General features: G+C 37.4%; 5 protein-coding genes across 6 annotated transcripts; 4 read left to right on the forward strand and 1 right to left on the reverse strand.

The window, feature by feature from the left end:
* Nucleotides 1–771: 771 nt before the first annotated feature.
* LOC127791189 (protein HOTHEAD-like) lies at nt 772–14,489 on the forward strand. Its single transcript, XM_052321025.1, has 6 exons — nt 772–1,175; nt 1,991–2,357; nt 11,883–12,193; nt 12,275–12,660; nt 13,010–13,578; nt 14,231–14,489. Exons 1-6 carry the CDS (start codon nt 1,094–1,096, stop codon nt 14,283–14,285), a joined length of 1,770 nt encoding a protein of 589 aa, XP_052176985.1. The 5' UTR covers nt 772–1,093; the 3' UTR covers nt 14,286–14,489.
* Nucleotides 14,490–14,686: 197 nt separating this feature from the next.
* On the reverse strand, nt 14,687–97,483 carry LOC127791188 (beta-galactosidase 17). 2 transcript variants are annotated; one of them, XM_052321024.1, is made up of 19 exons: nt 97,173–97,483; nt 96,836–96,940; nt 96,273–96,468; nt 91,502–91,590; nt 85,197–85,277; nt 65,471–65,565; nt 56,519–56,589; nt 49,527–49,617; nt 49,328–49,445; nt 49,149–49,244; nt 48,998–49,046; nt 32,585–32,772; nt 32,408–32,479; nt 30,021–30,170; nt 29,168–29,218; nt 16,317–16,395; nt 15,779–15,924; nt 15,629–15,694; nt 14,687–15,062 (listed from the first exon to the last, which is right to left on the reverse strand). In XM_052321024.1, exons 1-19 carry the CDS (start codon nt 97,320–97,322, stop codon nt 14,958–14,960), a joined length of 1,998 nt encoding a protein of 665 aa, XP_052176984.1. In that variant the 5' UTR covers nt 97,323–97,483; the 3' UTR covers nt 14,687–14,957. The 2 variants fall into 2 exon arrangements, with proteins under 2 accessions (XP_052176984.1, XP_052176983.1); XM_052321023.1 differs by having other exon boundaries at nt 16,227–16,395; nt 97,173–97,482.
* A 7,057-nt stretch (nt 97,484–104,540) lies between these two features.
* Nucleotides 104,541–108,860, forward strand: LOC127789631 (uncharacterized). Its single transcript, XM_052318567.1, has 2 exons — nt 104,541–105,168; nt 108,124–108,860. Exons 1-2 carry the CDS (start codon nt 104,682–104,684, stop codon nt 108,603–108,605), a joined length of 969 nt encoding a protein of 322 aa, XP_052174527.1. The 5' UTR covers nt 104,541–104,681; the 3' UTR covers nt 108,606–108,860.
* Nucleotides 108,861–114,007: 5,147 nt separating this feature from the next.
* LOC127790269 (heterogeneous nuclear ribonucleoprotein 1) lies at nt 114,008–122,730 on the forward strand. The gene is made up of 7 exons (XM_052319651.1): nt 114,008–114,174; nt 114,288–114,513; nt 114,660–114,700; nt 121,066–121,229; nt 121,365–121,467; nt 121,587–121,756; nt 121,864–122,730. The coding sequence occupies exons 2-7, from the start codon at nt 114,338–114,340 to the stop codon at nt 122,314–122,316; spliced, it is 1,107 nt and encodes a 368-aa protein (XP_052175611.1). The 5' UTR covers nt 114,008–114,174; nt 114,288–114,337; the 3' UTR covers nt 122,317–122,730.
* Nucleotides 122,731–123,531: 801 nt separating this feature from the next.
* Nucleotides 123,532–135,098, forward strand: LOC127790682 (glyoxylate/succinic semialdehyde reductase 2, chloroplastic). The gene is made up of 12 exons (XM_052320283.1): nt 123,532–123,875; nt 125,345–125,426; nt 125,806–125,871; nt 127,150–127,225; nt 127,299–127,354; nt 133,137–133,221; nt 133,431–133,491; nt 133,748–133,800; nt 133,987–134,057; nt 134,165–134,237; nt 134,377–134,481; nt 134,650–135,098. Exons 1-12 carry the CDS (start codon nt 123,746–123,748, stop codon nt 134,818–134,820), a joined length of 1,029 nt encoding a protein of 342 aa, XP_052176243.1. The 5' UTR covers nt 123,532–123,745; the 3' UTR covers nt 134,821–135,098.
* The last annotated feature ends 9,081 nt before the right edge of the window (nt 135,099–144,179 follow it).

Raw genomic sequence — 144,179 nt, forward strand, 5'->3', positions numbered from 1 at the left:
TAATGATATAAGACACATTAGAAAATAGATATCTGCATTGCCCTTGTTTTTTGCTAAGCTAGGGTCTCAAATGTAGGGTCAATGTGTATGGAAGGAGTCTTAATTTGCTTGCTGAGAGTCTGGCTCTTGATTCATATCTGATGTTTCTTGATTTTTTTTTTTTTATAAATTTATTTTTACTATATATAAAAAATGTAAAACATTTCTAGCAAAAAAAAATTGTAAAAATCTTATCCATCACAATTACATATATAAAAAAAAATTGTTAGTTTTTGAATAAATTAAAATTATATAAAAAAATATGATTTTTTCGTGGCAATACCAATAATATTTTCTTGGTTAAAAATTTTAAGGACAATGATATATATCCTAGCTACTTTGTAATATGAATTTAGTGGTTTTATTAGACAAAATCTCCAATATATCTTAACATACATCGAACATTTTGCATGATACGACTATAATATAATTATTCAAATTTAAATGCATTTTGAATAAAAAGAGTAAGAACAAAATGGGGTAGGAGGAAGCTTTGTCACAAATCAGAATGAATAGGGGGTGTAATTATTATTATTATTATATATTTTATGTCACGGGGATCCACAAAATCAAATCATCAACTGTTGTAAGATGTAACCCCGGTCCACTGATCGTCGACGTTTAATTATGAAGCAAACTGAACTACCTTAGGTTAATTAATGCAGCTGGTTGTGTAATATGTATATATATATAGATATACATGTATGATGGTGATGATGAGGATGATGGGTTTTTAACTTGTGCGTTGTAAGGGCTGGAGGGGAAGAGAGGGAAGGGGTGTGGTAGCCAATAATATTGATTGCTGGCTCAACCGTCACATTCATTTCTGATTTCACCAATCTTATTTGAATTTAATGTTGTTTCTGTTCTGGGATCTTAAATACATACAGCAGCTCCCAGCTCCCAGCTCCGATCCCCCTCTCTGCTCTCTCTCTAGTCTCTACCTCCTCCTTTATACATTATAATATATATATATATGGAGGAAGAATCAACAGGCCAACCAGAGATAGCCAGCTGAAGCTGCCGCAGAAGAGATCCCTCAGCATCTCATCAAATGGCTTTGCTTCGGCAGATGAAGTTCCTCTTCCTCTTTCTTCTCCTTCTGCTCCTCAATCCAGACCCCCCCATTTGCCAAGGTTAAAATATTCCTCTCTCTCTCTCTCTCTATATATATATATATGTATTTATAATATTTATATGTCCAAAACCAAAAGCTTACTATGTTCTGGAGTTCTTCTTTAATTTAGTTTTACGTATTATTACATCTGTTTAGAGTTTACTTAGCTCGTACTTAGTGAATGCAAGTTTCTTGACAATAGAACGTTTTCTTTTTGCTATTTTTGGTTTCTTTTTCCTAACAAAGATCAGTTGGCATCCATCCTCACCATTTTGTGTTTTTTTGCTATCCTTTTTTAAGACATTAATTTTGTGTGCTTATTTTCATGAACCAGACAGTGCAATATTTAGTTAAGTGCAGAGATACTTGCACAAACTACTGTATATAAAAGGCCAGCAGAAGATTTTTGAAAAAAATTAGTAAATGCCTCTTGGAAATAAATTAAAAAAAATATATTGTTAGAGAAAATATGTGACTGATGAGAGGGCAATGAAAATCTACCAAAATTGTGTGGACCACACTTCAAAAATTTTAAATAAATAACACATTAAGGTGGCAACTAACTATATATATTTTGAACATTGCATGCAATTACTAGGCCGCATTCATTCTAGTATATTTTCTGGTAAATTAAATAATGTCACATATTAACACTTCTTTCTTCATTCAGTGTCAATACATGCATTTAGAAAGAAAACACAAAGAAAGTGGCTCATAACTGGGGAAAAAAATAACCACTAGCTAATTAACACATCATTTCTATATCAAATTCCTTAGAACTAGTAAGCAAAAACTCGAGGGGCAAAGTGAGAGATTATGAGTTGCAACATGCAGGTAAACAAACATGGAAAGAGAAGTATCCATTCATCAGAATGGCGAGCTCGTTCTCATCGTCGACATCGACTTTATCGAGCAGCAAGGCCTACGACTACATAATCGTGGGCGGCGGCACGGCCGGCTGCCCACTGGCAGCCACCCTGTCCCGGAACTTCAGCGTGTTGTTGCTGGAGAGAGGGGGTGTGCCGTTCGGGAACGCCAACGTCTCCTTCCTGCGCAACTTCCATATCTCTTTGGCGGACACGTCACAGGACTCTGCCTCTCAGCTTTTCATTTCCACCGACGGAGTATTCAATTCCAGGGCGAGAGTGCTGGGCGGGGGGACTTGCATCAATGCCGGCTTCTACACCAGGGCAAGCTCAAGGTACGTACGTACTTACCTACGTACAACTATAGCTAGTAAACCTTCTAAGAGTCTTGCTATTTTGCTCGAGAACCTAGAGAGAGACTTATCGAGAAGGCTAAAAAATCAAAAATACCCTTCACCAAAATGCAAATTTACCCCTTCCTTACTGCAACCCCCATCACCTCTCTCCCTTTTTTATGGCTGTCACTTCTAACAAGTTCCACCACCTATTACTATCTTCCTCCCACTGCCTCGCTGTCTCGTCTCACCTCGCACTGACCGTCATAGCAATAGGTGGAAAAGATGCAACGACAATCAATGTGGGGTGGCACGAAATGAGGCGACGAGGCAGTGCTAAACGAGGTAACGAGGCGACACAAGAAAGACGACAACTATCAGAAAAGGAGAGAGAGAATGGGAGGTTACAATAGGAAATAGAATAAATTTGCATTTGGGTGAGGTGTTTTTTTTGTCTTTTTGACCGCTCCCAACTGGCTGATTCTCGTCAACTGCATAAAATATCTACTCTAGTACCCTTGTTAAGTGAACTAAACACAGTTCATCTTACAAGGATAAAATAGACATTTCACTCACTCAAACGAGAGAGATTTTTTTTGGGTCTAATAAGCCTTTTTCAATCCTGTTATCTAAATTATTTTGAAAAACTGCAACATTCAATAAGTCATTAATTAATAAGTACGTACGGTCCCTTCACCCTTAATCCCACGAGCAAGTAACTCCAGCAGCTCCAGAACTCTAACCTCCCTTTGAATTGACTCCCACTAGACGACAAATGGGTAGTTGTTGTAGCTTCTTGCATGCATAGTGCTGGTGGGTTTTTATTAATAATATTGCTTTTTGTATGGGACATTTCTCACTCCATCATGCACATTTCATTTCAGTCAAGGTTGAAGAGCATTATTTTAATTTTAATTTTTTACACAATCTTAATGAAAATCAATTATGGTTATTAAATATTAACAATAATTAAAGTAAAAAAAATACATAATATATTGTGTAGATATATAATATGTATGATATTTTTTAAAAATTTTATATTAAAAACAGGAAGAAAAAGTAGTATGGACCTCTAGACCTATTCTAACCCCAATTAGTCTATTTTTCTATTCAAAATCTCTTACGAATTCTAGTCTTTCTTTTCCTTTCTCTCTCCTCCCTGACACGATAATTTTGGTGACAGAGGAGTCTGACAGCTCTCTCTTTCTCTCCTTTCTCTTGCTAGCCAACGACCAGCTCCCTTTCCCTTGCAGGAGCCTCCATTGCCACCACCATAGATCAAGGTTGGTGATTAAAGATTTTTGGACACATCATGGTGGAAATGGAATAAAGTCCATGAATTTTGACTAAGTCTTTTTTCTCTTTCTCCATCCCTTCTTGCGCACTTTGTTTTAAGCTTGATGTCTAAGTTTGAGCCCAAATCTTTAATTCTTTGTTTTAGGTTTGATGTCTAAGTTTGAACCCAAATCTTTAGTTTGAATTTGAACGTTTAGGTTTAAACCAATATGTTGAAGAATAAGATAAAAAGTAAAAGATTCAATTACACTTAAACCCAAGAGATTTTTACATAAAAAACTCCAAAAAGAAAAAACCACAACTGTCGGGACGACAAAGAAAAAATATCACTATGTAATAAAATTTATAACTACAAATCTCAATATTTTCTCTCCAAAGTTCAGTCTCAATTACACTCAATTCTTATCTCTTATTGATCTCTCACAAGTGATTTACACTTTTTGAATAGCAAGTTAAGTATCTTATTTATAGACTAGTTTCTTTTTTCATCGAGGATAATTTTTTCTTGCCTAACAACAATTAATAATTGACTAGTAAATAGAATTAAAGATTAAACAAAAAACCAATCACTACAACAAAAATGATTTGTTGAGGCATTTTTTTTAGGGCATTTTTTAAAAAGTGTCCTCTAAAATACCATTTTAAGGCATAATCTAAAAAAGTACCCCAATACAATAACTTTAATGAGGCACAACAATTAAGTGCCCTATAAAATATCATTTTAAGGCACAATTTAAAGAAATACCCCAATAAAATAACTCTAATAAAGCACAACAATGAAATGCCCTAATAGACAAATATAAGTGTCTTAATAGATAAATCTAATAGGGCAGAATTTTTGAAATGCCCCATTAAAATAATTCTAACAAGATACTCTAATAAAGTGTCCTAATAGACAAATCTTAAGTGTCCCAATAAAATAATTCTAATGAAACTTAGATATACTATAAAATAAACATAGGCACATATATTAATAAGATAATGTGTAGATTAGGTGGTCACGCGTGTGCAAGAAGAAGGAAAGGTTCAGGGTTCGAGCTGAGGGAGAAGTAAGTTAGAGTTAAGAGATGGCCTTGTGGGAGATATGAAAAATAAATTTATAGTGATTTTTGAGACATTTTTAAGTATCGCAACAAACTTAAATTTATAGTTATTTTTGAGGCATTTGTAAGTGCCTCAATACGTTTTTGGGGCACAGTTACATGAGGCATTATTATTAATGCCCAAATAGTTAAAATGCCCCAATAAACTATCTGTTAAGGCATTTTTAAATGCCTCTTAATCCAAAATTTATTGTAGTGAATATTATGAATATGAAATAATCTTTAAGAATATTTAGGATTTCTCACTAAAAATCTTAACAAACCACCACCTCAGCGAGAATTTCTAAAAAAAATATTTGTTCATTCTCCAACAACAACCATGGTTATCTATTACCAATACTCACCATAATCTCAATCACCAAGATCATTGTACCCCACCATTAAAGGTACAACCACTTAGGCACATATCACCTTAAGATTTTCACGGCACAATATCAAAAAGTATCTTATTGAAAAACTATGGTTCGACCCCCATGGTTGGCTTCCTTGGGAGCTCTTTAGCAATCGATATCTTTTTCACCACACACCTTGCATCACTGCTAAGCCAATAACCTTCTGCAAACTTGTGGATCTGCTAGAAGTACCACATTCTCTTTCAGGACGACTTTAGTAGTCTAGTAGGATACCACAAGAATGTATCCATCTTTTTGGAGGACATATTCATTTCCCACAAAATTGAGATACGGACTTCCAACGTCACAATCTTTGGAGCCATTTGCCAGACTTGTTCCATCAGCACAACAATCTTTTTTCACATGACCAGATTGTATGCACTTCCAACAAATCACTTTACCAAATTTTTCAGAGCCTTCAAGAATTGGTTTTCCCTTCAACACCTTGTGTAACCTGCATTGGATCAAGATATCATTGACTTGTATTTGTCACAAGCCAAAATTGATCTGTAATAGCCCGTCTTCTCGAGGCATGTTATGCCTTAGGAAATTTGGTCTATATTTTTATTTTTATTTTTTTTATCTCCAAAATTCCCTAAGACCTTATCTAGTGCTAGACGAGATGTTTACACTAGAAAATAAATACAAAACGGAAACTGAATCGAACCTGCTCATGGCAATGCATATAATAATAACTGGATATGGCATTCATTGCAAAGTTAATACATAAGCGTCTAACGGTAAATACAATGTACATAATTCTTAAACTATTCATATTACAACATAACATGGTACATTTACTCGCTTCTTGACGTCTCGCGTCACTACACATCACCAATCTCGGAATCATCTCTGCAAGTCCCGACTGGAACGTTGAATGTTCCAGGGGCAAACTCAAGTTAGATGATGAACCATCTAAGTAAGGGTACATAATGCCATATCATGAGTGTATGCAATGTCTTTCATCGTAGGTGTCAACTGTACCCTTCATGCTACCTACCATTTTAGCGGCCACCTCTTTTGAAGCCGGGGTGTATGGTGCACCTTTGGTAAGGCAGCGGTGCCAGTTCGTACTCCCTACGGCCTCACATGCGCGTGATCAACAGTATCAATGTGTATTTATGCATTTCATACTCATGTCATTGATGCAGTCTACGTGTTGGTTTCACATCATAGCATGCCAATACGATTAAAGCATTCTCGAAATTAACATTTATAACTGTACTAAGTTCAAAGCGGTACACTTACAATTAAGTTGCCTTGAAAGACGTGTCAGTCTCAAAAATCGTGTCGAGCAGCTACTTCTCGCCCTCAAAGACTCCTAGACATTAAACTTATTTGTCAGCATATCATTTTACTATTTTTTTTCCCATAATTTCTCTTTATTTCTAAATCTTATTTCTTCAAGAATTGCATAAAAATTATCTAGTATTTCATAAAATCCAATTTATCTTCACTAATATCCCTTATATAATATTTCTATCATTCTGGAATTTTCATAGAATTTTTCAACTTAAATTCCTATTTTTCCCTTATTTCCTAATAGTTAAATATATAATTATTATATAATAATTATCTAATCTCTCATTTTATTCAATTTCTCTTCACTAATATTTCTTAAATAATACTTATAACATTCTGAAATTTCCTTGGAATTTTTCTGAATTAAAATCTTATTTTTCTTTATTTCTATAATAGAAAAATCTACTTAAATAATTAATAAATTTAGCATTTCCAGAAAATTCTTCACAAAATAAATCATAAACACATTCCAGATTTAATAAATTTTTTTGCAAAATTTTATCTCTTTTATTTTATTTTTTATTTTTTTTCTTTTATTTCTTTTCTTTTCTTTTCTTTTGGCGGGAACGTGTGGGCCACGCGCCTTCGCCTCACTTGCGGGCGCGTGCGCCCATGCGCCCGACCCCCCTCTCTCACAGTCATCTTCTCTGGCGGCCCTCCTCGCCGCTGGCCGGCGATCCGACCTCGAATCTTGATTTTTCTCATCCTATCCTCTAGATCTTGCTATTATGAACACAATGGAGCAAAAATTAATAAAAAAATGAGATCGAACTTACCCCGAATCGGCCGAATACCCCTCGATTCCGGCGAGTCGCGCATTTTCGACGAAGCTTCGATTCGCCTTCTCTTCTACTCCGTTGGTCACCGAACTTAACAGAAACATTGCCCACGAGACGAAAATCAAAAGCCTACTCCCAAAACCTCTCAACACTGCCCCAATCGACTACTATTAGAAGACAACTTTTGGATGAAATAGGGCTGTCCAGGTGCGGTTATTTATAGCCCAAATCCGACGCAACTCGTCCTATCATGGACGGCCACGCGTCCTAGAGGCCACTCGGGCGTCACTTCGGCCATTTAATGACCCCCCTACCTTGAGATCCGATCGCAGGTGCGGCCATGCTCTGGTCGTGCGCTGCTCTGCAAAATCTGGATTTTTCGGATTTTTTTTTATATACATACATACATATATTACATATATTCATACATATATACATATATACATATATACATACATACATACATACTAAATTATATACATACATGCTATATACATATATATACATACAAAATCTCATTTAACCACCAAATAATTATTTATCTTAACATTCTATAATTTCTTTAGGGTCACATGCTTATTTTATCATTTTACTTTACTTAAATACTTTAATTACATATCATATAAACATAACTTAATTAAACCAATATACTATTTATTTATAATGACTTAGGGCATTACATTCTCTCTTCCTTACAAAAATTTCGTCCTCGAAATTTGATTATTCACTCATTCTAACTATGGGGGTCTTCGAACAGGTACGAATAATTGAGCCTCATGTCTTCCTCTCGCTCCCAAGTTATCTCTTCACTCACCAGGTTTCTCCACAAAACTTGCACCAGGGGAATTAACTTATTCCTTAGAACTTGATCCCTACGATCCAAAATGTTTACTGATTTCTCCATGTACGAAAGATTTTCTTGAATCTCGATAGCCTCAGCTGGCATTACTTAGGAGGGATCGGGCTCATGTTTACTGAGTTGCGACACATGAAACACATTGTGGAGGTTTGACAGGGCCACCGGTAGAGCAAGTCAATAAGCGACTTGTCCAATTTTTTCCATTATATCGTATGGACCTATATACCGGGGGCTTAACTTGCCCTTTTTCTTGTTGCTTTTAGTCACTATTCTCAATGGAGATATCTTTAGGTATACTTTGTCGCCCACTTGGAACTCCAATTTCCTTTTTCTTGTATCTGCATAGGATTTCTAGCGATTCCGAGCTTCCTTAATTCTCTCTTGAATGATTTTTATCTTTTCTGTCATTTTCTGAACTATCTCGAGTCCCAAAATTTGACGTTCACCTACCTCAGTCCAGCATATCAGGGATCTACATTTTCGTCCATACAGGGCTTCATAGGGAGCCATCCTAATGCTGTTGTGGTAGATGTTATTGTAAGTGAATTCTACTAATGGCAAATGCTCCTCCCAGCTACCTAGAAAATCAATAGCACAAGCTCGCAGCATGTCTTCTAGGGTTTGAATAGTTCTTTCCAATTGGCCATCAGTCTGGGGATGATAAGCTGTACTTAGCCTAAGCTGAGTTCCTAAACTTTCTTGCAAACTTCCCCAAAATCTAGAAGTGAACCTTGGGTCGCGGTCTGATACAATGCTTATAGGTACTCCATGTAACCTGACAATCTCGTTTACATACTGTTAAGCTAATTTGCTGATTGGTTGGCTTACTTTCATGGCCAAGAAATGAGCAGACTTAGATAGTCTGTCAACTATCACCCAGATAGCATCATTTTCCTTAGGACTTCTTGGCAATCCAATCACGAAATCCATCGTAATGTGTTCCCATTTCCACTCCGGGATTTCTAACGGTTGCAAACTTTCACCCGGCTTCTGATGCTCAATCTTGATTCTTTGACACGTGTCGCATTGACTTACGTATCTTACCACGCTTTTCTTCATTCCTGGCCACCAATACACAGTCCTCAAGTCTTGGTACATCTTGGTGGCGCCAGGGTGTATCGAGTATCTGGATCGATGGGCTTCTCCCAAAATTACTTGTCGCAATTCCCTCACACGAGGTACATATATTCTACCTTGAAAACGAATGATGTTTTCTCTTACCTCAAATTCTGATTTCTTTGCTCGCCCATGTTCGTCCACCCATGTCTTTATTCGAGAGTCTTCCGAGTAGGCTTGTCGTATCTGATCCATTAATTCTGGTTGCAACGTGAGACTGGCTGCGTAGGTTGAGTTTTCTCGGGAAACTACTCCTACCGTCATCAAGCTGAAAGCTTCAACTAGCTTCCACTCTGCCATCATCATTCCGGCCATACAGGGGGTTTCTTTCCTGTTTAGGGTATCTGCTACAACATTAGATTTATCGGGATGGTATTGAATAATGCAGTCGTAATCTTTTAACAGTTCCATCCATCTCCGTTGCCTCATGTTTAATTCTTTTTGCGAGAAGACGTATTGTAGACTCTTGTGATCAGTAAAAATTTTGAACTTCTCGCCATATAAATAATGCCTCCAAATCTTTAAGGCAAACACCACTGCAAAGAGAAAAACTATGGTCGTCGAGACGACAGAGAAAAAATATCAATATATAATAAAGTTTACACACTACAAGAAAAATAGTTTTTAGTGATGGAATTATTCTGTCGCTAATTTTTTAAATATTTTTTTAATTTAGCAACAGAATTAGCGAAGAAAATCCAGTCAATAAAAAATAAAATAAATAAATAAATAATTAAAATTTAGTGACGAGTCACATCAATCGCAAAAACATAAAAATAAAAATAAATAAAAAATTAAAATTTAGCGACAAGGTCACACCCGTCACTAAAAAATGAAAATAAATTAAATAAAAAATTAAAATTTAGCGACGGGTCACACATATCACTAAAAAATAAAAAATAAATTAATTAATTAAAATTATTTAGCAATGAAAAATTCTGTCCCTAAATACTTAAAAATTTTAAATAAAATTAATATTATTTAGCAATGAAATATTCTGTCCCTAAATAATTAAAAATTAAAATTATTTAGCTACAAAATATTTCATCGCTAAATAATTAAAAAAATAAATTATTTAAGAAATTTAAAATTTAAAATTTAAATTAAAATTATTTAAACAAATATAAATATAACTTTTTTGATACTCTAAAATTACTAAACATTACATTTAAACATATCATAATAATTTTTACTAACATTAATATTAGTAAAAATTAAACTAATAATTTTTTAAACATATTACAAATTAAAATCAAAATAATAACATAATTTTTCACTGCTAATATAATAATTTATAAACTTTTATTTGAATTAATAATGAAATAAAATTAAAATTAATATTCATTTCCCTCTACTAACATTAATATTAAAATTAATATTATTAAATAAGTTTGAGACATTTTAGAGTGTAAATATAATTCTGAAAAATTTGGAAGATAATACTATAAATATATTTTATACACATTAATAAACAAGGAGGCTTCTAGATTGGCTGGTTTGCGCGGGGAACTTGGCCATAAAAAGTTGGGGGTTCGAATCCGACAGAGAGCTTGAGATAATAGCTACGAGTAATATCCCAGCGTTTCCACGTAGCACGCATAAGGAGGAAGGGGTGAACGTGCAGGGAGGCCATGATGTTTGATTTTGCAGGAGCACTAAATTCAGTGACTTAATTATATTCTGTCACTAAATTGCTGATTTCAGCAACGGAAAATATTCCATTGCTAAATATCATCACTAAATTCCCTAAATATCGTTACTAAAATTTAGTGACGGACGGATTTAGTGATGGAATTTTTCATTAGTAAATGCTGAATTTTTGTAGTGACAACTATAAAACTAAATTCAAGTTCCAATTACATCAAATCCATATCTCTCACTTGTCTCTCATAAGTGATTTGCACTTCTTAATAGCAAGTCAATCATCTTATTTATAGGCTATTTTCCTTGTTCACCAAAGCTAATGTTTCATTCTTTAATAACAATTAACAACTCACTAGTAAATAGGATTACACACTAAATAGAAAATCATATATTAAGAATAGAAAATAATCTTCAAGAATAATTAGAATTTCGGCTGAAAATCCAACACTAACCTAACTAGAGATCTTGGTTGTTTCAATCTTTGGGTTCAGTGTCATTTCTAACCTAAATTCTCCCTCTCCCTCTCTCTCTCTTGTTGATGGTCAACCTCTCCCTCTCTCTCTTGTTGATGGTCGACGAAGGGGAAGAAACTGATCATTGACCCTGATGGTATTTATAATTTTTTTATTTTTATGTGATTTTAGAAAAGAGTATAGAAAAAGGAAGCTATTTTAGAATTTTCTTATAAAATTAATTATTGTTAATTAACAGTAGAGGAGTATGTGGTGCCCACAAACTAACCTCAATGGAGATAAGTGGCATTTTAAAAAATTCAAGAATCAATGCAATTTAAGGAAATCTCAACAATTATAGGTAATTAAGATTTATAATAATCAATGCAATTTTAAAAACCTAAGCAATTATACGTGAAATTTACCCTAAAAAATGATTCCTTATCCATATGCATATATATTCTTATCACTCCCCTTAGTTCAATATTAAGGCTTGAACTAAATCGTACCCTAAAACCTAAGCAAAGGTGTCAACGTGAGAGAAGCTGATATTTGGTTGAATGAATTTAATTTGATGATCAGTGACGTTAGAAAGGCAGGGTGGGATCCCAAATTGGTGAAGGAATCGTACCCCTGGATCGAAAACCAAATCGTTCATCGCCCCAAGCTCGTGCCCTGGCAGATCGCCGTCCGAGACGCCCTTCTCGAAGTCGGCGTCTCGCCCTTCAACGGTTTCACCTACGATCACCTCTACGGTACCAAGGTCGGCGGCACCATCTTCGACAGGTTCGGCCGCCGCCACACGGCCGCCGAGCTTCTCGCCTCCTCCAACCCCCAAAATCTCGACGTTCTCATCCATGCCACTGTTCAAAAAATCGTCTTTGACACCACAGGTACGTATTCATCCGTACTCATTGTTTTGAGTCCTGGGCGTGTTTCTTCCAACAGATGATATTTCTGGCTCTTCCGCGCAGGGAAGAAACCGAGGGCGGTGGGAGTGATCTTCAGGGACGAAAACGGGAAGCGACATCGAGCTTCTCTGGGGAACAGGCGGCGGAGCGAAATCATAGCGTCGTGCGGAGCAATCGGCAGCCCGCAGCTGCTGATGCTTAGCGGAATTGGGCCCAAAGAAGAGCTTCGGAAGTTGAACATATCGGTGTTGGTGGACAATGAATTCGTTGGAAAAGGCATGTCCGACAACCCCATGAACACTGTTTTCGTTCCGACCAAGAATCCGGTGGAGCAGTCGTTGATACAGACTGTGGGAATCACCAAGAAGGGCGTCTACATTGAGGCCAGCAGTGGGTTCGGCCAGTCCCAGGACAGCATTCGGTGCAACCATGGAATTGCGTCGGCGGAGGTGAGTCTCAGCTCACTAGTAGTAATTTAATTAATTGTTTCCCTTTCCTGGAAAATGTGATAGAAAAACGAGGAAAGTGGTATTATATTATCCACTGTTTTCCAACACATAATAACGTACATGAATTAATTCCCCATGTCGTGTGCAAAAGTTAATAGGAAAATGTTTCGTCAGCCAAGGTTCGTGTGAAGCTTATGTACATGAAATTGTCATTCTACTTGTTAGTTCAAATATCAGAATCCAAATCCCACGTAACAGGAGAATGATTTAATCTTCTTCTAAATCCCACGTAATCAATGGGATGAAATCTTGATATCTCGTGCTGTCTGTCATTTGGAAACAATCACAGATTGGGCAGCTCTCCACCATTCCCCCAAAGCATAGAACCCGAGAAGCCATGCAAGCCTACGCCAGAAGCAAGCGAGAGCTTCCCCACGAAGCGTTCAAGGGAGGCTTCATTCTGGAGAAGATCGCCAACCCCTTGTCGAAAGGCCAGCTCCGCCTCCTCAACACCGACGCCGCCGACAACCCCGCCGTCACCTTCAACTACTTCAGCCACCCCCACGACCTCCGGCGATGCGTCGACGGCATCCGCATCATGGAGAAGCTCGTAGCCTCGACCCACTTCACCAACTTTACCCGCTGCGGCAAACACTGCGTGGAGAAGCTACTGAACATGAGCGTGAAGGCCACCGTTAATCTGATGCCAAAACACACGAACGATACGAGGTCGCTTGAGCAGTTTTGCAGAGACACGGTGATCACGATCTGGCACTACCATGGGGGTTGCCATGTGGGAAAGGTGGTGAACGGGGAGTACAAGGTTCATGGCGTCCATGGGCTTCGCGTCATTGACGGCTCCACCTTCACTCAGTCGCCGGGCACTAATCCTCAAGCCACCGTTATGATGATGGGCAGGTAAGTCTTGAATCATTAGGTTAATTTGGCCATCTTTTATATATAATTAGGCATACGTTATATGTGGTTTATATTTTCAGTGTTTCAATTTTTATTTTTTATTTTTTAAAATGATTCCCATTTTAATTTGACAATTTCTTTGCAAGAGGACTGTTTAGAATATAAGTTATAAGAACCAAAAATACTATTATTATACAAGAGGAGAATATTTATAAAAATGATTTAAACCAAGTTTGTTAGTCAAGGAGTACCTATGTGTAGACTGACTAAGTTTTGCCTCTTATCACCTCACTCATGAGGTTAGACTCAATGGAGTTAATTACTTAATAGCACTTCATGTTAGGCTGCTTCAATGACAACATCATAAGCTCTCACTCATGAGCAGAGAATGTTTATAAATGTACCAAGTTATAGGAACTAGATATACCATTAGTAAACGAGAAGAGAATGTTTATGAAAAATTATAAGCTCCTTTAATTTACCACTTAATTGATAATGATGGAGAACCACCAAACCCCAAAGGAAAAGATAAAAAATAAAGCTGCTAACATACCTTGAAAACGAGATCTCTCAAACAAACAAATTAATGCTTCAATAGCACTGGTAGGTAATAATTTAAATTTTGTTTTGTATATGAAATATGGAGATGCAGGTACATGGGAGTAAAGATTTTGCGAGAGAGGCTGGGAAGATTAGCTGGTATATAAGAGATTCTCAAAAGGCCGGGCGGAAACGGAAATGGAATTGTCTCGATTGGCTCAAGCTGCAGCGGTCGAACCCTCATCTCTCCCTTCCATCCATCTGTTTATTAATGTTTTCCATGCAGTACTTTGTCTCAAGTGCTCGACTCCTCTGCATTCTCTGTTCTCGTTTTCGCTCTGGCGTTTGGTAGCCTGGAAAATCAATCATGTGTAGAAAATGTTTAATCACAACTGTTTCTTCGATGAGCATTAATGTTTGTTCTACCCCCTTTTCCCCACCCTCTTCTCAAAGTTCAAAGTTGGCTCTTAATCCAACTCCCAAACACGTATGATGTAACGTGCACTTACACAATACACACACACACACATAAATATTGAAACTTAATTTCACTAAATAAGGTGGGCTAAACAAATTACAGTCCTATCTTGTCTTGTAAATAATAGTGATTTAATGTCTTTAACATTTTGTATCATACGAAAAAGTTGCATCTTTTAGCAGCCGGATCAAAACCAAGCAATGTATAAGCACAACATTTGGGATTTTTAACAGATATAACTTAACAGCATTTGAATGTCAAGCCATAACCACTGGTGGTGTAGGTAATGACAATGACAATGAGAATGATCCGAACACAAGCCCTATCTAGCCTCTAGCCAACTGAATGAATGCTCGCAGTTTCAAAGCTGGCGCACCGTCGAACTGCTTGAACCACATTTAAAGTCTGGCCGACCAACAGAGTTAACTGCAAGCCCGGGACCAGGAGATTCTAGCTCAAATAGGACCTGAGAAAAATGAACAAAATGTTATCAAATTCAAATATCCAGTGAAACGCGAAATTCTAGAGATAAGCTGTTGGACATCTAATCTTGAACAAACGGTGAAAGAATCCTGTGGGCTGCAGATAATCTGACTGAGAAATGAGAACGGCAACTGTGTTTCAGGAGCAACCTCAGCATATGCACCACAGTACTACTTAAGAGAAGGGGTTTAATGTTTCAGTTGTACACAAATATTTCATCTCTAATCCAATCTAGTAATCATGTTTTGCATTAGGTTTTTTTTGAGAGAGTCCATCTCCAAATACAAGGTACCTTGGGCTAATTTTCTTGAGGAAAATATAGACAAATGGATGGAACATTACTTAGGCATTGATCTTCTAAGCCTCTCTAAGTTGTGTTCGATGTTAGTCCAGAAGATGCGCACTTCAACAAAGTTTAACTTAACAAGATATAAACTACCCTTCAAATTAAGAACTTAAAGATTTTCTTTAATATAGACATGCAACAAATTTCCCATGTAACTGTAAACTCAACGCACAACAGAGAATATGGCATTTTGCATAGCCTACCACAACATTTTCTCCGGGGCGAAGGATTGGAGCGGGAACATATAGGTTGCATTGTGGCCCAAATGACTGAAAAATAGCAATTAAAAATGTTTACGGGAAAAGGTTAAGGAAATGAGAATGAAAATAAATAAACAAAAAGAACTTTCTTACTGGCCAATATCTTCCAATATTAAATTCATTGACAAATGCAATCCCTTTACCCCAGCCCCTGAACGATATGAATGTGTCTTTAAGCTGGCTCAGATTATTAACCGTAAAGCAACCAGCATAGAATGCTGGTTCTATTGGAGCTTTTTCTGCACAGATGCACATAACACACAGACAGATAAAAGCTGATTACAATCAGGTGTCTTCCATCAATTATCAAACAAAACTATATCCTATCTATCTATATATATATATATATAACTAGCAAATCAGGTAAATAGGAGCATGAATCGGAAACTTAACTTGGTTTGAGAGAGAGAGAGAGAGAGAGAGAGAGAGAGAGTTCAACCGGATGGGGCATGATAAGGAAAAGAAAAAGGAATTGCAAGATAAATTATACTGAACTCTTCATAAATCATTTCTTTCTACTGAAAGTTAATTAAGAACGTACTAGAACTGGTTTTCAAACTTCTTTGGGCAGCAGATGTGATGATATTAGAATACGCAGTCCGAATAATAGGATTTGCTTTCAGCTCTTCACCTAAGTTCTGAAAAGGAACTGAGAACGTTTTCCACCCATGCAGAATTTCTCCATCCAAATACACAGAAGACAAGATGCCCTGCAAAGAAAAAGAAGAAAGGCAGATTATTTTTTTTTTTTATCAAATGTAAATATATATATATAAAGATCAAAATGTACAATATACACCGGGCATCTCGGGATGACAGAGGCAACAAAACTAAAGCTTCTGAAGAAGAGTCTCATACTGGATCAAAACATGGGAATACAAAGAAAACATAGCTTTGTATACAAAAGTTTTAATCCTATATGAAATACTCTCACTATAAGGCTTTAAATTATCAAAAACGCTCCGATTTCTAGCAACCCAAATGTGATAGACCGTGGCTGGCAAAGCCATCTTTTTAACACGACTTTGCCAAGAAGACCCTCTGGCTTGCCTCTAAATACGCTTTTAACGCCCTTGACAGTGTTGGCATTGTGCGGGAAAGGCCTAGCCAAGCCCTGATCGAGCTCCAAATGTTCAAACTAACATGGCATTGAAAGAAAAGATGTCTCAAAGACTCTTCAGTTGTGCCACACATAGGGCATGTCCGATCGATATTAAGAAACGAAAGCCTGTCCTTCGTGAGAATTTTTGCCTTGGCACACAACCACAAAATGAAAGCTTGCTTAAGGATCAGGTTGGACTTCCACACCACTGAGAACCATCTGACTCTCTGACCCTTAGGCCTGAAATAATCATACTCTGTCTTAGACCTAAAGGCCCCGTTCTCACTCCAACCCGATATAATGGCCACAACGCCATCGGGGGTTCCTCCATCCTATAATAAAGAGTCCCTGATACACAATAATTTTTTGAATAAGGATGAATCATCCTCTCTGCGCTCCCTTTCCCAAATGGACACTGTCCCTAAGTACTGGTGGCCAATCCATTTAACCCATAGAGAATCCTTCTTGGAGTGAATGTTCCATAAGATCTTGGATAACAACCCAGTGTTCCAGCTTTTGAGATCTCTAAGGCCAAGGCCTCCTTCAGTCTTCGACATACACAGACCTCCAAGAAACTAATGAAAACTTAGAGTTCCATAAGAAAAGCCTACATAGACGGACAATGTTATCAATCACCGCACCAGGGACATTGAGAATTGAAAGCCAATAACATTCAGTCCCTTGTAGAACAGCCTGGATGAGCTCAGATCTCCAAGCATATGATAAAGAAGAAGCTGTCCATGAACCGATACAATCCGAAATTTTATCAATAAGAGGCGCATAAAAGCTCACTCTAAGCTTCTGAGCCGCAATAGGAAGCCCCAGATACCAGAAGGGCATGCTGCCTCTTTGAAAACCCGTAATGCTGAGGATATCCTGCAAATCCTCCCCCTGTAACCCTACAGTAAAAACGCTAGACTTCCCCATATTTGCAGACAGACCCAAAGCAGCAGCAAAATCTGTAAGGCAATCCATGAGCATTGAAACAGAAATGGGATCCCCCCTTGACATGAGCATAATATCATCAGCAAAAATGAGGTGAGGAATACAAAGTTTGTTGCACTTGGGATGGAAGTTAAAATCAGGCTGCTTGGCAACAAAATTCAAAGCTCTTGAGAAGTATTCCATGCATAACACAAAAATAAAGGGAGATATTGGGTCTCCTTGCCTCACACCCCTCGCCCCCTTGAAAAAGCCACACAAGGCACCATTGACCACAATCAATTATGAAGGGGACGTTATGCACTCCATGACCCAACCAACAAACCGAGAATGAAATCCAAGGCCCAGCAAAATCTGCCTAATAAAACTCCAATTTACCGAATCATATGCCTTGCTTAAATCCACTTTAAGTAAGCATCTAGGAGAGATTCTCTTGCGGCCATACTTTCTCAATAATTCTTGAACCAGGTGGACATTATCTGCTATGCTCCTACCTTTAACAAAAGGGGCTCAAAAGGGGCTTGAGCCTGGTCAATAATCGACCCAAGAACAGGAACCATCCTGGCCGCCAAAATCTTAGATATGACCTTATACAACACATTGCAACAAGAGATAGGCCTATAATCAGTCACAACCGATGCATGGGAATTTTTAGGAATGAGCACAACAGCCATATGATTAATCTGTTTTTAAAGCGAGCCCGAGCTAAAGAATTCCTTAACTGCTTGGCAAAATTGATTTTCCATAACATTCCAAGCTTTCTTGAAAAAACATGAAGAGTATCCATCTGGCCCAGGGACCTTGTCATCCCCAATATCAAAGAGGGCCAACTTGATTTCCTGATCCGAGGGATCATTAATCATCCTATCTGCTTGCATTTGGGACAACATAGGACCATAACACAGGATGTCCATGGAAACAAGCTCACACGGGGAGGAAGAACCCAGTAAGCCCTTAAAGTACCTAACGAACTCCTCAGCAACCTGCTCCGAGGAAGAAGTGGCCTCCCCATCGGCTTTTAAAACCATAGGAATGAAATTGCGCCTGGCATTCCTCTTCACAATATCATGAAAGAACTTAGTGCTCCTATCACTAAGCCTCATATAATCACATTTGGCTTTCTGCCAGTAGAACATTCTTTCAGCATCCAAGAGAAGAAAGACCCTCTTACGCAGACTAACCACTTTCCTCTGAGCTTCACTATCATGTGGCCAGTTTTGAACAACTAGCTGAGCCTCCTCAAGATCCTTTTTAGCCATCTCAGCCCTCACGAAAATGTGACTAAAATGCTTAACATTCAGCATTTTAAGAGGACCCTTAAGCTGTTTCAGCTTCATGCAGAAAGTGAACTGGCTTGAACCATGTAAATTGCCTTCCCAACACTCATGAACAATGGGCAAAAACTGATTGTGCTCGGACCACATATTAAAGAACTTAAAGGAACTTCTGGGAATACTCCTCTGTTGAAAAAGAGAAACCACAGCAAGGGAGTGATCCGATAAGCAACCTGATGGCAAGAACGTGGTCTGGCCTTCAAACCCCTGAATACGCCAACAATTGTTGATGAGCACCCTATCAAGCTTGGAGCACACTGAATTGTTTGTCCAAGTAAAGAAACAGCCTGAGGAAGTCATGTCCGATAAACCATCCAAAGGACAGCACTCCAAAAAATCTTTAATCTCATAAAAATTTACTACACATCCATTAATCTTCTCATTGTCCTTCAACACTGAATTAAAATCCCCTAAAAGCATCCAGGGCCCCTCATAATGCTGAGCAAAGTCAGAAAGATTACAACAAAGTTGCCTCCTGGTTGTGATTGTATGAAAAACATACACATAACTTAGATGAAAAACAACTGAAGAAATCTTACATTTAACCTTGCAATGAATGACCTGAGGCATAATCTCCATGGGAGTGACCTCCACAGTCAAAGGGTTCCAAAGAATCAAAATCCACCCGCCCCATGCAAATCAAAATTATTAGCCTGCTCCCAATCCTTAAACTTGAATATGAGAACTCGTGAAAGCTTCTCATGGTTGAGCTTGGTTTCCAACACACCCATAATGTCCACATGATGTATCTTCAAGAAACTTTGCAGCCCTATTTGCTTCAGGGGCATATTCAAACCCCTGATGTTCCAGCTGGAGATCTTCATGGTGGTGAAGGAAGGGTTTGACCGCCCTTCATTCTGTTAAATTTGATTGGTGGAAGATCTTGCCTCTGTGCATGACTCTTTTTGGCATTCTCTACATGGGGTTTGCTTCCAATCATCTTCTTGGATGCAGGTGACTTGTTGCTCCCTCCCACCTCCTTCATCATCATCAACCTTCTTGTACCTCTTGTAGGTGACCATCTAGAAAGGCCCCTCTTTGTCTAGGACAGGGGCAATCACACATGGCTGAACATCAGCGGATACCTTTTGCTTCCCATCCCTTAAACGAACCACCTTTCCAGGCTGTTTGTTGGGCTCTGGCTCACAACCCTTTTGGTTTTGATGCTCCACCACAGGCCTCATCATCATTAACCCTTCCGAGAACCCTCATTAATAACATGGTCCGACATCTTCTCCTTCTCCTGTGGCACCTGCTCCTTGCTTTTACATGAATCCTTTGAGTGACCCAACACTCTGCATTCCACACAAAATTTAGGTTCAAACTCATAGATTACACGCTAGTCTCTGTATTTTCCCATAGGGAGATTAATCCGAACATTTCAAGTTAGCTCTCTTGTTGCATCAACTTCCACCAGCACTCTCACGAATGAAATTCTCTCTAGTGTGGCCGTCATTTTATCCGTGGCAATAGGATTGCCCACCTTAGACACAATTTTACCCAAAGCATTCAAATGCCAACATTCAATTGGCAGCCCAGGGAGGTTAATCCACACTGGAACTGAACAAAAGCTATCTACTCCAAACTCAAAACAATTCGGCATGATCTTAAGCATAAGAGGTCTACTGAATACAAAATATGACCCACCTTTGAGAACTTGATCCCTGGCATCATCATTTGCAAATTTGAAAATAAGCCAACCACTAGCATGAGGAAGGTATTGATACTTGACATTCCAACTTCCACACAGTTTCATAAAAGCCGCTCTTCCTGGAAATTTTCCAGCAAAGTACCCCACCAAAGCAGACCCCCGAGTCTCTTGAACAACGTAGACATCCTTAGCCCCAAGGGTCACCTGCTGCTGATCATCTTCAAACCTTTTCAACGTATGTCCCTGGTCGAGCTTCTTGTTATCCTTAAAAAGACCCACCCATGGAGCCATCTTAGCGGCCTTCTCCACATTTTCAGCTTCCTGAACATTATCAGCCATCGGAGCAGGGGAAGGCACAGAAATAGGGTAACCAGAGGAGCCTGGGTCGGAACTTCCTCCGCTAGATGATGGTTGCCTAATAGGGAAGATTCATTGGATGGGTTTCGGAGCTCCTCATTGGACCGCCCTAGGCCCACCTTGTCTTTTGGAGGAACTCCGACTGCGGCTAAATCTGGGGCAATTTCCATCGCCTTCTCCGTTTGAGAAACCAGAGGCTCATTAAGCTCCTTGTCCTTCCCAGACGCCCGAGCCCCCAACGGAACGATGTCCGCCGGCTTAATCCCAAACGCTTTAAAGACATCTTTAGCTGATGACCCAACCGCCTTAGCTGTTTCCTTTACCTTCTTCCTACCCATCCGGAGAGATGGGTAATATCAATGAAGCAGTCCAGCACCAGGAAGCTCGATACCACCGCTACCTAGCACCGCACGATAGCAAGCAAGGTCTGACTAAACTAACGCCTCGTACCAGGTCGCAAGAGAGCGTAGGGCGAGGAGAAACCCACAAAACCAGTCGTGAGCTTGGGCGCAAGCCTCCGCTTCCACAGACTGCAACCAGCGCTTAGGCGAGACAACTGGAATTTGAATTTTGACAGAAAAATCAGTGCTTCCAGACTTGGAAATCGTCAACACAACCACCTTGACCAAAATCTTACAGAAACGAGGCCATCAGAACAATCCGATCATCAAACCCAGGAGTGTCCATACACACGGAACCTGCATATGGTTGAGAGCTTCTCTCTCTAAAACACTGGGTGACCCCATCAAGCTTTTTAGAAAGGCAAATTATTCATAGCGAAGCAATAGGGATACATATTTTTGGAAAAGGAAAATTAAAAGCTCAGCATCTTAACAAACTAACAAAAGCAACAGAACTGTAGTGCTCAATTATGCAAAAACAAAAAGACAAGACAACATCAATAAGAGTGCATATGGGTCATTTACCCATGGAATAGATTGAGACTCCAAGATATTCAAAGCAGATTCACATAGGGTGGAGGGCAAACAGAAAAGGGTCTATTAGGAGGACGACCCATAAAAGATGAGCATATGAAATCAGGAGATCATACTTCATCATACAGATCCGGGGAGAATTGAGCTCTAAGTGATTGCCCCCAAAGGGGGCGCAAAAGGGGCCTTATCAGAAGGCATCATCTATTCACACCACACCTTCACATCAGAAGATCCTAAGGAAATGAAGTATAATCTGTAGCAGTCTAGGTTTCTTTCATTGAGGAGTAAAGACTCCCACACTGGTTGAAAGCCAACGAAACCCTGCATTCCTCGTTCTTGTTTTCTCATAGTCTTGATGAGCAAACATAGTCAAAGAGTTCTTTTGGCACAAAAAATCTACTACTGGTAAATTGTTTGTAGCGACTAGCCTAAATAGATTTGTACCACCATCCAACCCACTCAACAAGAAATTTGGTTTGAATGCTTAAAAATCAGAGTCCAAAAGTCTTATTATTTGTCTTAGTTGATGAACCAATAAGATAATATTTATGAAATGCTCACTAGATCTTCCAATTGAAACCAACACAAATTAAGAATAATAGGTCATTCCAAGAATTTGTACCATTAAAATCCAATCTAAAACACCATTAACTCCCACCTATGATCATTATGCCGCCTATTTCCATCCTTTCCATTGCCTTCATCAAATACACTCTCAAGGTGGGTGCAGTAGATCCACTCACCTTCAACCTATTCTCGCCCCTACCTTAATTGGTGATCTAGTAATATTCAACATGAAATCACAGACCCAAAAAAGTTTCAATTTAGAAGGACATACTAACCTTCCAACTCTTTCTCTCCGTTCCACAAAAAGAAACAAATCACCCTCCTCGAAAATTAGGAAGAAGTCCCTTTTGATAAAAAAAAAAAAAAAGGGTTTCCTTCAACCTTTCGAGATTCACCATGAACAAGAAGGCTAACCAAGAAGATGAATAAGAAAAAACAAAATCTATGATATTCTTGGAACACAAAGAAGCATATGGTAGACAACACACTAGATTTGGTGATGCTTTTCTTAAATGCTATTGAATTATTAACCATTATCTCATCTAAAAGCTTAAACTGTTAGATAGAGAGTCAACTTTAACTTTTATATTATCATTTTTACTCTCAACACTCACCTCACATTTGGTCAGGCTTCACTGTATAATTAGTGCATATACAAACATTTTAAATATTGGGTTACCGGTAAGGTTTGAACTCAAGACCTTTGTTTACTATGATATTATGTTGAATTGTTAACCACCATCTCATCTAAAAATTTAAATTTTTAGATAGAAGGTTAATTGTATTTTTTATACTATCATTTTAAGCCATTGTCTACCAAGCTTATCCCCACCTAACTGGCAGCTAGAGCATGTCTCCATCACTCTAAGACTTCTCCCCCTCTTCGATCCAAGATATATGAGGTAGGTTTGGCTCTAATAGTTAGGGATAATCATCGCTCAAATCTAGGGGGTTATCTAACATTCTACCTAAATAAAATTTAAATAAATAACAATAATTCTGACTTAAGTCTCTCAGTAATCAGATTTTGAATAGGGATAGGGATGGATATAGAGAACCTACTCCCATCAAAGTAGCTGCCTATAAATAGACATTACCACCTGGAGTGTGCCATGACTTGATAACCAAAGTCATCTACGTGTGAATGACCAGTTATCTAGAGTTGTGAAGATTGTGAGGTTTATAATTTTGTTCGTGAAAACTAAATCTTCATTGATTGCATGGATAATTTCCTATTATGGGATTGTGGGTGCAGGTCTATAGAGACAAACCGCATTAAATTTCTCTGCCCTCTTTCCGTTGATTTCTATCAAAGTCAAGCAGACTAGAGATCATAATGCAAAACTTTTTGAGGAAGATTTACACACAAAAAAGAAAAGAAGAACAGGAGGTTTCGTTGGGTGCTTGAAGCTAAAATCAGCCACTGTTGCAAAGAGGTGCACAAGAAAGACCAGAGAGGTCCAACCATTGATTAGCAACTGTTGTGTGAAGAAGATAGCTGAAGATCTTCATGGGAGGCGGGACTAGAAAGAGACATTGCTTGGAATTTATGGAAGACTTGAAGAGTTTAAAGTAGAAGGAAGAGAAAAGGAATGGCAAGATGAAGATTGATGACTTTGGTGAAGATTCCTCAGCAAACCTGGCCAGTTCAGTTGATGATGGAGATGTCTTGCTGGCAAATAGCATGGGTGTTGCAACTTGTGATTTAGTGGGGAATCATCGGGTGTTAGATTCAACTGCATCCATGCATATTTGCAAAGATCGAACCATGTTTATGCTTTGCAGGCTAATAAGGTTTTGTAGAGTTATATGATTATAGTCTAGGGTTAATCTTATGTTAGAGCCCATGGCCCATTGTATGTGTATATATATATAGGCGTACAGTCTATAAGTTTAATTAAGTGGTATATACATATTAAAGCTAGAGTTTTCTTCCTAAGCTTCACATGGTATCAAAGCCAAAATACAAACCCTAGTAGCCACCATACAAACCCTAGCCGCTGCCCACATCACCGACGGCCACAACCTTCTGTGCCGGTCAGTTGAAGAAACATCTTTTCCATCATTTTCAGACTAAGAACTTGGGATTACTTAAATACTTTCTTAGCATAGAAGTTGCTCAATCTAGTTCTGGTATTGTTATCTCTCAACAAAAATATGTATTAGACATTCTGGAAGAAACTGGGATGCTTGATTGTAAACTTATAGATTCTCCTATGAACCCTAATGTAAAGCTCTTATCAAGACAGGGGGAGCCTCTTGCTGATCCTGGAAGATACCGCAGGCTAGTCGGAAAACTTAATTATCTCACTATCACTCGCCTAGATATTTTTTTCTCAGTCAGTGTTGTCAGTTAGTTTTTACAGTCTCCTTGCGATAGCCACTAGGATGCGGTAGTCCGGATTCTTAGGTATATTAAGGGAGCTCTAGGTAGATGACTATTGTATGAGGACAGAGGTCATACTCAAGTAGTCGGATATTTTGATGCTGATTGGGTAGGTTCTCCCTCTAATAAACGGTCTACTTCAGGTTATTGTGTTCTGGTTAAAGGAAACCTAGTATCTTGGAAAAGTAAGAAGCAAGAGGTTGTTGCTAGGTCGAGTGCAGAAGCAGAATATCGTGCTATGGCCTTGGCAACGTGTGAATTTATCTGGTTAAAACAATTGCTTCAGGAGCTCAAGTTTGGGGAGATATCACAAATGAGATTAATTTGCGACAATCAAGCTGCATTACATATTGCTTTCAATCCAGTCTTTCATGAGAGGACCAAACATATCGAGATAGATTGTCACTTCATTCGAGAGAAGATTTTATTTGGCTGCATTACCACAGATTTTGTCAATTCCAACGACCAGTTAGTAGACGTCTTCACTAAGTCTCTCAGGGGTCCTCGAATTAAGCATATTTGTAGCAAGCTTGGTGCATATAATATATTTGCCCCAGCTTGAGGGGGAGTGTTGAGTTATATGGTTATAGTCTAGGGTTAATCTTATGTTAGAGCCCATGGCCCATGGGCTATTGTATTTGTATATATATATATAGGTGTATAGTCTGAATTTAATTAAGTGGTATATACATATTAAAGCTAGGGTTTTCTTCCTAAGCTTCACAGGTTTTATGGCCACAACAATAGGGAAATAAGTTGAAGTTAAAGATTAAAGGTGTTGGATGTGTCCAGTTGAAACTTCATAATGTAGCTGTCAGAAAAACTTCTCAACATGAGATATGTGTCCGCCATAGATGCCAACATTATTTATCTATAGGAGCTAGTGTCTCATGGATACGAATATGTTGGTGTTGGGAAATAGTTAATCATATACAGAGGAAACAACTTAGATGGTCATTCTTTACCTATGAAGATTGGAAGCAGCAATTTGACAAAAAAAATCAAAAGAATCTGAAGAGAAAATACTTTTTTGATGAAATTGAAATATTAGGGAATTTGAGTCAAAGAAATTGTTAGATACTTCCTCAAATTCAAACCAGATAGAGAGAGGAGTGATCTCATTTGGTAAACGTACTCTGATAGAAATGAAGCTTCACAATATTCTGATTTAGAATAGGGAAAGAGAGAGATAGGAAACCTAATGGGCAGTTGCCTATAAATAGGATAAATAGGCCACCCCACTAGTAGAGTTAGACATGGAGCGTGCCAAGACTTGATCACTGGACTTATTTGAGTGTGAGTGACCAGTTATCTAGACCTGTGAGGATAACAAAGGTTTACCATTTAAACACTGTAGAGAGTGAATTTCTGCGTGTGATGTGTGTAATCTGATCCTGACCTAGAATCTTTTTGATATTCATAACGGAGGTACATGTTATTACAATAAATTTAATAATTTAATGCCTGTTAAATTTCCTTTCGAGTTATTTAATTCTAACCTTTATGTAGAAAGATGTATATATCTTAAAAAGCACCCAATTGTTAATTAAGTTTTATTGACATTTATACTAATATTAGTTTCTGTTTCCAAATACTTTTACACTTTTGTCAATTCTTTTACAGTTTCTCTCAAATTTCTAGGATGTTTCTAAAAAGTTTCTGTTAAGAGGATCATGATATTTGATTACAATCTTTATATTATGTAACTACATGTACTTAGATGATTTGATTTGTATGTATTTTGTGTATATACTTAGAATATAATGTCATTATATTAGAATATCATGCATGTATATAAGTCGTTGTACACCTCTTTTATTAAATACACTTTCACATTATTTTATTTTACAAGGTATCAGAGGCAAAACCCTAACCCTAGCCTTTTATTTAAAAAATAAATAAAAACACTAGCCCTAGCTTCTTAAACAGCTGTTGTCGGCACCTTCAGTCACCATCACGTCCACGACACATCTTTCTCACTATCCTTCTCACAACACCTCCTCCTAACTCCTCCAATTCCAGTGACTACTTCGACAGGATGCTGCCATTCTGTTCTTGTGAAGCCTCCTTCCAATGACTCCTCTAATTCCAATGACGACTACAACACAACGTGATGCAAGGTGAGGCAACCCAGATTGCGTCTTGTCAACAGATCTGTGCGTGGTTCCCTCTTGTCATCATCTCAGCACTCATCTCCGACGACAGTAGCCCTAGATCTACTAGATCCGAAGAGAACATCAGATCTGATGTTCCCTTTGCACATCTCAATCTGATTGCACAACTCAGTTGTGATTCTGCCTTCTTGCGTAACTCAGCCAATGTCACAGTCATTGACAGAAACTCTTCATGTTCCCATCCTTCCCAAAACTCAGATAGAACAACATTCTCTTTTGGTTAAATTGCATTGTAGCTGTTCTAGTTGTGTGGTATTGCTGTTCTGGTTTAGGGTTTCTGGAATACTGGAAGATGTCTCATGTCTCATGTCTATGTTGGGAACTTAGACCCATGTGTCACTAAGCGAGAGCTTGAAGATGACATCTGCATGTTTGGAGTTGCGCACAGTGTTTGATGACCATAGGGATCCACACGATGCAGTTTGTGGACTGGATGGTAAGAATGGCTGGCAAGTTGAGATGTCTCACAACTCTAGAGGCGGTGGTGGCCGCTGTGGCAGCAGGCATGGTCATCCTTGAGCAACTAATACAACCCTTAGTTGGTCTTCTTCAATGACTATCTCAAGGGAAGAGTATGCTTGGTTCCTTCAGTTTCAAGCAACACAGCACAACCCCGTCATCTATTGCATCTTTTGCTCACACCGGTTACTAACCACATATTTGGATTTTTACACAGTCCAAAGTTTGGGGTCTTTACCTCCTCAAGGGAAGAGTATACTTGTTTTACACAGTCCTTTTCTCTCAATCCATGGATTTTTGACGCAGGTGCTACTAACCACATATTTGGTAACAGGTCTCTATTTTTTCATATCCATAGATCTCGAGCATCAGTCAAGGGTATTGGGAGTGCTAAACCCCTTTCTACTTTGCCCTTGTCATATGTTCTATAATTGCCACAATGTCTCTTTAATTTACTCTGTTAGTCAACTCACTTGTGATCTTAATTGTGCCATAACCCTTTTTGACTAATTCTATCTTTGTTCAGGATCAAAAGGACTAGACAAACGATTGGCATGGGGCATGAGTCTCTAGGATTATACTCACTCTCTCCCTCCCTCTCTCTCTCTCTCTCTCTTCATTTGCTCCTGATAGCATTTTTTTTTTTTGGGGGGGAACAATTTTGAACAAATAAACCTCCTCCTGTAGGTCCCAACTCTCAAGGATTATACTATCTCTCTTCATCTGCTCCAGATGACTTTGAGTAATTCAAATTTGAACAAAATTTATCCTGATAGCTTTTTTTTGAGAAAAAGTGAGAAATTAATTAATAATTAAGATAAAACTACACCCAGACAGTTCAAGGCCACCTAAATAAACCACTCCCAAAACAGATCACAGCAATCTGATAAAGACAAAGCCACCCCCCAATAGCAATTGTGCTAGAGTAATTTAAAAGAGTTGGTTCATATTTGTTTGATTTTTATTATTTTGTTATTTTCATTAATAGTTAGTGGAGTTTTAACTAGTTGAGATAAGATAGGAATAATAGTGGTGTAATTGTGGCGTTAAAAGGGATATGCGTATGCATGAATAGAGAAGACTTCTTCCATTTATTTGAATGTATCCTTGTTTTATTTTGAATGGGAAGAAATAATAAACAAGTAACTTTTGTTCCAAGTTTTGTTGTTGACTGATTTGTGTCATTGAGTTAACAAATTGTGCACCACATTTTTCAGGGCAAGGTAAAAGGGAACTTTCCTGGTTAAAGTAATTTCAGGTCCCAACCCATCAAACATCATTATAACTAACATCTACGCATTATAACCAGCAGAAAGGATTATGTTAAGTGATTCATCACATCTTTCTCAGAATAAAATGAGAGCCAACATAAAAATTTCTTCAAACCACCTGACTCAACAGATGACAAATAATTGTTTATGTGGTGACAGCATTCATGATTTACAACTAGCATGAAAATAATGACATTGCTTCATCAGCAATGAAAATTCTTAAGAAACCACCATAGAGATTACAGATCATATATAAGAATGCCATCATGTACAATATAAACATTTGTTTGGAAAGGGATATTACCTTCTTGTCAAACATGGATAGCCCATAATTCACATGGCCCATATTCTCGACCTATAAGAGAAGGAAAAGGAAGTGATAAAAAGTAAAATATATTACATTTATGTTCTAAAGTACTGATCCATGACAACTTTTATAATTTTAAGCCATGTGGAGAAATCTATTGATAACACCTTACGGTCTGCCAATTTGATTGCCAAGTTGGATTTACTGAGTTAATTTTCACAGAACCTACTTAGTACTGTAGCTTCCCCTTTTGATCAATATAAAATTCAAAATTTCAGCTAGGATTACGAGCTGCTCAGGACACATAATACAGACAAGATGATCCTGCTATTTAGCCACAGAAAGGGCATGCATTCAACCACAATCAGAGCTGACAATTGAAACTGTAGTTACATTAATGTATCCAGACATTTTGGCTGTAAACAATTACATTATGTACAGAAGTCTAGACTCTGGTTTGATTTAGTTTATCCAATTACTCATGATAAGTAAAATATTGATTGATTTAAAAACCAAGAAACATTCGTATAAATAGGCATAACACAGTCTCCAGTTAGTTCAGTAAGCAAGGAAACAAAGTGTGTAAAGGACCATGGCTAAATTATACCAACCAATCTACAGAGAGTTGAAAAATAATACAAAAGTTTAAGTTCAATAGATTATTCCTGTGAAGTTTTAAGCAAAGACTCCTTCCTTATTTATCAAAAAGTAAAACACACACACACATAGATATATATATGATTAATCATTCATTTGACTGAAAAACTTCAACAAGCAATTAGCTACTGAGAATGAATACCCCCAAGCTCAAAGTCATATAATTGAGAGAGAGAGAGAGAGAGCCAAATACCAAAATCAACAACCAAATGCTGGAAGGGCAGTCAGTATAAGGGAGATCAACAGGTTTATTTGACCATCTCTCTATTGTGCCCATATATGTAGGCCTTCGAGCATCATCTTTAGAAGGGCACAAAATAAACACTTGAGCTCTGTCATGCACCTACATATTATAAATACTCCACATCAAGTCAGCAACACACTTCAATTATTGTGCAAAACTTCTGGTTGTTGAATGAATTAGGATTAAAAGTTAATATACTGAGTAGCTTCCTTTCAGGGTGCAAAATGAAGGCAACACAATGGGATATGGGATGAAAATTTGTAGTCAAGAAAAACAACAAATATACTTGTAAAATAATGCAGCCCTAAGCCACATGAACCATATTTCAAACAACCCTCTCTGGTTTTGCAAACAGCAAAACTGGCATGATGAAGAGCTCTGTATCACATTTCCATGTCCAAAACTAGTAGAAGGTTTCAATTCAAACATATAATTAAGCTTGATGTAGCCAACTTAACAACGCTTTTTCAATGAACCATTCCTTTCACTGTGTCAGCAATAGTCCAGATAAGTTCATAGTAACATTACTGTTTTTTTTTTGTTAGTATAGTAATATTAATCTTACTAGTAATTGATTGAACTTGATAGGAATCACTTCTCAGTCAAATAGATGAGTTCAACTATGAGATAGGAACAAATTCAACTTCTACAGTTGTGTAGCATGCATAGTCATCATAGACTGTAGCAGGTTAGTTATTGATGGGGTATTAGACTCGAATGTAGAAAATCCAGTAGTCCTCGTAACACATATCTCAATCCCGACAGATTATATAAATTTCCAGAAATACAGACTTTTAGATTTGAAAATACAAATATAAAACAATATACAGGTATACAAGTAATTCAAAAAAAAGTGAATTACACCCAGATCATAAGGCATTTGGCATTTGGACACCCAGACCCCAGACCCACTAGGTTCAGTAAATGAACAGGGATGATGCCTTCAATTATTCTATCAAATCAATTATCCTATCATCTGAGGTTATAATATGTCACAGCTACACCCTTTGCCATTATTTTCATCCTCTTTTCGATGTTATGTGACTAGGTTGGCAATGAAAAGACAATAATGCCAACAATTATTCTATCAAATCAGAAGTGTGAATAATGGGTGGCATTTTCAAATTTGGGCCATCAAAAAAATTTGAAAATTTTCCCATATCTGAAAACCAAACCACCATGACTAAGTTTTGAGTACAGATAGGGCAAAGAGAGGCTGGGTTATTAGTATAGCTCTTCTTCTACCCTCCAGCAACTAAATTCACTGTGAAGGAAATTCAAGCAAGTGCATGAGATGCCCTTCCACCTATCTTTCGCCTTCTTTGAACCATTTAAGTAGGTTCTATTATTTGGCAGGTTCAATGATGCAAGACAACAATGAAGAATTGCATAAAATGGGGAAGAAAGAGAAGAGATTAAGAAGAGAAGAAGAAAGAAAGAACAGCCAGGAGAGGAAATCAATATTAATGTATTCAATAATCAAAGCTGAATAAAAAGTTACATCGAGAGCCTTATTTATAGGCCAAAAGTAAACCTAACTATAGTTTGATTAGGAATCTAAATTCTAACATAATTCCAATCCAAATCCTATAATATCTATAATCATCTAACAAAAATGAAAACAAACCAAACTAACAAGGTAACAAATAAACCTTAATCTAAATCTAATTTCTAAATCCAAAATAAAATCAAAATAGGAAACATATCCCTATCATTCAATCATACAGAGATATTAATCATAGATGCACCATAATAACTGGCATCCCCTAAGCTAATAGAACAGCAGACCATATATACAGTTAATTTCTACAGCAATAAGTATAATTCAAACATCAGAAGGGAAAAAATACTCAATAAATCCCATCATGAGAAATATAAGGAGGACTCGAGAGGAGGTTGGAAATGTTGCTCCTTAGAAGAAACCTCTCACCTTATAGACTTCATACAAAAAAAAAAAAACATACAAACTCAAGGGAAATAGGGGAAGCGAAGACTTCCAGGATGTTCCTTTCTTTTACCCTCTTGAGAAGTGAGAATTTTGATTTTGACCTAGCTGAGTGAAGGTCTTTAGTATTTATGCTAGGTTTTATTTTCTCGTTTTCCCTTGAGGTGATGTTACCTAAGGTAATCTGCTTGGTTTTCATTTTTGGTTTTATAACCTAAGCTCTCATGTAATCTTCTCAGAATATGTTTTGAGCTGTTCCAGGTTTGTTTTCCATTAGAGGTCTTGGATCTTCATTGGATATTTGTAATTTTTTTTTAAAAAAAAAAAAAAACCTACATTTTAAGGAAAATAAAATGTATGCATAATTCAAAAATAAAGAAGAAAATGGTACCTTTGGTATGGACAGAACGTTCCCATTGTCTTTTGCAGCATATTCAGATACATATAATAAAAACCCAGACATCTGAACAGAAAACACAATCATGCTTACAGAACTTGAAATCAACCACACTTTGCATAGGAACAGCCATAGATGATGAACTTCATAAACAACAGAGAAGTCATAAACCTGGCCAGCAGACTCCATTGAAATTGGATTTTCAGATTCCGCCATACCAGTATGACTGGTGATGTTAAGTATATCAAACAAAAATGCAGTTTTCTGTAGCTGGATTCGTCCATATCCTATCTTTTCATTATTAGAAGGTACTGATGGAAGAGACAATCTGCTGTATTTATTTATAACCCTGCGCAGAGCTGAATATGATAACATGGTCACAAGTATGATACTCTGATATGTCAATTTATACTTAGTTTAAGTTTATGCACTTAGGTTATCTTCACCTAGTTCTTGACGCACACTAAGTTCAAACACTAGAAATTAATTTTAGAAAAATTATTCCATGCAAACCCAATGTCAAGCCCCAAGATGAGGGTTGGACAATTTGGGAATTCAAGAAGAATTCCAAGAACAAAAACAGAAATTGGGGTAGGAATATATATATATATATATAGAGAGAGAGAGAGAGAGAGAGAAAATTGAGAGGGAGATTCAGGAGGGAAGAAAGAGAGAAAGTTTCTGTTATTACTTCAAAACTGTCCATCAACTTTTTATAGTGGTCTTTTTAAAGACTTCTCATTTCTGTTGAGAAGCAACTGTCAAATGAAGGGGTATAACCACCTAACAACCTACTCAACCACATACTCATTACAAGTGGTTTAAACTTCCTCCTCCAATTGTCTAATCTACCCCTAGGTTTATAACATTCCCCTCCCCATGAGAAAATTCTTGCCCTCAAGAATTTAGAGTAGGTTAGTTGCCCTTGGGAACTGCTTCAACAAGTCTGGCGAGTATTCCCAAGTGGTATGATCAGGGTGTAGGTGTGTCCACTGCACCAACACTTGGGTTAGGGGTGTTGTGCCTTGGTAGACTATTATTTGGTCCACAATGGCTTGGGGTTCAATTACTTCCTCAAGATCTTCTTCCATAGGGGACAAATCTGGGCTGGTAGAAGCACTAGGCCCCACTGACTTTTTTAGCAATGAGACATGCAACACCGAATGTGTCTTCACCCCTGCTGGCAACTACAACCTATAAGGCACCTCTCCTACTTTAGCTAATATAGGGTATGGCCCAAAGTGGTTTTTTTTTTTTTTTTTTTTGGGTAACGTAGGAATTGGAGGAAGTCTCAGTACATAAGCCTTTGATAGAGATCATCACCTTCTCCCCTATAACCTACAGGCACTGACCCAAACCAAACAATCAGGCTGAGCCGGGTAAGACTGGGTCAAAGACTCGTGCCCGTGACCCCTTGTGTAGTAAAGCGATACCTACCACATTACCCAGAATTCGAGAACACAATCTTGGCATACCCAACACCTAGATCCCATGTGGTCCACCACTTGAGCTACCCCAAGGGGTTTATGGCCCAAAGTATTTAAGGTTAGCTTCGAGGCAAGGGTGGTTGAAAAGGATAGCTGTAAAAAACATTTAACATTAAGGAATACTTTGTCCCCCACATTAAACAACCTGTCACTCCTCCGGTTGGCAGTCTGTATCATTTGATTCCGGGTTGCCATAAGCTCCCTTTTAAGGACTATCAGTACCTTCTGTCTTGACGCAGCGTGTAGCGCGAATGTGAAAAAAACACACCAAAATAAATCCTTGAAAGAGCAAACTTCAATGGCCGAAACTTGGCTTTCAAGAAGACGCAAAAATAAGACTGTTTTGCTAAGAAAACCCAAATAGGTTGCTGAAATTTGATTAAGAAAAACTTGATTACAAACTCTAGATCCTAGGCATATTTATAGTATTTGGCTAATCCAAATCCATCTAATATTTGGAAAACAAAATCCAACTAGAATCCTAATAGAAATAAATCCTAATCCAACATGAAGTAGAATCCTAAATCAAGTAGAAACATGAAATTGAATCCTAAATCAAGTAGAATTCTAAAAACTTAAGAAGTATTAAAATAACATAAAGTAGAATCCTAAACCAAGTAGAATTCTAAAACTTAAGAAGTATTAAAATATTGTTCCGCCGTGGTTGGGTCGGCTTTGGGCCGGGTCTTGATTGGTGAGCGCATCATTCACCTTCACTTGAGAAGAATTCGTCCTCGAATTATGATCTGGGTATGACAACTCAACGTCCGGCAAATACAAAAAAAGATCAGCAACATTGAATGTTTTGGAAATACCCATATGATTTGGCAAATCCATAACATAAGCATTATCATTGATCTTCTTTGTAATCTTGTAAGGACCATACTTCTTTGGCTTGAACTTGTTCTGTTGTCCTGTAGGAATCCGTTCCTTCTTCAAGAATATCATGACTTCATCTCCAACCGCAAATACCTTATGCTTCCTATGCTTGTCAGTTGCTGCCTTGTACTTCTTATTCGCCTCGTGCAACTTTTTCTTGACATCTTCCTAAACTGCTTGAACGTGTTCGGCTAAGTCACTAGCTACAACACTGAAACCTGGTACCTTTGGCAATTTTACCAAATCCAATGCATGATTAGGAACTTTCATGTATACAATAGAGAATGGTGATCTTCCTGTTGAGCTATGCACGGCGTTGTTGTAGGCAAATTCCGCTTGAGCTATGACTAGGTCCCATTATCTTGGCTTGTCTTTGCAAACACTGCGAATCAGATTTCCTAAGGTACGATTCACCACCTCTGTCTGTCCATCAGTCTGGGGATGTGCTGTGCTACTGAAATTCAAAGATGAATCGAACATTCTCCACAAGATAATCCAGAAGTGACTCAAAAACCTTGTATCACGATCCGAAGTAATAGTTTTAGGGACTCCATGTAATCTAACAATCTCCTTGAAAAACAGTTTGGCTATAGCTACTGCATCTGTCGTCTTCTTGCATGGGAGAAAGTGCGCCATCTTGGAAAACCTGTCAACCACTACAAAAACAGAATCCATACCTCGTTGGGTTCGCGGTAGACCCAACACGAAGTCCATAGACAAATCTTCCCAAATAGCATTGGGAACAGGCAATGGCATGTAGAGACCGGCGTTAGAAGAGTGCCCCTTAGCTGTTTGACATATATAACACCTCACTACAATAATAGAAACATCTCTCCTTGCTCTTGGCCAATAATACCTTCCCATAACAGCTTCAATAGTCTTGTCTCTGCCAAGATGCCCTGCTAAGCCACCACCATGCAAATCCCGAATAATTTTCTCACGAAGAGATGTGCAAGGGATGCACAACTGATTTCCCTTCATGAGAAACCCATCATGCACATAGAAATCTCCTGATGGTTGTTGAGACATGCATTGTTCCCACACATGTTTGAAATCCTCGTCTATCGCATATAATTCTTTCAAGCACTCAAACCCAACAATCTCAACACTAAGGGTCTTGATCAAATCCACACGCCTACTCAAAGCGTTTGCCACTCGATTATGCTGTCCCGACTTATGTACAATTTTATATGAAAATTTATCAATAAAAGCAGACCATCTAGCATGCATATCACTCTTCAATTGCCTTTGGCTACTCAAGTACTTAAGGGCTTGGTGATCCGTGTAAAGAACAAATTCTTTGGCAGTCAAGTAATGTTCCCATATCTTAAGAGCCCTCACTACTGCATAAAACTCCTTATCATAAGTAGACCACTTTCTTCTGGCTTCACACAACTTCTCACTGAAAAATGCAATTGGTCTCTTCTCTTGGGACAACACAGCACCTATACCCACTCCACTTGCATCACACTCAACCTCAAACAATTTGTCAAAGCTTGGCAAAGCTAAGACAGGAGCGGTACATAATTTATCTTCTATCAAGGTGAAACTTTGCTCTTGTTCTTTACCCAATGGAACTTTCCTTTCTTTAAACACTCAGTAATTGGAGCCACAATACTACTAAAGTGTTTGATAAACCGCCTATAGAAAGTTGCTAACCCATGGAAACTTCGCACATCACTGACATTTTTAGGAGTTAGCCACTCTCTAATAGCTCGCACTTTTTCCTCATCTACCTTTACGCTCTCTTTACTTATAACAAAGCCCAAGAACAACAAGCTCTCACTCATAAAAGTACACTTCTTCAAATTAGCATAAAGTTTGTTTTCCCTCAACACACTAAGCACCTCTCGAATATGCCCCTCATGCTCATTAATAGACTTACTGTATATCAAAATATCATCAAAATACACCACAACGAATTTACCAATAAAATTGCCAAGGACTCCTAAATAAAATATGGCAAGCATCCATATCAACAATATCACAATAGACTTCGTCGGAGTACTTACCAATAGAGAAAGGCACCCTGCAACGTTCATCCACATGTATGCCACCAACTTCTTTGATCCATCCAATCATGTAAGGGCTTGGATGTTTTTCAGGAGTTAACTGCATCTTTGCCACCACGTCTCTCCCTATGATGTTCTCCTAACTTCCACTATCAATAATCAACTCAAAGATTTTTCCTTTCACCATACACCTCGTGCGAAAAAGCTTATGCCGTTGAGTAGTATCTTCATTCTTTTGAGATAGCATTAACTTCCTCACTACACAGGTATATTGCCAATGTCCATAATCTTCTTCGTCATCCTCCCCATCAGGCCCGCAATATACTTCCTCTTCAGCAACATCTTCCTCTTCATTTTCTACAATGTTAACTGTTTTCCTCCTTGGACAATCACTAGATTGATGCCCAACCTCATTGCACTTGAAACATTTTAAAAGAATAGGCTTTGCATAAGGATTAGGGGATTTTGGAAGATTAGAAGTAGTATCTCGAATGTTCCCCCCCGTTGTAGCCTTATTAGGGTTGACTGTATGGGGTGGATTGAAGGGTTGCGCTCCTTGAACCGACTTGCCTTTATCAAAAGCTACTTGTTTATTTTCATTCCCACTATACCGACGATAGTTGTCATTACGAGATCTCTCACTCAACATTAACTCAGCCTTTAAAGCTAAGTTCCTTGCTTCTTGCACACTTAGAACCATCTGAACCCCAATTTTATCACGAATAGCAGGCTTCAATCCATTCAAGTAACGAGCTGCTTGTTGATTGTCACTTTCTGACAATTGGTTTCTCTCCGCTAATCGTAAAAACTCAGAGGTATATTCATTCACACTCTTCATTCCCTGTGCACATCTTTGATAAGCTTCAAACATATATTGTTCATAGTCAGGGGGCAAAAACCTACCTCTTAATAGTTGCTTCATTCATCTCCATGTCTGAACTGGCTGTCGGCCTTCCCTCCATCTCGTTTCTCTTAATCGCTCACAACAAACAGATGCACCGCCCTTCAACCTGTAAGCCACTAACTTTACTTGTCGTTCATCTGGGATCTCTATATATTCGAAAAAACGGTCAACCTCAGTGATCCAATCCAAGAAGCCCTCAATATCAAGATCTCCACTAAAAGTGGGAATATCAACTTTTAGTTTATACTCATCGTTGCCCCAGTGGTTGTGCTGATGCGCATTCCTCCTAACCCCTCTACCACCAGGGTTAGCTATTGCTCGACCAAAATCATCCTCTTCATCACTATCTTCAATCACTGGTCTTTTAGGATTAACAAGGACATGATTAATGGGTGGTCTTCCCGCTCCGGCTTGATTCACCCCATTATTCAGGTTCCTGTCATCATCAACTCGTAGTAAGGTGCCCAATTGGATGCTATGTTGCTCCAATCGCTGCTTGATAGTACGAGTTACTTCCCGTTGTTCTTCGATTGCTCTCCAAACTGCGGACAACCCCTAATCACCATCACAAGGCTGGTTGCTACCGTTACCTTCAAGATTGGCCATCTGATTGGTTGATTAACCGCTCTGATACCACCTGACGTAGCGTGTAGCGCGAGTGTGAAGAAAACACACCAAAATAAACCCTTGAAAGAGCAAACTTCAATGGCCGAAACATGGATTTCAAGAAGACGTAAAAACAAGACTGTTTTGCTAAGAAAACCCAAATAGGTTGCTGAAATTTGATTAAAAAAAACTTGATTTCAAACTCTAGATCCTAGGCATATTTATAGTATTTGGCTAATCCAAATCCATCTAATATTTGGAAAACAAAATCCAACTAGAATCCTAATAGAAATAAATCCTAATCCAACATGAAGTAGAATCCTAAATCAAGTAGAAACATGAAATTGAATCTTAAATCAAGTAGAATTCTAAAAACTTAAGAAGTATTAAAATAACATAAAGTAGAATCCTAAACCAAGTAGAATTCTAAAACTTAAGAAGTACTAAAATATTGTTCCGCCGTGGTCGGGTCGGCTTTGGGCCGGGTCTTGATTGGTGACCGCATCATGTCTCTGTTACAAGTAGTGTTCCATTGCCACCATAGTGGTCGGGGAATTAGGAATTGCTGGTAGCAAGGGAGGGTTGTAGCTAAATGTTGCTTCAAAAGGGGTTATCTTGATAGCATTGTGGTGTAACTAGAGTTGTACCACCATTGCGCTAACGATAGCCACTTGTTCTAACTTTTAGGCTTAGTAAAACACATGCACCTCAAGTATGCTTCAAAGCATTAAATTCACCATTTCAGTTTGCCCATCAATTTCTGGATGGTGGGTTGTTGACATGTACAGCCCAACTCCCAAACTCCTGAATAACTCCTGTAAAAATCTTATCCCTATTGGACACAATGGACTTGGGGACTCCGTGAATCTTAACCACCGAATCTAAAAACAACCTAGCCACTTCTTGAGTCGAAAAAGGATGGGTTAAACTGAGGAAGTGGGAAAATTTGGACAGTTGATCCACTACCACCAAATTACATCCTTCCCCTCCGACTTGGGTAATCCCTCTACAAAGTCCATAGAGATTCCTTCCCATGTTTGTTTAGGTATGGCCAACGGCTGTAGTAACCCAGGGTAGGCTACTTGCTCTTGCTTACAACGTTGGCAAGTCTCAGAGGATAACACAAAAATTCACCACGTCCTTCTTCAGTCCTAGCCAAAAAAAAAAACTACCTCACCTTGTAATAGGTAGCTCTCACTCTTGAGTGGCCTCTCAAAGGTGAACGATGCAGTGTTTTCAAAATTCTTCCCTTCAACAGCTCGCCATCCCCCACTACTAGCCTCCCCTTAAATCTAATCACTCCATTGGAGAGGGTATAACCCTGGGAGCCATTTGGTTGGACAACCAATTGAGTTAATAAGCTCCCCAACCAATCCATTTCCCCATAACTTCCAACTACATCCTTGACCCAATCAGGTACCACAACAGTGATAGCTTGGCAAAGCACCTTCTCTTCCTTTCTTAAGAGGGCATTCGCCATTACATTCTCTTTTCCCTTCTGATATTGGATCGTGTAATCCAACCCTAATAATTTTGACACGCCTTTCCTTTGTAGATGAGTGTGAAGCCTTTGCTGGAGTAGGAATTGGAGGCTTTAATGATCTGTCTTAATCACAAAGAGGTTCCCTTCTAGGTAATGCCTCCATTTATCAACAGCCAGCAATACAACAATCTATTCCTTGTCATATACACTCATCCCTAGATGCTTTGGGGCCAAAGCTTGGCTGATATAGGCCAAGGGTCTTCCCTCTTGCATAAGCACAACCCCTACTCCACTGTCACATGCATCTGTTTCCACAACAAAGGACTTAGAGAAGTCAGGTAGTGTCAAAATCAGGGCTTGAGTCATAGCCTTCTTAAAAGTCCAAAAGGTTGTCTCTGCCTTGGGGTTCCAATGAAAATTGTCATTCTTGAGCAGCTCTATAAGAGGCCTACTTATCACACCATAATGTTGAATGAACTATCTATAGTACCCAATCAACCCCAAGAATCCCCTTAGCTCCTTGACTTTTGCAAGTCTAGGCCAGTTCACCATGACTTCTATCTTTTTAGAATCGATGCTGACTCCCCTTCCCGAAATGACTTAGCCCAAATATTCCACCTCTCCTTTGGCAAAAGTACACTTTGACAACTTGACATACAATTGATTAGATCTAAGGACTTCAAAGGTTGTTCTTATGTGGGATAGGTGGCTCAAGGCTAGGGTTGTGTATGAGTATATCATCAAAGAAAACGAGTATAAACTTCCTCAGGTAAGGACTGAAAATTTAGTTCATCAAAACCTAGAAAGTGGTTGGGGCATTGGTAAGTCTGAAGGGCATAACAATGAACTCGTATGACCCTTGGTGTGTTTGGAAAGCTGTTTTTGGTATATCTAATGGTTTCGTTCGGATTTGGTGATATCTAGCTCACGGGTCCAATTTGGAAAAAATTGTAGCACCAAATAGTTCATCTAGTAGGTTTTCAATAATAGGTATAAGAAATTTGTTTTTAATGGTAATATAATTGAGTTGTCGGTAGTCCACAAAAAACCTCCATGTGCCATCCTTCTTTTTAACAAGGAGCACTGGTGAGGCATAGGGACTTTGGCTGGGTTGGATGATGGATGTAGCTAGCATCTCCTTGACCTATTTTTCTATTTTTGTTTTTTGTATAGGTGCATAAAGGTAGGACCTGACGTTCACAAGCTCGAAGTTAGGTTTGAGGTGTATAAAGTGGTCAAAAGGCCCTTAGGGTGGTAGGGAATTTGGTTCAGCATATAAATCCTTAAATTCTATCAAGAGTAAGTGCAAATCATCAAGAATTTTTATCTTAGTAAGCAGTTGGATGGTAGCAGGGTTTGAGACCACATGCTGCCCTTCCTCTTCCTTCCATTCCACAGCTTGTATTGAATATAGCTGCGAAATCTGTCCTCCCTTTTTTTGCATCAACTTCTGCAACCTTTTCCCTGAGATCATTTTGCTCTCTCCTTGTTCTAGGCTGCCCACCAAAGTTAACTTCCTCTTTTCGATATCCACTATCACCTCCAATTTGTAGAAGTCAGCGTTAATGGACTTAAAATCCTCATCCAATCTGCTCCCAAAACGATATCACACCCTCCCAGGTCCAATATCCTCAAATTAGTTGTAAATTCCACCTGTTGCATCAGCCACTTGAAGTTAGCACACTTGTACTGGCTATACATCTTGTTCCCATTCGCCACAGTAACCAAGAGAGGGTTTGTAGTTGTCATCTTACATTTTAGACCTATAGCAATGGCCTCATTCAGGAAGCTATGGGTGTTGCCACTATCTATCAACACTGTGAGTCTCCTCTTCCCAACCTGCCCCTTCACCTTAATGATCTTACTCGTTGAGCCTCCTCTCAGTGCATGGAAGGAAATTCCCCCCCCCCCCCTCTTATCCCCTTGTCCATCTTCCAACGTCCTCAGGTATCTCCTCTACCACCTCTTCTTCTTCTTCCTTCTCTTCATCAAAACCTTCCATATTCAATAATTGCCTCCTACCATTGATGCCTCGGGCTATACTTCTCTCCCCACACTTAGAACACAGCCCCAGTTGCCTCCACTGCTCCATGGTCTGATTCTTAATTGCACTCGGGTTAGATTGAATTTTGGCTCCCCCTGATTTGGTACCGCAGTTGTGGCCTTAAAGTTTCCTCCTAATTGCTGATTTTGAGTAAGATTAGGTCTTGTCCAGATTTTTTGCTTCTTGAATAAAGCCTCCAAAGTAAGTTTTTGCAATCTCGCTTTTTCAGCCACTTGTTTCACCATTGTAAGCATCACCATCTTAACCATAGGCCTCAATTCATCTTTTAATCCACTAACGAAACCAGCCACAAAATATGGTTCGGTTAGCCTGAGGTCCATAATAGTAATCTTAGTTCTTCAAACTTCATTTCATACTCTACCACCAAGCCCTCTTGCCTCAATTTGTTAAATTCTTCGACCACATCTAGCATATTCTTCTCTCCAAACCGATCACACAATTCCTCCACAAATTCGGCTTGACTAGCCTCACCCTTGGCCTAAGTCCATCCTTGATACCATGAGTCAACCATATCATTGAGATAGGTTGCTGCCAAGGTAACCTTCTACTCTTTGGTGACACAATAAAATTGAAAAAATCTTTCACAACATCAGATCCACCACCTCGGTTTCAATCTCTCAAACACAAGGATGTCAACCCGAGGCATGGGTGTGTGAATAATAGTTTGGGAAGAGGATCCCCATACCTGATTTCCTTGCTCCATAATAGGTTGATCCCCTACTTCCAATCCTTCGTCAGGTCTAGGAAGGATGCCATCACAAGGAAAAATCTAGTCAAAATTTGTCCTTGGGGGGAAATCTGATGGCAGACAGAATTTTGGCAACACCACCAGCATGTTGAACATGATGTTTATCTTTTGGCCATTATGCTCCACCACCATCTTGTTCTTCTCCAATTCTTGCACATTTTCCTTGATGGTCGAAATGTTCTCCCGACTCTGGATCATGGCCTCCTAGGTATGGGACATGCCAAATTCCAGCGTCTCCATCCTAAATTCCAACTGCTTCATCTGACTCCCTTCAGCCATCCTTTGATTGAGTCAAGATCCCGATCTAATAGGGTCCCAATCGATTGGTCTCCTACCTGGGCTTGATCACCTCCCTTGGTCGGAGTTGTTGCGGTCAGCAATCTCTTGGCTTCACCCTTGAGTCGTGCCTGCACATTCGTCGCGTTTCTACTGCCGGGGATCACCGGCTTTGATACCAAATTGTCAAGCCCCGAGATGAGGGTTGGACAATTTGGGAATTCAAGAATAGAAATTGGGGTAGGAACAAAAAGAGAGAGTTGAGAGGGAGATTTGGGAGGGAAGAAAGAGAGAGTTTCTACGATTACTTCAAAACTGTCCACCAACTTCTTATAGTGGTCTTTTTAAAGACTTCTCCTTTTTGTTGAGAGGCAACTGTCAACTAAAGGAGTATAACCACCTAACAACTTACTCAACCGCCTACTTATTACAAGTGGTTTAAACTTCCTCCTCCAATTGTCTAATCTACCCCTGGGTTCGTAACACTCGAGTGCTTTTCCTAAGGTTCCTTTGTAGTTTAATCGCAAGGTATTATAACTAACCATGACAAAGTAAAGACAATTAGATAGTGGTATCTATAAAATCACTTTCTGAGATTCATAATTTTTGTGGGTTAGCTACCTTATTAGAGTTCATTAAAGGACTTAGTTCCAATATGACTCAAGTTTCAAGGCAGTGGACAAGGTCTGCACCTAAAGCTTTTGAGAAAATTAAACAAAAAGTGATTTAAGAGTCTTGTTTTAAAATTGTTTAGGTTTCTTGTGATGCATCAGGCATGCGCATATAGGGTAGTCGTAAGTCAAGAGTCATCCTATTGCATATTTCAACAACAAACTTAACTATGCTACACAATACTCTTACATATCATAAAAGTTTTACATTGTCGTTTAAGCATTGCATAATTGGAATAATTTAATTGGTACCAAAAGAACTTTCCATACTCTAACCATCAAGCTTTTTAAGATGGTTTTATTCCTAAAGAAAGTTAAATACTATAGGCAAAATGGGTTGAATTTTTTCATGAATACACTTCTTATCATTAATCATAGTGTAGTTGTTGGAAACAAATTGCTGACACATTAAATAGAGTTGTTTTGATCTTATAAACTGTAAGTGATCATGTGACGCATTTTGATAGGTTATAAGAAAATTTTGTTGCTTTACATAATTTTAGCATATCTATAAAAAGTTTGAGTAGGATAATAGGAAAACCATATTGATTTTATGCTACAAGATAGTCACTTATTTAGAAAGGCTCAATTTTGCATTCCTTGCACTTCACCTAGAGATGCTTCATATTTTTCTAAGCTATTCATTTGGAATGATGATGTTTGCTTACAAATTTGTCATCATATTTCTCTATAGGCGGTCATTCATCTCTTTTAGTTTTAAGACAAATTCCTCAGCTTCTGCCACCTCCACCATCCTCACTTGATCAAATTGAAAAGGTTGTCAAGATCTAAACTTACTTCTTTCCATGGGATTGTCATTGCTTCTTTGTGCATTGGAGGTGTCATGCCAAGACAAAGGCTTCTTGGATTAAGGAGGATGAATTTTGTCATCTTGACCCAGCACTTTCAGGTAGTACCTTACTCATCACTCTCCTAAAGGGAGTACTTCTTGAGACAACCCAATCCCACATCGACCAACCAAGAAGAAGTGACGGGGATCAACAACAATTTTTTTATTTATTTTTGTTTTCAAGAAAAGGAAAGATTTATAATATTTTTATTTTTAGAGTTTAGTTGTCTAAAAATCCTAATTACTTTTATTTATTTTTTTATTGTCTTTTCAATTGAAACTGTTGGTCCATAGCCCATGACCTAGCAACTGCTACGTGGGACTACTTGTTGAGACCTGAGGAGAAGGTTGCGACTCACAATATGGATAGGGATAAAGAGTTACGCCTTTGCTAACAGCTATAGCTTTCGGCACAGTGGTTAGCGCTCAGTCCTAAAGGTTTCTGGTGAGGTTAACATGGTGGGGTCAACAATTGGTATCAGAGTAGATTACAAGTTCAAGTCTCTTCCATGGCAGTTCTAGGGAGTTGGGGGGGGGGGGGGGGGGAGGGATTGTTGGTCCATAGACCATGCCCCAGCAACTACTTCGTGGGACTGCCTGTTGAAACCTGAGGAGAAGGTTGCAACCCACAGTGTGGACCACAATCCATTTTTGTGGTCGTTTTCTTGGTTTTTCTTGTTGGCTCGGCAGTGGTGGTGCATTCAAGAGGTTGTCGGAAAGTATTCTTGCCTTATCTTCACAACCATGGCATACAGCCATGTTTCACTTGTCCCTATACTCTATTAGCCCATGCTCACATGCCACTCAAATTTTGGGTTGAAGCATTTCAAATAGCAGTTTACACCATTAATTTGCTTCCTTCTTCACCCCTCAAATTTAGCATACCATTTGAATTGCTATATTACAAACAGCCTAATTACCTAATGCTACAACCTTTTAGATGTGCTTGTTTTCCCTACCTACGACCTTATATCAAGCACAAGTTTGATTTCCACTCCACCAAATGTGATTTTCTTGGGTATAGTCATGTTCAAGTTGGTTATAAGTGTTTGCATCTCTCAAGATGGGTTTATGTTTCAAGGCATGTGCAATTTAATCCTGATGATCTCCCTTTTCCTAATATGTTCTCTTCTTCTTCTTCTTCTTCTCAGTCCATTTCTAGTGGTTTTTCCACTCTATGCTTCCAGTCTCTTCCTTCCTCCACTTCCTCTCAAGTAGCACAACCCTCAAATTCCTCCTTATCAAACATTGTTTCTCCTACTTCTTCCTCTTCACCTACTAATTCCTTGCTTCTTCTTGTTGTCACACAACCTATGCAATCTTCTTCCAAACCTACAGCTCGTGTCCCTAAACACACAATTGCTCCAGCCCCTTCTTCCCATCCTATGCTTACTAGGTCCAAGGCCAAGCAACTCCTAATTACTTCTCCTCGTGCCCTAGTGAGTTCCCTAGAGCCTAGTTCTGTTCATGAGGCCTTTTTAGACTCACGATGGGTTAAGGCTATGGAGGAAGAGTTTGCAGCCTTGCAACGCAATCATACCTGGGATTTGGTTCCCTTCTCTAAGGATATGAATCTTATTAGTTGCAAGTGGGTTTTTTTTAGAATTAAGTATAATTCTGATGGGACAGTGCTTGAAGCACAAGACTCGGTTAGCAACCAAGGGGTTTCTTCAAACTCCAAGAATTGATTATGCAGAGACATTTAGCCTTGTTGTTAAGGCTCCTATTACTCGAGTTCTATTCTCATTGGATGTTACATTTGATTGGGATATACAGCAAGTGGATGTAAATAATGTTTTTCTAAATGGTGATCTCATTGAGGAGGTATTTATGTCTCAGCCAAAGGGGTTTGTGGATTCTCAATATCCTTCACATGTATGTAAGCTAAAAAAGTCTCTCTATAGCCTTAAGCAAGCTCCTCGAGCTTGGTACACCAAATTGAGGGCTGCTCTACAGTCTTGGGGTTTACAAGGGCTATGTCTGATGCTTCTTTGTTTATTGTTGGAAAAAGGAACCAGTATTCCTTGATAGTTTTATTGATGTCAATAATAGAATTTATACAAGAAGGTTCCTAAGAATTCTCCTATATTTTAGGACTAGATTACCTACCTTATATCTAGGACTAGATTACATCAATTTAAATGCAACAAGAAGATAAAACACAAAAATAGATACAAAAGATAGAAGAATAAAAACAACCTATCTCTATCTTGATCTCGGCCATAGCTTCTTATCTATCATGCGAGATAACTCTATCTTGAAGTCTCCTTGCTGTTTATCTACTCCTTTTATAACTTGGACTTCTTCTCTATTATGCTCGGATACTTTAACATTTATCAAACAAACTTTTGAGTTTGGGTTGTTCATTTTGGTGTATGTAGATGATATCCTAGTCACGGGATCCAATATCACAGCCCTTAGAACTTGTATTCAGGATTTGGATACTCATTTTGTTCTAAAAACTCTAGGATTTGTCAATTATTTCCTAGGGTTTGAAGCACACAGGAATCATAGTGGCATTTATCTCACTCAAAGTACACTTTGGATCTATTGAGGAAGGCAGCTATACAAGACTGTAAGCCTTGTGCAACCCCTATGAATACAACTGTTTCTTTAACTGATGAGGGTGATCTTTTCTCTAATCCATTATTATATCAGACTAGTTGGATCCTTACAATATTTGACCTATATTAGACCGGATATTGCCTTTGCAATCAATAAGTTAAGTCAGTTTCTATCTTCCCCTAAGCAGCAGCATTGGTTGGCTTGTAAGAGACTACTTTGATACCTCAAGGGTACTCTTGGTTTGGGTTTGTTGTTTTCTCCTTCACCCAAAGAATTGCCCTTAATTGTGTACACCGATGTTGATCACGCTGGTTGTAAGGTTACTAGGCAATCAACTAGTGGCATATGTGTGTTTCTTGGAAATAATTTGATAGTTTGGGGTTCTCAGAAATAGTCAGTGGTTGCAAGGTCTGTTGGGGAAGCTGAGTATAGGGCTATTGCTCAAGGTGTAACTGAAATTTTGTGGATGAAATCCTTATTTTCAGAGTTGGGGTATTCATGTGTTCATACATCAATTGAATGGAGTGACAATCTAGCTGCTAAGAGTATTGCCGAAAATCCGGTTTTACATTCTTGCACTAAGCACATTGAGATTGATGTGCATTTCGTGCGAGAAAATGTGGAGAATGGTGAAATTGAGATTTGTTATGTTCCTACTTCTCATCAACTAGTTGATATCTTCACTAAGGGCTTATGAAGGAGCAGGTTTCAATTTTTGTGTGACAAGCTTAATCTTAAGTTGTCACCTGTTCAGACAGTTTCTCAAGGACTTTCAAATAAACAGCCATCCAAGAGGGAGTCTGGTTTGAAGGGGAATGTGAAAGAACATGTTACTTGAAGTTGTTTGTAATCATGTTGTTGCTATTAAATCAATTGTTGTTTGTTGTAATGTTGATTATAGTTTGTTGTATGTATTAGTGTGATGTTTAGTTAGGTGGTTGCTTGTAGGCTTGCTGAGTATATAAACTTAGCAATGCCTTCTTCTTGATGTATCTTTCATTTTCATTTGATCATTTCATTTCCTAGTGAATTACGAGAGTTTCGTTCTTCTCTCTCAATTGTGTCCTAGCTATCTTTTGTGCCCTAGCCTACTGTTACAAGCATGAATTGTTGCATCTGATCATGCAACATGTTGCTTTGTTCTCTCATCTGCTCTCAGATCTAATTGTGCATGTCTCCTCGCAAATGATCTGAGACCTCTTCCAACTTCTTATCGACCACCACTCCAATTGCTTCCTCCATGGATCCTACTCGTCTCTACATTTCCATCACTGTGGTTGTCACTTGTTGTAGCTGCATTTCCATTTGCTTCATGCGAGTGTCGAAAACCTTCAGCCAGGAGCATGCTCTGATACCAATTTGTCATATCATTGATCTAACAAAGGTAACTCTCCTCTATTTAGAAGAGAATAAGGTAGAAAATGTAGAAAGAGGGAAGGGAAATTTGAGAATTGAGGGAGAAGGATCGAGAAGAGAGAGAGAAAAGTAGAGGGAAATTGAGAGTAAAGGGAAATTCTTGTATTCGATGCCTTTCAAATGAGTTGGGACCGTGCTTTTAAACTAGTCCCCCTGCGGAAAGTTGGCACCAATAACAGTTACCACTTCCATGTACAAATTCAAACATACTCACCTAGGTACAGCTCATTACAGCCATAATTCCCCTTAATACAATAGTTTCAGCCTAGGTACACGACACATAGACTACTGAAGAACTTTGCTTCAGAAGCTTTTGTCATATGTTTAATCAAAAGCAATCCCCAATAGAAGGTGACCATACCCTTTAAAAAAAGTCTATAGACTTGTTAGGAACTTCATTGGTCTTGACATGAAAATACAATTATGCAATTGAAAGGATACTGAACTTGTTGCATAAAAATCACAATTGCAGTTTACAAATCTCTTTTTTATTACCAATTTGAGTAATTACACACTCTGACATATACAATAACTGAAAATTACAAGTAAAAGCCAATAGAATAGATCCAAACCAACCAAGACCAGGAAAAAATCAATAAAGGAAAACAATCTCAAACCATACCTTTGAACTTTGCATTGTCCACATCACCAGATTCCTGTATGGGTGCATCCTGAAAATGAGACCACTGGTTTTACAACATAGGATAAACCAAAAACAAAACGGTACAATTAAGTTTTGAAAAAAGCAAAACAAAAAGGTTAATCTTCCTCACATAATCATATGAAGTAAGATCAGGCTTGTAATCAGACCCATCTGCAGCAGCATTAGCACCATTATAAAATCCAAAGTTTGTTCCACCGTGTGCCATCTAGAAATTACAAACAGCAAAGTCAATATCAATATCATCCGTATTACCAATCAAACCAGAAAAACTAAAACATTAGGACATACATAGAGCACTGCAGAACCATTCCCCATCAAAATATTTTCCAGGGCAGCTGCTGTAAAATCAGCACCTGTTTTTGCCATATTCTCTCCCCAGTGAGTAAGCCAGCCAGTATAAAACTCTCTGGAATCAAAAACATTATGAGCATTCCTAAACTGCACTTATCAAATTGTTAAATGTCAACAAAAGAAACATAATACTTACGCAGAAAGAGGTGGTGATTTGCCTGGGGCATTGAACTCCTTTTGCAGATGAAAACAAGGCCATGGATCATCACCAGTTGTAAAGTCAACAGCTAGAAATCAACAATTGAGATGAACTTATCAGTTCAATTAACAGAATATGCTATAGAATCATGAAAATGTAAAATACATAAATCATTCATTGCTAATCTTCAGGTATACTCCAATTGAGTTATCTTCCAATCTCAAGGGTGGGAAGGTTTTTCAGAAGTTACCCACATAACCTGGAAGCTAAAAATGAATATGTCATCTCAAAAACGCATTATAGAAGTCATTTAACCCCATAGTGGGAAAAGCATCCAATTCAGAGCAAAAAAAAAAAAGATTTATTAAATGTCTTCAACAAGGCACTTTTTTGCATGTTTTCTTTATTCTCCCTCCCAACCATAATGGCCAACTTGGAGGAGCAGCCTTTCAATTCATGACAGGCCATATTCACTTCACAATTCTATCCCCCTTCAAGAAGGCAAGTGTCCCACAACCATTGGTTATGCTCATGTTGGCAAAGTAAGAAAATTGTTCAAACAAGATCACATTTTGATCAACCAATTGATTTAGGTCTTCTTCATACCATAGTCGGGGGAACCAGAAAGAGACAAGTGGGGCACTTCCTGTACCAAGATGTACCATATATATTATATATTGTGCTTTTCTATCCATTAATTGCAAATGTACCATGTCACAAACCAATCCCTCATTAGTAGTCTTTTAGGAAGGTCTTGGATATATTACCCAGTCCAATGAAGTCAATAGTCAACTTCAACTAGCACTTTTAGGGTGAGGGTCCATGTTGTTATATACGTGGAATCAAACCCAACCAAGGACCACTTTTAGGGTGAGGGTCCATGTTGTTATATAAGTGGCATCAAACCCAACCAAGGACCACTACCATTTTAGACGGACCTGGATCAAGTTCAAATATGAAATTTCTAGTATGGACGCTGGCAATTAAAGGGAGTTTGTCATAACCTAATCTCACATCAAGAGCCTGCCAGGAAGGTTGTGAGGCCCAGCTTATTTTTTTTAAAAAAAAATCAAAGGGCTGCCCCATTATATTTCAAAAAACAAAAAAGAAAGAAACTATTAGGGCTCCATAATCCATGGCTATTACAAGAAAAAGGAAACAAAGGAGATTCCCATTTCAGCACTTTCAATTCTCACAAATGGCTCTCCAAAAATAAAAAAACTCAACTTGAAGATTCTAGCAATCGTTTCCAAAATGATCTTCAATCAAATCTCTCTATCATGTGAGCATTACCATGGAATCACTCAATCAATCTTCACATTTCCTATTCTAGCAAGTTCATGCTCTTTCAACCCCTTTGGAGTTCTATTTTCAGTCCTCCCTCCCTCTCTCCCTCCCCCCCTCTCAATCTATCTTCTTTTTGTCTCTTCTATTGAGAGTTTTATTTGGAGTTTGATGGTTTCCAGTTTTACTCTCTTAACAGCTCAACAGCTTCATTTCCCATGGATTCCTAAGGGAGAAGGATTCAACATTGGAAAGCAGTGATCGATTATAGGTAAACTTCACTCCCTTTTTTATTTACATCCATTCTAACTCAATTTTACTAATTGAATGCAAGGATCTAAGAGCCTTCTTCGATTAACCACCACTAGTCATTAAGTAATCTCAGCCATATCAGGAACTCAAGACTCAAGTCCAATATAGAAGAACCTCAAATAAATAACTGTAATGAAACAAATACGAAATCAAGAAGTGAAGCAAGGAGCTGAACCTTTGAGCTTGATCGAATCTTGATATCAATCTAAAATCAAGAGAAGGCCAAACCCGACTAAAATCTCCAAGGACTCTGAAACTCAAGGAAAGGTAGGCAAATTGAAAAATCCAACTGCAGCCCAACCGTTTGGATTTGAGCCGTGCAAGAAGTTTGATTTTAAAATTCTTTACTATTTTCAACTGTAGATCTAATCTGATTATTGGGACCATCTCTATAGGATGTAAATTGACCGGCCACAATGTAATTTACCCAAACAACTTGAAAAGATTTAACTTGATCATACCTATTTTAAGTTAAGCTTAATTCAACTTAATTTTCTAAAAGAACACGTGTATAGATTTAAAACTTATTTATAAACTACCTCAATTGTTAGGTCAGTATTAATGTTCATCCAATTGTATTGTCATAATTGTAGTAATTAAGAACATATTGATAAGAAACTAAATATAGTATGGAAATTTAAATCAACATAGTAGTTAGTATTATTCTTACTTTAGGTTTTTGACATAATTTATTCATTTAAATTTACTGTTAGGTGATCCAAGCATGTCCCAAGTGGAACCCCCCAGTGCACTGATTTATTTTTTTATAAGCACTGTGAGTGGTGAACTGTATTATGGTGTTTTTCTCTTGCATGCTTACATTCAACTATTGCTACCCTTTATGCTTGCAACTTACTTATATCATAGATGTCATCTCTTTTCTTTTAAATGTATAAAATGGGGAAATAGGAGTTCATGTTTATTGCCATGCGTGCTGATCATCTTGACTCGTACATCTATGTTACAAGAAATTGCACAACTGAATATGGGATCAACATTGCGTATAGGATTAAACAATTTGAACATGAGAAGAACTAACATAATAATTATGTATTCATAGCATTGGGAGCAAATAGTTAGTTTTAAATAAGATAAGTACAGGATATTAGTGTAATTAACTTAAAATATTTATATATATATTCTCTTGTATTATATACTTTTGATACAATACACACATTACTTAATTCACATGGTATCATAGCCATTAGACAAACCCTAACCCGCATTGCCACCGCCGTCACTGCCACCCCCGATCGACATCACAACCTCTATTCAACGCAGTTGTTTGTCTTCTCTAACCGCTTGCAACGTAAGACGAAAAGCTTCTGTCAAATCTGAAACCATCATCGTCGACTGACTAATGCATGTCATCGTTGACTAACTGCCTCTGCCAATAGTCGGGCCTCCCGTTTTCACAGCAGCCGCATCTGCTATCGATTTGCCTTCTTCGGCCGCCATCGTCTATGTCCATTGTTTGAGACGCCTTCGCAGTTAGCAGCCTTCCCTACCTTCTTCGACTTTGACTCTGTTCTTGGGTCACTTGCCATCGTCGCCTGTTCGCCCCATCACCGTCGCACATCCGCTTCTCCTCTGACTGCCTACGCCTTCGCAACGACCACCTTACCTCCCGCCGTCGCAGCTTTTGACCGCCTTCACCGTCAACCTCTCTATCTACTTCTTTACCTCGACATTCATCGACGGCCGCTGCCTTCATCTGCCTCACCGTCAATCTGCCTTCATCGAGCTTCTTCTCCCCCAACCGCCAACGCACTCAACCGCCATTACTACCGTCGGCGAGTCTCTTCCCAAGGGTATGTCTATTGTTGGTTGTCACTAGATTTACACTGTTAAAGTTGGTCCTGACAGCTAGATTGATCGTCTTAAGGTTTGCCTTGTTGCCAAATGATACACTTAGGTTTATGGCTTTGATTATGGTGATACATTTTCTCTTGTTGCTAAGATCTCCTCTGTTCACTTTTTCTTGTTCTTTGTTGCTATGTTTCACTAGCTTCTTTATCAACTGGACATAAAAAATGCATGCCTTCATGGCAATTTACAGGAAGAGGTATACATGGAGCAAGCTCCTAGCTTTGTTGCTCAGGGGGAGTCTGGGCTGGTGTGTCGCCTTCGAAAATCCTTATACATCTTAAAACAGTCTCCTCAAACTTGGTTTGGTTGATTTAGTTTAGTTGTTCTTAAGTTTGGGTTAACTCGTAGTGAAACTAATCATTCTGTTTTTTATCGCTCTTAGTCTAACCACCACATTCTTCTAGTGGTATATGTTCATGATATAGTACTTACAGGGGATGATGATGTTGGTATCACTTAATTGAAGGCACATCTTCACCAATAGTTTCAGACTAAGGATCTGGGTTCCTTGAAATATTTTTTGAGTATTGAGGTAGCTCGATCAAAGCAAAGCATCTATATTTCTCAAAGAAAGTATGCCTTGGATATGCTAGAGGAGACAGAGTTGCTTGAATATTAGACTGTTAACGAGATAGGGGGAGCCTCTTTCTGACCCTGGGCGTTACCGTCGACTAGTTGGGAAACTTAATTACCTCACAGTCACATGTTCATTTGTTGTGAGTGTGGTAAGTTAGTTCTTGGATTCACCTTATGACAGTCATTGGGATGCAGTGATTCATATTCTTCGGTATATTAAGATTGCCCCTAGTCGAGATGTATTGTATCAGAATCATGAACACAGTCAGATTGTAGGATATACGGATGTTGATTGGGCAAGATCACCTAGTGATAGGCAATCCACATCTGGATACTGTGTATTTGTGGGTGGAAACCTAGTCTCTTGGAAAAGTAAGAAACAAATTGTTGTCGTCAGGTCCAGTGCAGAAGCTGAATATACAGCAATGGCCATAACATGTGAGCTAATGTGGCTAAAACAATTAATAGAGAAGTTAGGAGTTACGCAAGTCAAGTCTATGCAATTGATTTGTGATAATCAGGTTGCAATGCATATTGCTTCTAATCATGTGTTGCATGAGAGAACCAAACATATTAAAATTAATTGCCACTTTGTTAGAGAAAATGTGCTATTTGGGGATGTAGTTACAACATATGTGGGTTCTAACGATCAGTTAGGCTGATTTACTCACCAAGTCACTAAGAAGTTCTCGTGTGAATTACATTTGTGCCAAACTAGACATGCTCAGTAGATATGCTCCAGCTGAGGGGGAGTGTTAAATAAGATAAGGGGTATTAGTGTAATTAACTTAAAATACTTGTATATATATTCTCTTGTATTATACACTTTTGGTAGAACACACAACGTATGCTAACTACAGCATATATAGTTAGTTATCGGTGCACCACATGATTATGAATGGCGAGAATATGTTCCATCGCTATGTTTATGAATGGATGAGAGTTTGTTTCACCACTATGTTATGAATTCGCGAGAGTTTGTTCCATCGTTATGTGAGATTGGGCAAGAGTTTGTTTCGTCGTTATGCAAGAATGAGTGAGACTTTGTTCCACCAATAAAATTAATGTATATGAATGATTAAATGTTAGTATCATTTTAGATGATCTTAACATCATGCTTATTACTACTCTTATTTTATTGTTCACTTGTCCACTCCTATTATTTACACTATCATGGCATGCTTGGCAGTAGACTTTGTTGCATTAATTCTTATTTCCCCCATTATAATGCTTTTCATCCCTCACTGAGTCTATAGATTATTTATCTCACCCCACCACAATTTCTAGTTTGTAGGTCCATGAACTAGTGCTATTTCAAGAATCACAATATAAGATCCTCTTCTATCCTACCTTAGTCAAGTCTAGGATACAGCACATCAAATGCATTGAGATAGGGAAGTCTATTAAACTAGGGTTTTGGAGTAATTGCTTCTTTATTTCAAATTATTTCATGAATTTCAATTGTATTGAGATATTAGGCACTAAGTTGCTCTTTATTAAAAATGATGTCATTTGATGATGTTGGCATGTTCATGGTATGGAGATTAGTAATTAAAATTCCATTATTTGATATGATAGTTCCCATAGCATGAGAAAACCAATGTCCAACATGAATTAAGTGACATGAGGCTTACTACCCTCAGTGGGGCCCACAGTCCATTAAGGGGTACTTCCAGTCACGGCTCTTAAATTTGGATCATGTCAAAGGTCTTGGGTAGAGTACTTGGTCCCATGAACTCAAGAATAACAGCTAGCAATCTTGGGGATGGCCTGAGGTGTTATAATAGGATTGCCCCCATTAGATTTTACATACGGCTTAAAATGAAAGCAATGCCACATTCATGCACTTATTTTATTGAGGTCATTTTTTGGCTTTTGGCACAAAGACAAATTTTATAGATTGAAAATTGCTGTAAAAGAAAAGCCCCAGATTGATATTTCAGACATTTTCAATGATTCCCTAGTTCTCTGGCCCTTTCCTTCTCAACTCCATGAGCTTATGATACTGCACGTGAGATGAGTTACTGATCATTGTGGCATCAACCAGCACTACCGTCAAGTTCCATCTCATCAATATCAACCAGCAGTCTAGCACTACCATCACTATTAAGCCTGCTTCCTCAATTTACCAGTGTCTATTTCTCTATGCCTGATTGTCAACCACCCCCGCCCACATACCCATTCCCTCATTTTGTCTCTCTTTCTCTCTCTATTTGATTCTTTTTTTCTTTGTCTGTCTATCTGTGTGTATTCTTTTTTTTTTTTTTTTTTTGGCAGGGGAGGGGGGTGGTTGGGTTGGATCTTGGGTTTGTTTTAATCTCTCTCATTCTTTAATTTTTTTTAGCTCTGGTTATTTCCCGTTATTTTTTCCAACTAGTTTTGTAACTACAAGCATAGATAGCTTTCAGGTTTACAAATTGCTGAATCTGATTGCATAACTTTGGTTACGTATTGTAAAATTTGGTTTGAATAGAGCTAATTTTGTGCATGTTGGAACTAATGTTGGCATTAACAAAAAAAAACCCCTAATTTTGTACATTGTCAACAAACAGTTGACATTTTTTTTTTTTTTTACTGAATAAACACTTGTGTTGTCATTATGACCTTCAATTGATTGTGAATTGGAAAATCTTTATGCATGATTCAATTTAAGTTTTTCCCATTCAAAAAAAATTGAGGATCCACCACTGATCACATTCTTGACCCCCCACCCCCAACCTCCAAAAAACGAAAGAGAAGTTATAGGATATTGTACTTTTAGGATACTCCTAACTGGGTCCAAACAGTGAGGGACCACATATTAGTGTAGATGTGACACCAGACATAATTTTTCTATATTTAGGGAAGTATGAATTTTATTTTATATTAAAAATGAGAAAGGATGAATTAAATTGATATTTTGAATAATTGTGAATAATCTATATCTAGCATCTAGGCACATAATTTACCTGAAAACACAGCATCTCCGCGAATAGTTCCTTTCTCAAGAGATTCCCTTAAACCTCCATCTGTTGTATACCTGGAAACATTTTTACCAAATCAATAAAAATAATGAAGATTGAAGAAGCGTTGATATCCTAATTTTCCTTCAGGCAATCAAAGAAGTGGAACTAATACTGACAAATCATGGATCAAGGGTTCGGAACACTTAAGAAAGGCAATCAAAGGGTTCGAAACACTTAAGAAAGACATACTCCGACATGGAAGATGCAGCAGAAGCCTTCGAAATTGACGGAATTCTCAATGATTTTCGTCAAGGGGATCTCACCGCCACCCAATATTTTAGTCAACAAACAAAATATTGGTAACTGCTTGAAATGTATGAGACAACAGCATGGGAATGTCAAACCGATGCTGGAAAATACAAGAAGATTGTCGAGAAGAAGTGAGTTTTGTAAGTTTTTGATAGGTCTCAACAAGAATTTAGATGAAGTCCGGGGGTGGATTTTGGCAATCAAACCTCTACCAAATTTGCATGAAGTTGCCTCAAAAGTGCGACATGAAGAAAGTAGAAAGAAGGTGATGATGGGCACTACAAATCAGCCACTAACTACTGAAGTTTCTGCCATGATTTCTCAGGGAATAGATGCTCACTGCACCAAGAAAGGCAGACCTTGGTGCGATCATTGCAAAAAGGTAGGACACACCCTAGATACTTGCTAGAATATCCATGGCAAATCCATTGATTGAAAACCAAGAACTAAGAAAGAAAGTCATGGAAATCGCACTGCAACAAAAGAGAATTCTATTGAAGTTCCATATGCTCAATTCAGCAAAGAACAATTGGATATTATTCAACAGTTAATTTCCCAAGCTCAACAGACATCAACCACTCCAACCACTGCCCATTCAACAACAGCTACAGTAGCCCAAAAAGGTAATTTTCTTACTGCACTTAAGGCTAAAAAGATGGACAGCAATGGTATTTGGATAGTTGATTCCGGAGCTTCTAACCATATGACAAGTGATATATCTCTAATCCGAGATTTCCAACATTGTTCTAAAAAATTACACTCTGCATATTGCTAATGGTTCCATATCAAAAGTGTCTAGTACAGGTTTTGTTATCCTTTCCAAGAACCTTACACTTGAATCATTTTTATTGGTTCCAAAGTTGGATTGTAACCTACTATCTATTAGTCAGCTTTCTCAGGAAAAGAATTGTGTTACTAAATTTTCCCAAATCATTGTGTTTTTTAGGATTTGAATTCGAGACATATGATTGGCAGTGTTGCATTTAGGACTCTATATGTTCAATGTGACCAAGTCCTCTAAAAGATAAACTTAAAAGATAGTTGATGGGAAATGTTCTTTTTCAACTCTTAGGTCTAGTAATGATAGTGAAATTATGTTATGGCACTATCATTTATCCTAGTCTTTTGTTTCTCAAAGAACTCTTTCTATCCTTATTTAATAAAAATTTAGTTGATGTTACATGTGAAGTCTGTCAATTATCTAAACATGTTCGTAATTCTTATCCACATCAAACTTACCAAGAATCTCATCATTTTTCATTAATTCACAGTGATGTTGGGGCACCTTCTAAAATTAAAAGTGTAACTAGGGTAAGATGGTTTGTTTCGTTTATAGACGACCACATTCGTCTCTCATGGGTATTTCTCATGAAACAAAAATCCAAGGTAGGTCAACTATTCGAAAACTTTCACATCATGGTTCAAACTCAATTCAATGCCAAAATTCAAATTCTCCATACTGATAATGCCAAAGATTATTTTAATTGGGGCATATCTAATGTTCCTAAAATTTTTTGGGGGGATGTTGTTCTTACTGCTAAATATCTTATTAATCAAATGCCTTCTCGGGATCTCAAATTTCAAACTCCATGTCAACTCTTTCTCAAGGCTTATCCCACCAGTCGTCTCATCTCATCTATACCTCTTAAAGTGTTTGGTTGTACCTCTTTTGTTCATATTCCTCATCAAAATCGAGATAAATTTGATCCTAGAGCCATTAAATGTATCTTCCTCGGTTATACTCCAAATCAAAAGGGATATGTGTTATTCTCCTCTCACAAAGAAATTCTATCATTCTATGGATGTTACTTTCCTAGAAAAACAACCTTATTATTCCAAAACCAACATTCAAATGGAGAGTGAGAATTCAGAAGAATTTTGGTTTTGGGATTTTGAATCATCCTACTACTATCCTTCCGTCTACTCCTAGTTCAAAGTCTCACGTCACTGAAAATCAGTCAAATTTATAGCCTTTTGAGTGTTCCATTACAGCCTTTGGGTGTTCCTTCAACTGTTAACAACAAAGAGTTAATTGTCTATTCTAGAAGGAAGAAAGATCAAGGACATGTAGAAGAACAAGTGCAACTCACTACTAACCATGAAGCTGAACCAAATTCATTCCAAAAGAAACACAAAAAGGTAACACTTTCTAATTCTGAAGAGGTGAATTTAGATGATCTTGATCTACCAGTTGCCCAAAGAAAAGGTGTAAGGTCTTGCACAAAGTATCCCATCTGCAATTTCCTATCTTACAAGAGGTTGTCCCCAGAATACTGTGTTTTTACTACTAAACTCACAAATATTCAAGTTCCTAATAATATACAAGAAGCTCTCCAAATACTTGAATGGAAGCAAGCTGTAAATGAAGAAGTTAGAGCACTTGAAAAAAATGGAACTTGGGATGCAATCAATTTACCTCCTAGAAAGAATCTAGTTGGACGCAAATGGATTTTTACCATAGTTGTTAAATTGAGATTCGAATCAAGAATCGAAATCCTTATTTTATAAATCGTGAATTGAGAATCGAATCAAATCGTAAGACTCGGTATACATTCTCAATTTTAACTATAAATAATATATATCAATAGAAAATAAATAAAATATATTAAAATTATACCAAAAATATATTCATGTTCTCTTTAAATTCAAATTGCATCAAACCAAACCACTTTCAAAATATCAAGCTAGAAAAAAAAAAAAAAAAAAAACTACAACTATTTGGCTACTAATAATAGAAAAAATTTGAAGAGAAATTCAATCAGAAAACAAAACATGACAGAAAAAAATCAAAGGAAAAAAAAAAGACATAGCACTATAGCAGCAAGGAAAAATCAAAACAATAAGAATTAAGAACTACAAAATAGGTTGCTAGAGGTTCTCTTGCTTTTGACAACCCCAACAACAAAAGCAAGTGTTGGCACATGAGTCTTTGATTTTTCCTTGCTACTGCAATGTTGCGTCTCGTGCACCTACACCTATGAGTTTGTGACCTCTTTGTTGGCAAGTGAGCCTCATGCCCATAAGGTACCCAACGCATGTGCAACGCAATATTCTTCTTCTTAAGACTCGTACGATCTCAAAAAAAGCAAAGAAGAAGAAAGAAGCAACGCCCCTTGAACATAACTTTAAGTCTCGTAGTCACGGCTCTTGCCTTTGCTTCTGATGTTTCAGCTCATGCTCATATGTAACGTTTTTCTTATCTGCTTCAAGCTTTCAAATCCTGATGTTTCAGCTCATGTCATTTCGGTTCATCTTTGTGTTAGTCTTGCAATTCGGCCAATTCTACTGATTCTTTCGATTCACGATCGATTCTAAGGGATTTTCGATTCACCATATAGATTTGATTCGATTTCTATATGAATCGAGTCGAATCGTACGATTCTAATAACACTAATTTTTACCATTAAGCACAAAGCAAATGGAAGTGTTAAAAGGTTCAAAGCCCGATTAGTTGTTAAAGGTTTCACACAGGCTTATGGTATTGACTATCAAGAGACTTTTGTATCTCTTGCAGTGAATCATGACTGAAAATTACATCAATTAGTTATTAAGAATGCTTTTCTCGATGGAGATTTAGAAGAGGAGGTGTATATGGAGATACCTACAAGTCTTAAGAATGAAACAAATTCAAACAAAGTCTGTAAGGTAAAAAAATCTCTTTAAAGTCTCAAACAGTCTCCTAGAGCTTGGTTTAACATATTTACTAAAGCAGTAAAGAAGTTTGGTTATTCATAATGTCAATTTGATCATACTTTGTTTATAAACAGTTCTTCTAGCAGAAGCATATCCATTATTATTGTGTACGTAGATGATATAATCCTAATAGGAAATCATGAAAAGGAGATTAGCAAACTCAAGAGATTTCTTGCAAATCAATTTGAGGTCAGAGACTTGGGAAATGTAGAATATTTTCTTAGCATGGAAATTGCAAGATCTAAGACAGGTATTGTAGCTTCTCAACATAAATATGTTCTTGATCTACTTAAAAAAACTGAAATACTTGGATGCAAACCTTCAGATACTCCAATGGAGATTGTAACCAAAGATAGAGAGGAAAGGAAAAATACTCTTGCTGACAAAGGAATATATCAGAGACTGGTTGGTAGATTTATTTATCTATCACATACGAGGCCTGATATTGGTTTTGCGGTAAATGTAGCCAGTCAATTTATGAACAATCCCACATAAGAGCATATGAACCGATTGTATCACATTTTGAGACACCCAAAGAAAACTCTTGAGGAAGATCTATACTTTAAGAAGACTAAGAAGAGGAATATTGATGTATTCGCTTATGCAAATTGGGTTGGTTCTATTATTAATCACAGGTCCACTTCTGGATATTGTACTAATAAATGGGGAAACTTGGTAACTAGGCACAGCAAGAAGTAAACAATTGTGGCTCAAAGTAGTGCAGAAGTTGAATTTAGAGCAATGTCTCATGGAATATGCGAAGGAATGTGGTTAAATCAATTGCTCCTTAAACTTAAAATTGTATTAGGTGATCAAATTAATATATTGTCACAATCAAGTTGCTATAAGCATAGCTAAAAATCCAGTTCATCATGATCGAACTAAACATGTGAAGATAGATAGGCACTTCATAAAAGAAAAAGTTGAAGATGGGACGATCAATATTTCCTACATACCTACTGCTCTTCAAATTGCAGACATTCTAACCAAAGCTCTATCGAAAATCAAGTTTGAGGATATGAGATCCAAACTAGGTTTACTTAACATTTACAACCCAACTTGAGGGGGAGTGTAAAAAATATGTAGTTATTCAGTTTTGAATAATCTGTTTGAGTACAGTTTGTTATAATTTTATTCCTCAAATGTTTCTTTTCCTTATTCTGCAATTTCTAAGTCATAACCAATTCCTATAAAGCAGTTACATCTATACCACATATATAGCTCTATAAATTTTGAATGCAATGATGTTGATTTTCTGTCAAAATCTACAATTTGTGATTGTGAAAACTGAATAAGTCCTTGATTGATTAGCATATGTACACGCAATCCTCTAATAGAGGAGAAATAATACAACATAGGAAACAAATAATGCCTAGGAAAGAAAAGATACATATATACAACATTAGGAAAGTTACCTAAGTCTAGATTAGGAAAGTATCCTATTCCAGGTTTGGAAACTTCTAAAATGGACCTACAGCAAATCTTCTTTGATAATCCTTCGAGATCCAATAGTCTCCCTCAAGCGGGAGAATGAATGTATGTCATTCCTAGCTTGCATATTAGGTCTTCAAACCTCTTTACTGTCATCCCTTTAGTGAACACATCAACCACTTGTTCCTCGGATGGAACATGAGGAATATGAATTAGACCTGCATCCAACTTCTTTTTTATGAAGTGCTCATCTATTTTTATATGTTTTGTCCTATCATGTTAGATAGGGTTATGTGCAATGCTAATAACTGATTGGTTGTCACAAAATAGCCCGAGTCCAATTGAACCTTGAATCTAGATCCTCAAGTCTTCTAGGATGATCCTTAGCCACAATAATATGCATAGGCCAAGAGCCATTGCTTTAAATTTTGCATCTGCACTTGATCTTGCCATAATACTTTGTTTCTTGCTCCTCCAAGACACAAGATTTCCAGGAACACACAATACCCTGTGGTTGATCTCCTATTAGTGAGAGATCCTGCATTGTCAGTATCGATGAAACCTTTAACATCCAACTCAGCCTCTGTTTTGAATAATATCCCCTTTCCTAGAGTAGCTTTTAGACAGCTTAGAATCTTCCTTACAACCAGCATATGCTCCTCGGTTGGGTTGTGTATAAATTGGCTTATTAGGCTAATAACAAAGGCAATGTCTAGCCTAGTGTGGGAGAAATATATCAATTGGCCAACAAACCGTTGATATCTTCCCTTATCAACTGGCTAACTGTCAGGATTCTGCCATAACTTATTGTTGGGTTCCACCAGAATACTAGAACCTTTGCCTCTTGTCAACCCTGTTTCAACCAATAAATCCAATACATATTTACATTGAGATAGGAAAATTCCAACCTTAGAGTAAGCAACTTCAATTCCCAGAAAATACTTGAGGATACCAAGGTCTTTAATTTCAAACTCTTGGGCTAAATTTTCCTTGAGTATCTTCTGTTCTTCTTCATCATTCCTGATGACAATTATGTCATCCACATAAACTATTAATGCAGTGACTCTCTTCCCTTGAGTGCTTTATGAAGAAGGTGTGATCACCCCTACTTTGACTATATCTCATAGCTTTCATGGCCTTAGAGAAACGGCCAAACCAAGCCCTTGGGGACTGCATGAGTCCATAGAGGACCTTCTTGAGCTTGCACGCTTTCCCTGTGTCTCCTTCTTAGAATCCAAAAGGCAAATCCATGAATACTTCCTCTTCTAAATCTCCATGAAGGAGGGTGTTTTTTACATCCAACTACTGTAATTTCCATCCAAAATAGGTTGCTAATGAAATGAGAATTCTTACCATTGACATTTTTTCCACAGGACAAACGTCTCAAAATAAGCTATGCCATAGGACTAAGTATGGCCCTTAGCCACCAACTTGGCTTTATATCTCTCCAAGGTTCCATCAGTCTTGTATTTCACATTAAAAATTCACCTGCAGCTACTGATATGATTCCCTTTGGCCACGAGACCAACTCCCATGTCTGATTCTTCTTTAGAGCTCTCATTTCTTCCAACATAGCTTGTTTCTAGTTCAGATCCTTTAGAGCCTCATCAACTAATTTAGGAATGATAATGGAATCGAAAGAAGCTAGGAAGCTCTTGTGGTTTTGGGAAAGACAGTGGTAGGACAGAAAATTGGCCGAGGTGTGTTAGAGTACAGCTTCTGACCCTCTTTCTAACAGCAATAGGTAAATCCAAATCATCATAAATAGGGTTAGGTTGAATTGAAATTGAAGGATGTATGAATTCCTTACCTGGACTGGGGTCAGATGTTAATGCATCCTGAGATTCTAGAACTGCCTTAATTTGAATACATAAGGGGATCCTTTAAACGCAACCGGAGATGCAGCTTGCTTAGTACCTTGCTCATTGTTGTTTGAGGAGTAGATAAGAGGCTGAGGGGATGAAACAGATGTAGATGGAATAATAGATGTGAACTATTGATCAGTACTGGAGCATGTTGGTACTAATCCTAGGGTAGGAAAAACATCCCCACTATGGTCACCATAAACCAAATTCTCCCCGTGGTGACCATCCTAAGAGGAACCAAAGGAAGGAGTGGATTCAACAGATGTTACATCTTTGGAGACAGAGAACTTTCCTGTAGAGGAATGATAACATTTGTATCTCTTTTGAGTGGGAGAGTAACCTAGGAAGACACACCTAATAGCTCTAGGGTCAAGCTTGTCTCGGTGATGTTTGGGAATGTGAACAAAGGAGACACAGCCAAATCCCTTTAAAGGGAGAGAAGAATGCAACCTGAGGTTAGGAAAATAAGTAGACAAACACTGAAAAGGGCTCTGATGGTTTAGGATTTTAAAAGGTACTCGATTAATCAAGTAGGCTACTATAAGAAAAGCTTCTCCCCAAAAGTTCTTAGGAATATGATGATGGTAGAGAAGGGTTCTAGCAACATTTAGAAGATGTCCCATCTTCTGTTCAGTCACTCTATTTTGTTGTGGAGTGTCTACACAAGAAGACTTATGGGTAATCCCCTCTGTTGGAAAAATTGATGCAAGTGATTGTTGAAATAGTCTATTGCATTATTAGTACGAAATTTCTGTATAGGGGAGTCAAATTGAGTTGAAATCATTTTACAAAAATAGGGTAGGAATGATGAACCAAGCAACTCTCCGGCTCCGGCTTCGATTGTTTGATCAACTGGGGTTGATTCTCCAGTTGTTACATATGGAGTGACTTCTAAGATTTCTAGCATGCTCACCTTGGCAATCAGGTGAACAAAAGGGTAGCAAATGAAGGCTTGGTCAAAGAGGGAAGGAAGAAGAACAAGGATGTGCAACGAAGGCACACTAGGGTTTAGGAGCAATAGGAAGGCTATAATACCATGTGAAAACTGAATAATTTCTTGATTGATTAGCATATGTACACAGCAGTCCTCTTATAGAGGAGAAATAATACAACATAGGAAACAAATAATGCCTAGGAAAGGAAAGATATATAAATACAACATTAGGAAAGTTTCGTAAGTCTGGATTAGGAAAGTATCCTACTCGCAGTTTGGAAACTTCTAAAATAGACCCACAGCAAATCTTCTTTGACAATCCTTCAAGATCCAACAGTAACTGTACAAAAACAGGAGCATATATATTTTCTTCTGGGGGGACCTTTTTTCGCCTTTTTTTTGCTAAGCAAAGGGGACCTTTGACTTTACTTCACACTGTTTAATGTATCCAATACAAGAATTTTTCCAAGATGATTACTATTACTATATTTTAGTTTAATCAATCTTTAAAGAAAAATCAAAGTTATCACTCAAGTGCCAGTTCATATTTCAGAATCCCAAGCAGTTTGATAACAGTACAATTTTTCAAAGAAATGAACAGAAAGCATTCCTAGATCATATACCAAGAGGGAAATATACTATCCAGAAGCAAGGAACTTTCTCTTTTCGCCACAAAAAAAAAAAAAAATCATTGACATGGGTTTGAAGACATCAAATACTTACAGAATTATGCCATATCCAAGATGCCCCCTGGCCATTTTGACAAGATGATGAAGATAAACTTTGTCATCTCCATAAGAACCATACTCATTTTCAATCTGTCAAAGTAATATCCATGAATTGGAAAATCACTAAGTAGAACCTAACATTAAGTGCTCAGACAAATAAGAAGTTCAATACACCAGTTGCATATTGCCTTTTAAGAGTAATTCGAAAATAACATGTTCAATTTCAAAAGTAAACAAATGCATATATATACAGCTTTTTTCTTTTAATTGGAGCCAAGATGCTTGGAGAAATATGGTGCCTTATCTGACGACCACTTTAAAAGCTACGAGCATTTTTCAGATCAAGTACATGATGCTCCTCACAACCATCAATTATACAATTTTACTGGACAGGACCACACACTTGTCAGAATCAAACAGGACTCAAACCAGTAAAGGTAGTGGTTCACGGTTTACTCATTCAACTGACTTGATAATATTAAGTGTATTGCATTAGTAATCCTCATATAATAAATTTAGAAACTGAGGCATGAGAAATAGATCAGATGCACATGTAATACATAGAAGGCAGCCAGTTCAGACTTTTCTAGCTGCAGTTCCATGGGAATATTTGAATTTCCCAATACAAAAGTAAAAAAGTCCAGTTTTCTGGCCACTTGGTACAATTGTTTGAATCAAACATGCCAGCAAACCAGATCCTTGATCAATCAGCTGGTTTAGTCTGGTTCTGATATCACTACACAGAATATTTCTAGAAGTTGTTCAGACCATTTTTTATTTCTGTAACTCCTGAAAAGTCTCAATTGTGGAGCAAATTCAATGGATGAGAATGGTAACCGAGATTGACCAAGAACAAGGAGTAACAAATCAGATGGACAAACATCCAACAGAATTGGGATTTAGGGAGAGAAATCAGAAGAATTGGGGGGGGGGGGGGGGGGGGCTCGTGGGTGTTTTACCAATGGTCTGTACATACAGATTAAAGAAATCAGTAGAAGCATCATTACACAAGCAAACTCAGAGATTGAGAGAGCAAGAGAGAAGAATAGAGGAAAAAGAGGGTTTGCAGTGATCAAAGGAGAAGAGAAACTGTTACCTAACACTTTCCAGAGGCTAGCTCAGGTGATCCACCTACTCCTCTCTTTTGGTTTTCTGGAAGCTTTCTCTGTCAAACTGCCTTGTCTTCTCTATAGATGGGCCATCACCTTAGCCAGAGTGGCTCAACTAAAATGGTGAGCCTTTTAATCCCCTCTATTTGAACCTTCTTCTCTTGGCTCTCCCAGCAACAAGCAAAGGTTGCCCACCCCCTCCAGATGTCATTTGATCCCTGTTGGCCCTCCCTTGGCCTACAGCATGAGCAAAAGGCCCCTGGCTTTGGCAGTTGGGCTTTGGGCCCTTCAACCCTCACTACTAGAATCAAGAGGGGCTAAGGCCCAGCCTAATTAGAGATTGGACTTTGACCTGACCTGAGAATGACCCAACCCAATCAAATCAAGGTTGACCCAATTTCAAGGAAAAAAATTATTTATTCTTCCAACCACCAAGTTTTCATAGCCAAAAAAACCCCATAGGTTATTTTGACCACTGAGATAAAATCCAAGGTGTGAGTGTCGTGAATCAAAGCAGAAAAAACAAGAAGAGTTGCCATAAATCAAGGAGGGAAGATTTGCCACAAATCAAGGAATAGTTGTCAATTAGCAAGTAATTAGCAGTCAAAGATTAGTTGTCAATTAGCATGTAATTAGCAGTCAATTAAGCAAATGATTAGATGTAATCATTTATAATTTAGGCCTTAATTTTAGCCTTAATTATTGTACAGCTTACTAAAATTTTCAATAGAGAGAAGCTAGACCTAACGTGGAGTTCTACTCCTAAAAGAAGGGTTTTCTCTCTTTTCTATCTTGTTCAAGATCTTTTTTTCTATCTTGTTCAACATGGTATCAAAGCTTTAGGGAACTCTCTGTGGGCAACCCTTCTTCGGCCTTCATTGCCAATTATCCTCCTAACCTCCAGCCTTCATTATTGTTCAATTTTCTGGCATCCTTCATTGCGGCAACCACACCTACTGATTCGTAGCTCTCTCTTATTTTTTCTTTAGCCTTGTTTCTCCGTTCAATCAAGATGTCTACTCAAACTAGTGAGATTAGCTCTTGTGATACAAGAGAAACAATAGCACCTCCAAGGATCCTACCTTCAAGAGAATTGCAGCAGATTCATGCAGCCTATAGATTGGATAGAAGAAATTACCTCAAAAGATCTCCACTTATCCGAACCATTTTGAAAGGGAAAGGAAAGATAAGTCACATCACGAGGACCAGACCAACGAAGGAAAATCCAACCTATGCAGCATGGGATGAAGATAATTCCATGATCATTGCATGGCTGTGGAGTTCCATGGCACCCGAAATAAGTGACACCTATATGTTTCTACCCATAGCCAAGGAAGTTTGGGAGTCTATTCAACAAACCTATTCGAAAGTTAACGATGCAGCCCGGATTTATGAATTAAAAACCAAAATCACTACTGCAAAACAAGGAACAAGTCTGTCATGGAATATGCCAATCTCTTAAAAGGATTTTGACAAGAAATAGAGCACTACTAGGTTATTAAGATGAAAAATAGTGATGATGCATCCACACTGAAAACCTTCATAGAAAAAGAAAAACTTATGATTTTCTAGCAAGACTTAATGGGGAGTATGATCAGGTAAGAATCCAATTCCTTAGTAAAGTTGATTTACCTTCATTTAATGAAGTTATTTCAATTATATTGGCCAAAGAAAGCAGAAGGGGTGTAATGTTGCACCCTAAACCAATCGAGGCTTCAGCATCGGTAGCTAATGGAAGAAGCCATGGATTCAAGAGAGACCAACTAAATGGAGACAATGGTAAGACAGTTCCTAAGCACACAAGAAGTGACAGCTATAACAACCTATGGTGTACTTTCTACAAGAAACCCAAGCATACTAGGGAGATGTGTTGGAAGTTAAATGGAAAGCCACCAAGTAAAGAATGGGAAATAAGGGTGGACAACTGCATCAGAGTCAAGGGTAAGCCAATATGGCCACTTCACACAAGGAAGAACAAATCCATGAACCAAAAGAACAGAAAGAATTCAACCAAAAGGAGATTGAAAGGTTGAGGCAATTCCTATGTACCTTGAACAAACCATCTATCTCAAGTAATTGTTCCTTGATACATTCAAGTAAACCTCCTATTTCTTATACTTTAAAAGCCTTTGATACTTATTCTCCAGATTCCTAGATCATTAATTCTGGCACCACTGATCATATGACACCTTTCTCCCAATCCTTTCACTTATATGCTTCTTGTTCTGGCCATAGAAAAATAGCTACTGCTAATGGTTCATTAATCACAGTAGCTGGCATAGGAGAAATTACAATTAGCCCGACTCTCACTCTTAAAAATGTCTTGCATGTGCCTAAATTGTCCACCAATCTCCTTTCAGTATCTAAATTGTCTTCTCTTCTGATGTCAACTACAAAGTTATTTTTCTACCTTCTTGTTGCTTATTTCAGGATCAAGTCTCAGGACTGATGATTGGGCATGCTAAGGAACGGGATGGATCATACTACCTTGACAAATCTAAGAAACAAACTGCTCCCAAATGGAACCAACCCCAAACCTACCTCTCTAAACAGTATTAGCCCCACAAAGGACACCATTTGGCTACATCATTACAGGCTAGGACATCCTGCTTTCTCCACACTCAAGATTATGTTCCCTTCTTTGTTTACAAATCTAGATATTAGCAAATTTCATTGTGACATTTGTGAACTTGCCAAACACAAGCATGCTATTTTTCCTCCTAGTAATAACAGAAGCCATTTTCCTTTTGATTTAATTTATAGTGATATTTGGAGTCCATCAACTATTCCAAATATTTCTAGTGCATGTTGATTTGTCACATTCATCGATGATTATACATAGGTTACATGGATCTTTCTCCTCAAATCTAAATCTGATGTGAGTGACATCCTCCAAATTTTTTTCTCTATGATCCAAACTCAATTTGGGGCTCAAATCAAACAATTTAGGTCTGATAATACTCGAGATTATTTTAACCAAACTCTTTCCACCTATTTCCATCAAAAGGGACATGAGTTTTCTCGTGTTTGTACCCCACAGCAAAATGGCCTTGCAGAAAGAACGATCACCTTCTAAATACTACTAGGGCCTTGTTGTTTCAACATAATGTGTCTAAACACTTTTGGGGGAAAGCAGTCCTCACAGCAACTTACACCATCAATCGCCTATCATCCCCCATGTTAAATTTTCAAACTCCAATGAAGATGTTATCTCGCTTCTATCCGGGTCTTTCTTCCACATCTCCCCTCAACCCTAGAGTCTTCGAGTGTGTTTCTTTTGTTGAGTTCACAACCATAATAGAAGGAAATTAGATCCTCAAGCAACTAAATGCATTTTTGTGAGCTATCCTTCTAACCAAAAATGATACAAATGCTATCACCCTCCCACTAAAAGGTTTCTAATCACTGCCGATGTTACTTTTGTTGAGCATGAATCCTATTTTTCTCAACCTTATCTTCAGAGGGAGACTTCAATTATGGAAGATAAGGTTGAGCCTATGCCACTCCTTATCTCATTTCCACTTGAAGTGCAGAAACCTGAAGCTACACCTAATCCCATCCCAGAACCTTTACCTAAAGCTGCAAATACTGAAAACCCTACTCCTGAACATACAATTACAGAACTTGCCCATACAATTACAGAACCTACCCTTACCCCTGCACCAAAAACCCAGCCCCAACCTACTTACCCTAAACTAGAATCTCCTATATCAAACTTCCCTGAACCCCATGACCTTGAAAAGGGATAGACCATTACCAACAACCGTTTCTCACAAATTTACACAAGAAGGACTAATCCAAAACTTGAACCAAGGTTGCACCTATCATCATAACCAAATTCTGGAAATGAGGTAAGATCTCTCAGCTCAAATTTTAAGTATGATTCTGGGACAAAAATAAACCTGCCCATAGCCCTAAGGAAAGGAACCCGAGAGTGTACAAAATATCCCTTATATCCATGATCTTATTTTTTATCCTTTCAAAGTTGCTCTCCAACTCATAAAAGCTTTCTTGCAAACCAAAAGTGGAAGAATGCTATGAGTGTTGAAATGTAGGCCCTGGAGAAGAACAATACTTGGGAAATTGTGGATTTACCAAAAAGAAAGAAACTGGTGGACTGCAAATAGGTTTTCACAGTCAAATATAAAGCAAATGGGTCACTTGAAAGGTACAATGCTCGATTGATAGCTAAGGGATACACCCAAACATATGGAATTGACTACCATGAAACTTTTGCTTTGGTAACCAAAATGAACACGGTAAGAATTCTTTTGTCCCTAGCAGCTATTTTTAACTGGCCTTTATAGCAATTCAATGTGAAGAATGTTTTCTTATACGAAGACCTTGAGGAGGAGATCTACATGGATATACCTCTAGGATTCAATGAAAACAGACCTAAAACTAAAGTCTGCAAACTCAAGAAGGCACTATATGGCCTGAAACAGTCACCTAGAGTTTGGTTCAAGAGATTTTCCAAAGTGATGCAAACCATGGGGTATAAACCGATCCAAGGGGACTCAGGTTCGGGTTCAGTTACAACCCTTATTGTCTATGTTGATGATATTATAATGACAGGGAACGATGAAAAGGAGAGAGAACTTGGAGAGATGTTTGGCTAAGGAATTTGAAATCAAGGAACTAGGGAATTTAAAATATTTCTTAGGTATTGAAGTGACACGATCTAGGCATGAGATATTCATAACTCAACACAAGTATGTTCTTAACCTTTTGAGGGACACAGGAAAATTGGCTTGCAAGCCAGCCAGCATCCCAATTGATCCTAATCACAAACTAGGAGAAGTAAAGGGAGACAAGGATACCGACAAAGAAGCCTATCAAAGATTAGTTGGTAGGTTGATTTATCTATCTCACACAAAGCCGGACATAGCCTATACAGTGAGCATAGTAAGTCAATTTATGCATAGACCCAAGGAGCTTCACTTGCAAGCATAGTTGTTAAAGGCGCGCCTAGGCGCAAGGCGCTAGTTCAGTGCCTCGCCTGGGCTGAGGCGAGGCGATTTCAGCGAGGCCCTCACCTTGCACGGTGAGGCGCTGAGGCGAGAAGCGTGCCTCATGAAACTTAGGTTTTAATTAAAACCTGGGCAGCCCAATTCCTCCCCCTCTTCTCGATTCTAGCAAGTAAATGTCCACATTTTCTTTTATTTATATTTTACCTTCCATTTACTTTAATATATAAATGTAAATAAGAAAGTACCCCCTATTTGGATTCAATAAAAATATCTAAAAAATCAAAATCCATAACAATAAGAAAATAGAATTTTGGTTTTAATACAAATTCGGGATTTAGCGATTTTATCACCCCCAAAATACATACCTACTATTTCTTGAAAAATTCATTAAAAATCATTTTAACAACAATGAATATTAGCTCTCAAAATACCGGGAGATAGTTTTTCAAAATGAAAACATTTTCTTATATGTCTCCTTATAATGCGCTAATCTTCCAGATTTAAAAAAATAGCATTTTTCAAAATGAAAACATTTTCTTGATTGTGGACTTGTAGTGTTTATATGTTTGTTTAGAACTTTGCATGATGATTGGTACTTGTTTGAATTTTAGACTTTAAGTTTGAACTTTGATGATGTTTCTAGTTTAGAATTTGCATGATGAATGAATCAACTTTGATATTGTTAGTTTAGAATTTGAAGATAGTGAATCATTAATGATATGAATGTGTTATTATTGATAATTTGATATTTTTTATTATTTTACAAGATTTTGAGTTTTTTTTCTAAAATGTGCGCCTCGCTTCGCAAAGGCACGCCTCGCCTCGTGCGTCTCGCACCTCAAGCTCTAGGACCCTTTGCGCCTCTCTGCGCCTTGTGCCTTTCAGAACTATGCCTGCAAGCAATCTATAGAATTCTACACTACCTTAAAGACACCCCAGGAAAGGGAATTTTGTTCAGAAAAAGAGATAAACTAACCCTAGAGGTCTATACAGATGCAGATTATGCAAGTTCAATAGTTGATAGGAGATCTACCACAGGGTATTGCACTTTCTTGGGAGAAAATCTAGTTACTTGGAGGAGTAAAAAGTAGACTGTTGTGGCTAGGTCGAGTGCAGAATTGGAAATTCGGGCAATGGCACAAGGTATATATGAGTTTCTACGGTTGAAAATTATTGTTGAAGACTTGAGACTCAAGTGGGATAGCCCTATGAAACTCTATTGTGGTAATAAGTCTGCTATCAGCATTGTACACAATCTTGTACAGCACGACCGAACAAAACACATTGAGGTTGACATGACCAAACAAAATACATTGAGGTTGACAGACATTTTATAAAAGAAAAACTGGACAGAGGGTTTATTTGTACTCCCCCTATATACCAAGTGAATCCCAGCTAGCTAATGTTCTAACCAAAGGACTCCCTAGTCATGTCTTCCACAAGATTATAACCAAACTGGGAATGGACAATGTCTATTCACCAGTTTGAAAGGGAGTGTCATGAATCAAGGTAGAAAAATCAAGAAGAGTTGCCATAAAAGGAAGGAAGATTTGCCACAAATCAAGAAATAATTGTCAATTAGCATGTAATTAGCAATCAATTAAGCATGTGATTAGATGTATTTAGCTATAATTTAGACCTTAATTTTAGCCTTAATTATGGTACAGCTTACTATAAATTTCAATTGAGGGAGGCTAGACCTAACATGGAGTTCTACTCCTAAAATAAGTGTTTTCTCTCTTTTCTATCTTGTTCAACAGTGAAAGTGAGTTTCTGTTATTTATAGGCTAATTACAATGAATGAGTCCTAAATTATGGAGCTAATTACAGCCTAAAATTATGGAGACTAATTGAGACTAATTACCCTAATTATCTACTAATTACCAGTTGATTATATACACATTCTATACATATCTAAATACATGAAAGGAAAGAAATCTAACACTCCTCCTCAAGCTGGAGCATATATATCATATGCGTCAAGCTTGTTACAAATGTAATTTATCCGAGGACCTCCGAGTGACTTTGTAAAGGCATCTACTAGTTGATCATTGGAGTTAACAAACTTAGTAACAATAACACCTTCAACTAGTTTTTCTCTGATAAAGTGAGAGTCAATCTCAATATGCTTGGTCCTTTCATAAAATACTATATTGGAGACGATATGGAGTGCAACCTAAGTCACACACAAGCTTCATTGGAGACGTTTCACACAACTTTAGCTCTTGTAGGAGTTGTCTGAGCCATATAAGCTCACATGTTGCATTAGCCATGGCTCAATATTCTACTTCAGCACTTAACCTTGCTACCACATTCTACTTTTTGTTCTTCCAAGAAACCAAATTACCTCCAATCAGAATACAGTACCTTAGGGTAGATGTCTAATCAGAAAGAGATACCTCCCAATCAGCATCTAAATAGCAACAAATCTTTGAGTGTCCCCTATCCTTATAGAACAATACTTTCCTTGGTGCACTCTTGATATACTTTAGAATACAAAGAACAGCATTCCAGTGAAAGTCGCATAGGGAGTTGAGAAACTAATTGACCACACTCGCAGCAAAAGAGATGTCCAGTCTTGTTACTGTGAGGTAATTCAGCTTTCCCACCAATCTTTGATATCTTCCAGGGTCTGACAATGGCTCTCCCTAACCTAGTAAGAGTTTGACATTAAGATCCATTGGAGTGTCGATTGGTTTGGAATCTAATAGACCAGTTTCTTCCAAGATATCCAATACGTACTTTCTCTGCGATATAGAAACACCGTCTCTTGACTATGTCACCTCAATACCCAAGAAGAATCTGAGTTGCCCCATATCTTTTGTCTAAAAATGTTTGAATAGTTGTTCATTTAGCTGTTGTACACCTACCTGATCACTCTCAGTGATGACAATGTCATCTATATAAACCACAAGGTAAGTTCATGTCACGACCCTAGGGGTGAATCAATAAATGGTCGTTAATAAATACTTGTATGTGTTGTTAGTTGCTAACTAGATGGGGGTTAAGTGGTTAGAGAATTAGTTTACTGTTTTAGCTATTATGTTAGTTAGTTGTTATATTGTTAAGAATGCTGATTGCTGGAAGCTCTATAAGAGACCTACAACAATATGAGGAAGGGCATCAGAGAATAATGACAAGTTCTTTTCTTTCAATCCTCTCTCTCTCTCTCTTTTTTCCCTTAATCTGTTCTCTCTCTCCCTCTAATTTTGTTCTTCTTCTTCTAAATTCCAATTCAAACCTTAGGACATCCTAGGGTCTTGACAGTTCATTGTTGTGATGGTGAGTGTTAACAAAAGACAAAGTGATCGGCTTCACTCTGGGTCATTCCAAATGCCTGAACCACAGTACTAAACTGGCCAAACCACGCTCGAGGAGACTGTTTCAATCCATAAAGAGACATACGAAGTTTGCAAACTAACCCAGACTCCCCTAGAGCAACAAACCCAGGTGGTTGCTCCATGTACACTTCATCCTGCAAGTCACCATAAAGGAACACATTTTTAATATCAAGCTAATGGAGAGGCCAATGATGCATAGCATCCAGAGAGAAGAATAGACGAACAAAGGTCATCTTGGCCATTGGAGAGATTGTATCACTGTAATCTAGCCCGAAGATCTAAGTGTACCCTTTAGCGATCAAACGCACTTTGAGACGATCAATGGTTCCCTCACGGCTAATCTTGGGAGTAAAAATCCATCAACAACCAACTATGGTCTTTCCTTTTGGGAAAGAAACCAATTCCCATGTCGCATTGGAGTGCAAGGTTTCCATCTCATCAATCATAGCCTGGCACCAACCAGGATGAGATAAAGCTTCACCTGTATCTTTAGAAATAGGGACAAAAGAAAAACTCAAAACAAAGGCATAGTAGGTAGGCGATAGGCAGTCATATTTCAAAAAATGATAAATGGGGTAAGGATTAAAGGTAGACCATTTACCTTTGCATTGGGCAATAGGGAGATTGTCTGTTTCTAGATCCGTGGTAGGAGGGATGGCTGGCGAAAAGAGTGAGTCAACATAGGTTAACTCAATCGGTGGGCTGGCACTGGTAGCAAGTCGAGGACGATAATGGTAAGTGAGAAGATGAGGATCTGTGGGAGGAGATAAGCAAATCTTCTAAAGGCAAGGAAGGATAATAACAGGGAATGGGCAAAACTCGATCAATGCTTTGCAAGTCGGCCTGAGCAACCAAAAAGAAATATTGTTGTTCAAAGAAAGTGACATCAACAAACATGATGTATCGATTTAACTCAGGGGAATAGCATTTGTAACCTTTCTGTAACCGATAATAGCCCAGGAAAATACATTTAAGAGCCTTAGCAACGAGCTTGTCCTGTCTAAGAGTTAGACAATGCACAAAACAAACACAACCAAAGGTATGAAGAGAAAGGAAATAAAGTGGCTGAGTAGAAAACAAAATACTATTGAGGGATTTGATCCTGCAGAACAGAAGAGGGCATGAGATTAATAAGGTAACAGGCAATAAGAACTGCGGCACCCTAGAATTTAGAAGGAAGATTAACATGACATAATAGAGTTCGAGCAGTCTCAATCAAATAACGATTTTTCCTTTCAACTACTCCATTCTGTTATGGAGTGTATGGACAAGAAAATTGGTGTAAAATGCCTTGAGCAGCCACAAATGTTGTAAATTGAGATGAGAAATATTATGGAGCATTATCACTATGCAAGGCACAAATAGTTTTGCCAAACTGAGTCTTTATTTCAACACAAAATGTTTGAAATATGGAAAACAACTCTGAACAGCTTTTCAGTAAAAATATCCTCCAAGTACAACAAGAATAGTCGTTAATAAAGGTAACAAAATAAGAAAAGTCCAAAATAAAGTTAACACGACTAGGACCCCATATATCTGTGTAAATAAGAGAGAAGGGACTCAACTCGAGTGGGGACTATATAGGGAAAATGACTACGAGTGTGTTTTCCACATTGACGGGACTCACAATTTAAAACAAATAAAGAGGATAGACTTGAAACCAATTTCTTCAATTTAGAGAGACTTGGATGACCAAGGCGATGATGGAGGAGTTCGAGAGAGGTGATACTAGTGCAAGCTACTGGTGAACTAAGCGCAGCAAGATAGTAGTGACCCCCTGACTCATGCCCGACGCCAATCGTCGCCCTATACCCCCGTCCTGTACACATACAGAGTTATGAGTGAAGGTGAATGAACAGTTAAGGGTTTTAGTGAGTTGGCTAATAGAAATTAAATTAAAAGGACTACCAGGAACATATAAAACAAAATTCAAAGATAAGGACGAGTTGGATGTGATTTGGCCTATCCCTTTAACTGCAATTTTGGAGTCATCAGTAAGGGTAACAGTGGGCAAAGTATCAAAGTAGGTAAGTGAGGAGAAAAGAAGTTTATATGATTAGTGACACCAGAATCTATAATCCAAGGAGCAAGAGATGGACATTTAGCAATGCAAGCAACGAGATTACTAGTTTGAGACTGCTATGTAACTTGGAATTTTAAGAAAGCATCATTCTCGACTACAGACATAAGTATCAACAATGAACCCGATAGAGACGGGATAGGACTAGGATCACTCTAAAACACATTAACTGCACTAGTAGATGATGCAAGCGGAGCAGCTGGGCAACTGTGTTTCTTCCAGCATTTTTCCTCAAGATGACCCATGGTGCATTGTGGATGTGGACGACCATTATTACGTCCCCTATTTCCTCTTGAGTTGGAAGCCTGAGATATAAGAGCCAAAGATTCAAATGGAGGGGCAGCAACAGATGAAGAAGACACACTGCGCACATGTCACGTTCAACAACCTTTTGAAAGAATCCTTCATGGTAGGATTAGTGGAGTTGGTTAGGATTTGATGTCTAACGGCATAGAATTCAAGTTTCAGTCTAAAGAGAGCAATAACCATGAAAAACTTCTCTCTATGCAGTCTATTCAGTGTGGGTCATAGCGAGAGAGAGAAGATTATCAAATTCCTTCATGAGTGCTTGAACTTGCCCCAAATAAGATTCCATGGAGGTCTCTTGCTTGAGATTCTTGATATTAGAAACCATGGTATACAAGCGTTGGATATCATTAGTATAGCACTCTTCAACTTTTGTCCATACTTCAACACAGGTTTCAAAGGGGCGAAAGAGCTACAAGATTGACGGATCAATGAATTGCCATTAGATATTGCACAACTGGGCATCGACTTGTTCCCATTTAGCCCAGTTGGCTATTAGCACACTTTCAGCCTTTGTGGTAAGATGATCGACTTGGCCTTGTCCTTTGAACCACATTTTGATAGAAGCTTCCCATGAGAGATAGTTAGCAGACCCTATCAATTTGATAGTGGTGATGTTGGGTGTCCCAAGGTTGGAGATGGCAAAGGTTTGAGAGGCATAGGAGGCTTCAGGGGCTAAAACGAGAGCACCAAGGGCTGACATGGTGTCAAACATGGTGAAATTTCATATTAGGGACGTTGGTTAGATGTTAGGGCAAAGGCCAACATGTGAGAAGCGGAACAGGCAGGACTTGCTGGTCAGCATCGCTCACAGAACAGGGAAGAAAAGGGATGACGGAGAAGAGAAAAGCCGGAGATGATGGTCGTCCTTCTCATTTTCACCAAGAGAGAGATCGGTAGCAAAGACTGGTGGCTCCATTGTGGTAAAGGCAACACACAAAGTTTGGAGGCAATGGTCTTTTCTGGCAGGATGGTGACGAATGGTCAAAGATCCGATCTGAGGTGGTCGGAGGAAGGACAATGTCAAACGACTATTGGAGGTCCAATCTAGGGTGGTGGTCGGAGGCAGGGAGGTGATGGATGTGCCCACACACACCGGCACATGAAGGTAGAAGCAGATTGTGGGCAGTGGCGCATGGCAACACGTGCCTTCACTAGTGGCGGCACGGCACCGAGGGTAGGTTGATTGGAGGTGTCTGAGGGTGATGGAGTGGTTGGGTTTTTTTTTTTTTTTTTTTTTTTGGAAAAGGTACTAAAAAAAATGCCAACAAGATAGGTTAGTTACGGTAGAGAGAAACAATAGGGTTTGGGTGCCGCTAGAGATAAACACACAGAGGGAGACTTTAGGGTTTTCTCAACTCAACTCTAATACCATGTGAGAGTGAGTGGGAGAGAAAACTTGAGAGATTAGTCTCTCAATTCTATTCTTTATAGCCTAATTATAATGAATGAGTCCTAAATTATGGAGCTAATTACAGCCTACAATTATGGAGACTAATTGGGACTAATTACCCTAATTATTTTCTAATTAGCAATTGACTATATACACATTCTATATATGTCTAAATACATGGAAGGAAATAAATCTAACACAAGGGATGGTCTCAAGCACTACAAGTGACCCAATGATGACCTTAGCAAATAGAGTAGAAACCAACTATTGAATGTGGGAAAAAGGTAACTCTTGGTTTCTCAACGATTTGGGGATGAGACCAAATGTGCTCTTGGTGACTCTAGTTGGGGTACTAGTGGGAAATGTAGCCAAGCATGATCCTCTAGTCCCTAGAAAGGTGTGAATCCACAGGCTATTGAAAGATTTTATATTATGATGATGAATTGTTGAATATTGTGTCTAATGGTTCCCTAGATTCATTACACTAACATGATATTTATGCAACGCGATGTTGTGAAAGGTATGTTGAATTCAAAATTTTATGCATTGGGAATGTTTTGAACATGAACCTAGTTCTATTGTATACATATGAACATGCAATTACTTTAAATATATGCTATTTATACATGCAAAATAATTGATGTTAAAAATGATGGAACCTCTTGCTGTTAATTCATTAATTCAAGAAGAAGCTTTACATATCCTCTTATAGACATGAGGACTTTACAACATAGGAAAGGATACAACAAAATAAAGGAAATAGTCAATTATATACAATTAGGAAATCTCCTAAACTAGAATAGGAAAGAATTGACTATATGTCATGTACCGAGACTGTGATCTCTTATTTTGGTTACTATATGTCATGTGCCGAGACTGTGCTCTCTTACTTTGTTTGCTATTCATAGCTATTATTGTAATTTTGGGGGGAAGTAGCTTGCTGGTAGGAGATTCCAAGCAATGCAAGTTGTAAGTAGGATGTTAGGTAACTTGGTGGTTCTAGAAGGGACTTGGCAACCATTTTGGAGCCAATCCCAAGTTGAGGCCGTATAAGAAGAGCGGCCCAACTCATTGAGAGGCATGATTTTGATAATTGAAGTCTGAATTCTCCCTCCAAAACCTCTCGTTCTCTCTCTCTCTCTCTTTCTATTCCTCTCTCCCTATTCTACACTTTCCCCCTAATTTTTGCGAATTCCCTCTCGGTTCAGAGAGAATTTTCCCTGTCAAATCAAGGATTTGACATCTTGGTATCAGAGCACTATCTTGGCCGACATTATTAATCGGGAGATGATGGCTAATGGCACAAGGATGAGACAAATGGAGTTACAAATTCAGCAAGTGACCGCTTTAATGGCGGAAGTCCAAGCTCGGGTGGAGATGATGGAGGATAAGATTGGTTCGGTGGTGGATCGTAAGTTGGAGGGGATTGCAAAGAAGATCAAGGATGACATACGAGATCAAATTCGGGAAGAGATGCGGGGGATGCGCGAGCAAGGCAATGTGTTGCGCGATCAACTGCAGCAGTTCATAATCATGTTCCCCGATCAACATCAAGTAAGGATTTCAACTGATTTTCCACCTAAGGAATGTACTGAACCAATTCTACCGGGAATTGGCACTAGTAATCAAAATGTAGGACCATCGAAAATTGAGGTGGATCTATCAACAGAGGAAGAAAATGTGTGGAAGAGTAGACATGAAGGCACTGCTCATTCAAACCACACCAAATTTCCAGTATCGAGATTGGAATTACCAGTGTTCGAAGGACAAAGGCCCATATGGTGGATCAAGAGATGTGAGAAGATGTTTGTGATTCATCAAGTGGCCGAGAACCAAAAAGTGGCCCTAGCCTCTGCCTACCTCAATGATTCCGGGGACATTTGGTTCCAAGGGTGGTCCAAGGTGAGGGAGTCATATAGTTGGGAAGAATTTTCGAAAGGGCTTTGTGAGAGATTCGGGGAAAGAGGCATGATGGATATAGTGGAAGAGTCTAATCACCAAAGGCGGGAGGGTACGATGATGGAGTATCAAATGAAATTCGAAGAGCTGAAGTCCTTAATGTTGAGCAAAAACCCATACCTCACCAAGGAGTATTTTGTGTCTAGCTTTGTAGGGGGATTGACCGATGAATTAAGATAGGCGGTGAAGGTACTAAGACCCAAGACGGTACAAGAGGCTGCGAAGGGAGCCTCATTGCAGGAGTTAACATTTGAGGCACTGATGAGGAAATAGAGAGGGAAAAACAAGGGAGGGGTACCAAGTACCATGCAGTATAGGGATAAGTTCGCAGGGCAAGGACCCCCGAAGGGAGGAACAGGGAGTCGATTTCAAGCATTACCACCCCCAGGGCCTAACTTACAATCTAGGGACAAAATAATTGAACAACGAAGGCAAGCGGGGATGTGCTTCAAGTATGGGGATAAATACTTCGTGGGGCATCAATGCAAGAAGCAGCTATTGCTGCTAGAAGGAGAAGAGGAGAAGGATGAAGAAGGCCTTACGATGATAAAAGAAGCAAGAGAAGAGGATAATGGGGCAATCTCATTACATGCTATAAAGGGGACTGCTAGTAGCAAAATAATCAAAGTTGAGGGCAAGGTACAAGAAAGCACCCTTATGGTGTTAATTGACAGTGGAAGCACCTACAGTTTTATTGATGAGAGTACTGCGAGGAAGATGAAGTGCCCGGTGGCTAGTACCCAACCACTCTCTGTTACGGTGGCCAATGGGAACAAGGTGCTGAGTACATCAGCTTGATTGGGATTTTGCTGGAAAATGCAAGGTGAGGCATTTGAAGCTGATCTAAGGTTACTAAAATTGGGGGGTTGTCACATAGTTTTAGGTGTGGATTGGATGAAGGGAGTGAGTCCAATCAGTTTCGACTTTAATAAAATGGAAGTTTCATTTGAAAAGGAGGGAAGGAGAGTGATCCTCCAAGGCAATATGGAGATGGGATGCAGAATGATAAAAGGAAAGAAGCTACATCAACTTCTATGGAAGAAAATATTTCAGATGGCCCACTTGTTCTCGATTGAGGCCAAGGAAGAAAGGGAAGACAGAGAGGAGACAAAGGGGGATCACTCAAGAAATGGCCAAAATCAACCAAAGAGGTATGGCAGGTATATGATCTAACCTTACTTGAGTTATTACTGGTTGAATATCACGACCTGTTTGTAGAACCTAAGTCTCTTCCCCTGAGCGACCCCTAGACCATTCCATTCCCCTAAAACCCAAATACTGAACCAGTCAACATAAGGTCTTATCGATACCCTCCCAAACTGAAAATAGAAATTGAAAAATTGGTGAGAGACATGCTCTCCCAATCAATTATCAGACCAAGCCGTAGCCCTTTCGCTTCTCCTATCCTCTTGGTTCGTAAGAAGGATGGGACATAGCATTTCTGTGTCAATTATCAACAACTCAATGCCATTACCATCAAAGATAAATTTCCAATACCCATCATTGAAGACCTTCTTGATGAACTCAAACACGCCACAATTTTCTCTAAGCTCGACCTATGCTCAGGATACCACCAAATAAGAATGAACCCATTTGATACCCCAAAAACTGCTTTCTGGACTCATCATGGGCACTATGAATTCACGGTGATGTCATTTGGCTTTACTAATGCCCCTGCTACTTTCCAAGCATTAATAAACCGAATCTTTGAACCATATCTCAGAAAATTCATCTAGTATTCTTTTATGAATATTGATTACATCTCTTCTTTTGGCCAACACCTAGAGCACCTTAGGACTATTTTTTAGGTTATTCAACCGGTTGTATCTCAAAAGGTCTAAGTGTGCTTTTGCACAAGCACAAATTGAGTATTTGGGGCATGCTATATCTGCAACAGGTGTGGGACCTGATCCTAAGAAAATTGAGGCCATTACTGCCTAGCCTAAGCCCACTAACATCCGAGCTTTGAGAGGGTTTCTGGGACTGACTAGATACTATCATAAGTTTGTGAAAGACTATGGATCGATCAATAAACCACTCATTGATCAGCTGAGGAAGGAAAGGTTCAACTGGGATTGGAAGGCGGAGGAAGCATTTGAACAGCTCAAGAGAGCTATGAGTAATGTTCCAATACTCAGGCTACCGGTTTTTGACAAGCCTTTACTCTGGAGACTGATGCCAGTGGGGTGGGTATAGGGGCAGTACTCTCTCAAGAGGGTAGACCCCTGGCTTTTCTTAGCCAAGCTTTGAGCCCCAGACACCAAGGGCTCAGCATATATGACGAGGAGCTCCTAACAGTCTTAATGGCAATAGGGAAGTGGAGACATTATCTAGAAGGGAGGGCGGTTCATTATTACGACCGACCATGAGAGCCTTATGTTCCTCTCACAACAAAAACTTCATTCTCACCTCCAAAAGAGGGGGATGGCAAAGATTGATGGGGCTGGATTATATCATACAGTATAGAAGGGGTAAAGAAAATGTGGTTACAGATGCGTTATCTCGCTGCCATGAAGGGGGAACATTAGATGCCATTACTTTAATAGTACCAAATTGGGTCTAGGAGATCACGGAGAGTTACCAACAAAGGACATGGGCCAATGAATTGTTAGAACAATTGAGTGTGAATGGAGGTTCTGGACCCGGATATGCTCCATCTAATGGACTGATCAAATACAAAGGGAGACTGGTGGTTGGGGAGAATATGACTTTTAAGAGACCAGATACTCCAATCACTTCACAGTTCACGGCTGGGAGGTCATTCGAGGATCCAAAACACCTACAGGAGAGTACAAGAAAGGTCTTTACCTAGTGTTGGCAAGAGTAGGGCCAGTAGCCTACCAATTGCAGCTACCAGAAAGGTCCCAGTTCCATCTGGTGTTCCACGTATCCTTACTCAAGAAAGGAGTAGACTCACAGAGGATCAACCACACACTTCTTGGTGGTACCAATGAAGAAGCAGGACCCAACGTTCCTACTGCCATCCTAGACAGGAGGATTATCTATAGACAAGGGACACCAATTATCCAAGTACTGGTCAAGTGATCTTCCCGACAGTCAGACACTTGGGAGTATTTACCGGATCTGTTGGAGTAGTTTTCTAATTCGGCCAACCTGCTGCACATTTCTTGAGGACAAGAAATGATTGAGGGAGGGGGTAGTTGTCATGTACCGAGACTGTGATCTCTTATTTTGGTTGCTATCTTTTACTTTGTTTGCTATTCATAGGTATTATTGTAATTTTGGAGGGAATTAGCCAGCTGGTAGGAGATTCCAAGCAATGCAAGTTGTAAGTAGGCCATTAGGCAACTTGGTGATTACAGAAGGGACTTGGCAACCGTTTTGGCACCAATCCCAAGTTGAGGTCGTATAAGAAGAGCGGCCTAGCTCATTGAGAGGCATGATTTTGATAATTGAAGTTTGAATTCTCCCTCCAAAACCTCTCGTTCTCTCTCTCTCTCTCTCTCTTTCTATTCCTCTCTCCCTATTCTACACTTTTCCCCTAGTTTTCGTGAATTCCCTCTCAGTTCAGAGAGAATTTCCCCTGTCAAATCAAGGATCTAACACTATATACATTAGGAAACTTCCTAAAACCATTTTTAGAAACTTCTAATAAAGAGAGCTATCACCAACCACAGCCGCCAATCACAATGAGAATGTGTGGGAAGCACGAGCACATCAAACCGTGTAGCCAAAATAGGAAACTTTGGCTACACGAATCCACATATTTCATCAATTGCCCACTGACCTATGAACTCCCACTCTACTTAACCATTTTAGGTGATCAATGAAATATGATTCAGGCTCAAAATAGGGGGAGTGCCAATGAATAACTTAAGGCTGCTTCAATTCTTTTTGTTTCAATTAATTGTAATTTCAAGGAAATTTTTATTAACATTACGATTATATAAGAAATATTATTGGAATTTCAAAGGAGTTGAGTTGGATGGATTTGGATTTCCTAGGGTTCAAAGTTGGTCATGTTCCTCAAGGAAGAGGGGTGCAACACTTTCTAGGAAAAACCTTGGAGGAGGTCACATCTAAGGAAGGAAAACCCTATTATATCATCTTAATCTTTAGTCTTAATTATACTTGAAGACAACTAAACTCCATATTCCAAAACCCTGTACAGTATAGAATTTGCCCCCTTAAGGTGATTCTTGTTTATGAAGTCTTTGTGTTGATCGTCAAAAAAACAAAAAACAGAAAACAGAATTGATACCAACAAAACTCAAAGTACTCTTCTAGGCCACTGCAGTTGAATGAACAAGCTCAATATCCCTTTGCAAGGTTTACATTTTCTGTTCTTACTTGTAATTTCCATCAACAAGAAATCACTTCTTCCATGTAACAAAAAGATTGATTGTATCATCTACTTCTTATGATGCAACAACTTAAATTAAGGAAAAGCACAAAAATCTAAATTTTAAAGGCAAAAACTGGTATGTACTTTCAGGCTGGAAATTTAACCTTCCATGCATTTTTTGGCATTTGACATTTTTTATTATTATTATTTAAGAATCAATGATAAAAATGCAAATAAGAAGGCATAGAAATACCCACCTGAACCATTATAATAGGACCTCCATTGTGGTAAAGAAGAGGAGCTATCATTGGGAGTAGTACTCTCCACCACCTATCAACCTGTAACAATCAGACTGTCAAGCCCACTACCACAGATAATGTAATAACCAAAGGCCATAAAATGCAAGCCCGCGTCTTGGTTCTCAGTTAGGAATAGGGGGAATTGAGGTCTAAGGACAAGTTCTTAGTGATGTCAAATCAGAGGTCTCCCCAAAGTTTGGTCGGGGACGGATAACAAATTGGGGCATGCTCAATTCATCTTTTAGCATGGGACTGATGACCCTGTGCACCAAACCTGCCCATGTATGAGGTTGATTTCATAGCTTGTACTGGGAATGCTGTCCAATTCCAAAAACTAATATGCATAATCTTGTTGGGCAACATAAACAGTGCCACAAGGATTTATATGCCAATACCTCCACTTTGTTTCATAAACAAACACAAGCTAAATGTCAAAAAGAGGGCATGCTTAACCATTGTATTAAGTAAAAGAAGGCACAAGACAGACACTTCTGCAAGTCTATGCATGGCAATTGCAGAATACTGCTGGTCAAGCTACAAGTGATATGTCAACTGCTAAAAAAAAACCAATAATTGAAGTTGTTGATGACCACCATTTCATCTAAAAGCTTAAACTGTTACATAAGAGGGTCACCTTTATGTTTTATATTATCATTTTTACTCTCAACAAGCCCCCTCACGTGTAGCCATGCTTTACTACATAACTGGTCCAAACACATGCAACAATTTAAATATTGAGTCAGCAATGAGATTTGAACTCATGACCTTTGCCTGTTCAGATATTATGTTGAATTGTTAACCATCATCTTATCTAAAAGGTTAAGCTGTTAGATAAAAGATTAACTTTATCCTCTATATTATCATTTTTACTCTCAAAGAAAGTAGGATTACCAAGAATTATAATTTTTAGGAGGGAAACTTTCTTTACACTTTTTTCTTTAGATGCAATATACCTCAACAATGGAGATCAAAAGGGAATGGTGAAATAAATCATCACCACAAGCCTTTAGCCCACTAGGCGGGAAGGGGGAAATAACTCAACAAAGCAGCCTTAATTGTTAATTCCATACCCTATACTCGTAGAAAATGAACTCTCATGATGAGAAAAAGATTAAATAGCACAGATACTGCAAATTCAGGGTTATAGGAGGAATCCAGTCAACACAAACCTACTATCAAGTACTTATGCATGGAGTAAGTGTTAGAATATTAATCTAAACTCAATGAATCTTTACTTGATTAATCTTGATCTACATGCATCTAGAATTTATTGTGGATGAATCTAGTTCCATTCATGTATCTAGGGATTTGAAATGAGTGTTTAGATTTTATAAGTTCGTGTATTAGCAATTAATTATTATGTACCAAAGGTAGTATAAAAGGGGTTGCTCATTTGTAGTTTCATCATCCATCAGAAAAGTAGTTAAGAGTTAAAAATATTGAATTTTGAGAGAACATTTTTCTTCTCTTAAATTTCTATCCTATTTGAGTGAATTTTCTTGAGTTTTATTTGGGCCTCATCAAATGCTTCCAACAAATTGGTATCAGAGTTGGTTACAATATGGCATCCAACAACAATATGTTGCAACCTCAACTTCCTTGGTCCAATGGGAAGAATTATAGTCGATGGAGTCAACAAATGAAAGTTTTATATGGTTCCCAAGACTTATGGGACATTGTTGAGAATGGATTTGTTGACCCACAAGACCAAGCTGCTCCTACTCAACAACAAAGTAATGAATTAAAGGAGAATTGCAAGAAGGACAAGAAGGCATTGTTCTTTATTTATCAAGCCGTCATTGAAGCAATTTTTGAGAGGATTTCTACAACAACTTCAGCAAAGGCAGCATGGGACATTCTGCAATCAACTTACCAAGGTGAAGCTAAAGTTCAAATGGTAAGATCGCAGGCTCTAAGATCTGAATTTGACACACTTAAAATGAAAGACTCTGAGTCGATGGAGGAATATTTTAATCATGTTCTTTCAATTGTTAATCAATTGAAAATAAATGGAGAACAAATTTTAGATCAGAGAATTGTTGAGAAAATTCTCAGGAGCATGACTAGAAAATTTGAGCATTTTGCTGTTGGCATTGAAGAATCAAAAGACTTAGCCACTTTATCAGTAAATAGCTTGATGGGATCTCTCCAATCTCATGAGCTTAGATTGAAGCAATTTGATACTGCTCCCTCCCTTAGAACAAGCTTTTCAATCTCAAGCTTCTTTTAGTCAAAGCTCTAGAGGAGGAAGAGGTGGACGTGAAGGTGGTAGAAATTTTGAGTCTTGGAAAAACAACAATGAAAGCATGGAAGAATCAAGTTCTTCTTTGAGAAGAGGAAGAGGCAGAGGCAGAGGAAGAGACCAAGGCAGAGGCCGTGCTGATTTTTCTCATATTCAGTGCTACAATTGCAATCGTTTTGGCCACACTAAAGCGTATAGCAGGTTGAAGAAGAATGATGGTGACAAAAACAACTCAAATTTTATGCACAAGGAGCAAAATAATGATGAAGGTACTCTTTTTCTGGCCTGTAAAACACAAGAAGTTGCTGCTGAAAATGTCTAGTATCTTGACAGTGGTTGCAGTAATCATATGACTAGCAACAAAGACAGTTTTGCAATTTTGGATGATTCTCTCCAAAGTGAGGTCAAGATTAGTAATGACAAACAACTTCAAGTAAAAGGAAAGGGCGATATTCTTGTTTAGAAAAGGAATGGTGTCAAACAAATCACTGATGTGTTCTATGTTCCAGGTCTCAAACACAACCTGTTGAGTGTTGGGCAACTTCTTCAAAAGGGATTCAAAGATGATTTTTGCGAGATCAAAGGTAGAGATGGTGTTCTTATTACGAGAGTAAAAATGACTCCAAACAAGATTTTTCATACAGCCAAAGCTCTTGTTTCAGCACTTTGGTGAGCGATATTTCAGGGCTTTGGCATTTTCGATACGGACATTTGAGTTTTAACTCATTGTCTCACATGTGCAAAAATCATATGGTGAGAGGGATGGAAAATATCAATCAAAGAGATTATCAAGCTTGTGAAACATGTATTCTGGGGAAAATCATCATAATCAATTTCCAATTGGCAAAGCATGGAGAGCCTCAAACCCACTTGAATTAGTCCATACTGATTTATGTGGACCAATGCACACACCATCAATTGGAGGTAATTGTTATTTTCCCACTTTCAGTGATGATTATAGTAGAAAGACGTGGATTTATTTGCTTAAAGAAAAAAGTGGAGTTTTTGATTACTTCAAAACCTTCAAAGCATTTGTTGAAAATGAGAGTGGCTATAAAATAAAAACTTTACGTTCTAATCGTGGTGGAGAATTTGTTGCTTTGGAGAGTTTTTTGAAAGAGAACGGAATTCGACATCAGCAAACTGCTCGATACACTCCCCAGCAAAATGGAGTAGCCGAGCAGAAGAATAGAATCATCATGGAACTAGCAAGAAGCATGCTAAAAGCCAAAGAGATGCCTACTGAATGTGATGTTGTTACATGTGCAGTCTATCTTCTAAACCAAGCTGCAACTAAAAATGTTGAAGGAATGACTCCTCAAGAAGCTTGGAGTGGGATAAAACCATGTGTTAGCCACTTGAGAGTGTTTGGGAGTAGAGCTTACTCTCATGTTCCAGATGAGAAGAGATTAAGCTGGATGATAAATCAGAAAAATGTATACTAGTAGGATACAGTGAAAATTCAAAAGCATATAGTTTGTACAATCCCATCTCAGAGAAGATAATTATAAGTAGAGATGTGCACTTTAATGAAGGAGAGTCTTGGAAGCGGAATGTTGCTGATCAAAAACAGAAATCAATTTCTGTCAATATTGAAGACGAGGAAGGTGCACAAGGAGCTAAACCAGAAGGTGCTGAACCATTATCCTCAACTTCTAGTTCACCATCAAGTAATGAAGAGTCAACTTTGCCATCACTAAGGAGATCGACCAGACCACATCAGCCATCCAAAAGGTATTCCTCAAATGACTATGTCATGGTTACTAGTGATGGAATGAATGTTGCATTACTTGTAGATGCAGACCCAATAAGTTTTGAAGAAGCATCCAAGGAGGAAGAAAAATGGAGGATTGTCATGAATCAAGAAATAGATGCAATTGAAAGAAACAAGACATGGGAGTTGATAGATCTTTCAAAAGACAAGACGATGCTCGGTGTAAAATTGGTTTACAAAACAAAGTTGGATTCAAATGGTCAAGTAGACAAAAACAAAGCAAGACTTGTTGTGAAAGGTTATAGGCAGAAATTCGGTGTTAATTATGAAGAAATTTTTGCTCCTGTAACTCGTTTGGGAACAATTCGTCTATTTTTATCATTGGCGGCTCAAAAAGATTGGAAGGTGCATCAAATGGACGTGAAATCAGCTTTCCTTAATGGTTTACAAAAAGAAAGGTGAAGAACACTAGGTGTGTCGCTTAAAGAAAGCATTATATGGACTAAAACAAGCTCCAAGAGCTTGGTACAGTCGAATTGACAGTTTCTTTTTGAAGAATGGATTCAAGAGATGTCCATACAAGCATGCTCTCCACACCAAAGAAGATGAAAGTGGTAATTTTCTTATTATTTGCTTGTATGTTGATGATCTTATCTTTACAGGTAATAATGAGAAAATGGGAAAGGATTTTAAAAAATCCATGATGGAAGAATTTGAGATGACCGACTTGGGACTTCTTCATTACTTCCTTGGAATTGAAGTAGAACAAACAGGAGAAGGAATCGTTATTTCTCAATAGAAGTATGAAAAGGACTTGTTAAAGAAATTTAGAATGGATAGTGTTGTCCCTTGCAGTACTCCTATGGAGGCAAATTTGAAGTTGAGCAAAGATGATGGGAGTGAAGAAGTTGATGCTAGTCTTTATTGAAGTTTAGTGGGAAGTCTAATGTATTTGACAGCAACAAGGCCAAACTTGATGTTTGCTGTCAGCATGTTGAGCAGATTTATGACTTCACCAAAGAAAAGTCATTGGGAAGCTGGCAAAAGAATCCTTCGTTATGTTGTTGGTACTATTGATCATAGGATTCATTACAAGAGATTGCACGAATCAATCTCGATTGGTTACAGTGACAGTGACTAGGGAGGAGATGGATAATCACAAAAGCACATCTGGGTATGTTTTCAATGCTGGTTCAGGTGCAGTGTCTTGGTCTTCAAAGAAACAAACTGTTGTTGCTCTCTCTTCTACAGAAGCAGAGTATATTGCTTTGCGTGCAGCTGGTTGTCAAGCTTTTTGGCTGAGGTGGATGTTGAAAGAATTGAAGTGCTCTCAAGAGAAGGAAACAGTGCTGTATTGTGATAATAACTCAGCAATTGCACTTAGCAAAAATCCAGTTTTTCATGGAAGGAGCAAGCACATTAGGATTAAGTATCACTACATTCGAGACTTGATCAAAGAAGGAGAAGTAGTGGTCAAGCATTGCAAGACACAGAATCAGATTGCAGACATTTTCACAAAGGCATTGAAGGCTGAAACTTTTGTCAAACTGAAAGAGAAACATGGTGTTACTCAAGTCTAGATTAAGGGGGGATGTTAGAATATTAATCTAGACTCAATGAATCTTTACTTGATGAATCTTGATCTACATGCATCTAGAATTTATTGTGGATGAATCTAGTTCCATTCATGCATCTAGGAATTTGAAATGGGTGTTTAGATTTTATAAGTTCATGTATTAGCAATTAATTATTATGTACCAAATGTAGTATAAAAGGGGTTGCTCATTTGTAGTTTCACCATCCATCAGAAAAGAAGTTGAGTTAAAAATATTGAGTTTTGAGAGAATAATTTTCTTCTGTTAAATTTCTATCCTATTTGAGTGAATTTTCTTGAGTTTTGTTTGGGCCTCATCAAACGCTTCCAACAGTAAGCACTTCAAAATGAACTCTGATTTGTCATCTAAATGTGACCTAGATGGCAAACCAAAATCTATATGAACTTTGTTATTTGAATAGAAGAGAAACAAATATGAAAACCAGACAAAGACAAGAGAGAGAGAGAGAGAGAAAGAGAAACTGTCTGAAACTTGATTAATGATAGGAGAACCACCCATTTATACAACTGAACTATCTCTCTAATAACACTTTTAAGCATAACAAATAACAACTACAAGTAGCAGCTATTACTGAACAAAGACAACAGACTAATCAGTAACTCAAAAGCTTCAACCAGCTTTAATTCCTTCAATAATAAACTTCATAGCATACAAATTCCAACTTTCATAAATATGCCAGCAGAATACGTACCAAGTCAAGGAAGACAGGGTCAGATGATCTTAAGGTAAGAGCAGGTTCTATGGCAAGTAACCATGCAGGGAAACCCCCAAAATCCCACTCTGCAAGAAAAAAGATCTTAAGAGGAACCATGTAATCAGAAACATGAGAACAGTTGTATGGTAACGCGATGGCAGTTCCGATAATATGTCAGCGGACCTGGTAATGGTATATATCAGATCAAAGCCGCTGACTACTGTGAAGAGTTTATAGAGAATTTTGCATAGATATTACGAGGATTTATGCCTATGGTAGGTCAAATTATCAGTTAGCAACGGAACAGAATCTATCTGGAACACTCACAGAAAGATCATGCCCATTTTGAGCCCAATACATATCGAACACAGGTACCACTTATTTACAAGTGCGCATGCAATGTAGGTAAGACTCAAGTGGCTAGAAAGAGAGAAAAATGAAAAGGGTGACTTGAACAGAAGCACGGGGATATGTTAACTAAGAAGCGGGATATATAGAAAGAGCTATGATGCAGCAATATATGAATATTTAACAGCAGGAATAGACTAGGAACAACATGAAGATCATAGCAATGGTTTCACTAGGAGGAGACACAAAATGTCAGAGAAAAGTTTGTAGTGATTTCACAGTGTCTACTTGTTGGCCGGTTTAATTCTACAGGACTCAGTGAACAAAGATTAGAGAAAACAAAAGAAAATAGAAGGAAAAGGGGAAAGAAAGAAAGACCAAGATAACATCTTGCAGAATATGAATAGCACAAAATTATTGCTAAAAAAGAAAGTTCAGGCCAGGAGATGACTCGGAGACAGACACAAAGCACCAGTTATGCAGTCATTGACTAAACCATGTACCATGAGAACAATAACAGTGGCAATCAATGAAAGAAGAAGCCGCATAACAGAAGCACATTAGTTAAGATGGGATGGAGAGAGAGACAGTGTAACACCCCGCCTTACACAGGCGCGTCACTATAAGGCAATTCCCAGGATTTCTTTTTTCTTTTTTTTTTTTTTTCCAAATTCAACACACACGGTGTATCAAGAATAATCTTCACATGCAGATACAGACCCCGAGAACCCCAATCTTGCCCGTTTAACTATCAAGATTAATAATCTTAAACTAAACGTGACATAATACAACACAACGGAATATTTAACATTAAAATATCGTGGCCTACCACGAGTTTCATATAAGATGTTCCCACATCGAAATACGTATTACAAAACTACCAAATGATACAACATTGTCATATAACCGTGCGTACAATTATTGATATAAATACTAACGCCTCCAAAATGACACAACGTTGACATAATACATCATCGTCCTCGCAGCAGTCCCTGGCTAAAACGTTGAATATTCCAAGGGCATAACCCAGATTAGATGATAAAACATCTAAGTGATGGCATGAAACAATTTACTAAATGCATGAAAGACACACAAGCATGGCATATACAGACACAACAACATGCAACACGTCTAACTTGAGAAATCTCCCTGACATACTCAACCTCCTGTAGAAAATCCATTCCACACACCGTTGGGGTTGACCTTGTCACGACATACTTAATTCTCGAGTACCCTACCGTGTCACCCGTTCACCTGGATTAACCTTGTCTCATTCTCAAGAAGACCCCATCCCGTCCCCCAAGAGCATAACAACGACACGAAAACCAATACCCCGATGATATAAAAATCACACGCCATGCACCGACTCTTTTGCAAGTAAAAACAGTTGATGCAATATATCACATGTTCAATATGCAAAGGAAACCACATGTACATAAGTAAAACACCAATGCATAGTATCCCAAGTTTTGGAGGGTACAACCGCTCACTCGAACTAGTTCAATCACGTGTATCCTAAGCTCGGGAGGGTAAAACCACTCACCTAAACCCACTACACACACTCCAACACACTTTCAAACAAGGTAAGACTAGAATCAAACCACTCACCTGAACGTATTCAGATCGTCTCGATCCTCATGCACTGCCTCGATTTGCGTGCTAAATCACAAACACTTGAACTTATACTCAACCTCGAGCCACGATACTCCCTAAACATCATATTTAATTAAGGAAGCATTAAAATCCATTTTCCTTAATTTTTCCATAATTTCCTCTATTTTCTCCCAATTTTTACTTCGATAATTCCAAAATAATTATCTCTTCAAACATTTTTCCAAATTTTCCAACATGATAAATCCTAAAATTAATAAAGAAAAATACTGGAAGAAAAATTACCAAAATAGCCCTTGTCACGCGCCTAGCACGTGGGTGCGAGTGGAGTGTGGCGCATGCAACCACGCACCACCTTCTTCCCCAAATTTCCGGCCGCTAACGATAGCTCCAATGGAAGATTTGAGCACACCCCCTTCAAGCCCTCGCCTGGTCGATCACGATGGTGTAACTTTTCGGCCGAAAGGACATCGGAAAAGCTTCCAAATCGGCAATTGCAGGTGGCCCTAGGCGGACCGCCACCCGATTCCGACCGAGCTTCAATCAGCCTTCAAACGCTATGAAAAATCCTCTAAAATCTCCAAAAACGATCCTTGATGCCTCGAGATCAAAAGCCCCTTAACGAATCCCTCAAAAACATCCAAAAACACGGTCGATTTGGTTGATAAATTTCGGTCGAACCCTTGCCCCTTTTATAGCCAAAATCCGGCCATCATTCGACCAATCACCAGCCAAGGATTGGCCTACAAGAAACCTCACGCCGTATACAACCTCCCCCAGGTCTCCCTCGGCCGTCCCATCGCCGGAAACAACCTCCACGTGCGGTGGAAGGCGGCAGCCAAAATCCTCCCTTGCGTTCACACCACCATTTTTCATTTATTACACTTTAGCCCCCCCCCCCCCCTGATTCTTCCAATGCCATTTTGGCCCTTTGCATATCACCCCTGATCTTTCTAACAATACCACTAAGATCCACAAGTTTAGTACTTCTCATTTCACCCTTGAAATTTCTGAAAAACTATCATTTTGACCTTTCTCGGGCAAATTTATAAAACTGCACTTAGGCTCAGCTAACTGTTTTGACCTTAAATCCATTCGTTTCAACCCGAAATCGCTCAAGGGTTGTTCCATATACAAAATCTAAGTCCTCAAAACACTCCGTTGACTTTTTGGACATTCCTTATGTCGATTCGGTTTGCTCAGCCTAGTCGACAGCTGTACCGAAAACTGTTCCCAATCCAATTTCTTTTGAAGCTAAAAATCATAACTCATATTACTCATCAGTATTATTACATTTTCCTTAACTATCTCGGGTCCGGGGTACTCCCTTCAATCAATTCGGCTTCTTAAAACCGCGATAGTATACCCTACAGCCTCTTTCTTTTGATAATTCCACTTATACCCTTTATAAAATGCCATTTATATTCTCAAGAATTTATTGAGTATTACAGACAGGGAGTCAGAAGGACAGAGGTGGAGAGACTGGTGTCTAAAGCTTGAAGACGACAGGATGAGACTCAGAATGCAGATAGGCAGAAGAGAGCATTAAGAAACCTTCTATATCCATGAAAACTCCTCCTCTGATTTCTTGCCAAATAAATGGTCTGGCATCAAATTATTAAAATTCATGTAATTTCTAAATTTATTTGTGACTGGATGCAGAACAAAAAAGAATATTCATTGTTAGCCATCACATTCAGAAAATATAGGTGCCTAGCATTTAAAAATAAACTTAAAACTTCTCTCTAACAACTTAAAACTTTTCGATAAATTGGTTGCCACAATCTAATAATTTTCATTTTTGTATAAGTAGTAATCAATTATTTATTAAGAAAGCAATCAATAGATCCATATCTAAAGCACACCTCTAACCCAATAGTTATAATACTTTCTCATGTTAGGCATGCTTATTGTGGAGAGCCTGCTCACACCGCATCTGAGGACTTTGTTACATGGACTTCTAAATCCATTAGGTATGCACAGTGGAAGTTTAACATGTAGAGCAGATATCTTATGTGTCCAGCAGAAGCAGCAGACAAGCATGCTATTTTAACAGATATGAAACTTGGCGCCATCCTCATGTACTTGCAATGAGAATTAGATGAATTCAATACTAAGGCATGCATGTACAACCAAAACCAAACAACCTTCCGTTTGAGTATCAAAGGTGAAGACTACAAAGCATGAATACAAACACAGAATGCAGACATAAAACGACAAATACAAGCCAACAAGGTAACTCCTAGAAAAGCTTGGACATGATACAGTCAAGTCACATCAAATAATAAATTATATATCATATATGTACACACCAATAATTTAAATTCTACATCATAACAGAAATAAATGCAATTAAAAAGCCTTGATATAGTTTAGAACACTCTACTCAGCGAACCTTTTAACTTCAAAATTCCTAAGATTAAAAAGATCAGAGAATGGAGAATTAATAATTAGAAAACTATATTTAAGTCATTTATAATTGACTTGAGCTTGATTCAATCTATATGTGGTTCTAATTTGTTTAAAACTTATATGTGGTTCTAATTTCTTTACATCACATCTTGCAGTGGATATGATTGTCCCTAAAGTGTAAGTGAGATAAAAATTTAGAAAAATAATATCACACATCTAAATGAGTGTTGAATTATGTATGTAGAAGTGTCCAAAAAATGCCGTTGTCAAACACACTTAGGGTGAAATTGTAAGGATATAAACAGTAAAACCACCTCTCTCTCTCTCTCTCTCTCTCTCTCTCTCTCTCTCTGTATTCAAGCCCAATGTGGAAATTCTTTGAACTGATAGTTCTTACCTGCACATATATATGGTCCAGCTCGAAGCATAACTAAGATATCAAGCTTTTGGCATAGCTTCAGAAATGATACTATATCTGCAATGCCCTCAAAAAACACTTGCCCCTTTCTTGGTTCATGTAAATTCCAAGGAACATAAGTCTGAACAGTATTCAAGCCCAGTGCCTTCATCCTCAACAACCTATCTTCCCAGTACTGCAAAAATAACTTACAGATACTGAACCAGACAACCAAGACCAAAAACATAGGACTTCGTCAAAGTTAAATGCATTAACAATTAAAACCAAATTACGTGATATGGTCATCCAGTTCCAAAAAAATTCCATGAAATTATTATAATTAGTAATCCAATTCTTGTAAGCAACGTATAAATATATTATATAATTTGCATTTAAAAAAAAACTAGATTGACGGGAATGAAATTGGAGATTGGCAACCTAAGGTTATTTATATTTTGTATGAAATTTAATTTATTCTTTTTCATGCATAGCATCATTTAAGAATAGAATCTCAAGCCTATCTTGCAATCCGAATTGCCCGCGCAAGAATTAAAAATAGATACCTCAGGTGGAACCCGGAAATAGTGCAAATCCCCACCAATAATTTGGAAAGGCTCGCCGTCTTTCCAGAACATGTCTTTGGCGATCTCGAATTTTCGAGCATTAAGCTAATCACAACCCCAACAAATTAAAAAAAGACGAACAAATAAGACGCGTCAGACCACGTATCCAAACAGAATCAGAAGAAACGAAAGAAGAGTTTCTTTTCTTTTCATTTCGATAAAAAAATTTCTCATCATTCAAACAGAATCAGAAGATTGCATATTCCCACATTTCCCCTAGTTTGCGTTAGAGAAATTGCCATCGGAACGAATTACAGATAAAGAGAGTGTATATTACTTTGACGGGGCGGGAGAAGCGCGGGGAGAGCGAAGGGAGGGGAGCAAAGACGGGAGCGAAAGCTCCGAAGGCGGCAAGAGAGAGAAGGAAGAGGAAGACTCTAGCGGTAGTACTCCTCCTCGCAGTACTTCGACTTCGCGTGGTCTCCATTCTTGATAATTTGCAGCCCTGGAACTGGATTGAATTGTCGGACCTGATCGATGGATGCTCTGTTCTTACTCTACTGGGAAGGGCAGAGGCAGTGGAAGTGGTGCTGCTGCCTCACAAGTCCACCGTCTCTCTCTCATGCCGCCGTGGGAGAGTTCGGACCTGAAGACCTGCAGAGCTATTAATACATGTTGAAATGTTATTTGCACAGGCAAGGCGTTATATTTTTAATAATGTTTAATATTAATATATTATATTTTATGTGATATTTATAAATATCATAAAAATATTATAATTAAGTATTTAAATATTATTTTTATAATCACAAATAAACATAAATAAGTCAAATTATGGTCTAACATAATTTGATCTTGAATATAAGTAAGTCAAATTATGGTTTAATTAAAAAAATCTAACATTTGATCATATTAACTCAATCTCTATTCATTTATTTAATACCTACGAGTGGTTGTGACTTTTTTGGAAATAAGAGACTTAATCTAATGTAATATCTTATTTCCTAATTTTTAGAAATTATACTCATTATTTATGTACAAATTTGTTATTACATAATCATCATTATTTTTTAACATATCTAAATTATTCTTTTACTTTATACTCTGAAATATCCATATTTTTAGAGTGTGTTTTTATGTTATAATTTAATAATTTTTTAAACTTTTTAAACTTTTTTTTTTATAACAGTTTATGAATTCCAGTTTAGTTTCAAAATCTTCATTCACTTAAGCTTTCATTTTTATTGTTTAATTTTTTTTTTTCAAATTTATTATAGATTGGTCTCCTAATCTACATTTGATGAGATTTACTTTTTGGCCAGTTTGATTGGCATATTTTTCATTAAAAATAGTCATTTTTCATGTAAATTTCTATTTTGGTGGTGTCTGATAGACCATATTTTCTAGGTAATTTAAATTCCCAATTATGCTCACGTTCTAGTTTTTGTTGGAAAACCAATTCTTAGGAGGGGTTGGAAAAGAAATTCCAAACATTTGGGAGAAGAAGAAGAAGCAATAGTAAGCAGCAGAGGAACGGAAGCACAAAGGAGAAGAATAAGGGAAACGCAGCTGGCAATCGTGATGAGGAGGGGAAGCATGGTCAGCAGTCACGAGGAGCAGGGGAAGTGCGGTCAGCGGTCGGGCATGGCAGCCACAACCAGTGATGGCAGCGACAGACTGAGAGAGAGAGAGAGGGCAAGGACGGTGAAAGCATTCTGAAGCATCGGAAGTGCTATGATCGATGCCGCCAGGATCTCAGCCTCACACTGCTCCGCTGGAACTTACTCGGTTGAAGACGATGCTACCATCATCGCCTCTTCCCTCTTATCGGCTCTGCTCCTATGTATGTATGTATATTTGTGTATATACATACACACACAAAGCTAGGTGTGTGTGAAGTGCTCTAATCGACGCCGCCAAGCTCTCGGTCTCGCGCTGCTCCGCTGGAACTTGCTCGGTTGAAGACAATGCTGCCATCATCGCCTTTTCCCTCTTCTCGGTTATGTTCCTATGTATGGGTGTGTGTATGTATATTTGTGTATATATATTTGATTTTTTGAATATTTTGTATAATATATTTGATTTATTTTTAGGTAATTTCTAGGTAAAAAATTAAGTCAATCAAATGCCTTCAATTAATATTTTTCCTATAATTTAATTATAGATAATTTAATTCCCTACAATTTATTTTATTTTTATCCAAATTTCACCCTTACAATCAAACGCATTCAATTCATTTTTTTTTCAAATTTATTATAGATTGTTCTCCTAATGGACACTTGATGAGATTTACTTTTAGTGATCTCACATTTTTACCTAAATTATTAAAATACACATAAAATATGACAAATAAATATATGCGATAAAGAATAAAAAAAATATAAGAAGAATGACAAAATTAGAGACATTTTTATTCAATGGAATAAAGTACACGGATGAAACAAAATTAGTAGCTCTCTCAATAACAGCGCACAAATTCTAACTAATTTAAGAAAATAGTGCAAAATCTCAAAGTAAAAGACTAAATAAAAAACCTATGAAATATTATATTGAGAGTAAACTAATAATGAATAAAAACCCAAAAAAACAAAAATAACTCTTAAGGTGAAAGATTCACCCAATACCTTCGCTACCACCACAAATCTCCATAAAATATGAGTTACACAATGCATGCCAAAAGACCTCGAGTCACTAATATGGCATAAACTCTTGCGTTTTGTTAGTTTATCAAGATGGGGACGTTATGTGCACAATCATTTTTACAAATTTAATTTAATTTAATTTGCAACTCATCTTAATGAGTCCAAATTTTTTATTCATTCTAACATAACGAGTTTAAAATAAAAGGACTTCCAAGCCTCACGACCAATAATTTGTATAAACTCTTATATTAAATTTATAAGTTACTATAACTAAATATATGAATGCAAAATTTGTTTATTTCTACTAAATTAAAATAACATGCTTTAAACAAAAATTTAGTTTGCATAAATAATTTAACATACTTATACATTTTGATAATATCAAAATAAAACTTATACATACTTCAAATTTATCACATAATACACACATGGTTTTACGAAACATGGTAGGTCACAAAAAATAATGAAACTTCCAAACTATGCTTCAAGAACTTTCTTTTCTGCCCCTAGGGCATAGGTCGAGTGATTGGATGAGTAATATTTCAGTGTCAATCTAGTAAGTTACGAGTTCGATCCTTATTTTGCGCAAAGACCAAATGTCCAACTTGCGATTTACTTCTTCTGGCGTAATTGATGATAAAAGCATCGAGGACCGTGCAAGGGCGATAATTTCAATAATTTTATTCCCTTATAGCCATTTATCTCACCATGAACATTAAAATATGGCTTAATGCATTTTTTTCGTCCTTGGACTAATCAGACCTCTACTAAAGAATGCTCACTATTTATCCTTGGATCAAATTAATTTGTACACTTTTTATCCCTAACTTAAAAGTCGTTAAAAGAGACATTAAATTTGCTTCATTAGCACTATCACATCACTTCTATTATTCTTGTTAGCACTACCATATCACTACATATATTTATACACACAGCACACCAGCCATGACTAGTTGTCAGCAGCCATGGGAAGCCCAGGTTTCATCAAGGAAATGGGTTAAAATATGTAACAAATCTAGGAGACCAAATCGATCAACACTCATCCCTTTCCAGCTTCTGAAAATACACACATACATATATATATATATACACATAGCACACCAACCATGGTTAACAAATCCAGGAGACCAAATCGATCAACACCCATCTCGTTCCAGCTTCTGAAAATACACACATCAGCACACTAGCCATGGCTAACAGATCTAGGAGACCAAATCGATCGACACCTACCTCGTTCCAGCTTCTGAAAATACACACATATATATATATATATATACACAGCACATCATCCATAGCTAACAGATCCCCATTTTAGTTTTTGAAAATACACACACACACACACACATATATACACACAGGACACCAACCATGGCTAACAGATCTAGGAGACCAAATCGATCGACATCCACCCCTTTCCAATTTCTAAAAATCATGAAAACAGAGACTGGTAGCCATGAGCTGGGCCCCTTGAGCAGGAATGAAATAGGAACCCTTAAAGATCACCGAGATAGACCACCAGAATAAGGAAATCCCCCTGGGAACAAACGTGAAACCCGCAAATGTAGGAACATGTCCGCATATTCAAATTATCTCGTGGGAGGGAAAGTCAAAAATTGAAAAATCAACCTTGGATCTGTTTTCCAACCGCTAGAACGCAAACGATGGGAACATAATCCTTATACGCAAACACACACAATAATCACCAGCGCCATCATCAGAAAGATAAAAAACCCAAAGCAAAATCCTTTACACACTCTCTCTTTCTATATATATATATATCTATATCTATCTTGCCCAGATCTGTTCCTTAACCCCCAAGGATAGAGGAACAGCTGGGGGTCGGGGACCAAGGTTCGAGGATTCTCCGACCCCTAACAGTTGGCGGCCATGGTTGGGGAGCCTAGCCATGGCTGCGCTCATGGCCCCCTGCGCCCAGCTGCACAACTGTTGGGTTCTCAGACCCAGCCATAGTTGGGTCGGGGAACCTATCCTTCCCATGGCTATGGTCGGGGAGCCCAACTCCCATTTGTGGCGGCGGTCATGGCTGGTGTGTTTTGTGTGTGTGTATATATGTATGTATGTGTATATATGTGGTGATGTGACAATGCTGACAAAGATAATAGAGTGACGTGGCAGTGCTAATGAGTCAAATTTAACACCTCTTTTAACGACTGTTAAGTTAGGGATGAAAAGTGTACAAATTAATTTGATTCATGAATGAATAGTGAGCATTTTTAAGTAGAGGTCCTTAAAGCCATTTTTTTGATTAGTGCAGAAACGAAAAACAGCATTAAGCTTTAAAATATTTTAGAATATCAACCCAACTTAGAAGGTGAACCTTATTAAAGAGGAATTTCCAAAAGTAAAACATTTATATAAAATGTCTGCATTAAATATAATGCAAGTTTTTATTTTGCAAGGTCATTTTTGCAACATTGCCATGTTTCCAAAAACTTTTTCAACCAATGCCTTAAAAAGCATCTTTTGAAAGATTCTCAACAATGTCACTTCAGGCCTAAGCAACGTAGAGAGAAATAACATAATCATGTATAATCATTGATGCAAATGAAAAACCAAATAGACTATATATATTTTGTAATATAAGAATCAAATGAAGCCCTAGTATATCAGTTTTTGACAAAAAATGTTACTTTCTTCCTTATAATTTACGGACACCAAAAAACATATTATATTTTCAAAATTAATTTTTTATGCAACAAGAAAAAACCACAAAGTAGACATTTTATGAATAGGATAACCTCACATTGAGGTTTCTTTAGGAAAAATAAAATTACTTACTCTTCTTAGCTTTCTGACTTATCCTTAGTCACATTAGTTGAAGCTTCTTATTTATATATATATTTTTTATCTTTTTTCTTTCTCTTGCACTTGAATCTTTTTTCTTCTAAAGATTGGAAAACCAACCTCAAGCCTTCTATTTATACCCAACAACACTTCAAGATTTCAAAACTATTTAAAAGTTTCCTTTTCAATTTGGTGAAAAATCATAATCTCTCGCATTTTTTAAGGGATGGTTTGGATGTATAATATATATGCATATATACACAAGAGAAGAGATAAAAAAAAAAAAATGTCGGAAAGGCCTTCCATCCCCTTTAGTGCAAGGGGGTTGCACAAAATAGCCATTTGGTGCAGTGAGTAGTTGTCACCTGCTTACCAAAGAGCCTATGCTCCCCCCCCAAAAAAAGCCCTAACGGGCTAGCGCAAGAGCCAACCTGTGGGGCTTTTGTTTAATTTGTTACTTTATATATGTACACATATTCCTTTTTAACCAATTCTTTAATCAATTATATCAATCATTAATTTCACACATATATATTTATACATTTGCCCAATTATTTATTTTACACACACTCACTCACATCTTATTGATCATTCTAAATTGTTTTTAAATTAAAATTACAATTATTTCTTTAAATCTTGAAATATTTAAAAAATATTTGAAGTGTTTCAAACACTCTTCCTTCGCGTCCTTTATCTATGCTTTTTTAAATAACCCATTCAATTATGTCCAAGCTCTCATTAGGTTACTTATGACTTTATTTTAGCATTTTACAGATATAATTGATGTTTAAGTATAAAAATAATATATTGCAAAGCATGTTTACATCCAAATAGTAGTTATAGCTACAAAGGTTTTTTTTCCTCGACATTTTTTAATAATTTAATTATTAAAAGTATTTTTTTACTCACTGTCTAACCATATATAACAATATTAAAAACATTATTAAAATTATTTTTTAAAATTATATGATCACACACTAATATGTTTTTTTTAAGTGAAATTTACAAAAACACTTTTTAAATGACAATAAATAAAACAAAAATACTTTTTACTAAGAAAACGTTTGTTAAAATGTATAAAATAAGATTTGAATACTTTTCGAATTAAAATCTAGAATGGTCAAAATAAGGTTGGAAAGCATTCTAAGATTTTTATCAGATAGTTTGTTAAATTTTTTGAAATGTATTAGAGGGCGTATGGGTCATTTTTTCTTATAAATAATATTTAAAATAAGAAAAATTCCGTTTACACCCGCATCTTTTTATTTTCTACAACCACTTTCTACAATTGCATAATTATTTTCTAAAAATACCCTTGTACACAACCATTCCACCTGTATCGCCCATTATCGCACCCGATTATCATCACTTGTGGCCGCAAGGAACATGGTCGCACATCATCACTGACGGTCGCGAGGAATGCTGCTGCCCATCATGATAATGGTTGCATTCATCACAATTGTTGCGTGGGAGAAAGAGAAAAATAAGGGAAAATGAGTGCAATGATAGGTGGATGGTGGGAGTTGATGGCGGTTGTGTTTGTCGCGACCACTAGTGGAAGCTTGGGTCGCCGACGATAATAGGAAACTGCAAGCAAGGTGCGATGATGGAGTGGCTGCAAGCAAGGGTAAAAATGACTTTTCCCTCTTAGGTGTTTTTAATGTGGGTATACAGAGCAAAAATAGTGGGTCGTAAAATTTCTTCTAAGTTAAATCTATCTAGTAGGGGAGAGATAAATTTATTTGAAAAATTTCAAATAAGAAGTCACGTAATTTTTTATTTAGTGAGTTATCAAATAAATTTAACAAATATAATAAAAATTATTTTTGTCTGAAACGCTTTTTATATTTTCTTTTTTTTATTCATATTTTAGTTAACAAACACTAACTAAAGGTTTGTTAAAATTAGATGAGGTGAGTTAAATGAATTGATATAAGTTTGATTTGGTACAAAAATTTAGTAAAATTCTTAAATTGAGGTGAATTAAAATTGTAAAATTATTAAAAATATAAATATACGAATAATATATTATATTTAATTTCTCACAAAAATTAAAATTAAAGTTTAATAACAAAATATATAAAGTTAAGAGTTAAAAAAAATAAACTCAAATTAATATAAAATAAACTCACAACTAATATAAAATAAACTCAAATTAATCACATCTGAAAGACAGATCCTATAAACCAACACATTATATTTTTTTCAAAAGATAAAAAGAATACACCACACAATGCAATGCATGTTATGATGTTATTCATTTAACAACCCGGGAACGAGGAAGATGCAGAAATTCAAAAAATAAAATTCAGGAAAACCGCACGACGAACGCTGATTCTAGCACGTGCGTATGATTCTCAGGGGATGGTCGGACATTCAAACGTCTTTCGACGAGTCCGATGGAAATCGTAGCCGAAGACGGTTCGAAAATCCTTTTGAAGAAGGGATGCAAGAAAGAGATGGGAAGAGGAGCTTTAGGGTTCGATTCGAAGGACCGAACCGTTTCTCGCCGTCACGTCATGTTCGAACTTCACCGATGCGGTGACGAAACGCTCCCAGAAAGGGTTTATGTCGAAGCAATTGGGAAGAACCCTATCTGGGTTTACAACAGAGCAAGCAACGAAATCAAGGTCTTCAGGAGGTCGGAGGGCGGTGAAATGGATGCCGGGGACATGCTCTGCCTTTCTGCCGAGAAACCCCTTTGGTTCACTCTGAAAGCATTCAGTTCTGATGGCGAAGATGATAGCGAAATCATAAAGAAGAAGGAGAGCGAGAGAGAATTGGGGTTGAAGAACGAAAATCAATTGGTCGAGAGCTTACATAACTGGCGTATTGGACATTTAGAGCTCGACTCCATTGATGTTTCAGACATAGACCCAGTAAAAGGTTTGGCTTTTTTAACTACGCAAGTCGGGTTAGGGTATTGCAGCATATATAGAAAGAGTGTTGTTATATTGTAGATGCCGCATATACAGAAGAAAGAAGAATTAGACCATCCTGCACCATTTTAGGGGCAATGTTTGGAACAAGGAATTTGCACTGGAAAGGAAAATGAAAGCAAAATTATATAAATTACTCTATACTAGTAGGAATATTTGTTGATCTTTTTGTTTGTTCGTTCTGCAAGTCTAGTTTGAATAGAAAATGATGTAAACTCTTATATACATGCATTTTTCCTTATAAGTAGGAATATTTATTTTCCCTAAACAAGTCTAATACCAAACACAATAGTATAGTATGTCACACTCAGTAGCTCGCACATACTGTAAATAAACATTATCGTACAATCGAACTGATTTTTATCCTATAAAGAATTTTGTTTATGTGGGAAAGAAATGGAGGGAGATCCTTTCTTTTTGGCCAGAAATGGCTATACCAAGATAGTTTAACTTGATACATTACATGCTCATGTCTTTGAGGTATTGCTGTAAATTCCTCACCTTCATGTATGGTTTTGTTATCATGCATAGACATGAAGAATCTCTTACTAGGCAAGCTGGTTAATGTGAACTCTTAGACGAATTATATGACATCAATGAATACTTTTGATGGTAACTGATTGATTGAATCGGTGACTATTCATTCGGCACACGGTTCCATTGGTGAATCATGTGTTGGTATTCTGTTCAATCAATCTAATAATAACATTATTTGTTTGTTAAAGTAAACTGTTTATTTATTTTTCTAGGATGGGGTGGGGGAGACTTCTTTACAATTTTGCGGATGTCTTCTCTTATTCTGCAGATATCCTTTCCAATGGTTTTAAATTAATGTAACTCAGTGTTGTTGGTGTTCAACTACAAAACAGCCATGAAGACGGGGATGCAGGATTCTTTGAAAAGTAGGACACAACATAGTTGAATTATGTTAATTAATAAAATAGTTTTTATATTTTTATTAGTATAATAAAGTATCAAAGCCATATTTCAAACTCATAAATATGCATTTAAAATTTGTAAGCCAAAATTCCAAATGAATAACTTTAATGTTTTTAGCAATCAACTCACAATTCAATCATCTTCGTCCATTGCAATCTAATCAATGTTTAAAGAGCTTGGAATATAAGCATGTAGGGTATAAAAATTGAACTGTCAAGCAATCATGTTGTAAGTGAAGCTTCAAATACGGCACCGTTTCTGGCAGGGGCTGGAGGGTCATTTTGGCAACCCCTATGGCTGCCCAAAACGGCAGCGTTTTGGGCCCTAGGTGGAGGGCTAAAACGGCAACCTCCCTGTCGTTTCATTTGGCGTGCTGATCCTTGTCTTTTAGCCTGCCTCACTCCCGATCATCTGCCGTTTTGGGCCCTAGGTGGAGGGCTAAAACGGCAACCTCCCTGTCGTTTCATTTGGCGTGCTGATCCTTGTCTTTTAGCCTTCCTCACTCCCGATCATCGATGCTTTGCACTTTCCTTTATACGACTCGATCTCCACCGCTTGAGTCTCCTTTATATCAGCTACAGTCTCCTCGGGATAATGCAAGAGACGGCCTCCGATTATCCGCTACATCTAGGGTTTGTTCTGATCATTCTCTTATTCTCATTCTCTCTGTTTCGATGTTCTGTTTTGGTTCTATACTCTAAGTTGTAAGCCTCTAACCTTAGATTGTGGTTATGGGGCGGAGTTAAATTTCTGAGAGAGTTTTCTTGTATAGTGAGATCAGAGAGTTGTTTTTGGTTTTGTAATCGTTGGTTGTAAAGTTTAATCCCTATAGTGCAGTGACCTCCCTTTGTCGGAGCTCAACGTGTATGTAGCCCTCTTTAACGGGTGAACCACAGTAAATCTCTTGTGTTGATATCGTTTTTGTTTTATGCTTGTTTATGTTTTTGTCCATTCTTTTGTGTATGAAATTGGTCGCTTCTATTTGAGTTTAAAGGGGCTCTATTAGGGTTGAGCTTTCGGCTCCTCCCAACAGATCAAAATGTGGAAAAACAAAGAAACATGCAATTGCCAAGTTGGGAAACTAAATGGTCAAAAAGAAAACTATTATTTTTTACTCTTCAAAGTGTCTGTTTAGAGGACATGCGTGCCCCCTCTCATATCTTCTTAAATAATTTTAAGAAAGTGTTAAGACACGCCATGTGAGCGTGTCTTGTTGGAGACTGGTGACGCTGATACAGTAGCCCCATTATAGGAGTTCAATATTAGCAGCTGAGAGTGAACATAAGTTCCAATAGCAATTGACAGTTTCATTGGCTATGTTAGCATTCATAATAGTATCAACCCCTTATGTTGATAGGCTGGGTGCTTGTCATCTAAACCAAAATTAAACTTTAGTGTATGGCCTACCTCCTTGGGAAGTTGATGATCTCCTTTTTCTTATTTCTTATCTAACATGGAATTTTTGATACATTCTCCTACCTGAATCCACTTTGTTCTTGGAGTGTGGATGGATTACATAGCGTAATATCCCTTAAAGAGTTTTGCATGAAATCAGATAATTAATTGCACCATGCTATAGTAAAATTTTTCCTCCAATTATTCTATTTACTGGTTTGTCTCTTAGTAATTCAAAAGACTTCACATAAACTTTTCTTTTGCATTTTTTGACTCATGATGACAATTTATTCAACCTCTGCCTTATGCAACATGTTCCAAATATTTATCAATATTTTAAATGGACATAAATCTGTCTTGTGGTTGCTTTTAGAAACTCTATAGTCTCATGATTCATATTAGCGTTTCCTGATGTTATAATTTGTTCCTTGTGCTGTTAATTTCAGTAATCTGACAAATTTACATCATTTTTTTTTTTTGTAATATACATTTATTGAAATTGTAGATGTAGTTGTATGTGGCATCATTACGTTGCCTTTCTTTATCAAGTACCTTTTTGGAGTTTCAGAGTTTGGGTTTCTTGTAATGGAGCATGAGTTTGACCACTATCCAAAGCAAATGATCCGCCATCCCAGGGCATGGAACTGGTTCCTGGAGGAACTTGAAGAAGACAGCATCAATGATGAAGTTCTCAAAAATAAAGGGAAGAACAGTACCAGGAGAAAAAGGAAAAAAGATGGAGACAGTGATGACAAGGAATGGACAGGTGAGAGTGAAGATGTTGAGAAATTACAAAACTTAAAGAAGGCGCAAAGGCCTAAATATTCTACTAGATTGAAAGATCGCAACAAAACTGTTACGGGCACAGAAATTGATAGAGATTCAGTGCCAAAGGAAGCTAACTGCCCAAATGAAGGTGACGAGGAAGCTGATGACACCCTAGGAGGTTTTATTGTAAAAGATGAATACATGGAAGAAGCAGGAGAAGAAATTGATGAAGAAGAGGAAGAGGAAGATTTTGATGATGATGATGACGATAATGAAGATTAGTACAACATGGCGTCTGATAGAAATATCACTATACATGATTGAAGGTTAGCGGTTGTAAATACTAGGTAAGCGAGTTTTTGTAACCTAAAAGCTTGTGATGTCATTTTTGTTGTGATGTTTAACATTCAAAATGTTCCATGCCTTTTCTTTACATTTTCTCGTGCTATTACAATCTTGTATTATCTCCTCATGCTTATCTTCCTTATCAAAGTTGTTTTTTTGTGTTGGCTTACCAATTTTTGTTTGTGATGAATGCTTTGGGGTTAATCATCACCCAATTTATACAATGGTTGTGCTCTTAATTGGTTTCTCGGTTCCTAGATATTCCTAGTGATCTTTGAGTTTGAGCTTGTTTGAAACTTGCTCTACCTATAAAAGGAGGGTGAGGTTCAGTTCTCTAATGGATCCTTTGATGCTCAAGTTAGTCACTATTCTCAAGATTGAATGACACATTAATGATGCAATTAATGTTTTTTATCTTTTGATCAACACATTCTTAGCATTTAATGATTGCTAAGCTATTTGCTATACTTATCCAATCGGTGGGTGGATGTCTTTGCTTGCCTCTTCGCTCCTAGGTGTGAATGAATAGGGGGTAGTCACATCACTAGGGTAAACCAACGGATGTTGGTTGACCTTCCCTCAAAACCTATAGGAAAAAGGACTGGTTCAGGCCTTCCCACACTTTACATTTGGATTTGCTTACTTACCTCTTCAACTTTAGAGTCCTCTGTCATCTTCAACTTGAATTTCTTTTGCTTCTTGATATCTATTAGGTATGTCATTTTCTTTCAACAAGGTAAGACATAGAGAAGGTGAGCTCAACAGTAGGGCGAGCTCGAGCTCAGGCTTTTCTTTCAATTCGAGCTCTTTGGACTCTGAGGGTAGGTTTAATGTTAGGATTTATGAGGGGAGGGGGTGGTAGTGTCTTATCGGGTAGGTGATGGAGGTTCTAAGAGTTTCGACTCACACTTAAATGCTTTTCTTACCATGGAAGTTACTCACTTAATAGGAAAGCCATCAAGGCTCTCATGGGTAAGTATTGCAAGAGGATGAGTATTGCTATACTTATTTGAAGTTTCACTAAGCTTATGAGGCTCCTAAGGGCACCATGGTACTTTATGCAGATGCTTTGGAAGTCGACCTTCATATTCCTCTTCACCTCTTAGTGGTAGAGGTCTTATGTATCTTGGAGATGAATCTTGCCCAATTAGTTTTGAGCAAATGGAGGATCTTCTCATTCTTTTCATTTGTTATGTCGCTAAACAAATTTCTCCCACGGCCTAGCTTTTTCTTTCCTTATTTCGAGTCTTAGCTTGTGGGGGAAGGTGCTACTCTTTCATTGCCATTACTGGCCAAAGATTCATAGTTGACACCTTGTCCTCAATCAAGGGATGGAAGAGCCATTTCTTAGTTGTTTGACCTCGAGAAGATTGATTCCTCGAGAAGATCACTCAACCTCATCCTTTTTCAAGACTTGCGAGCCTGTTGATGATTGTTGCTTAGTCTTTTTGCTTCGAGCCTTCCTTGAGGATCAAGTTCAAGTCCCACAACTAAAATGTAAACATTGGTGGGGGATTTTCGTTTATCTTTTGCTTTCCTTCTTAGCAAGGGGGAGTATAAGTCATGTCTTGTCAAGGTGGACTTTGTGCTCAAGATAAACTCTTTCATCCCCAATTTTTGTGGTCCATTCTTTATGCTTCTTGTGGTATAAACTATCAGAGTTGCAATTAAGCAAGTCTGGGATCTATTATCTAAATTTTTTACATTCCTTAGTATCATAACCATGATCTTTATGGAATCGACAGTATTTTTCCTGATCTTACTTGTGAGCCGTCGCTCTCATCTTACTCGGCCTCTTGAGGTATTCCTTGTCCTTGATTACCATAAGGATCTTAACTTTTAGTGCGTTCAGTGGAGTATACCTTATTAGGCTTCTCTAAGGGTTGCACTAACTACTTGGTTTAACACTCTTCCCTTATGAAAGGCTTTCTTGCTTTGATGCCTTCATTTCTTTCTTTAGTTTCTCGCCTTGCTCAACCATTCTTATGTAGTGTACCTCTTTCACACTAATGTACTTGTTTTGGTGATTGAAGACACCTTAAAAACAATTGGGAGGATTCTTGACCAAGGAGTCAAATACTCAACCCTTCTAAGTTTGTTCTAAAACATGACCATTGTAATACATTGGTCAAAGTCTTTGATTCCAATGGTTTCTTTGTCAAATCGGGTTATGTAGTCTCTTAATGACTCCTTGTTCCCCTGGTGGATGTTAATTAAAGTTGTGGTGGTCTTTCACACTCGTCTTAATAGGGAAAAATAGGCAAGGAAAATCACCTTTTAACTTCTTCAAAAGAATGAATGGACCTGTCAGTAGGGATGGCAATTGCAACCGTAATCATGGGGAATCGAATCGAAATCGAATCGATCAACGCAGTTAAAAACCTTTTGATTAGATAATGGTTTGATTTAGGAAAAAATTAAACACTGTTTTAATGAGTATGGTTTGGTTATGATTTTCACTAAATTCAAATCAAAACCAAACCGAATGTGTGGGTAATCGAACCGAATATGTATATATATATTTATTTAATATATTATATATACACATAATATATATATTGACTAATATATTTTTTACAAGTATTTTAACTAATACATTACAAATATATAAAATATTTAACATTTATAAAATAATTAACAAATAAAAATAAAACCTAATCTTAAATTATTTTATTTTTATCAATCAAATAATTATTAATAAAAATAACTAATTAAATATTTAAAAAAAATAAAATCTGGCGAAAAATGCCCCGACTATGGATTAAACTAAAAAAATTATGGTTAAAATCGAAATCAAATGATTTGATTATGATTTTTAATTTTTAAAACTAATGGGTAATGGTTTGGTTTTGGTTTTAGTAGTTTAAATTTGGTTTGGTTATGGTTTTGAAAAAAATCGAAACCAAACCAAACAATTGCCAACCTTACTAAGGAGTCTCAAATACTAGTATCATGCATTTTTGTCTAGGGTTGTGGGGAAGGCCCAACCCCACATGTCGTTTGAGGTTGACTAGACCAGCATGTGGGAGGTGAAAAGCTCTATATGGTTTGAGGAGTTGGTGGTTCCATCTTTTTCTTTAGATGTTTGAGATGCATCTTCTGCAAAGTCTTCCTATCCCGTGTTTGGGAGAAGGTCGAAGCTTCACTTTTCAAGTGTTGATGGTTGCGCCCATCAACTTGAAAATGACAAATTCTCTCTCTTTGTTGTTTTTGTTGTTCTTTGTTTTGGAAATTCTGTTGGTTTTCCATATTAAATGATGTCTCTGTTCTTGGGAATGGTGGCAATTTTCTCCCAAGAAGTGATTATTACACTAGGAACGTTTGTTCTCTTGATTAAGACCCTTTTCCCTTGTTGTTTGAGAAAGACTATCAGTAACTTGGTGAGGTGCTGCACCTGGCTTTTGAGTTGAGTGACTTGATCTAGTGGAGGTTGGTTTCCTTGATTGTGAAGGGTTGGTTTGTCCAAAATGATTGGGTTTTGGGCCTCAATATGACTCGTATTCTAGCATTCATATCCAGTGTTAGTAGACACACGATAAGAAACCATGTTAGGTGAGGATAAACTACACGACTTCTTGATAGACAATCGGGTTGCCATTGAAGAGAAGCAAGTGTGAATAGAGACTGTTGAAATTGGCCCCCATGGTGGGTGCCAAAATGATGAATCCTTTGGGGTTGATCACCACTCAATCCGTACAGTGGTTGTGCTCTTAATTGACTTCTTAGTTTTGAGGTACACTTAACAATTCTCAAGTTCGAGTTTGTCTAGGACTTGCACTAGGGCCAAAGTGATGAATGCTCTAGTGTTGATCACCATCCAATCCATGCAATGATTGTGATATTAATTGGCTTCTTAGTTTCGAGGCATTCCTAGCAATACTTGAGTTTGAGTCTATTTGGGACTTGCTTTGCTTGTAAAAGAAGGGTAGGGATCTATCCCTCAATGGATCTTCTAATACTTTAGTAACTATTTTTGAAATTGAATGATATAGTAATGACGTAATTAATGCAATACTCTATTCTTAAAAAAATGTGTCTTTATACAAGCTTATTATGGGCTCGATGAAGAGTTGGGATTAAGTCACGTAGATGAGTGATTTTAACTAGCCAATGATACAATATGGGTTTTGGGCTTGGATTCGGGTCCTTTTGTTGTCCTAATTTGGATAACTACAAGGTTGGGCTTTAAGCCTATTCTAAGTGTAAGTCTAGCTCTTCAAACTTGATCTACTTGATCTTCTTAGACTTGATAATCTTCTAGATTAAATATGAGTTACTAGTTTAAATCTTATCCCTATAAAAAAACATTTCATATTTATTCTTGGAGTTGAGATGCACTATCATCAATTTGTTTTTCATTTCATTTGTGTATGAGATCTTTACTTGGTTTGGATGAATGACATAAACCATGATGGATGACATTAATTATAATATGATATTTCTAATTCATTCTTCTCGAAACTTTTAATGAAATTTTTTTGTGGTTAAACTACAATATGATATTTTCTATCCATCACAAAAAAGAGATTTTAATGCAAAAATAGCTACATCAAAGTAGACTCTCTTTTTTAGAAAAAATATCACAAGGAGCAAGTTTACTTGCCTTGTCAAGAAATCTAGAGAGATTGAAAATTAGTATTTGTTTTGCAATGCTTCTGATTTAGAGGGGTTAAACAATTTGTGTGATATCCGTTCCTTGTTTTGAAATCTTTTTAATAAATGCAATCAAAATGTGAAATGTTGTAGTGAATATTATTATTCTAATTATTTTATTAAAAAATCATACTTAAAAATTAATGATTACATAATATAATACAATTTGTTTACAATAATACTTCAATTTATTTTTCTCTCACAATATTGACAAATGAAAAATTATAAAATACATACAAGCTTATAATTTTCAAAATACAATATATGAAATTACAAGTAATATCCTAAGAAATGCATATAAAATTATATCTAGATACATTTATTCTTTAGATTTTTAACTAATCCAATCCGTTTAGCATTTTAAACTCGATTAGTATCCCATTTTATTAAAATTTTCTTTAATAACCCTTCACTTAAATCTTTTGTTCATATGTCCCAAGGATTGATTAGTTGGTGGAAATTGACTCACAAACTCATTTATTCTCAAAGGTTCTGGAGCTGAAGTTAAAAGAAGCAAGAGAAAGGAAATTGTATGTTATCTAGCAGAGAAGAGAAAGGGAAAGAAAATTGTATTTCTACTTAATATATAGGTTCAGAAAATATCAGAAAAGAAAATAAAATAGCATTCGGTGGGGATACGACGTCGTGTCAGTTGCTTTCCACGACATAAATTCCCCCAAATCCGCACATTTCAATTTCGATATTACTCAGAGTCACAATCGCTCAGCCCCCTTGCTCAAGCAGCAAGCGCCTGATACGAGGAGCTAGGGTTTCTACGCAATTCTAATCCTTCAAAACCCTAAAAATCCAGCAAGAAAACACGGAAAGCAACGATTTCTGTTGGTCATATCAGGTGTTTATCCTCGTTATTTGGCTCTCCTATTCACACCATGGTATTGATGATGATAACGATAAGAGTTGCAGGATACCGAATCTTGAAGCCCGGTACTTTTCCTTCATGTGCAGGTTCGTAGTTCGAGATAGATATAAAAGAGCTACAGAAAGGATTTAGAGCAATGGATGGTGGTTTTACCGAACATTACGACGCTTTTAATGGCGAGGAAGAACAACTACAGTACGACGAGGAACATGTCAGACAACAATTGTCGTCGGCGCGTGATGGAATCGATTCATTCAATGGCGCAGGGGATGGCATTAGCACTGACGACTTCCATCGTGATTCTTCTTCGCGGTTAGTTTGTATCTTGTACTGGTCCTGGGGGTTTCTTTTTTTAGTTGTTGACCAGGAACGGTCCCATTTACCCATTCCGAATTGCAGATATATCTGAGGCTTTTGAGGCAGGCAGTAACTGTTGATTTTTTTTCCTTGTGTGGTAGAAAACTCTTTGTTGGAGGCATTGCTTGGGAGACAACTGAAGGTATTTGATTGAATTTTTCTCATGTTCCTTATGTATTTTAGTACCGACTTATTTGGTTGTTGCCTCCCTTAAAAGGTGCTTTCATTACATAATATGTAGTTACTGAAGAGGATTAGGTTGACATTTGGCTGGATAGATTTATATAATCAAAACTGATTAGAATTGAATTGGTAATACTTTCAAAACTTGATTGCACTGGGAGAAGAATCAGAATGTTTAATTGTTTACTATTTGTAAGGAAAAAATGTTGGGCCTTTGTTTCCTTTTTGCTTCTCTTACTGTTTTCTTAAATATTTGAGGATTTTATTTTGATCTTGGCTCCTTGGGATGAATTTGACTCCCTTACAGTGCATGGTTATGTTTCCATGGAAAGGTCTATTATATTTCCTGTCTGTTACAACTTCCATTGGTTGTTTGTTGGAAGGGAGTACCTAGCCATGGCAGAAAAGAATAAAATACCTTCCTCACTTCAAATTCAAGAGATACTTTTCCAATCTGGCGCTATGTTACAGGATTTTATGCATAACCACCTAGATTTATCAAGAAATTTGCATAAAGCCTTCATATTACCATATGTCAGAAAACAAGAAAAGATAAAGGAACGCAATAAAATATAACCACTAGGGTATTTTGTCTTTGTAATTATCTCTCCCATCTCAAGTTTAATCTTCTAAAATTCTCATTCTGGGGGACTTAAAATCATTTTGGGAATTAAAAACCAGCACCAGCACAAGAACAAACACAATGTAACTCCACCCAGCAAAACTACTCAAATTTGATTCACACTGGCAAAAGTGAGAATGGATAATTTTTATAGACATAGTTGTTACATGGAGCTTTGGTTTGTGCATATATAGTTTCTTTATGGTTGCAAACTATAGGATTCCACATAGAAGTAACAGAGGAGTTTGATAATTTTCTACTTCACTGGATTATGTTGTGTGTAGTAACAACTAGTGCTTGATTATGTTGGCTCCCATTTATATTTACTGAATGAATTGAGAATTAGGACTTGGTATAACATGAAGATGTTTATTTTTGTCTGGTGGGAGTTCTGTCATGCATGGTGCTTTCCAAGTTTATTTTGTTCAATAATCAGAAAGAAGCAGGGATGGTTCTGAAGCACTGGTTTTTAAGGTTGTCTTAGATCTTGCCCAGTGTGCCTTTTTGTTTTATTACAATTCAATTTCTGAAATAGGTTCCTAGTTGGGCCTCTGACTAAGCTTATTAGTTAAAGTGTTGTTATGTTACGCTTGAATTTCAATCTGCCAAAAAACAAAAAACAAAAAGAAAAAAAGAAAAAATTTATGTTCACAAACAGTTTTCTATACTGCCCATGGTGATTTCTAGATTGCTTATGGTTAATGGTTTTGTATGTTGATATTGATATTGTCCTAATTGGGTGATTTCTAGGTTTTCTGAACAATGATTGGGTTTTAGTCTAGACTTTCAAGGGTAGGTGACAGAATTCTAACTCTTAATGAATGAAAGAAGACAACAGATAGAATACTTTATGGAATGAAATAGACAAAAAACAAATAGAATGCTAAGAACCTAAGAACCCTAAACAAATAGAATACTAGCATTCTTAATTCAATAGACAAAAACAAAAGAATTAAAGCTCAAATAATTTACTGAGACATATAGATAAAAGCATTGCAATGGAAACTCAACTAATTACTGAATCAAAGGTTCAACATGAAAGAGAGAGAGAGAGAGAGAGAGAGAGAGAAAGAAAACTAAGAACCTGAGAACAAGGTCTATAAGTAACCAATAGCAGTGATAAGAAAAGAACCTAGAACCTGCAGTAACTGGTGAAAGAAGATAGCAGGCACAAGAATGCTTGTTGCAGGTCTCCAAGGAGGAACAGTTATAAGGAAAAAAGTGGATTGCAATCATAGTGGCAAGCTAAAGAAGATGAAGAAGAAGACAAGAACTGCAATAGCAGCATCACTGATTGTAATTGCAGCAGCAGTACAGTGGGGGAGAAAATATGTAGTAGAAGGAAAGGAAAAGCAAAAGAATGAAATAAAGAAAGAATACTGAAGCAAAGTGAAAAAGGGGAGAAGAACAGAAACAGCCCTAGGTTCTCTTTTTCAATGATACAATGCCCATAATATAAGAGGATTAGGGTTAAATATGTCTAGCCTTAATAGTAGCTCCTTAATGCCTGGGTGTCCCACAGGTATTGGACCAAGTTTATTTAAGTAATCCCATGCTAATACCATTACAATTAAGTGGGTGTGAACATCTCACTAGATTAAATTTAATAATAAAAAATCACTCTAATATGATTAATGTAATAATAACTAAATAAGTAATAAAGAAAAAAGTACCTGGTTCCCCTAAATTACATCACTGGTGGGATCCAAAAGGTTAAAGGCTACCACAATGATGTTGGAATCCCCATTCATGTATAGTTGGTGAGATGGAAATCTGACCCGCTGACACTTCTGTGAAACAGGATACAATAAATGGGGGAGCCTCCCTTGGCCTCTGCAAATGGGGGAGGCTTGTGCATTGGTGTTACTCTTCATTGAATTTTTAAAATATTTTTGTTGTGATGCCCCTCCCCCATGGCATGAGCGGGGGTGCGGTCCAGGGACACTTCTACAAGAAGCCACAAGGGACTTTACCAATAGCCTAGAGAATTTTCTTAAGATTCTTATTGCCATGTGGGAGCTTTGTTACTACCCAGTATACACTCTCCCAATTAATTTGGCATGGTAAATCTATTTTCAGTTTATTCATCAAATGGTCAAAATTTTATTCCAAACTTCTGATAGTTTCCTTGATCTTGCTTATGACTGCCAGACATTTTATGCAACTGACAACACTGTCAACCGACATAATGATGACTTCGTTTTCTTCAGGAAAATCTACATACTGTCAACATTTTCCTTTTTTCAGCTTCTGACTGTTGACCTGATTCATCTTTTCTTGACAGACTTAACTGTTCTCAGTTTCTCCTGTTTCTCGCATTTCTTATGCATGCTGTGACCACTGGATCTGATTCTATCACCAGTTTATGCTTTGCACTGCATATTCAATATTTTCTTTTTAGATTTTCTAACCAAGTCTTCAGGTTAAGTCATGGTCTTCTCTTTTGTTCCACTTTAATCCTTTTTCAAAACTAGCTTGCACTTGATTACAATGGCCTCACTATTTTATTCAATCTTAATTAATGATTAGCTAGTATTTTCCAATCCTCTACACCCACCCCTCTACCTGCACAGCCCAACTTGACCTTCTTTATTCAAAGATTTCCACTGATTTGATCACATGTTTATGTCCTTACCAAGCCTATGTTTACAGCTTACAGTGTGAGAATCCCACATCGCCTTAGTAAGGGAGTCCTGAGCTATATATAAGGAGGAGGATCCCTCCACCTGTTAAGCTAGCTTTTCATGTTGGAGTTCTACCTTTGACTTCTCACATGGTATCAGAGCCAACCCTTGGCTGAGGGACTACACTTGGTCGTGGTTATGAACCAGTACCCTGCCCGATTACCTGGGCATGTATCAGTTACTGGAGAAGTTTCGGCGTGAGGGGGAGTGTGAGAATCCCACACTGCCTCAGCAAGGGAGTCCTATGCTATATATAAGGAGGAGGATCCCTCCACTTGTTAAGCTAGCTTTTCAGATTGGAGTTCTACCTCCTGACTTCTCACACACAGAATCTCATTTCATTTAGCATCCCTTTGGTTAACCCCCTGATTGTTGTTTTACCCAACATCAGAACATGCGTAACAGTATCTTAAGAATTCACATGCTTTCATATACTATGCTATCAAGTACATTATCTCATGCTTAACCCTTGCATTGCCTATCAAGTTCATAATATATATGGTTCATAATCTCTGGTCAAATCAAATAAATCAGAGCTATCAAGTATTATAATATATCTTTAAATTTGCTTTACAGTACATTCAAGTACAGAGTTTCAAAGTGTAGCCTGTATCCACAAAATAAGTATAAAAAACTTTGGCATATGCAGTCCCTTTTTATTTGTACAACCCTATACATGAAGGCTACAAAAATTAAAGAACTATACTTTAAGAAATTAATATAATGCATCACATGGACATGTTATTAGGGTTGCAATCAAGCCAAGCTGAGCTTAGCTTAGCTTTGGTAAGCTCAGCTCGGGTTTGGCATACCTGAACTTAGGCTTGAGCTCAAGTTTAGTTAACATGAACTGAGCTCGGGCTCGGCTTGTCAATTCGGTTGACGAGCCGAGCTCGGGCTTGCCACCACTAAATGAAAGTACAATAGCCGCGATAAAAAATAGAATGAAAATTGGGCACATCTAAACTGAAGCATAGAAACCATAATCAAATGAAATAGAACTGAAGCGCATAAACCAACCATAATTGAACGAAATAGATCTCTAGCTTCTTATCGAGTGAGGCTATTGAGTTTTAGGATATGAAATCAAACAAAACAAAAAACACGGAGTACTTGAGTTTTAGGATATGAAATCAAACAAAACAAAAAACACGGAGTACTTAAACAATTGATGCGCGGATACAAAAATTCGCAACGATCGATCGTTGCCGAAAGCCTCCTTGTTCCTGGGTCACAAGGGGGGAAGAACCGATCACTCTGAGGAAACAGAGATTGGCATCAGTGAAAAGGGGCAACAGCCTCGCCTCCACAAAACCACCAAATGATAGGAAAAATGGAGATCAACATCGATGAAGAGAAGTAACAACCACCATAATCTGCCGGAAATGCTTCCCAACGAGCCTCACATCAATAGAATACTCGGAAAACATCACAAATACAAGAAGAGGAGGTTGTGTGGCGACAACACTTAGTAGAGGAGAAGAAGAGCAACGAGAAGGGAAGGGAAAAAGAGAGGAGAGAGTGGAAGAGGAAAAGGAAGAGGAAAAGGGTTTCTAGCAGAGAAAATGGGTTTCTTGGGTGGAGAGAGAGGAAAAGTAATGATGATGATATGTATGTATATTTATGTATGTTAAATAATATATTTATAAAATATATATTTAATATATTATACATACATATATTATTATATTTAATCGTGAACTTTTAATCGGGGCTACTCACGAGCCTCTAATCGAGTCAGCTCGCGAACTAACGAGCCGAGCTTTTTTGAGCTAAAGCTCAGCTCATTTGCAACCGTACTTGTTATAAGTCACATGCTCATGCCACATCTCAAAAAAATGCATGCATCTTCAATAAACATGCAATTTATCACATTTAGGCTAGCCACAAACTATGCATCACCAAAGCATAACCAATTGGAAGCCCCTTTATCTTGCCTAACATGGTAAATGCTAATACATGACAATTTACATGCAACAACTTTTAGGAAATAATGAACAACTCTGACTCTTGTAAATGCATTTGCATTTGAAAGATATCAAGCATCAATTTCTTTCCCCAAAACAGGCTATTGGCTGGAATGTCTTGCTGAGATGGAGTAGTTGCTCTCACAGATTTCGTACCTGCTCTATATGGGAGTGATGAAATCCTCATAGGTTACTCCAAAACAACATTCAGTTTGAATTTCAGTCTTCTAGCTAGATCACTTACTTTACAACTAGTTCCAGCAGGATTTCTCTCTCTCCTTCAGGTGGCTTTCTCCCTCACTACAGAGTATCACTTGAAACAAAGAAAGCTCATTTGTATAAGGTTGTGTGAGGTGTTAACTTGAATTTCATTCAATTGCTCTTAGGATCCTTGCAGAAACGCCACAATCCCAGCCATGTGTTAGCCAAAGAGCGTTAGATTCCAATTTTAATGGCTTTTGATATCAGTTTGCATTAGCCATTTCAGCAGATTTCAAAAACACTGCCGACTGTTTGTATTAAACTTCTGACAGTTGGCTTCTTCAGCTATGTGTTGACAGTTGCTGCTCTTTCAGCTAATACTTCAAACTGTTGGCTTCCCGCTCCAAAAGATTGACCCTTCTGTCAAATTTAGCATTCACATCCCTCATTTCAGCACTTACCTAGCCTATATTACCCTCTAATATCGTACTTAATTCTCTTATTGGCCATAGTTCTCACTTCACTGTCTCTCAGACCACATGTCAATGCAGGCGTCATGTGTGATGTAATCACAGCATGAGTATTTATTTACTGACAATGTAGTCTAGTTATTACTAGACCACAATATTTCATCTTAGTTGGCAGATTGAGGTATCTGGAACTTGGATGTTCAGAAAGAAAGCTTGGACATGCTTTTGTCCTAGGCTTAAAGTGAGGTGCTAAATTGGATCATTTTGGTGTGAAGTGATTAGCTGGTTTTCTCAGGGTTTTTATTTTATGCTCTTTATTTTGTTCTCTTAGTAAGGTTCATTTTTCTTCTCATTATGTCTTTTGGCCATTTAATTTTCAGAGAGGTTCACAAGTTACTTCTGCAAGTTTGGAGAAATCACAGATTCTGTGATAATGATGGATAGGTTCTCTGGGAGACCGCGAGGTTTTGGCTTTGTTACTTTTGCTGATCCAGCAGTTGCTGACAAGGTTCTGGAAGAAGACCATGTTATAGATGGCAGAGTGGTAAGAACAAATTCTGGTGGGCTATTAATTGCCATCCAATAATTTTGCAATATTTCTTAGTACTTTGCTTCACTATGTAGGTGTAAAGTAATTATTGTGTTTCACCAACATTATTTCTGACAAGTATTTGAACAGGTGGAAGTAAAGAGGACTGTCCCTAGGGAGGACATGCAGGTAAAAGGTGTACAAAAGACAAAGAAAATTTTTGTTGGGGGCATACCACCATTTCTGACTGAAGGTAAAACAGGCCAGCTATTCTTGTGTTTTTATGCTTCCATTTCGTAGTATCAACCCTTCTCTTTTATACTGTATTGATGAAAAAAATGAACAGCATAAAAATGTGGTTTCCAATTGCAGATGAGTTAAAGGAATATTTCTCTTTCTATGGAAGTGTTATTGAGCACCAGATTATGTTGGATCGTAACACTGGGCGATCAAGAGGCTTTGGGTTTGTTACATTTGAGAATGAAGATGCTGTTGAAAGGATTTTCTCTGATGGCAAAGTTCATGAACTTGGAGGCAAACAAGTAAGTCAAAAAGCTTAATACAAAATTCAGCTTTGAAATTGGTCATAATGTTGTAATTTCTTCCGGGACAAATGAAATCAGCTAAGAACTTGAATATAAATTTCTAGGTGGAAATAAAGAAGGCAGTGCCTAAGAGAGCTGGAGGTGATTATGCTAATGACACCAGGATGCATCATGGCGGCAGTGCTTCAAAGTCATATGGTGGCTTCAGCAGTGGATCAGCCGAATATGGAGGTGGATACAATGGGAAAATGGGTAGAGGAGGATATGGTGCATATGGTGGGTATGGTGGTTATGGCAACTACAGTGGAAACTACGCCGCAGGAGCTGCTGCTGCAGCTGGTTTCTACCCTGGATATGGTTACGGATATGGGTTTTGGGGGCCTATGTATGCTGCTGGGGGATATGGCGGAAACGGTTATGGTAATCCTAGTGTTTATGGTGGTGGCGATGGTGGTGGTAAAGGATATGGTACCGGTGCTGGTGGATTTGGTGGTAGTAAAGGACATGGGAACGGCGGGGGTGCTGCAGCCGGAAGATTTCATCCCTACCGGAAGTGATACATGGGCAAGCGTCTACCCTACCACAAAATAATTGTTCAAAGCATACCAACTTTGAGTTAACCTTTTGGTATAGAATTATGTCCCTTGTCCCTCTTATAAAGGGTGAGTTTAATTGCTTAATATTGCAGTTGGGTATTCTGAGAATATGAACTGGGTTGGGTTGGGTTGAGCCTCTAAAACAGTGCTGTAATTGTTCCGGATGTTGCGTATTCTGATCTGAGGTGCTAGTTTCTTTCAGCATTCTCTTACTTAGAAGAAGGAAAAACAAATATCAGAAGCTGTAGTTTTTAGCTTTGGTATCAACGTGTATTAACTAAGGGGTCTGTACATAGGTGGTTTTGTTGATTGTTGTACTTGCTAGCTAGCATTTTGAATTTAGAATCTCCAAAGATATACTTCTTCTTGTTCATATTCTATAAAGAGTAAATCTCCCAAGGAATTAAAGACGATTTTTTCCTATGGTATTTTGAAATTCTTTATAGAATAATGCGTGTGTCTGCTCATCGTCATGTTACTGATTGAAACCAACCACCTAAAATATTGATAGTTTTACAATGATGATTTTCATATCTTTCTTCTAATCATGGGCAGGTTAAGGTTGGTTACTTGGGAAAATAAAATATGGAATAGAAAGTATTGGTTAATCAAAATGGAAAGAGTAGTTGTCTGTTACTGTTATTTCAAATTTATAGGAAAAATAAACGAAAATTGTCAATAATTAGAAATCCTTTAATACAAAAATGACATTGAGGGATTAAAAATATGTATCTTTGTTTGGTAAAAAGAGAATGAATATAATAAGAGGACATTATATAAATAAATATACAATTATTTAGTTTTATGAGATATTTATTTTATCATAACAAATATTTTTTTGATAATACTTTAAGATTCACAAATTTTTAATTAATATAGCAGCAAGTAGTTACAAGGTAAAATCATCAGCTAAGTTACATTATTAACTAACAAATAGATGGCTTTGGAATTAATGAATTTTATGAAATTTTCTGTGAAAGTGATTTCTAATTCAAAATTTTCATGTTTAAAAATTATAATGAAAAGAAAACGTGATTTCAGAGATTATATTTTTTAAAAATATTTTAATAAATAAATTCAACAGCGGAAAGGTAAAAAAATTGCAAACTTTCTTTCCCTAAAAAGTAAAAAAGAAAATAAAGTTGGCTGATGGCAAGAGAGAGAGTGTTTGTTCTTCCCTTACTATCGGTTCCTAATGAATGTGGCGATGAGATGAAAAAAAATGTTATCCAAAAGGAAAATGTTATCTACTACTTGAAATGAGGGACGGGGAGCTCGAAAACGCCGGCTGGCCATTGCAGACTTGCAGTGCCTGAGAAAACAGGCATGAACGTCAGCTGAGGACGACTATACTCCCTTTTTCGCTTCGAACATTGTCCCAACAGAGGCCATGGCGCTTTGCTCATTCTTCTGCTCTCGTCTGCCAAACTGCTTCAGAGGCCGATCATCTGTCTCTTCCTTAGCCCCCAAGCCTCGCTTTTGCCCTTCTTTCTCTCGGGCTTCCGCTTCGGCGGCCAAAGGTAAATTTCTCCAGTGGGAATCCGAATTTTCATCAATCTTAAAACCTCATAAGTAAATTCAACTCTACTATCTTTTCCTTGTTTATTTATTTTTTATTCAATTCAAATCAACATTCACCATCCGCTGTTCTTTATGCTCATAGCTGTTTGAATTGATTTCGTTTTATCGGTTTCTGAACTCTGTGGTTACTTTTAATACCAAGTCTATCAACTCACTGTCATCTCAAATTGCAGTTTTATGAATTCCTTAGATGATCACTATCATCTCAAATTGATCCGGGAGAAGTGAGATAAGTTGCAACTGCAATTGATTTTTTATGATATTTTTTCAAACTACATGAGATGACACCATTTGATATTGTGGGTGATGGCGTCTGTAGCTTTTGCAATGCCAGCTTCATGATATTTAGGTAATTCGGCCTGTAACTCAAAGGCTAGGGTGCCTCATTGAAAGGGATTACTATGAAGTTGAAAAGCTAGGAAGGTTTCAACTAACAACCCTTTGATAGGGATGGAACTGGATAAAGGAGGGGGGTGGCATTAGGTAGCCAACAACCAAATTGAGGCATAACCCTCTTAGCAATGTGCCGTATCACTTGAGCGCGATGAAAAATTTGTAAGGGTTCTTGCCTTTTCATGGATAAATATGAGTAAAGAAGTTAGTCTGAGATTGTAAATTGGCTTCGATATGAAAATCTATGGAAGTGGTGGATGTGATGGTTAAGAGAAAAATTAATACTATATGCCTCCAAGAGATGACATAGTTTGGAAAGAAGACTAAAATGTTCATAGAATCTGGACAAAAAAATTGGTGTGCAAGAAAGGATAGGACATGGAACAGAGTTGGATTATTATCTTGAAAGGATGAAGTAATGGATGTGAAAAGAATAAGAGATAAGATTATGGCAGCTAAAGTTTTCCTGAGGGAAGAGATTGAATTTTGTGAAGATTTAGAGGAGATAAAGACAAAAAACTGTCCCCAAAATTTTTCTATTGCAACAATTGTTATGGCATTTCTGATGAAAGTCGCAAGCAATTGGAAACTGTTCCTCCTTTTTATAATGGTTCTAGTGGTTACCTTTAAAAGTGGTGAATATTATAAAAAAACCAAGGAGGAGGTGGTTTATTTGTAGAAGATGCCCTTTTGGTATAGTTGGGCAGATGCTTTTCCTCACTCGCTTTCTTCTGCTTTTTCTTTTCTTAATTTTCTGTTTTGTTTTTTAAAAGGGTAATAAACATTTTAAACTTCCTTTGAAATGAAAACAGGGAGTCATAACTTAAAGAAAAAGTGGAACAAAAGAAGAAAAATGGACTGCTAATTTTCTAATTAACAACCTTGTTGAGTTCCTGTTTATAAAATCATTATAATAGCTTCCACATGTAAATTATCTTATTTGCTGAAGAATTATGTTTTAGTGAGGCAAATCAAATGTTATCCCTTATGATGAATATTTTAATTTTCGCTGCAGCTGATGAAGTGCCAGCACAAGTTGGCTTTTTAGGTCTTGGAATTATGGGCTCACCGATGGCTCAAAATCTCATAAAAGCTGGGTATGATGTGATCCTTTATGTGATTTAAACTGATTTGCTTTCTACACCAACTCTTGATTATCTGGAAAATCAAACTTGCTCTCTATTGCAAGTTGTATATTCAGATTTATTGGAGCAACTTTGATTTTATCCCAATGGAGTTGAAACATGAATTAAACTGTAGTTGTCTCTGTTCTTTGAGCAATTTTTTCGTCATGAGTATACTATAGAAATATAAAAGCATTGGCTTTGTGCTTATATCTCTAAAAATGGTGACATTTCAATGCCCTCTAGACGCTTTTACAAGATATCAAAGACATATCTACTTAGTCTCCCCATTAACATTAAAAGAATGTAGCATTTCTTACAGTGAGTTATTTTCCGGATTTCGTGTTAGCAGATGTGATGTGACTGTTTGGAATAGGACAAAGAGCAAATGTGATCCTCTCATCTCATTGGGTGCAAAGTAAGTTATCGTGTTCAAAGGTAAATTTATGTGTCTATACAGTACTTACTAGGTTTTGGTAATGGAGCTGCATAATCCATTTGTGAACTCTTTATCATCTGTAACTTCTTTCCCAGTTTACATAAAGAAAATGGTTGAATAACTAAAAATTGTTGAAGATTGGAAATCTGCATTTGCTTGTGTTTGTATCCAAGTAGATGTTAAAAATTGCAAAATAAAATGTAACCCAATTGAAGATGTATCCAGGTATTTAGGAAGATTGTTGAACATAACCGTTCAGGACTCTTTTGTTTTTGTTTTTCCTGTTTAAGTCTTACCCTGTGTGGGTTGCGAGAAAAAAGGGGGGGAGGGGGGGTTGGTTGGGGTGGCAGACTTTTGGATGTTTCGGGTTTGGAGTGCTTGCTTGGGTTGGGATGGACCCATGTGAGAACTTACTACAAAGACTTCAAGAAGGATGCTGAAATATCTCATCTGACTCACATTAACAAAGTGGGTGGGAGTCCTATTATGTTCTTTGAAGACAAAGAAATATTTAAATAATAATAGTTTATGTGATTTCTCAAACATGAAATCAGTATAATGTGTAGGGATTACTTGCATTCTGTTGTTTATTCTTTCCAGTGAATCTTCTGAATCTTTAATGCACATTTGATGTTTGGTTACATTCTTAAGTACTGATTTGTAATGTGCTTAGAACTATGTCTTGTGCCTTTTCATTGATCATGATCCACGTCAGCAAGGGTAAACTCCTCTCACATGCTCCCTTGCACAACCAGATGCATCAGATTCTTTGGTGAGGTATCATACTCAGTAAACCAACACAACCCATGATTAATCTCTCCAAATGCTGGTTCTTACCAAAGATGAGGAGGTAAACCCAGATCTTTGATCCAATGGTGTCTTCAATGGATTAGGCACACATCCAGCTAAAACATCCTTGTAATCTAAGTTGAATGTTTGGGGCCAACTATGCAGTCAAGCTACTGAGTATATTAGTGTTGGCATTCACTACAAGGACTGTGTTTGAGTGCCTACCTACATTTACATAAATACTTCCTTTACATAAAAAGAAAAGGTATAGATTGGTGAACAAGGCCAATTTACCAGCTAAAATTATTCACATCTCATGTTGAAGGCCCTTGAAAAATTATGTTCCCTTTGTAATACTTGCCTCCAGCAAGATTTGATGTCTAAACCCACATTATTTGATTGATTCATGCTTTGCAAAAATCTGGTTGTGGCATTTTTAAGCTAATATAGACAGTTACTCCTTTTCAGGTATCAGTCATCCCCGGAGGAAGTAGCTGCATCTTGTGATGTCACATTTGCCATGCTTGCAGATCCTGAAAGTGCAGTGCGTATGTTTTCTATTAGTTAATTTGCTTATATGTTATATCAATGATTGCTACTTATAGTTGCTTAATCAGGTGAATGTTGCCTGTGGAGAGCATGGAGCTGCAAGAGGAATGAGTCCAGGAAAAGGGTATTACTTCTTTATGAAAATGATTCTTCAGATAATGAACTATTATCGGCCAAATGTCTGCAATTACACTGGTGTTGAGTAAATTTATGACATCAACTTAGTCTGTAGTCTCATTAGTAATGAAGTGGTTATGGTACCTGTTTTATTCCTAATTATTATTGCAGAACTGATTCCTTTGAGACACATGTGCATTCCATCTATTGTCCTATAATATGTGCCTGACTTTGAGGTTTCATTCTGTCTATTGTCCTCATATTATGTTCCTGGCTTTGAGGTTTAGATGGATTAATATCTAGGAGTGTATTCAAGAAAGGTGCAGAAACAAGTTTTATGCTGGGTCATCTTAATAACTCTGTAAGAAAAATAGGAATCACATGTTCTATAGATATATTTGTCCAAAGAATATCCCCATATAAGCATGGAAATACATGGGAGAGGAGGGTATTTTTTGGTTAATGAAATTATTTAAAGTTATCCTTAATTAGAAAGGATGCCATAAGAGTGGAGAACACTTTTATGCCTATTATAAGAACAAAGAAGACGTTCAAAGTTGTAAAATTATAAAGGGATCAACCTACTGAGTCACACCATGTAACATAGGAGAGGGTAATTGAGGAAAAGTTAAAGACATAAACCAAGGTCTCTGAGAACCAATTTGGTTTTATGCCTAATAGGTCAACAATGAAAGCTACTTGTTTATTGAGATGTCTAATGTCAAGGTCCAGAGATAAACAAAATATTTACATGTTGTATTCATAGACTTGAAAAAAGCCTATGATAGAGTCTTCAGAGAAGTCTTGTGTGCAGGTGTTGGAGAAGAAAGAAATTCAGATTGCTTATATACAAGTTCTTGAGGACCTACCTGTATTATCAAGTAGAAATGCGTGTTGGGACTTGTGGAGGAGATACCAAGGTTTTCTGATAACAAATGGTAAACATCAAAGACCTCTTGTATTGAGCCCTGACTTCATTGTTATCATGATGGATGGACACACAAAGCACATCCAACAAGAAGTGTCTTACTGGATGAGATAAAAGGTCTGAATAATAAAATTAATTTATGGAGGAAAACCTTAGAATCCAAAGATTTTAAATTAAGTAGATCGAAAATTGATATGTGAAATGTAAACTCAACAAAATAGAAGTGTAGGATGCTATTGTGAGACATATAGATTAAGTTTTCCAAAAAAAAAAAAAAAAAAAAATCAATTTCGATGTATTGGATTTGTTGTTCAAAACAATGGGAGATTATGGAGGATGTTACTCATAGAATCAAGGTACAATGTTTAAAGTAGAGGAATGTGTCTAACAGTTTATAAGATTGTAAAATCCATTTAAAACTAAAAGGAAAGTTTTGAATGGTTATAAGACAATTTTTGTTGTATGAGTTCGAATGTTGGACAGTTAAGTGCCAATATGTAAAACATACAAGTGTAGTTGAGATGAGAATGTTACAGCGGATGTTCAATCATACAAAAAAGAGAAGATAAAAATAAAAAACAAGATCATATTTATTGAGGTTGGAGTGGCGCTTGAAGATAAGTTGTGGGAATCACAATTAAAATGATTTAGACATGTGAGAAGAAGATTGATAAATACACCTAGAAGGCAGGTGATGAAATGGAGGAAGTTGTAGCAAACATGGGGAAGGAAAACCAAAGAAAACTTTGCGGGAAATTCTTAAACGTGAACATAGGATACAAACATGGATAGAGATGGCTGGAGGCATAGAATTCATGTAGGTGACCCTCTTGTGATTATGTTTTTTAACTGCTGACATTACCAATCAAATTCTAATCTACACAAATTCCCACATACAAGGCCTTCCCAAGTTCATAGTTGTGACAACCAACCAGGAAAAAGATGTGAAATATATGCACTGGCCACTCCACCATTTCTGTCTGTCAAGACCCTGAATGCATGCATATACATGCATCTCTAATTTCATGTGAGATAAAAATCTTCATTTAAACATTTTTTTTAATGTTTTGATAAGTAATTTAAAAATTAGAACATTCCCCCAACATTTTTATTGGGGTTCTACACATTACCTTGGTGTAGAACTGCATAGAGAAGGAGAGTAGTAGAAAGGGAGAAGAGAGAATAGAGATAAACACATGGAAGAACTGATAGATGAGAGGTGAGAGATAAATCCAAAAACCAATTTGTATACTCTGTATATTTAATCATATACTAATTTTTCTGTCTGACAAAAAATCAAACTAATTTAATTAGGAAAGATAATAAGAGGAAATAGTGAAAGGGAATAATAAATATTAGGCAGTAAGTTTCAAAGAAAAATATTATGGATTCTTTCTTGTTCTCCTAGAATAAGTATGAATTTCCCTGTTGATCCCTGTCATTTGGTTCTGTTAGTTTTGGTAACAGGACCGATTTACTCAATCTAAGCCTCATTTGTCATTTCAAATGTTTAGGGAAAGAGGGCTCCTTCACCAATTCTTATTCAATTAACCACTATATAGTATGCCATTATCGTCATATTTAGTCATGTGGTCTCTAAGTATCCACATCATACTTTGATTATTCAATATGAAAGTTTGGGGTGATGGCATTAGCAAGGGTTTTTGACCCATTGGAGGAACCTTTAGATTATGAAGAGAGGAAGATCCTAACATTTAGGGAAGTTAAGATACCTGCATTAGTGTCACGAGGTGCATATAATCTACTCCTGTAGTATGTGATGAGCGAAAGTCCACCAACGTTTTTCATATCTTTGTCAAATGTGGAGATACAATATGTAAAATCATCATTGGTAGTGGAAGCACAATGGATGTAATCTCTAAGGGGTAGGTATAGGATGTCTCTCAATTCTCAAATGGGATAGGAAGCACCTTCCGATTAAGTATTGTTGTTGCAACTCTCAAAAACATTGTGCTAATGTGTTGAGCTTTGATAGGATACAAGAAAGGATATGTTAGTTGCCCTAATTTTGGTATTATCTATCAAGTTGTTAAAATGGTAAATTTCAAGATTATTTTGATTTTGTATATCAATATGGTTATCTATTTAAGAGATCTTAACCTTCCATTCCTTGCACTTCACTATAGACTTCATCATTTGGGGAATTGTATGCCAAAGGACTAATCGCTTGCTTTGGTAGGGATAAGACTGTTACCCTACCTAGTTGAGGATCTGTTTTGTTGGCCGTCCTTCAAAAGGGATATTGTTAAGATTGCCTCTGTGTGTCACACTTGTCAATTGGCCTAGGCTGTAAAGAGAAACACTGATTTATATGCCCCCCTTTGCTTGTTCCACACATACTGGGGAAAGATCTTAGCATGGATTTAACCCTTGGTTTTGCCTAAACTCAAGAGCACATGATCCCATCTTAGTTGTGGTGGATAGGTTCTTTAAGAGGCCTTATTTTATCGCTTCTAGCAAAACAATAGATGGTTCATATGTGGCTAAGTTATTTTTTGAGAGTTTTACTTTTATAGATTACTCACTTCCATTTTTGTCTTAGAGGAATGTTAAATTTATGTTAGGTACATTTGGAAAATACTTTAGAAATTATCTCAGACTAACTTGAAATTCTGTTTGGCATTTTATACACAAACTAATGAGGAAACTGAGCTTGTTAACTAGATTTTTGGTTATTTTCTTGTTGTATTATGGGTTTTAAACCTCAAATGGGATCTAGGTTTGCCAACTATGGAATTTGCTTACGGCAGTTTGGTTAATTAGTCTATTAAAAGAGTCCGTTCAAGATTGTTCATTGGCGTTCTTCACGGGCCCTATTGGCTGCCTTCCATTACCTCTTGATGCATGATCTCAAATTTTGCCAATTCCTTCACTGTGCGCATTTGTAAATTGTAGCCTTTATGCCAATATTTGGAGGAAAATTGGATTAACTAATAAAAATGGTAAACTTGATGCTGGTGCCATTATAAGAAACTAGATTTTAGTGAAGGAAATTATGCCATCGCCTGCGCACATCGTGAACATTACCTTGAGCTGCTCGCGTCCTAGTTGTGTTATTTGAGAAGTTGGACCTATTGCATATTACTTGATTTTCTTTTTGTATAATTGTTTATCCTGTTTTCAGTATTAAGTCTTGATTTCTTGTAGAGGCGGTGCTTTATCTCCTACAGCTTCAGTGATTTTGCTTATCTTTTTCATTCCTCCACCACCTGATAATTAGATTGAAGAGGTTTTTGAATCAAAGGACGTTACTTCTTTTAATAGGAGTGTCATATTTCCTTTCTTATATGCTGAGACAAACACGCTTTTGGATCACAGAGGATGAGTTCTGTTGTCCCAGCATTTTTGTTCTAGTACCTTATTCATTACTCTTTCATAGGCATATTCTTCTCAGCTGGGGAGGATTGATAGGGATCAAAAGGGATGGTTTTGTATATATTATAGGAGAAGAAGAAAGTCTCAGTGTAATTTTAGTTCCTTTTTTGACCCCAACTGGAATTAATCTAATTCATATATATTTTAAAAGTGTTTGATTGAACACAGAAAGTGTTCACTATTCAGATTGCTTTCTGTATATTTTAAAAGTGAACAGATAAACCTCATTTGCAGACAAAAGTGTAAGTCCTTGCAGGGTTGCAGGGTTAACTGTTTTTCTTGAAATATCCAGATTACCTTTATTTCTTCTGATTTGTTCTTTCTGTTAACCTATTAACCATCATCATCTTTTTACTGCTCCTCTTTCTTTACCATTATCATTCAGCACTTAACACCAATCACAGTTGCTGAACATAAATCATATTGCATTTAGTGCTCCATGCCAATATACATATATACACATACGTATAGAGTCACAAAGTCAATCTATCATCTAACACCAGTACTTGTGGCTGCCAAACAACCATCCTTAATAGCTCTTTCCATTCATTGCCACATCCTCCTCTCCCTAATAATCATTGTAAACATGTATGTATATGGTAGGCATCCCCACCCTCTCTGCATGTATATATGTAGACATAGACATACACACAATTCTAATCTGTAGCTATTGCGCATCCCTTTTTTTTTTTGGAGAGGGGGGGGGGGGGGGGGGTGCGCGTCCACTGTTAAATCTATTAACACAATTCCTTTCAATTCTCTCTAGTGGGTGCTTTCATATATCAATTCCGTTTTTAAAGCTTTTTTAGCTACTATCATTTGAAATATTACTTTGTGTTTGTCTTTTCATTAAGATATTACTTATCCTAAAAGCCTTAAGCTGTTAGTAAGGAGTCCAATAATGCATTTCAAACTTCTTAATACTCCTTTCAACATGGAACCACACATTACATATGGGTATAGACTCAATTTATAGGTCAGTATCATAGCTCTGTTATCATGTCCAGTTATAGCTTGTCCTAAAAGCTTAAATTATTAGGGAAGGGCCTCAATATATATATATATATATATAAGTTTTCTAACTCTCATGTCCATTCAATAGGAATGTCATATACTTCATGCCCACTTGCCATCCTATGATTGAAACAACCCTTTCTGTAGAGTCTGGTAAGAGAATTTGAATGGATGAGTGGCTCAGGTGGCTGATAAGTTTTGGCTTTTCAGGCCTTACATTTTCCAAGGAGCATATCAATGACAACTGGGCCTTCTTGACACTGTTTTATTGATCTGCCAGTCCTTGCAATCTTTTGCTACCAACTTTGGTAGCACTAGCACTCTATAATAAACAATTGTGAGAAAATAAACTTTGATGGATTCATACATTTTGTAACATACTCATCATAAAAGACTTGTTACTCTGTATAGTATCTTTGTCCAATTTCTTGGTTTGGATGGGTATTTGTAGGTACATTGATGTTTCTACAGTTGATGGTGCCACTTCTAAATTGATTTGTTCACAAATTAAAGCTACTGGGGCTCTTTTCCTGGAGGTGAATTCCTTCATTTTGGTTTCTTTAGTAATTTCATCTAAGCATCTATCTTTCAAAAGTAGTTGTCTAAATTACTTGGCTTTGTTTGTTCAACATACTAAAGTTGGAGCATGAAATTCTTTCTGCATTGTATTTCATTTCGTATATTCTAATTGCATGATGAACATATGCAAAGAAAATTTTCGTTTGTGTTTTTGTTTTTCATGTAGGCTCCGGTTTCAGGCTCCAAAAAGCCAGCGGAAGATGGACAGTTGATATTTCTGACTGCAGGTAATCACCCTTTTCTGTCATCTTTTGATACATCCTGATTTCAGTTTCAAAACATTCACTCTGAAGCATTGATTCAGAAATTAAAGAAATTATTCTTTTTCATTATTATGGAAAGTTTGATATCCAGTTAATTATGTTTTCTGCTGATTTTTTTTTTTTCCTGATGCTATCTATTTTTTCCCCTCCCTGTAGATATGTTGTGTGTGACACTTGGGAGGCCTTCATAAACTCAAGCAGTTTCTGCATTTTTTTTCAGGCGACAGATCTCTGTTTGAAACGGTGGCTCCACTGTTAGACATCATGGGGAAGGTATCTCGTTTGCTGTAAATAATTTGCTGCTAATTCATTCTGCCGTGCAGATATTAGCTCCTCTCATTGCTTGGAACTTTGTACTTGCTTCAAGTAAAGGAACCAGGAGATGGTGCTCTTGTCTGTCCTCTTTCTGCTGTGATCTAGCTGTTTCTTTCTTTTGACTTGTACTAACTTTTATTCCAGTCAAGATTTTATCTTGGCGACGTGGGCAATGGAGCTGCAATGAAACTTGTTGTTAACATGATCATGGGAAGGTTCTGCATATTCTCCTTACCTGCCTCCCACCTTCCCTTTTCGAAGTGGTGGTTCTAGTAATTTGCAACTAAATCTTTTAAAAAATGCCCTGAACAATCTTTTGTAGCATGATGGCTTCTTTTTCCGAAGGATTGCTTCTCAGTGAGAAAGTAGGACTAGATCCCAGTGTTCTTGTAGAGGTATTCTCTAGTTAGAGACTCGAACTTTGATATATTATTGCTTCCATTTGTAGAATTCTATTTGACTTCCTTCTTAGTCGAGTATAATTGACAAGCCATCTTAGTCTTTGCAATTGATTGCAACTTGTTGCTTCTGTAGGTTGTGTCACAGGGTGCCATTAGTGCACCAATGTTTTCAACCAAAGGCCCTTCTATGGTCCGGTCCTCCTATCCTACTGCATTTCCCCTAAAGCATCAGCAAAAGGTATGCAGGACGCTAGTTCTTCCTTGCAGCTCATATGAATGATTTTGTTGGTCCTTTGGGCTAACTAGAATCTGTAGTCGACCGTGCAACGAGATTAAGATTTGATATGTTGTTGTCTAAACCCTAAACCATGATCTCACCTCACTGCAAACTCATGCATCTCCACAGGACCTGCGGCTTGCTCTCGGGCTAGCTGAATCTGTTTCCCAATCTACACCAATTGCAGCGGCTGCAAATGAACTCTACAAGGTGGCTAAATCCCATGGCCTTAGTGACCAGGACTTCTCAGCTGTCATGGAAGCTCTAAAGGTCAAATTGCAAAACCAATTAAAGGATTAAAACATCTTCTGACGTATTATAATTATTTGTTTACTTTCATAGCTATTCACTGAAATAGAAAATGTCATCACAGTACTTTAAATTTGTAAAAATATTCCATATATAAATTAAAACACTGATTTTGCCCGATAACCATTTCTTTAGGCCTTTAAGGGCTTGTTTGTAATCCAAGTGAGGATTGGGTGGCTGTCCATCAAGAGATAATCCTAAGGATTCATTGATGGAGTTAACTATATATGTATATTGATAGAAAAAGAAGAAGAAGCAGTTATGAGCCTCTTTCCCATAGATATTAAGAACAATTAGTTTCATCAAATGAAGGTTTTAGTTTACTTGTGAACATAATTCAACAGAAAAGGTAAAACTGCAAAGATACAAGGTTTTGAAACCGTTTATAAAATTAAAGGATAAAATGCCAAATTGGTCCCTTAAGTTTTTATTTTATTTTTTTTTATTTTGGTTAGTTTAGTCGTTGAATTTTTGTTTGGCATAAACTTATTCTTGAAGTTTTTAAAATGTATTTTTTTTGAGAAAATTTTACGTGATTCATGTGGTATCTTTGAGGTTTAGATTAATTGTAAAAAGTACACTTGATGTTTGAGGAAAAACAGAGTACTTTTCAGAGTTAATGTAATTTTGCAATTTTTCTCTCATAGTTAATAACACTAGTTAAATATTAAAAATTGATCAAAATATTTTTATATTTAAATATATTTTTTCTCATTTTTCATTTATATTTTTCTTCCTTATCAAACTCCTCATCTGTTTTTTTCTCTCTTTAAATGGCTAGTGATGGCGATAGTGTCAATTGCTTTAAGTCTCTCTTTTACTCTCTCATTTTCCTTATCTTTTTCCTCTTGAATTATTTTTTTTCTTCTTCTTTTTTAGTTTTGGAACCCAATTTGGGTTTGAACAGATTGGGTTAGTTTTGGAACCCAATTGGGGTTCGAACAGATTGGGTTTTTTTTTTTTTTTTTTCTTACTTGATGGAACCAAATATGAGATTGAACCCAAATTAAGTTTTGGTAGAACCTTTTTTTTCTTTTTTTTTATTTTTATTTTCTTGGGTTCCGATATAAACCAATTTGAATTCTCTTTCTTTGTGTTCTAGGTTTGATGGAACCTAGATTTAGGTTTTGTTAAACCCATATTCTTCTTCTCTCCGTGCGTTTCGAGTTTAAATGATCTTTTTTCTTTATTTTCACCTTCTCTTTCCCTCGCACTCTCTTTCTATGTTTTGGGTTATATCAAACATTTTTTCTTCTTTTTTCTTTGTGTTCTGGGTTTAAAGAAATATAGATTTGACTTGCATCAAATTTTTTTTTCTATTTTGCTATTCATCACCTAAGTCTATCATACGTTAGCGATGGACTCACATGATGAACCCATATGTTGTGACGTACGTCAGGCGAAATTCACTAGGTTTATCACTAACGTTGGCGATGAACTTAATGGGTTTCATCTAGGTTAGTTAAATTTTTTAATTTTAATTTTATTTTTTATTTTTCAATAAGAGAAGAGGAAGAATGGAGGATAAATTGATTATTTTGCCATCTTATTTAATAGTAAGGGTTGTTATTGCTATTTCTTAAACATTAGGGGTTTCTTACAATTTTGCAAACCTCAAGGGTGTTCTTTGCAATTTTTTCTCTTTTTAAAATAGTTATTTTTTCTTGAAATGTTAGGCAACATTCTCTTTGTTGTTTTCATTTCATTTTTAGTTTTCAATTTTTTAAAATAATAAAAATGTGTTTACTTTGTCATTTTCAAAAATATATTTTTGAAAACAAGAAAAAATTTTATAAAGAAAACTCAAAATAATAAAATGTTATTTTGGTTGAAAACAAAAAGAAAAGAAGGAAGAAAAAAATTTATTCTTAAATTTTAAAAATAAAATTATATATTTATTTAAAATTTTAAAAATATAATATATTTATATTATAATTAAAAATATAAGATAACATATAGTATATTATTATATATTACACATATTATGTATAATAATATTTAATATAAGTTATGTATAATAATATTAATTAAATTTATTATTTTATTTTAATAGTAAAATTTTATTAAAAAGAGTTAATTTTATTATTTAATAATTAAATTTATTAAATAAATATTATAAAATAATTTTTTAAAAATTTTAAAGTAAACACGTTTTTTAATAATACAATCTTATTATTTATAATGTAATATTAGTTCATGTCTTTAATTTTTATTTTAATGTTTCCAATTTATAATCACATTATGATCGCATTTGCTATTTTTTTCAAGTTAATTACTTATTTATTTAAAATTAAATAATTTTAATTTTTTAGATAATTAAATTTATTTAATAAAATATCATTAAAAATTTATTTTCAAAATTTTAAAGAGAACGTATTTTCTAGTTTTCTGTTTTGAGAAATAGTTTTTCAAAATGACAAAGAGAACGCATTTTTAATTTTCTAAAAATAGACTATCAAAACAAAAAATTGAAAATGAATTCAAAACTCAAAACTAAAAATTGAAAAACATAGAGAACGCAAATGTGTTTTCTGTATTGGGCCATAGAGAACGCAAGTGAAGTTGTAAAGCCCATGTGTTTTCTGTATTGGGCTATTGATTTGGGTTTGGGCCCATGTGTATAAAAGGTAGCATTATAATTAAATGAAAATGAGAAATGTAACAAATGACAAAAATAGGCATGCTTTATGAAAAATGTGAGGGCAAAAAGGGAAATTTCATAATTGGTTTGATAAAGAAAATGAGAAAGAAATAAGAAAATATGAAATGTCCAAAGAGGGCTTATATGCTATGTGTGTGTGGAAAAAGTTAAGGGCAAAATGGTAAATTCTCAAGGGGTTGGTTGGCAACCCACTTCTCCCCATTTTTCTCTCCATGCTCTCTTATCTCTTCTTCATTCATCTTCTTCTTCTTCTCTTTTTGGTTTCCTGGGTGTTCCTTCTCCTCATTCTTCTATTATTTTCTTCATCTTCTTAAATTGAAGCTTCAAGAGGGAAGATTTCCAGATTTTGAGAGGGGCAAGCTTCTTCTTCTTCCAAGCATCATCAAAGGTAAGTTCTCCTTGCACTTTTATTACATTTTATGGAAGCTTTCATTCTTTCCATTGTAGCGTCGAAATACTTCATGGTTCCTCATCCCCTTATTGTTAAAAATTATTTTCGGTATCGGTTGTATATTTTCTTTATTTTTCCTTCGAACCATATGTCATGTCAAAACTTTTGTTGGGTCTTGTTGGTTTCGTTGGGGCTTTTCACCTCATTTTTTAGTCAATGAATGACATTTGTGGGTTAGGAAGCTAGTAGTGGTCGTTTTGAGGTGTTTTGGGTCCATTTTGTGCTTTATGTGTGCGTTGAGTTGACTAATCTTAGGGTTTAGTCGACTCAACAGAGGCCAGTTTTCTCAAATTTTTTTTCTAGCCCTCGGCCTAGTTGACTGAGCAATTTGATCAGTTGACTAAGCTAAAATTGACTAAGCATTTCCCTAGTCGACTAATCCTTCCATTAGTCGGCTAATCATTTTTTTTCAAACTGGGCACCTTATACTCTTTAGACCATAACTTTTTGTCCCGATATCGGAATTAAGATCCATTTTTTTTTTGCAACTCTAACTTGATAAAATTTGATTTGGTATAGGATTTGAGCCATTTGGGCAACTATTGAGCCTGTGGGATTCCTTTAAAATGTATGCTTTATTTATAGCTTTCTCATTCCTCAAAATTAGTTCAATCGTAAATTCTAGAATCGAATACTTCCACCTTGACCCAGTTATCAATATTATCAAATAATTTCACTTAATTGATGTGGTGGAACCTATTTAAAGGTTGAATTCTGTGAACTAGCCAAGAACTTTAATGGGAAGAAATTGAGGGTGTGTGAATGTTACTTGTTATAACTTTGCTTGTGGTTGCATTGCATTGCATTGTGTTACTATATTGCTTCGCATTATGATGTTGGGTCATGGGTTGCATTCATTTGGGGGGGGGGGGGGGAGTTATGCATTGTATGTGTTGGGAGCGTTACATTGGCATGACACTATTAGCCTGTGAGTGCTGACTTGTGTATGTTAGGCGGGCATATGCATTAGAGAAATCGTGTGTGTGAATTCCTACATGGGCGTAGCATGACCTGGTGCTTGGCTTATGGGGGCCTTGCCATCATGTTAATGCTGCAAGAGCCATTGCATTTCTTATGTGCTGCATTGCATGGTGGTAGTAGTGGTGGAAATTGGTTGTGATTGTGATGCGTAAGATTGGAGGGTTTAAGTCCCACAACAATTATATCTTGTGATGCGTAAGAATGAGGGGTTTGAGACCCACAGTAGGTTGTAACCTTGATGAGATTGTGAATGCTGTGGCACATGATAACGATGGTGATGGATATGATATCTATGGATGTGGTATGAGAGCCTTGGCCTCATGTGATTGACTTGGTAGCCTGCTCTTGGCTGCTAGCAGGTTTGTATACCGGTTCCTGGGTGCCAGTGTCTGCATTTTATGTGGGCCCTAAGGACCCTATGTGTGCATCTATGCATTTATGCTATGTTTGGGTATTGTGTTATATAACCACATGGCATGGATTGTGTGTTGTTTATGTATATGAGACTGGCGTGTGTTTTCATATACAACATGATATGCATGATGTTCAGGGGACGTCCGGTCGTATCAATTTTCCATTGTTTCTATACACTTACTGAGCCTTATGGCCCACCTTAAAAAATGTGTTTTGATAAAATGTAAGAAATTGTATTTTTTTGAGGATGTTGTTGTCAAGTGTAGAAGGCATGAATCCAATTGATGTCTAGATGTCGGGTAGTGATTTTTCTTTGGCTCTGAGTTGTTCATGCCTTCATATATCGATCTATTGATGCTTCTCTTTGCTATATACTTGCTGAGCCTTGTGACTCACTCTTGCTTCTTTTGTCATTCCATGAAAGGGAAAGATAGTTATTTGGGGCGAGTCCCAGTTAGATGTGTAGAGAGATGTCTTGGCTTTAAGATCCATGGGTGTAATTTTGAGGGCATGAATAGAGGGTTTCATTTTGTATTTAAAGTCTTAGTGCCATTTTATTTTGAAAATGTATAGGTGGTAAGCCTGAGATGATGATGTAAAGAATGTTGTAATATGAATTATGGCTCCTATTGATAGTGAGCAAATATGGAAATGAATTTTTTTTTTTGAAATTTTTGAGTGATTTTTGTATTTGTATACATTTTGAATGGAGCTTCTCTCGAACTTCCTATGCTAGCAGGAAAATTCGGGAGCGGGTCTTGACATAGTGTGCTGAGATTTTTTGGACGATTATTCTGTGTTGAGGTTACTGACATGTTTAGAGTGCCATTTTTGGTTTCGGTAGTGCCGGCCTGAGGGAGCTTTGGATCGATGAGTTACTCATATTTCCTTTCAGGGCAGTGGCATGTTTGTGATAGGGACTTGGGTGTCGTGTGTCTTATGAGGGCCCCAAGTACCAATATGTGCATATTTTATTATGCGACGTTTTTATATATCTGTCATGTGATTCATGGGCATGTGATGTATGGTTGTTGCACATGGGGTGCGGTTTACAATTTAGCTTCCATACTCTGGTTAGCTTTTCCTTTCTTATATGCTTGCTGAGTCTTGTGGCTCTCTCTTGCCTCTCTTCATTCTAGGTAAGGGTAAAGCTGAGTGTGGGGGCGAGGCTAACAGTCCTTGAGCTATCCTGATAGGTGGTGTACATGGCAGTCCTAACAGATCTTATTTTGATGTGTATCTTGTGGTGTTGTACCATGGTTGTCGACTTTTGAGTGCTTGGCATGGTTTTGTATGTGTATATGTATATACCATGTAACCCTGTGGGCTAGTTATCTTTTGTTTGCATGCCTAGGATGTGAGTTATGCTTCCGTTTCTATTTCTTCTATATGAATACAAGTGATCCTAGTTGAGTATGCATGGCAGGTCAGGGTGGTTCCTCTTTTCTTTTTTCTTCTGGGGCTCTTGCTCGGGTTCTTCAGCTTGGTTGGGGTATCCAGGTAGGGGTTCCACAAAACATATGTAAATAGGGTCCCACATAGTGACAAAGAGAGAACAATTTTGTCACTTCCCTATAGCGGTCGTACAAGCATATGCTATATGACATGCATGCTACAATGGAGCACCCACTAATTGAGAATGTCACACTCAAAACATCGTACAAATGTCAGCCTAATCACCACATAGGCACCAGCCTAAGTCACTCAACTCAAGAGTGCTAACATCCAAGTATTCTCAGGCTTAGTATGGAATTTGAGATAGATCCATATTCGACTTATTCAAATAAGTCTCATCTTAGTTGTGCTAAGGTGACCATAATGACCTTGAATACCCCTCATGTATGAAGGCACTTACGCTGACCACATAAATCTAAGAGTAAGCTGTCTCATCCTACACATCACACATGTGTTAGGGCGATCGTCCGAGTGAGAGAACCGATCCAATCATGGTGACATTCACAAACATGTGCAACTATTTCAATGTTTTCCATCTCAACAACATAATGTCATATCATGAAAATAAAAAGAAGATAACAAATATCCATTAGTATAAAACAGTATGAATGTCGTAAATAGTGATCAAATGTGGAATTCAAATTCTACGTAGTCCCATGTACCTTACATGGGATTACAACAAATTCCTACTAAGTGGCTTTGCCAATGGGTTAGCCAACATTTCAACACTAGGAATATAATTCAAGATCACTTCCTTATCCTTGACTACTCCTCTAATGTAGTGATATCTCTTTCTTTTGTGCTTTCCTCTATCATGGAATTTAGTGAAAAGTACATTACAACCATGTTGTCGATATGAATCTCGACAAGTTCACCAGACTGAGTTGTTACTCGGAGCTCTTGTAGGAACGCACTAAGCCAAGAGTGAAAAAATATGCTGACATGGAGACACTATCATTTATATCTTTGCCAAAATCAACATCAGTGTAACCACACATTTTCATATCTCCACCTTGGAAGTTCAGGACATAATATAAGTACCATGTAGATACCTCATGATTCTCGTGACAACTTTTCAGTGTTTCTCACATGGATTGCTTTGGTATCTACTTGCTAGCCCAAAGGTGAAGGAGATATCAGGACGAGTGCACTTCATTAGGTACATGAGACTCCCAACAACACTAGTGTATGGTTTCTTTTCCATTTGTTTCTTTTGTTCCTCTATTTTAGGGCACTGACTAAGACTCAAAGTACAACCCTTATCAACTAGAGTATCAACAGGCTTTGAGTTATCCATATGAAACCATTTAAGGATCTTATGTAGATAAGTCTTTTGAGATAGATTCAAAAGCTTCCTTGAGCGATCCCTCAAGATCTTAACTCTGAGGATATAACTCGTTTCCCCTAGATCTTTCATCTCAAAGACAGATGATAGTCATTCCTTAATGGCATTGATCATCTCCAATTTGTTTCAAGCCAATAGGATGTCATCTACATATAAAGACAAAATCAAGAACCCATCGTTAGACATACACACAATGGTCTTCCTCCATCATGGTCAAACCAATGGAGGTGATGGCTTTATGGAACCATAGATATCATTGTCTAGACAATTGCTTGAGACTATATATATGAATTGTTTGAGATGACACACTTTGCCCTTTTGCCCTTCAGTAACAAAACTGATGGGTTAATCCATGTATATTTCCTCATCTAGTTCTCCATTAAGAAATGCTATCTTGACATCCATCTGGTGTAGCTCAAGATTTAAATGAGCAATGATGGCTAGAATCATGCGAATAGAGTTAAATCTCACTATAGAAGAAAATGTCTTTAAGAAATCTACACCCTCCATTAACTCAGTGTTTGACTTTCAAGACCCACTTGTTACCAATCGCCTTTCTATTTGGTGGAAGATCGACAAGCTTCCATACCATGTTCTTATCCATGGAGTCCATCTCTTCTTTCATAGCGATCAACCATTGATCTCGGTTTGGGGAGGTCAAGACTTCTCCATAGGAAATTGGCTTAGTGTTATCCGACATGGCACACATAAGCGCCCTTCCCTCAACATCATCGAAAGTACTGTCTATGGGTTCACTCCCACTAATTGTAGGAATCCTCCCATTGACTAAAGGCACTTTCTCTTGTAACTCATACAATTTGGAGTCCTCATCAACCTCACCAATTCTTGGGAACTCATCCTCAAGAAATTCTACATCCCGAGACTCTACCTTAGTCAAACCCCTATCAGGATGTTCTCCATACATGATGTATCCTTTTGAGCCTGCAGGATATCGACTGAATACCTTTTTGCTGGCTCTTGGTCCAAGTTTACCGTACTTGTGGGATGTACTATGAACATATCCATCTAATCCCTAAGGCTGCAAGTGTTCCTAGTTTGGACTTCTAGTAGTCCATAACTTATAAGGGGTAGAAGGCACGAACTTGTTTGGAACACGATTAAGAATGTAGGCTGCAGTTAACAACGCATCTCCCCAGAAACTAATTGGGAGATTTGCCTGGGCCAACATCGATCTAACAATTTCCAACAAAGTCCTATTCCAGTGTTCTGCAACACTATTTTGTTGTGGAGTCCAGGAATTGTCAGGTGTCGAACTATACCTTTTTCCTTATAGACTTCTGAACTAATCAGTTCGAAGAGTTTTTAAGCTCTTCTCCATCTGATTCTCAACCTCATGCACAAAACGTCTAAAGCAATCTAAAGTTTTTGACTTGTGAGAAATCAGGTACACCTAACCAAAACATGAATAATTGCTTATGAAGGTAATGAGGTATGATGCACCATGATGTGCACTCACATTCATAGGACCACATATGTCGAAGTGTACTAACTCTAGAGGGCAAGATGCATGAGAAGGCTTACCAAAAGGTTTCCTCTTGGCCTTGCCAGCTAATTAAGCAAGGCTCACACATAGTGAGTCTCACTTTATTGAGAGATCCCAATTGACCTTCTCTCACCAACCTCGCCATCCTATATTGGCCCACATGGCTAAGCCTTTTGTGCCATAAATCACAATCAACATTCATGATAGAAGTAGAAGAAACTAAAGGAATGAAATGATTATCATAAACATGATCCAAATTTAGTTTGAAAAAACCATCGACTAAGAAACCACAATAAAAAAATGTATCATTTAAATAGATGTTCACACTAGTACCTATGAAAAAGAAAAGAATATCCTCGTCCTAATAAACATGCTACTAATAAAAGATTATATTGGACTCTAGGAGCATACATAACATCCTTCAGGAGTAGACTTTTGCCATTCCTCATCTTGAACTGGAATGAACCAACTCCAAGAACTTCTTCTTGTGTGCCATTTCCAAGCGTGACGTATTGTGTCCTCGCTAGCACCTGGTGGT

Source organism: Diospyros lotus, chromosome 14 (assembly GCF_014633365.1).
Source record: "Diospyros lotus cultivar Yz01 chromosome 14, ASM1463336v1, whole genome shotgun sequence".
In the NCBI taxonomy this organism is placed as follows: Eukaryota; Viridiplantae; Streptophyta; class Magnoliopsida; order Ericales; family Ebenaceae; genus Diospyros; species Diospyros lotus.

Coding starts and splice junctions, on each gene's coding strand:
- LOC127791189 (XM_052321025.1), top strand. CDS start 1,094: ATGGCTTTGCTTCGGCAGATGAAGTTCCTCTTCCTCTTTCTTCTCCTT. Junction 2,358..11,882: donor TACACCAGGGCAAGCTCAAG/GTACGTACGTAC, acceptor TTTGATGATCAG/TGACGTTAGAAAGGCAGGGT. Junction 13,579..14,230: donor ACCGTTATGATGATGGGCAG/GTAAGTCTTGAA, acceptor ATGGAGATGCAG/GTACATGGGAGTAAAGATTT.
- LOC127791188 (XM_052321023.1), bottom strand. CDS start 97,322: ATGGAGACCACGCGAAGTCGAAGTACTGCGAGGAGGAGTACTACCGCT. Junction 49,047..49,148: donor ATCTTACTTCATATGATTAT/GTGAGGAAGATT, acceptor TCTCATTTTCAG/GATGCACCCATACAGGAATC. Junction 15,925..16,226: donor AAGTTTGAAAACCAGTTCTA/GTACGTTCTTAA, acceptor GCATCTGTGCAG/AAAAAGCTCCAATAGAACCA.
- LOC127789631 (XM_052318567.1), top strand. CDS start 104,682: ATGGAAATCGTAGCCGAAGACGGTTCGAAAATCCTTTTGAAGAAGGGA. Junction 105,169..108,123: donor AGACATAGACCCAGTAAAAG/GTTTGGCTTTTT, acceptor TTGGAGTTTCAG/AGTTTGGGTTTCTTGTAATG.
- LOC127790269 (XM_052319651.1), top strand. CDS start 114,338: ATGGATGGTGGTTTTACCGAACATTACGACGCTTTTAATGGCGAGGAA. Junction 121,230..121,364: donor ATGTTATAGATGGCAGAGTG/GTAAGAACAAAT, acceptor GTATTTGAACAG/GTGGAAGTAAAGAGGACTGT. Junction 121,468..121,586: donor ACCACCATTTCTGACTGAAG/GTAAAACAGGCC, acceptor TTCCAATTGCAG/ATGAGTTAAAGGAATATTTC.
- LOC127790682 (XM_052320283.1), top strand. CDS start 123,746: ATGGCGCTTTGCTCATTCTTCTGCTCTCGTCTGCCAAACTGCTTCAGA. Junction 125,872..127,149: donor CTCATCTCATTGGGTGCAAA/GTAAGTTATCGT, acceptor ACTCCTTTTCAG/GTATCAGTCATCCCCGGAGG. Junction 127,355..133,136: donor GGAATGAGTCCAGGAAAAGG/GTATTACTTCTT, acceptor GGGTATTTGTAG/GTACATTGATGTTTCTACAG.